Source organism: Aythya fuligula, chromosome 3 (genome assembly GCF_009819795.1).
Source record: "Aythya fuligula isolate bAytFul2 chromosome 3, bAytFul2.pri, whole genome shotgun sequence".
In the NCBI taxonomy this organism is placed as follows: domain Eukaryota; kingdom Metazoa; phylum Chordata; class Aves; order Anseriformes; family Anatidae; genus Aythya; species Aythya fuligula.
In genome coordinates, this window is record NC_045561.1 from 10,506,956 (window position 1) to 10,626,942 (window position 119,987).

Below are 119,987 nucleotides of genomic sequence, written 5' to 3' on the forward strand. Positions count from 1 at the left end.
AGCTCTTGGCTCCAGGGGGAAGAAGGAGAGAGCTGGGTGGAGAAGCCCTTCCCAAACACAGGAGAGAAAGCTGAGCTTCCCTTGCAGCTGTTTCCAAGCTTTTTAGGGTACACAAACTCCCCTAAAAGCTGCCAGTGGAAATGGGGACCAATGTATCGTACCAAGCCTGGTAAGCTCCCAGTGGCAGAGGAGCTGCTGTGGCCTCAAAGAAGATCGAGAGGTGGCTGGAATATAGGAAGCAGCATTTAATAGGGTGGCCTCCAACCTTTGGGGACAGTGAGGCAACACTTCCCCAGAAGAGTGAAACAGGAGAGGAAAGGCAAGTGACAACTGGACCCAGCTATCACTTAATCAAGATTTTATTTCTAATGAAAATTCCCCGGTAGGTTGTCCAGGCTGCTCGAAGCGCACTCCATACCTCAGGGTTAGTCTGATTATTCCAAATCCCCTCTCTCCCCTCCCCAAACACACATCTGATGCTGCGTGTGGGACATCTGCCAGGGAAGGATGATGTGACAAAGGCAGCGAACATAAATCACAGCTGCTCGTTGCAAAGCTGCGTGTATCCGTCCTTGCCCTTTTGTGCCTCCACCTTCAGTCCGTGCCTTGCCCGTTCGATCCATCTCCCTGTCGTTGCTGCTCTTTTCCCCTCTCTCCATAGTGCTCCCCTTTTTGCTGCCTGGAAGCACGCCCTCTTCTTCCCTGTCATCAGCCTGGCTTCTTGTGTCTGTCCTTGAGCATCTCTGGCCTTCATCTTTGCCATCCTTTTATATTCCTCCTCTTCTCCCTCCAGCATCGCCGCCCTCCTTACCTCTGCCTTTGTCTCTAAGAGCAGACACACAGGAAATATTTCACTGTCACCGTGCTTTTCAGATGTAAACTAATTACAGTCCAGGAGCCAGCGGGTCAAAGGTATTATCCTCATTTTTTGCAGCCGGCAGCCTGCAGCTCTCCATCCCGCTGTGTCAATGCACACACACAGAAAGGATGCCGTGGGGACGTGGGTCGAACCCATCACGCTGAGGACCCACAGCCCAAAGTTTTGTCCCCTTTGCAAGAAGTCTGCTCAAGAGAAAACCCTCCCCAGCTGCAGCTTAACATCAAGAAATACCCAGGAGAGAAGCTGCCAACCGTGGGGTCATCTCCTCAACCCTTAACACATCGACCAGCCCTGTACGTGGCAGCAGATCTTTTTTTTTTTTTTTTTGCCATTTCTGGATGGTGGAAAACATCTGGAGTGTGGGATCTCAGTGCCAGCAGATCTTGTTAACAAGCTACTCAAGTGCTCGTGTGAAGCACCAGGAGAGTGGGTTACGTGTCTTATTGATCTAACGTCAGCCATCACCCCCAGGAATTGATGTTTTCAATAGAGAAAGCAGATTAGCAATAGGCTCGTGGATGTTTGGCCAGTTCAGGAGATGGTAGGGTACAAATGGCTTCCCCTAATGAGATAAAACTCACAGGCAGGATCTAGCAGAGGAGGACCCTGCTGTGATCAAGGTGCTATGACACAGCCGTGGTTTACTGGATTAAAAAATCCCACTGTTGCTAATTATTCCCGAACATTAACACTGAACATTACGACCATGACACTGTCCCTTTGGGGAGGAGCAGTGAAACACCTGGGGAACGGCAGTGCGCGTTGCTGAGGATCTTCGAAGCTCTGGGCATAGGATTCACTATCCCTGACTGAAAATCTTGGCATCTCTGTGGATGGAAACAGCGAGCTAAAAACAGCACCTGGAAAAAATACAGGCAATGTGAGGCAGAGAGGGCTTCCTCAGCTGAAAGGAAAAAAAATAATAAAAGACAAGAAGCCAGAAAGGGTATTGGAGAATCACAGAAAGGCTGAGGTGGGAAGGGACCTCTGGAGGACATCTGGTCCAACTCCCTGCTCAGGCAGGGCCACCCAGAGCTGCTGGCTCTGGGTCCGGGTGGCTTCTGAAGATCTGCAGAGCTCTCTCCAGCAAGCCCAGATCCCTCTTGTGCTGGGGAGCCCAGTCCTGGACCCAGCACTCCAGGTGTGGCCTCACCAGTGCGGAGCAGAGGGGAAGGATCAGCTCCCTCCATCTGATGGCAGCACTTGCAGTGCCGCCCAAGAGACTGTTAGCTTTCTTTGGTGCAAAGATGCCTTGCTGGGCCATGTTCAATCTGGTGTCCACCAGGACCTCCAGGTTCTTCTCTGCAGAGCCACTTTCCAGCCTGTTGGCCCCCAGCACACACAGGATCTTGCATTTCCCTGTGCTAAACGTCACGAGAGCCCAGCTGTCTGGCCTGGCCAGGTCCCTTTGGATGGCAGCCAGGTCCCATCTGGTGTTCCAGCCGCTCCTCCCGCTTTTGTATGACCTGCACGTTCACTGCGGATGCACCCTGCGCCGTCATTCAAGTGGCACGGGGGAGATGTTGAAGAGCTTTGGCCCCAGTACCAGCCCCTGGGCACACCCAGGTGGACTTCATGCTACTGATCACAACCTTCTGGACCACTCAGATGATTTTCAACCCACCTCACCATCCTTTCCTCTAACCTGTACTATGTCACCTTGCCTATGGGGACATTAGGGGAGACAGAGCCAAAGTCCACACCAAAAGCAAGGTAAGACAACACCCAGTGCTCCCCAGCCACTGCCCAGCCACCTCGCTGCAGAAGGCGATCGGGTTGGGTAAGCACCAAGTTTCCCCTCCGTGTTTCCCCTTGTGCTGAAACAGCAGCAGAGCACCAGGACGTGATATTTTAAGAAAACAATGAGATTAAGAGACAGGCACTAAGTGTTCGCAGCGCTTCTGACAGAGATAAACTGCGGTATCGGTTTCTATCAGATTGAGAGCACGCGGCCTGCACTTCAGGGGGGAGGCTTAATGATTTAACAGGGCTTTCCCATCTCTCGCTAGCAAGCTCCAGCAGCACAGATAGGCGAGCATCAAGCGGAGACAATTGCAGCTGTAAATAAATAATGAACCCGCTGCACGCGGCAGCCCTCATCCAGGAGCCAAATCCTGAGGATGCTGCTCGGGCATCTTTCACACGAGACACAAGCCAGGTTTCCCCGTGCCCAATTATGTTCCACATCTCCCGGAGGAGGGATATTGTTTGTCTCTCTGCTTTCTTTCTACCACCCCTGGGGCTACAGCGTGCGTTTAATTTTTTATTTATTTATTTATTTTCAGGCTGTTTCACCAGCCCTTAATGTTCATGGGAGGGTACAGTGCTCACGCACATAGTGCGAGGGGGCCAAAGAGGAGGGGTTTGGCTTCTGCATCATTTCTTTCTTCTTTTTATTGCCTGCCTCCTTCCACACCTTTCCCACAGTTTCTGTTTCCCCGCTAAGCTACTTTATGTCACCCTGCTAAGCAAGGACATCCCGCAGCATGCCTCTGTGGCGTCACTGCTCTGTCGCCTCCACTCTTACCCTTGATTAGGTAGAAACCTCTGATCTTTGACGAGATGGAAAAGGAAGAAAGACCTGAAACTCCCACATGTTCCCTGTCTGCTGGGGAACAGGGGCTTACAACTCCTGCATCCTCGCTGACCCCATCACAGAGGAGGGATGTCTTCATCCTCACTGCATAATATTGAGTCTTCAGCCACCGAGGGCCAGCATTTGATCTTTTAAACATGACAACATATGTGGCTCCGACAAGTCCTACCAAGATTTCTCTGCAAGGAAAAATGAAGCTTACACGGTACCGACTGCTCTATTTCCTCTTAACTCCAGATCATCGGCAGGTATTAACTATGACAGCTATTAGCTGTGACAGGTATTAACCATGACAGCTAATAAACACACAGCTTATCCTGATGCAATTAAAGAACAGAAAAGGGGAAGAACGTGACTAAAAATCAAGATCAAATATACAGATCAACGAAGAAGAAAAGTCCTGAAAATGCCACAAAATCTACCAGCCTCCCTCATTGCTGCCATTGGGAAAAAAAAAAAAAAAAAAGGTATTTTTAAATACAATGATAGAGGGCAGCAAATAGACCAAAGAAGGAAAGAAAGGTGTGCTTTCCATCACCCTCCCCACAAGAAATCCTCCTCCTTGCAGCCGTCTATGTGCCTGTTCACCTTTCTGAACACCCTGCTTAGACCACCGTACCAATGACAAACTCGATTGAGTTGCTTCCCTGAAATGAGGATGTCTGCACTGATGTGCACCCCAGGAAGATCTGGTCCCAAATCCCACATGAGAGACTCTGGCATCCGCAAGTGTTCCGTGACTTGTGGGTGCTCAGCATCTCCTGGGCAGGGTTTGTCCTCAAATGACAGAAAGGAGGAAAAAAAAAAAAAGAAAAAAGAAAAAAAAACCTTCTCTCAAAATGCAAGTGAAACGTGCTTCTGATGCAAAATTAGCATTTGGCAGAGAAGTGACTCACAGTGACTGAGGGCTTCGTGCATCCCTTCTCTGAAGCATCCAGGATCTTTTTCTGGCTCGTGAATCACCCGAAAATGGCAGCTGAGCGTGTCTTGTCCTAAGTAAAGCCGAGGGTGTTGAGAAGAAGACGAAGGGCTCTGCTCTGCTCTCTGAAACGGCACCGCTGGCAATGTTTGTGATGCCAGGAAGAGGGGAAACAGCATCGCCATGGGGTAAAACATGGGAAGTTTGATTTGCAGCGAATTCTTGGGCTTTGGAGACTGTGAGCTGAAGGTGGATTCAGCTGTACACAGAGCAGGGTCCTGCGTGGGAGGGACCAGATATTTAAAAACACGCGTGCAAATAGGGATCCTTTTTATGGCTGAAAACATTCCTCTCTGTCGGCAGAGGATTCCCTTTGGGTAGTTGCTCACCACAAAAAAACCCTTCCCGGGCACCCCTCATTACTAATCCCCCTGATCCATATTTCCAGCACATTCCTAGTGCAGTCGCATCACCACACTGTTGTCATGGTTTAACCCAAGCTCATCCTAACGTAGCTCATGTTTTGCAGGAAATGTGGGCACAACAGCAAAGAAACACGCAGGGTAAATACCAGACGTCCTCAGACTTGTAAGGAAGGAGGGAATCACTTCCCACCTGGAAGGAGAGCTGATGAAGGAGGCTCAAGGAGGAGCCCACAGAGGCTTTCTGCAAGGACGAGGTGCAGTAGGATCGCCCACCTGCCCCAAAGTACCTGCAGAACATTTCTGCTGAGCGCTAGAAGAGCAATTTGAGAGCAACATCGGGCCGGTCGAACAAAGCTGCCTGCAGAAAGCTGCCTGAGCAAGACTGCCACATCGGGCTCTTCAGCTCAGCATGGCAACAAAGACAGGCAAGGGGGAAAAAAAAAAAAAAAAAGGAGTAAAATTCAAATACTGCCATTGCTTTCACGGTAATCAGCACAGCATTATGCAGAATGATTTGTAATTTTACACTGACGGCTATTATCTTCTGGCAGCCACCATGACTGAAACAAATGTCTGATATTCCAAGGGGCTGGGTTTTTGTGTCTTTGACAAGAACCTCACCACAATAAGGAGACCAAAGAGAGGGAAACGTTGTTCTGCAGCCTCTGTGTCTACCCTGATGTATGAATTGTGGCAGTCCTTCATTGGCGCTCATTATGCTCGGTGCTGACGGCACCGCTTTGATGTCAACCTCACTTGAAATGTCTTTTGCATAGCAATAGAAGAAGCACGCCCCATGGACTTTGCTTGTAACATTCTCCTTTTCCTTCGGGTGGAGAAGTGCTGTGACAGGGCACGCAACAAGAAACTCCCCAGCTTGGCCCAACATGATGTTAGGCAAATTCGCAATATGAATAAGGAATGTCAAAGCAATATCCAGCCTCTCATTTGAGCAGAAATATCTAAAATAATTTTTTTTTTAAATGCCTTCTAGGTAGACAAAGCAGGCAGGGAATCCCTGGGTAATAAGTGATTAAAGAACTTCAGCTGTGCAGGTTCACCCCAAACCTTCTCATTTTCCTTATGGCTCATATCATTAGAGAAGGGAGGTAGGAAAGCAAGAAGGAAGAAAAAATACAGAGAATGAGAAATACCCTATTTTGTCGTGGCTTTTGTCTTGTATTTTTAGCCAAAACTCTCAGAAATCTGAATTTTGAACTGCCCGATCCTGGACACTGAATGGGATCAAACACAAAATAGGATGAGGCTGGAGTTCCCCAGTTTGGGTTCATTCACAATCTCTGATATTCCTATTTCTCCTGCCATGAGGTCTTCTTCACTCGGCCTGAGCTGCTCAGGTTCTCCCAGCAACCAGAAGACGCTGCCCTCCACAGGGATTTCCCTATAGTGCTATTTTAGGAAAACTTTAGAAATCTGAATCAAAGAAAAACTGCCTAGGCCAGCAGTTTGCCTGGGTCAAGCCTGGCTAATTATCAATCAAGCTTTTTATTAAATGTTCAAGTTTTGATAGAAGAAGACAGAAAAGGATTGAGTACACTGTCCAGGAAGTTTTTGTAGGGAAGAATTTTGCCTTTCAAGCAAACCAGCTAGACTTTGCCCAAAGCTGATCCACACTTAATGAAATTCATTGCTTTATAGGGATATTTCTAGTTTTTTTTTTTTTTTTTTCTGGCTACATTTGATGGTTTATTTAAGGTGTTGCTGGCATGAATGAACTGTTTCTGAGCAGTTTTTTTAAAGCTTTTATGGTCTTTGCTTTTATCCTGGAAGTGTTCGTGTGCCCAACAGCTGACAAGCTGTTTCCAGCTCTAGCATCTCGTCCAATAAAATATATTAACATTCCTTACAGCCTTGATCCATTTCTGGGATGCTCAGAAAAATAAAGGGCTGCCATTCCCACCTCAAAGCCTCTCCCCATGTAAAAGGTTTGTAAAAGCCCTCCTGTCCTGAAGCACCTGTGATTTAAAATGGAGGGGATATGGTGTACTAACCACTTCAGCTCCCATGGGGCCAAAATTCAAAGCTATCCCCTGGGAGATTCAGGAGACTTTGGCACAAAACCAGGGCTCCTTGTTTTCTGTCATTTTGTCCTTTTCTGCACACTTCATCACCTTATCTTGATTAAGCAAGCACATCAGTTGTCCAAAAGCCATCTTCTTTCACCAGGCACCATAAAGGGGAACAAATTCATAGAGGGGAAACACCCCATCTTGTCCAGAAGCCAAGCCACTGCAAGGAGTCTCGATTATGGCACTACATGGCAGCACACCCCAAGTTATAAGTCAATTTTTTAAATCTTGCCTGACACCAGTCCAAGCTCCTTAGCCCAAAAAAAAAAAAAAGACTTTCTGAAATGTTTTATTATTATTATTATTATTATTTTTCCCCTGGCAATTCATTGTTTTCTTTTCAGGAGCTTCCTATTTAGGGAGGGGAGGTGTGAGCATCTCTTGGAAGTGTTGTCTGCTGCTAAATCATAGAACCATCGAATAATTAAGGTTGGAAAAGACCTCCAAGATCGTGAAAGTCAGCCTATTGCTGGTCTCCATGTGTGCTCAGATGGACCAAGTCAAGGCTTCTCTGAGCAGATTCTCTTCTAGGGCAAAGTGTGGCCCAACAGAGCTCATCAGGGCAAAATAAAAGGTGAGGGAGGTCCAGCAGAGGCAGCAGAGGTGAGGACAGCTTTCCTTCTCCAAAGAGAGAGAATACGGTATTGCATACAGATGGGTGTTAGCATTTAGGTATTAGAGAAAAACCAATTTGCTGGACAATTACGTGTGGCATCAATGCACCCAGGTTGCTTCCACCTTACCTGCCAGTTTATCCCACCCAATAATCTGTCCTTTTTGTGAGCGAATTTGCAAAACACATACATCTCCACTCTTTCCCTAGGCATTTGCTCTTCATAAAGATGCAGACGCTGGGTTTGTCCGTGGGGTCACATCTCTGAGCTGCTGTCTCCTGCACGTATTTACCTTCTGCAAGGAAAAAGCTTGCCAGGCTCTCACACCATCAAGGCGAGCAGCTCCTCCTGAGATTTTTTTTTCCAGAAAAAAAGTGTCCATAGCCACTCAGCCCCCTCCTCCCCGAGCCTTTGCGTGGCCTTGGGGTCCCCTGATGTTTGAGATCTTCCTTTTGATCTCAGATTCAGCCTTGAGAAGAGTAAACTGTTCTCCGCCTGGCTGGAGCCAGCCAGAAGCTACTCCCCAATAAACATCTGCTCCTTTGTTTTCCCCAGGACTGTTATCTAGGGCATTGTTTCACCTTTCCTGCCCAGCCTCGCTTGTAGCCCCATTTGGGGCTGTCTCTGCAGCAGGTAATGCCAACGAGCTGAAAAGTGCCTCCTAGTTATAAACCCTAATACCAGTAGCTCCCAGTTCGCAGGATGAACCTTTACTGATCCTTTGTGTGGCCACCTCCTTGCCGCCCGCTTTCAGCATTGCCCTTCATTTGCCCAAACTGGTTTTCTGTAAAAAGCCCAGGGTGGGCTGCAGCACCCTGCCTTGGGGCAGCGGTTATCTGAGAGTTGGGAATAGCCCCTTTCATCTCAGCAAATTAATTCTGCAGGAGAAAGATGGTGACAGATCCGAGAGCAGCTGAGTTTATCACAGCTTTTAATTTAGAAGAAACAACCCGCTAATGTGTGCTCTGAGCAGATGGGTGTCACAGAAGCCAGGGTTTTATGAAGCGTTCCCGAATTTTCCAGACTTCTCTTCTTAAGATCTTCCCATGACTTTTATTTAGTCCCATAGAGATCAAGGAGGGATCAATAGTGTGAGATGCTGTGTGAGATGCTGGTGCAGCAGCCACTGGGGAAAGGCTGGAGGCCAGTGGGGCCCAGGCTGGGAGCCTCCAGGATGCTCTGCCCTCTGCCCCACGAGGATCCCCAAGGGATAACCCTCTCCCACAAACAGAGGAATTGCTTCTGGAACCACTGCTCCTGTGCTCACTCGACAAACTGCTTTTCTCACCAGGAAAATGCCCTCCTCGAGGAGAAGATGTCACGAAGGTCATAATCTGATCTCAGCAGATAATGGAGAGGCTGGATTTGCAACAGCCTCCAAAGCATTTTCTTTTCATTCCTGGAATGAAGCATAAGGAATTGCTGTATTTTTTGTCTTAGATTTCAAGCCGTTTGCTTGCACTTACATTAATTTCCCAAATATCCAGCCTCTCAGGAGGGTCAGCAGGAGCCTGGTGTCCTCCCCTCCGAGCACAAGTAGGTGTGAGTGGGCACGCGATAACTCATAGCCTGCCTGCCTGGCTGCTCATTTGGGGAGCTGCCTGTCGAGGCACAGAGCACCAGCAAAAGGGTTTTATTGCCAAATAATCCTTCATTCCTGAAATCCTCTGAAATACCAAGCGATAAATGCTAATTTCAGCGATTCCCAGAGCCACATTCACAGAGCTTGTTCACAGCATTTATCTGTAATGCTTCAGCCAAAAATTGTCGCAATACTTTTTTTTCTTAGTAATCACTTGAAAAAGCCATCACAACGTGCCACCTGCCCCTCCACGCAACATGCCCGTGCCATTCTTTCACTGGCAGCTACAGAAACCAGATGCCAAGGTGCAGAAGATAATTTCCCCATGGCAGGGCACATCTGGCTCTCTGGCAAACTGAAAGGACCACCGTGCTGAACAGCAGCGCCAGAGTCACTTTTGGCTCTACGATGAGGTTGCATTTGAGCTGGCAGCAAGACCTTGCCCCTCCAGGCACCTTCTGTCTTCAGGTGACTTTTAAATGTAGAGGATTTGTTGCTTTGCCCCAAACACCTGGTTCCTTCGAAGCTTCTCACCTTATCTGTGCTCTCCTTGTTTTTTCAGATGAATTTTTTTGCTGTCCCCAGACCTAAAGAGCCTTCTGCAGCCTCCATCCTTACAAAGAGTTTGTGTTCTCTGCTGCAACAAGATTTGCAGACTTTTTCTCCATGCTTCACCTCTGCCTTGGGTTTGTCCCACCCAGACTTAAGCAGTTACTTGAACGCAAATTAGGAACTTTGTCATCCTGGGGTCTCCCTGCAGTCAATGGCCCAGAAGAAGGAAGAAAAACTCATCCCAACAGGAGTTAAAGCTAGGCAGGGTCATCCTCTGCAGGGTCTCTTTTTCTGATGAGTCTAGATGAAGCCTTGAATGACCACGGCCCTCTTTGGCCAGCTTAGTGACATGACATTCACTAACTTGTAAATCACTCCTGTAATGACACCAGGGATGCTTCACCCAGACTTTATGGAGATCTGCTTCGGGAAAGTACCACGGGTATAAAATTCAGCCCGGCTCAGTGAGATGCGTGGGGATCTGTATGAATGCCAGTGGCCACAAGAAGTGCAATGCAGAGAAGAAAGCAGGCTTCCACTAACAATATTTTTTGGCTGATGAAAGTCATGCCTTCTGTATTCTATCAAATGCACTAAAATATAGAGGCTTTAAATTAAATAATTTCCTCCATTTTTTTAATACCTAGTAAGTTTTTTCATACATAAACATTTGCTGTAGTAGAGTGGTGAATTATTGTGGTAGGACTAAACTGCTGTGGCTTGAAGAATTTTGCGAAAATAGTTGTTTTATATTAGACAAACATGGAGTTTTGGTTAGTCTGAGGTAGCAGCAAATGAGGCAGAAATAAAAAACTTGGAAAGTTGAGAGACTGCTCTCTCTGTTTGGCTTGTTACCTACGTCAGAGGCATTCTTGATTTTATAAGAAACTTTCTTTAGGCCCCCCTTGATCTGATGTTGTTCTTTGCCAGGACCTGGACTGTCCTTCATTTAACTCCATCAATTATGAGAAATTTACACCTCGAATGTCGACGAGTCTGCTTGAATAGCGATGCTCTCTGTTCAAGTTCCCTGTATGGCAGCCAACTGCTGGCCTCCCCAATTATTTGTTCACAGCCTGCTGAAACAGGGTCCGCTTGGGGTGAAATGAAGCATTTTTGTAGTTTCCCCATATTAATAATTGCTATTAATACAGTTGATCACTCTCACAACATTAAAAAATGACACAGAGACGGAGTAAAGACCTAGTCCTTAATAACCTACCCATGAACCCATGACAAACTCAAGCCCTGAAAGGAAGAAGGAAGACATTCTCCAGCCACCACCACCACTTGGACCCCAGATTTCTTCTGTGAATTCCTCTAGGATTAACAAATCACCCTGCAGGTATTTTTTGGCACTGGTGTTTCCCCAGATTGGATAAGGAAAACCAGACTGCCTTGAAACCAGGCTTTCCCTGAGCTTTGATGGATGCTGGACTTGCTTTACTGGGACCCACTTTGTCTTTCCCATGGGGCACGTCCTGCCCACTCCTCTTGCCTGCAGAGGGAAAGAACCCAGAAGTCATGTTCTTCACGTGTTTCTCCCAAATCTGTTCTAATAATACTTTGGGGGTCTTTCTGCACATCTTATCTGGGCCAAGGTGTGATGTTAGAGGGTCCTTCCTGGCTGTTTTCCAAACCGCCCTGCAGCTGTGCCCAGGCAGGAGTTTCTACTTGACTAAATATACACTCTGAGGGAACTTCATGACCTCAATTATCTCTTCAGGGTAGGTTTCAACTGCGCAGAAGACATTGATAGGAGTACAGGAAAGCTTAGGTAGATTTAGGCGTACAAAACCCTTCAGGGGTCTCCCCAAACCCACTGACATGTTCATGCATGGGTGTTTCTCATTTGGGTCTTTCTTTTTGGCATCTCTAGCTCAGCAAACAGAGAGTGACCACCACGTCCCCGTCACAGCCATAGGCAAAAGCCCCAGGAGACTGGGTTAGTGCAAAGCCAGGTGTGGAATAGCTGCTCTCACGAAATGGCCGCGGGTTACGTGTCAGAGTGGAAAAACTTTACTGAGAGGTGCATTGTGCTGCCTAAAAATAGCTACATCTTCTTTATCCAAACCACATCCCTCTGGAGGACTCCAGTATTTAAGCACATTTGGATGCTTGAAGGAATCCTAATCAGTGAGACATTTCGCTTTGGCCGCGGACCTCTCTGAAGTCACTCGGAAGCATGTGCAGAGCTGATCAGAGAGTTTGGCCTTCGCCTATGCCCACACGCTGCAGCAGCCAGTTTGCTGTTTTAGTAGTTCCCTTTAATCAGAGCGATCACTTCCATGCAGAGGGGCAAATTAAAATCCCCTGAACCAGGCTGTAAAAAGAAGCCTACAGCAAGGTGGGCAGGGCAGAGCTCGTGGACGTGTAGCAGGAGGCGCCATTTGTCACCCCATCTTCCAACCTGAGGTGGAAAACATCCCCTCCGGACACTGCATTTGCTTTCTTTTTTTTTTTTTTTTCCAGGAGTGTTTTCTTGGAGGAAATGGGTTCCCTGGGCTCTAGTGTCTTCATGCTGTCTGCAGCACGCTTTTGAAGGAGACCACACTGCTGAGCTGGTGCCTCCAAGCTTGCTCCTCACCTTGTGCCAGTGCCAAGGGGATGTCCCATCGCACCAGGCTGCCAAACCCAAATCTGCTCCTGCCTCTACCAGCAACTCAGAAACACAAATAAATGTCACACTGGACACAGTCCTGAACATGCAAACAGGCCTCATTCTCCTGGGATCTGCCTCAGCCCTCGGTAGGACTCTCTGCACCTTCCTCTCAAGCAGGTGGATGGGATTTTGGACTGGAAGGTCAAGGTGCAGCTGAATCCAGCAGCTCCCAAATGCTCCCACTCCTCTCCCACCACCTCCCTTCTGGGACTGACCACCACTCTTCCCTGGCTCCTTCGGTGAGAGCAGACAATTCGAACGTTATTAAAACAAAATTAACAAATTGTCCCATGACACTTCCAGTTTCTAAAGGGTCCCTTTTTATTCCCTGCAAGTGGTTTTTACTTCTTTAAATTTAAGATGGTGCTGGTCACCTTTGCTCCAAAAATACACAAAGCTGCTGCATAACTATTTTCCAAATAATTAATCTTTCCAGTGGAATAACTTAAAGCCCCACGTTTCCTGTTATGTTATACAGCTGCAATTTGTAACTGGAGATCCTGCACTGTGCTACGTGGGCAGAGGGCCAAGGACATGGCGCTTTACCTACACAAGAGCCCTACATAAATAATCCTTAACCACAAGTTAAACAGTTAGGCACTGTTCGGTTCAAGAAAAAGGACAGGGAAACAAAAGCCTTTCTTCTGGTCGCCGTTGTTTCACAGTTCAGCGTTAAAATTTAGGTGGATGTTGCTGGTATTTTATTTTGCACGCTCCAGCGGCAGGGCATGCTTCTTTCTCACGTGCGGGCATTCGTGTGGCGGGGAAATGCGTCCTCTGTTCCACCACCAAAAGTGGTTTTATTGATTAATTCGCATCTCACACAAATCTTTTGGCTGTCATAGAGATTACAGCCACCTTCTTAGCTTATCTTCAAGATATGTCAGGCATAAATCCTTGCTTTCCTCCCTAGAAGCGGGGCTAACAAGATCCTGCTAACCAGCAGCATGAACTGGGTTCCGGGTGCAAATCCAGCACCTGGATTTGTGGTGTCACGATGGAAACCGATTCCTCCCTTCTCCTGTGGGCCTTTTTTTTTTTTGCAGCAGTGTGCTGTTCAACCCGTGATCCTGATTAAAACAGCCCGTCGAGGGCTCACCTCCACCTTTCCCATGCAGGCTCTGGAAATCACCAAGTCTTACTCGCCACGTGCGTGTTGTGTGCCTCTGATAACAGAATCAGGTGTGCTGGTGGGGCGGGGGAATGCGGGGCTTAGATGCGATAGAGGCAGCATTTATATGCATTAAAAATCATCCGAATCATGCATACTACTCTTACACCTTCGTGTGCCCATGGGTCATGTTCCCAAAGCTGTCTCATCCCTGAAGACACAGCGATGCAGCTGGAGGAGGTTGTGGTGGGTTGGCAAGATCCACAAGCACCTAAGCCAGGTCAGCATCTGGGTCCCATGCTGTCAGTTGGGATTTTACGTGCCTATTTGCACTTCCCAGCCCCTAAATACACCTGAAGTATCCAACTTGTGCTTGATAGGGGCTAGTGCAAGCAGTACGGGATGCAGTGTTCACGTGCCCCCTGTGGGAGCCCTGGCTGCTTGCCTCCTCTTTTTGGGGAGAAGATGAAGAGGCAGCAGGTGGGATGTGCTGCCCCAGTGCCTGGGCCACTCCCCAAACCCATCAATCCCCAGGCCAGCCCCAGCCAGCGTGGAAAAACCAAAGTTCCCACCACACCGGTCAGGAGGAGCCCATCAAGAGGGAAACGATCCAAAATGAGGCGAACTTGAACACGGCTTCCACAAGGCGTGAAAATTATCTTGTTTCATGCTTAGAATAACCCCATTACTGCAATATCCTGAATGAATTATGCCAAACTCGCCCTGCGCACACACACACACAAAAAAATTCCCTTTGGGCTACTTAACAACAGCGAGAAATTTCAGAAACGGAAGCTCCTGAAAAGAGGGAATTTGAATAAAAGTGTCCTTTGGAACGTAACTACAAAGTGGGTATCATACAGCTTTGATATTTTTAATGGCACTTCTCCTCCTCATTGTGAAATACAGTTCTTTTGTACCCGGAGACTCCTGAAAAGCTTAATCTTGCACGCTTTGTGCTAAGGTATGCATTAGGAAACTCCTCAAATTAAGACCTCTTTGAGGAGCTGATCACTGCAGCAGCTGGGAAGGCCAGAAGAAAAAAAAAGCAGCTCTGAGAATGAAAATGATTTTCTCCTCATGAGAGAGGAGTATTTATTGTAAATACGGGTGGCGGTGTCTTACACTGTGCTATGAGCAGCAGTGCTCCTGTCTTGATTTGTAGTGTCTGAGCACAGAGCTGGTTAATTTGCCACCCCTCGAGGCTGTCGAAGCACCGTTGGGTCAGAGGGAAGAGGAGGCTGTGTGCTCTTCCCTGGGCTGGGGTCCGAGCCCCAGCGCCTGCTCTCTTGGGAGGGATTCAAGTGAAGAGTTTGTGCATGGCTTCTTGGACACTGTAAGGAGCCATCCAATTCGTGGCTAATTTTTTGGAAGCACAGAGGAGTTCCAATTTTAGCCAGGATAGACCCAACAAGGACAAGAGCTGGGCAGAAGAGCAATTTTCCTGCCTAAATCTGGTCCATGCATCATCTGTATAGAGACAATCCCAACCTAAGAGCACTCAGCATCCTCCTTGTGTGTGGTTAAACACATCAAGTCCTTGCTTTTTCCTCAGTCTCAGAGTTTTCTTCACGTGTGACAAAGCCACGAATGCTCTTTTAAGATCAGACTCATCCCAAAGACTGGGAGCACCACCTGGACATGGCTCCATGTCAGCACAGCTCCTGCTGGAGAATCCCTACCAATTGTGATGGAAAAAAACTTGGAGCAGCTCTTGCACATCATCAGACACAGAAGAGACACAAATCCAGGCTAAACCTGGCTTTATTTTTGCCACTGCTAACAGAAACACATATTGTTTTGTCATAGAATCACAGAATCACAGAATTTCCTAGGTTGGAAGAGACCTCAAGGTCATCGAGTCCAACCTCTGACCTAACACTAACAGCCCTCCACTAAACCATATCCCTAAGCTCTACATCTAAGCGTCTTTTGAAGACTTCCAGGGATGGTGACTCCACCACTTCCCTGGGCAGCCTGTTCCAGTGCCTCACAACCCTTTCAGTGAAGAAGTTCTTCCTAACATCTAACCTAAAACTCCCCTGGCTCAACTTAAGCCCATTCCCCCTCGTCCTGTCACCAGGCACGTGGGAGAACAGGCCAACCCCCACCTCGCTACAGCCTCCCTTGAGGTACCCATAGAGAGCGATAAGGTCGCCCCTGAGCCTCCTCTTCTCCAGGCTGAACAAGCCCAGCTCCCTCAGCCGCTCCTCGTAGGACTTGTTCTCCAGGCCCCTCACCAGCTTCGTCGCCCTTCTCTGCACCCGCTCAAGCACCTCCATGTCCTTCTTGTAGCGAGGGGCCCAAAACTGAACACAGTACTCGAGGTGCGGCCTCACCAGAGCTGAGTACAGGGGGACGATCACCTCCCTAGCCCTGCTGGTCACGCTGTTCCTGATACAAGCCAGGATGCCGTTGGCCTTCTTGGCCACCTGAGCACACTGCTGGCTCATATTCAGCCGACTGTCCACCATCACTCCCAGGTCCTTCTCTGCCTGGCAGCTTTCCAACCATTCCTCTCCCAGCCTGTAGCTCTGCTTGGGGTTATTGCGCCCCAGGTGCAGGACCCGGCACTTGGCCTTGTTGAACTTCATGCAGTTGACCTCAGCCCATCGGTGCAGCCTATCCAGATCCTCCTGCAGAGCTTTCCTACCCTCAAGCAGATGTTTGGCAGTTTCTCCCCAAAGCTGAAGTGACGCTTGTGGCAAATGGGCAGAGAAGGATGGGGAAGAAAAGGCAAGGGCAGGACGAAAGATCACACAGCGCTCAGGAAAAGGGGCGATGGACTGGTGAACAAAAAAAAAGCAAACCAACCAAATAGTAAAATAAACTTACAGAAACGTTGAGGAGTTCCAGTAAAAGAGGAAAGAGAAACAATCCAGGAGCTGCCCGTGGCGCTGGGGACGGTATATTTAGTTAAGCCACTGGTACTTTCCTCCGTCGGGAAAAGTGACAATTGCAGGGCTTAGGTCTTAATCCAACAAGGGAATTTCGACGTGGGCTTATTTTTAAAGACGTGAGTAATCCTCACGGTTTCAGCTCGGAAAGGTAGGCTCCAGTGTGTATCAAGCCTACTGCCAGGACAGACATCACCGTTAGGGGAAAAAAAAGACATTTTGAACCTATTTTGCTTGAGCCGCATGTTTTATTTGTGCTAACAACGTACTAACAACATGGGTGCTAAAAACATGAAGAGCTGAAGGTCTCTACAATTGTGCCTATATCCAGTGCTACTTGAGACGGCACCAAACCAAAAAGCCCCTCTGACACATCCATTGGCATTTCCTCCTCGATACAGGACCCGTCGGGAGCAGGGCAAATTCTGAACAGAGAGCCTGGCCAGACGTTTCACAGCAGGAATTTCATTCACTGGACCTTAGGCTGGGGTTCTTTCTGCACCCATTCTTTCAAAATAGCAACAAACCCCAAAGTTTTGAAGCTTAAGCTTTGCTTTGGACACCAGGACATCAGTGACCAGGACAGTCAGTGGTGCTTGGATACCTTTGAAGCTCAGCTCAGGATGGGGTTGTTCCTAGGGGGAGATGATCCTGCTCCCTCTCTTTGGCAATTTTTCACTGCTTCAGACACTTTGAACTGCCCTGATGAGACCACCACGTGCTGCTCCCCACATGCTCTCCAAGGAGAGCCCCAAATCTGGGAGAACTCACTGCGTTCCTTTGAGAAGAAGCATATCCCATGTGCCAGCCTGGCAGCTTTGCCTTTAGCAGGTCCAGTTTTGGACAAGTTGATGCGGACAAGATGCTCATCAGCACGTTCCTCTGCTTCTTCCTGATGGATTGATGTAAGCCAATCCTAAAAGAATAAGGGATTGGAGCAAAAATAGAGAAATAAAGCAGCGTCAAGATGCTCAAAAATACCTCAGTTTTGCAAATGAAAAAAAGAAAAATGACTGGAATCTCATTTGGTTTAGTAAAAAAGGCCTCCCTGTGCATTATATGGCCTTAGACATGGGTTCTTTGCAAGAAGAGCCCCAGCACAGCTTGCTGCACCTGGGGGCTCACAGAAGAAACAAGGGGGCCATCCCCAGTAGCTTGCGGCGGGGACAAGGATGGAAAACACCGTCTCAAAATCCCCTCTGGCACCTCTCCACCTCTGCCTTTTGCCCCCTGCGAGGGCGACGGGACTTGGAAGGCCCTTTGCAACGCCTGCACGAGGCCAGCAGCATCCTCGGGATTTTTACCCCCCCTTCTCCGAGCTCGGGGCCGGCGAGCGGAGCGAGAGCGGGGAGGGCCGGCATGACGCACCCCATCGGCATTAGAAGACTTCAGCGGCTATTTATAGGCCCCCGCCGACCGCAGAAAGCTCTCGGCCTCGCTTTTTCCTCCCTCCCTCCCTCCCTCTCCCTCCTTGGCTTCGGCTCAGCGTGCGGGGGGAGCGAAGGAAAGGTTGGAAAGCAGCCGCTGTGCCCGAGTGTGACATTCCCGAGCACGGCGAGGACTGCGGCCCCTCCGCTACTGCAAGCGCCCGGCAGATCCAGTCCGAACTAATTAATTTCAGCACACTGGCTTTCTGGCCTGGTGCTCTTTCCTCCAGCTTTTTTTTTTTTTTTTTTTTTTTCCTTTTAGCTTGGATTTCTTTCTCTCTCTCTCCTTTTTATTTTATTTTTTTTCTTCTTTTTATTTTTTTTCCCCCCATCTTTGTGCAGTTTCGCTTCCCAGCTCCTGGCACGGGCGCGCCTATTCCTCGGCACGGCTGGATAAACACCACGCAGCACAGAGAAGGGGACCTTGCTATCGGGCAGGGCCAATTTTTCCTTAATTCCTGCCAAGCTCTCCTCATCACATCCCCTTCAATACCCAGCCCGAGCTACGTCCCTCATTTTAGCCGTCCTTTACACCTTTGGATACCCTCACAACCGCAGGGGCAGCCTCCGGGGGCTGTGCTCCTCGTGATCCATCGCTCTGTCTGCACACACATCCCCAGCTCCATGAGATCCACGAGGGCTGAGCTGAGCCACGGATGGGAAGAGTCCAGCACTGCCCCTGCACCCATCCTGCACGCCCTTTCGGCATGGGTAGCCCCGACAATTTGTCTTCCATCCATGTCTTGCGCTCTCCCTCTTGGCACGCAGGCGGCATTTGGAGGCAGGAATAAAAAATTCGGCACACCTGTATCTGGGCAGCGAGGCAAAAAGAAGGAGTCCTGTCCGTGACAGAGCTGATGGAGAAGCAAAGCCATTTATAATCACTCCAGCGAAGTGAAAAATCGAGGTCACTGGAGGTGCACATCCACTCTCTCTCTCTCTCTCTCTCTTTTTTTTTTTTTTAACAAAACAATGCCGATTTTCACAATATTTATTGCCAGCGTCATTTCTAGCAGGAGCACTCCTGTATGAATGCAGGCCCTCGGGTTTACAATGGAGGTAAGGCAAGGCTAAGCGGGTGAATTAAATCCGTAGCGAGATGCTCTCTTCTGCTTTCTTGTCGAATTAACCATTGCCCTGCCCGTGAGGCCGTGCTCCTTGCAGCTCCAATTGAGGGGCTAGCGTTTTTTGGGGTGCAGAGAGATAAGTCTTATCTTTAAGTAAATCATTTCACCACCCTGTTTTTGTGCCTGCCTTATCGATCCAGGCTGTAGCCTCTGGGGTTGTCGCCCACTGCCAGAGTACGTACGCTCCCCGTGGGCTGCGGGGCTTCCAGCTCTGTCGGTGAACACGCAGATATTGAAAAAGGAAACAGCTATTTCAAGAGCTGTGTCTGAATTTAGGGATGTTGCTTAATTTCTGGCCTCCGAATGAGGGAATACTACTTCCTCGACAAGCTCATTCCTCTGAAAACAGGTTTATGGAAAGAAATTGCCCCGAGAACTGTGCGTTCACCCCTGAAATTTGGGATAAACTGGTAAAATTCCGGGATGCTTCCAGAAGGCTGTTTTCAAAGCAGATCAGAACCAACCACCTGCACGGGAGAAGTTAGTTTTATTCCTCAGTTTTCGGTTCCTTAGTTTTGGAGGCACTTTCACAAACTCTAAAAGCAAATTATCCCTCCACCAGCACGGATCCAGCCTTGACCTTTCCGTAGCGTAATTAAAATTTTGGAGCGCTTTGCCAGATTGCCATATGTCTAAAATTGTTCCTTTCATTTCTACCCTGCTTTCTGCCAACTCCAGCGCTTAAGGAATTGGTGGTTGCAGCTCACAATAAATGCCTGCTCGTTTTCATGCATTAAAATCCTGCTTTGGAGGGACCTGCAGCTCGAGCTGAACCAACATCGCATAGGATATGATTTGCTCTCGAATTTAGCGTGCTTGTCCACATGCAGCTTACACTCTCCCTGAATTTCTGTGCACGAAATTTTCTCACCGAGTGTTTCCCGAAACTCCAGCTTGTCCTCACAGACCACACGAAAGCACCTCTGCTGTAAGTATCTAATGTTTGGCACCCGATGGAGGAGGTGAGCTGAGATCCTTGGTTTTTATCGCATTTATGCCGCTGTCCCAGCTTTGCTGCTCCACTCCTAAGCAAGGAAAAAACAAATAAACAAACACCAGCATGTGGCCTCTGCCCCAGACGTGCTGCAGTTGGATGTCAGCTGAAAGCATTAGATCAGAAACATTTGCAAACCAGGCAATGACGCTGTTGGAGAGGTGCTTTTACTCACGAAGACAGCTGAATTTTCAGATCACTCAAGACGCTGGCGTTTGGCAGTGCTGGGCAGGGCGTCAGGCGTAGGTGCAGCTTCCAAACACACGTGTATATGGTGTTGTTTAGGGATAAAAACTTCCAGGTTCTTTTCCTCTGGGTAAAGGAGGGTCTGCTTCTTGCAAAGAGAGCTCTGGCACTCCTCTCTTGGTCATTTCCTAAACGCATTGCTCAGGAACGTGATGCTGAGTGTGAGTATCAGCCTGTTCATGTGCCAGCGGTAATGACGTTGAGCTCAAACCTCAGCCTTTCAAAATGCACGATTACACTGCACGTCCTGCAACACAACTGATGATTTTCATCCAACTGTTCAGAAAGAGACACCTCTCTCAAGAAAAGCAAGTACTTTCCACTGCTATACCTTTGTTCCCAGCTCTACCTGACACCTACATCAGAGAAAACAGGGAAAAAAAAAGAGTATTTGAAATGCAAAGCGAGATGTTTAAGGCGGCAGTTGCCACTGTCTCGGTGCACAGTATTGTTATTTCCTCGCTGAATTCAGATGGTCGCCAAGAATCCGCAATCTTGTTGCAGCTGGACAGTGTTTATAGACATATGGCAGAGGATGGTTTTCAAAGGAATTTAAATATCGCAGGGAGCGGTTTTATATTCCAGGGCCCCAGGTTTGCTTTGTGATAGCGGTTTACTTTCACTGCTGCTCAAGAAAGGAGCTCTCTGTTCAGAGGGAAATGAAGAAGGTGTGAAGTGAACAAATAAAACGTTAAATTTTCCATCCCTGGCATAGCAGAGGAATAGGAAACAGCATGGCAGCAAAAAAAAAAAAAAAAAAAAAAAAGACGAGACTGGAGAGACAGGAGAGATACATGACCTGAACAAATCAAGTCATATAATGCTGTTTGACATCCCCTGAGTCAATGAACATAAATTAACACCCGGTGAGATGACTGTGTTTTCGAGATAAAATGTTGCCTTCCACGAATACCCTCTAAAATGGGCTGAAAAATTCTTTCCATAAACATTTCTAGCCGCTAATCTAATAGACTGGAATGTTTTCAAAAAGCAAACACAGCTGAAGGAAATTCGCTGCTTTTATTCATTTGTGAGGGAATATTTGCAGGTTTTTGAAGGTATTCCCTGAGGTCAAGAGTAAGTAAACAAACTTATTTTGTAAACAGCTGCGGTGCAGCAAAAGCGCCAGGCGTTGAGGTCTTTGTGCGAAACTGTTGACCAAATGCTCTCGAGTCTACGGTGGCCACCAGAAAGGAGTGCAAGGGTCTGAGTGAGCCACAGCACCACGCTCAAGATATGCCTGGATGCAAGCAGGGAGGGATCTGACCCCTCTCACCTCTGGTTTGGGCTTTGAAACCTCAACGTCAAGGGCTGCAGGGGGGATTACTCCTGGTTTGCAAGGGTGGCAGAGCCGTGCGGGACCTACTCATGCACCCGGAGCAGACCTGCAGTAGTCCCTGCAGCATTTCCACTCCTCCTTTTGGGTATGTGGTTTGTTTCTTTCACTCTAATGACTTCTGTAGAAGCAGCTGTGGAAACCTTAAGGGGAGCTGGAGCCAAAACTCAGACACCCTACCTTCCTCCACACTTTTGCTCCACGTACAAATTACGGAGGGTGAGCCACTGACTTTCCAGGCCAGGGTCAAGAATCATCCCTGCTGAGCTGATCCTTGCCTAAGCTGCGCTGCAGTAGTCTAATCGCAAGTGGGTTTGAAGCAGCTTGATGGAAATGGTGTAATTTGAACAGCTAACTTGGTTCAACTCAGGAGTAGCTTGACCCAGCTGAAGCAAGCCTGCTCTGAACCTACACACCACACTAACAAAATCAAACTAAACTGCCTCAAACAGAAACCACCTTCAGCAGCAGGCCGTGTTCTCAAACTTTTCTCTTCTTCAACGGTGAGGTTGAGATTTTTAACGTAGAAGCTGAGATCTTCATATAATTGCTTCCTTGCCAACACTGGCCCTGAAGAAAAAACTGTGCTACGCCGGGAAAGCTGCAGCACCGCGACGATGTGAAATATTACCTTGGCTGCTTTCTCTGGAAGCACGCTCGCAAAACCCCCCTAGTAGGTTGTAGCAGCAGAGCAGGATGATTGCTTGTAGACTTTCACCCTCTAGAAGCAATCGTGCCCAAATTCATGAGCTGGTTTCTGTCTAAATTCTGCTGGAATATTACCTCTCAAGAACACGCAGCTGCGAAAAGACCATCCACCCTGAAACTCCCACCCCTTTCAGTTCTTTGAAGAGGGTACGAGTGCATATATATGTGTGTGTGTGCGTGTACCAGTGAATGCTAAATACTCTGTTCATCATTTTATTTGCTGAATTGCACAGAATCTGATGCAAAGCCATGTTTTGTGCTGTGTTCAGAAGTCACTAAGCATGAATCAGGATGTAAGCACTGCTGAAGACTGCAGAACCTTGCAAATATTCTAACCTCTTACTACTATTGCAGGAAAAAAAAATATAAGACAGGTCTTCAATCCTCTGCTTTTGCTACCAATACAAATACGGGGATCACTTGCGAAAATCCTTCACTACTCCCAACAATTAGCTGCAATTAATCCGTTAGTTCAAGGTGAGTGCCTTGGGTTTCAATGTAAACAGGTAAAGCAAAATACGTTTGTGTTTATAAATTTTAAAGCGAATGGAGAGAAGAAGAGCAAAGTGCAGCATGTGTAAAACAAAACACAAAATAACAACAATATGGTGGATTTGGTTTATTCTAATCCAAACACAATTAAAGCAAGAGCATTTACAATAGCACAGCTCAGCAGATTCCAACAGGAATGGAAATATTAGTCAACAAAAAGTTTTATTAAGGTGCAGGCCAGGGTGGGGGCTGGAGAAACCTTCAGATGCTTTCAAAGCAGACTGATGAAACAGAGAAGTTGGGGTAGTTATTGAACAACATTCCTGTCCTAATTTTATCTCAAACAGAAGTCAAAGATTTATGGCTTCATACAGCTGATGAGCCGAGCAGTGCTACAGCCCAAGCAGCTCTGTGTGTAAGAAATCCTCGGACCATCGGCACAATGAAGATGGTGTTGGGAGAAAACTGAGGTGCAAAAAACAGAAGTGTTTCATAGCATCTGTGGGTAAAATTAAAATATATCTGTAGTAATAGCTAATTTCTTGAACTTTGCTGAGCTGTGTGCCATCGCTAAATGCTCGGGAAGGTGTGAGACCCCACCTTACTGCTCCTGGTTTTCTTTCCTTTTTATGCTCTTGAGTGTCATTCATCCCAGATTCCGAGACAACCCTGCCCCGTGTTTGTTTGTTTATTTGTTTATTTATTTATTTATTTTGTGTGGGATTCAGCATTGCTGCTTCAGCTGGGGGCTGTGAAATCTTCCCTCCGGCTTCCCGGCCCTCAATAAAAGCAACCAGGAATAACCTACTACATCTAAAGTGGAAAACAAGAAGAAATTATCGCAGGTTACAGTTTTTCAGCTCTTCATTAAGCTAAAATTAGAAAAAAAAAAGGCTGTAAATAGAGCAGCGTGTCCAGGGAATAAGTTTTGAAAGGAAACAAAGCGTGGATTTTTGCAGCCGGGGAGAACGCCGGCGTGGCCCCTGATTCTGACAGACTTCTGTGAGGTAACGCAATGATGCGACCAGCTGTTTTACTGAAAATAATAATAAAAATAGTGAGTTTCAGAGTTTGTGTGAAGGGGGGAGAACAATTTGGGTATTAGTTTCCCTCAGTGAGACCAAGCCCCCGGCAGGGCTGCAGCCCTTGCAGGGCACTGCTCGCAGGCAGTGCTCGCCCTGGGTGAATTCCTGCGATATTCATCCCTCGGGAAGGCAGCACTGCGCTTTTCTGTCACAGGGCTGGTACGGCTCTGATCTGCCGGCTCCTCCCCGCAGCGCAGCCCGTCAGGGCGATCACTTTTAGCGTTTTTATTTCGATTTTTCCCCTTCGAAATTTGACGGAACGCCGCAAAACGCTTTGTTCTCTCAAAACCTGACCAAAAAAGATGGATAAAAAAGCGGGTTCAAGCAGCGGGACACCCCTCGGACCCCCAAAAAGCCCCGGCTGCCCGCTCAGCCCAGCCCCGCCTCGCTGAGGTAATTCCCGCCCGCCCGGCGCCCGCCCGCACGCCGCCGGCTGAGGTGACCCCGCCCGGAGCCCGCCCGCCCGCCGCCTCCAGTCACGCTCCCGCCCCCGCCCTGCGTGACCAGCTCTCCCGGCGAGCCCCCCCGATTGGCCCGCGCCGTCCGTCCGTCAAGCCTTCCCGCGACGCTGATTGGCGGAGGCGGCAGGCCAAGCCGCAGCGCCCGCCCCCGCGGGGGGTCCCCCCGGCCCTCCCCGGCACTTCGCGGCAGTGTCCTCAGAAGACTCATTGGGCCGAGCGGCGCTGGAGGCAGAGGGGGGGCGAGCCTCGCTTCCCATTGGCCAGCCGCCGCGTCAATCCACCCAATATCCGCTCCCCATTGGCCGGCGGGGGCGGCGGGGGCGGGGCGGGGCGGTGCCGGGCGGGCCCGCCCTGTGACTAACTCCCGTGTGTGAGTCACGGCGCGGCCCGGCAGCGCCGTTAAATGCCGTGTGCGGGCGGGCGGGCGGCGCTGCCTGGGCTGCCGCCGCCTCCTCCTCCTCTTCCTCCACCTCCTCCTCCTCCTCCTCCCCCCCTAGCTCCGGTACCCGGCCGGCGGGCCGCGCCTGTCACCCTGTCACATCCCCCCCCGCGGCCCCCCGTCCCCCCGCAGCTCGCCCGCCGCCTGCCGAGCCCCCGCAGCGGCATGGGATAGAGCAGCGCTGCCTCAGCGCCCTCGCTCCTTTGAACCCCGTTTATTTGCTTTAAAAACCCGCATTTCTCCCCAAACACGCACCTCTCTCAACCCCTCTCGCCCTCCCCGTGCCGTGCGGGCGCCCCCCGCCCCGTTGTGCCGCCCGTTTCCCCTCAGCGCGCCCCTTCCCCAACGGTCTCCAACGGTCCCCAACGGTCCCCAACGGTCCTCGCCGCGGAGCCCCCCGGAGCGGGTGAGTGCCGGGCTCGCCTCGGGGTCGGGGGGGTCGGGGGGAGCCTCAGGGGGAGCCCCCCCCAGAGCCTGGAGGTGTTTTGAGGGGGGTGCGCAGCGAGAGCTGTGTGGAAGTTTTTATTTATTTACTTATTTTTGGGGGTGCGTGGGGGTGCTTCGGGCTGGTTTGGTCGCGAAAGTAAAAGAATATGAGGAAAAAAAAAAAAAGGGTAAAAATCGCGCCGTGCTGCCCGCGACGCGTTTGGGCTCCGTGAGGGGAGCGCTGAGGTGCGAGGAGCGCCTCAAAGTTGCTGGGGGTCAAGGAGGGGGCTCAGACCCAGCCCCGCTGCCTTGTGGTGACCCCAAACAGCCTTTTTTTTTTTTTTTTTTTCCCCCAAATAGCCCCGATCTTCTCGCCCCGCCGAGCCCAGGTGTTTGGGTGTGGGGAAGGGAGCGTGAGGTGGCTCCCTGCCCTGGTGCTGAGCAGGGGGAGAGCCCTGCTGGCGGCTGGGGCTGAGGCGAGCTGGGGGAGCTCGCCGTGGAGTTGTCATGTCTCTATTTCACTGCCATTGATTTTTCCCGAGGTATTTTTAGAAATGCGAATGTGGCGTACGTTCTGGTGTGGCGTGCAGGCAGGGTAGCTAAAATAAAACAGATACATGGAAAACCCCAGCAAACAGAGCGCTCTTTCCACACGCAGAGCTTCCGAAGCTGTAGCGCTCTGCCGGGCTTAGCTGTTCGTGTTGGCTGCTTGTATTTTGTAACTCATATCATACGGAAACTGATTGCTGACTTGGAGGCTTACCGGATCTCACAGCACTCCCAAATCGTCTCTCTCAGAAACATGAAAATTAAGGAGACGTGTACTGAACTTCTGTTAAAAGGCCAGCATGGTTCTCAGAGTCCTCCACATGAAGTTGTTTTTTTTTTTAATGCAAACACTCTTGTAAGGTGAAGTAAAGTATGGCCTCAGTCAGTAAGTACTGAAGTGACAGGTCAGTAAATTTCTAGAGAAAATGAAGTCTTTAACAAATCTTGGCTTGTATCTATAAAGAGGGGAGGGGAGCAAACAAACAAGAATCCACTCTGAGGTGGTAAGTACCCTAAATACAGAATCAGCCCTTAGCAGTATCCGTGGGAGTAACTTGCCCAGTATATCCCAAACCTTCCTAAATATTTGTCGCTTTCCCCTTTACGTGGGGTCTTTGAGCTGCGCTCTCTTCAGTCAGCGTGAAGCAGGCCTGCCTCTCCTCTGGTACTAGTTTAGCACCAGTGTGACTTCATTAACTTCAGTGGAGTGGATTTGCATAGATGTGAAAAGTAATGAAGAACCCCGTGTTTTCAGAGAGCCTCCGAGAACGGTGACATGATGAGCTCTGACTTCCTCTCTCCCCAGACCCAGTTCTGCCACCCTTACTCACAGGAGTGGTACTTTGCCGCACGAGTCCTCCCTCTGATGATGCTTGTGTGACTGCGTGTGCACCACGGCACCAGCCTGGCTGAGTGAGAACAGCAGCTGGTTTTACAGCTTTTTTTTTTTTTTCTCCCCCTGAAATAAGAATGCATTAGCTGACTTTTTCTTGGATTGGGAAGAAAATTTTGGAGGACTTTAGGTTGAAGCTGCTCTGTTAAGTGACCATACCAAAAATAACCATTGAAGATCTCTGTTGCTGCTGGTGAAACGAGCAAGTTTTACGTTTTCTGCGTGTTTAGCTTTCCCTTGTTGCTATGGAAAGTGGAAAAAAGATTGTTGCAGAAGTCGTTATCTTGTCCTGAAATTCCTCTGTGCCTGGGGGAATCCATACCTACATGCAGTGTTCAAGCTGTGGTGTTTGTCTGTGGTTTTTCTTGAGACAAAAAAATAATCACCCAAATTCATGTTCTGTTGTTTAAATGTTTGCTCTTGAAATCATTGGCGGCAGGATCAGGCCCTCAGTTGTTTTTCTTTAAAGCAGTTGGTGGTGGCTTGTATGTGATGTTGTAGAGAGATAGTGGGGATAGTATTATCTGGAGTGTCCACAGCTCAGATCCACTGTCTTGTTACAATCTCAGAAGAAAGCGCCGTGCTAACCCGCCTGTAAAGAAAATAGTTCTAACAAAGCAGGGCTCTCTTCTGCCTTTACGCTCTTATTTATAAATATCTCTTGAAAGATCTGTTGATACTCCTTCAGAACAAGAGACAATTCTTTCGTGTTTGTTTCATGTTTTCATTTCCTTGTGTGACTGTGTTCATTGCTAAGCTTTTGTGTCACTGATTGAGATGTTATTGTAATTAACATTAATTATGCAAACTAGATTGTTTTTAGAGGCTCTCCAACTCCGTATTGATACTGTCAACTTGTTTGTTTGTTAAACAAAAATCCACACATTTCACCGTTCTCAGAGGAAATTGATCAGCCGGTTCCAAATTAACGCGCACATGGGAAACGATGGCAGGATGAAGCTGCTTTAGCTGAAACGTCACATTGAATCTTGAGAGAGGTGGTGAATGCGTTACGGTTGGGTCTGAAATATCAAGGCAGGCTGACCAGGGGGAGCAAGAGAGGGGACCTAGGTACAGCCATTTGAGAGGGTGTTTACACCGCAGAGTCCCACCACGTTCTTTCCACAGAGATGGTGCTGGATTAATTGGGCCAAATTCTGCAGTCCCTCATTGAGCAAAACTCTCACCGAAATATCCTGGAGCTGTCTGCTTGGTTATGAACTGCTGAATTTGTTCAAGAAACAGAGAAAAATGGCAGAGTTTACTTCATTAATTATTTAGGACATTTTGGATCTTAGGCTTGGAGTAGATATCTTCCCTTATTTCTTTTAATTTAGAAAGGGTTTGAGTTTTTTGTAAAGGAAAACCTTTTTTTTAAAACAAACAAAAAAAAAAAACCTTTGAATTATATCCAGTAATAAACTATTCCCTGTAGCAATGGTAATGTTTTAAAAATAATTTTTTCTATGTTAATTATAATGACATTCACAAGAGTCTTTGTCTGAATCTGAATCACCCCTTTGAAACACTTCAGAGCTGAGAAGAACTGTAAAATCTCTCCCTAGAAATCATAATTGTTCCAATATTTATATGTTGTATTGTTGTCTGCTCTCAGGAAGAAAAAAGAATGAGGGGTGGGGAGAAGAGTTTAAATGAGAACTTGTCGTCACGATATCAAGCCTGAAAATATATGCAGACTGGCAGATTATTCCCTGTCTTAAAAATTAAGTCTCTCTAATTTCCCATTTAAATAAGCAAAAATTTGGTTTGCAGTTTGCTTTGGGTAATGAAAGAGGGTGGCTTTTTTTTCTGTTTCTACTTTTGGTGCAGTGGTCCTCTGGAAAGTTAGAAACAGTGCCCTGGGGCTCAGCAAAGTGGAGGGTTTATAATTATATGGGAAGGCTCCATAGCATCAGTGAATTAGCATTAGCAGCTGAGTGAGTTTGTTAAGCTGTAGAGATGGTATTATGGAAATCAATAAAATGCTGATTTCTTTTTCTTATTGCAGATTCCACGCTAAAAGGAAAAGATGCTGTTTGTTTGTCTGCCTTTCGTGTAGGCTTGCCAAACCATTAGCTGATTTGGAAAGGCAGTTTTTCTGGTTCAGACAATAAGTAGCAGATATACGTATATTTTTTAACTTCTTTAAATCTTGATTTATTAGATTGTCACGTAGAAATCACACTGACATCCCGGCCTGCAGGTGCCTTCAAGTGTGTTTGTCAGCAGAAGCAAGAGTGAAGGTCACTTATCTTTCTTCTGACATGCTGGTGTGACGTTGTAGCCAAAATGCTATGTGTTCCTTACCTTTCTGTTTCTGCTGCAAGTTAGCTCAGGTGTTGGGAGGGTTCTGGGGAGATACACTGTAATCCACGGTGAAAATAAAAGAGAAATAGTGACCTTAAATGTTTTCAGAGATGTGAGTCAGGAGGGCTGATATTAATCACTGTAAGATCTGTAATATGCATTGGCCTTTATTTCTTTGTCTCAAAGCTTCTCCTGCTTTTATTCTAGAAAGACAAGTAACCAGATCATTCATCACACTAAGCACTTACAGAGAGAGAAGTGACAGATCGACAGCCTTATGTCGAGCACTAGGTAACACGTATGATGCATTAAGTTCTGATGATCTATATAAAACGCTTTAATTGGGAGGAACGGTAAATGGAGGAGCAGCCCTAGTCCAAGGGCTTTGTGGCTCGTTTTTTTCTTCCTGGTGAAAATTAAATGTAAGTTCATAATCAAATGATTTTATTAAAAAATATCTGTATGCTGTGACCTTTAAAATAGTCTGAAATGGTTTATTTGTAGTAAGATACACTGTGGGCTTTGGGGGAACCTGGGAAAGCTGGCTGCCTTAGCGGTGGATAGCATGACTGATGGTAACTGTGGGCTTCGTGGACCTAAGAAGGTCCAACTCAGCAGCTTCTTTGGGAACACAGCAGTGAGAATCTGTTTTGTGACATGTGAGTAGCATATGTACAGAGTTAAGGCATTCTGAGGCGTGCAAAGCATGTCCTCGTATGAACAGAAACAGTTCAAATGCCAGATTTATGAGGCAGGCAACAGTAAAGGTCAGCAACTTGAAAAATTAACACTATGCTCTGTATTGACATTTCAGAGGGAATTCTGATGGGGGTGTGGTTCCAGTGAATGCAAACTTGCGGGTCCAGCCATACAGATAAAATAGACAGCCTTCCCCTTATCTCTTTGCCAGCCTGAACCTTTTTTTTTTTTATTTTTTTTTTTTTTACTGACAAACTGGCAAAATTATGTTTATAGTCTCCCTGTGCTTTACTCTTTCTGCTGATCTCTAGCCAAATGGAGCCAGCGAGGGCCAGCACAGGGCTTGTAGTGCTCAGCTATGGCTTGGAAATGACACTCTGCTACCTGGTGACTGTGAGCAGGTGAAGGCACAGGAGGGCTGAGGGAGCTGGAGTAACACAGTAAATTCCCGATTCCCTAAAATGTTTGCCTGGGTTGTGACCTGTGGTACTTCCTGCCCGTGACATCGCTATGGGGGCCCGCTTAAGGACAGCTTTAGAACACAGAAATGGAAAAATGGGGATGGATCTTGGCAGAACTTGAATCATACCTTCTTAGCTCCTACCATGTAAACTAGGGATCCAAGCAATACCAAGGATACAGCTTTTTATAACTCCAAAACTGCAGTAGTAACAGTAACTCCAAAAGTAGCTTCTAGATAGAGACGGAATTGCAGTCACTTTGTCTTTTCCTAAGCTGTTGCTAATGCAGTTAAAGCATTAGTTCTGAGAACAAGTGTGTTGAGGACTCCAATTCATCCTCTTTAAAATTTAAATTTCTATATTCATATATTTGCTCTGAGGGAAAAATAAAACATGGGTTGCTTGGTTATCCAAATTCAACATTCTCATAAAAAATGCACGCAGTGTTTTTTGTTGATTTAAAGTCAGATATTCATGTTGATGGCTTTTTCACTTTTGGTTAGCTTTTCTGGTTTCATTTTAAGTATCTTTTCTTCAACTGCTTTCCTTCTGTGTCCTGTCAAATTACTTTTCCATTGTTTTTGATTCTCTCTGCTTCTTTCTAGCCATTTTTTCCAGTTGTCGTTCTTTTTGCACGGTATTGCTGTTTGCTTATAGAACCACATCAGCAGCTCTGAATAACACCGCTCTATGCAGATTACAAATAAATAGCAACAGTTCCTCCTTTAAAAAGCTTACGGTGGGAATGTGAAATCTGGGGGACTGGTTCTCATGTTTTGCATCCCACGCTTCTTGATTTTTGGTGTGGAGAGTTGTTGCACCGCTGTCACGCAGCGTTAAGGTGTGTGTTGAAGTGTGGGACACCAGTAATGTTTCGTGTCCTCTGCCCTTGGCAAGGAAAAGATTCGCCACTGCTGACCCGTGGCCAGAAAGGAAAAGGCGAAGGGAGAGCCTGCTGAAGGTGTGACACGAGTTGGTGCAGTCAGCCAGAAGGAATCAGGACGAGAGCCAGGAATAATACCCAGGTGTCATCAACTGCAGCCATGTGTCCTGTGCTGTACCAAAGCAGGTTTTTTGATTCTATGCTTCGTGGAGCTCAGTTGTATTTATCTTTTGGTCGTTCTGCTTATATTTAGTTGGCAGTCTTCTCTGCTGTAGTCTCTTCTCATCTTTAATAAGTTATGGATACTACAGACCTCTCAGACTGCACGTCAGGGATGTTATTAAGCATCAGTGGGTTTTCTCTCACCTCATGCTGGAATATTTGACGCTTGCCAAAGGAATTGAGGTCAGAATCATGGCCTCTTGAGTATCATGCACCAAAAAAATGTATGTGTTGGAGGTAGCAAAGTACTCCTAGAACAAACAAACAAACAAAACTTGTGAAGTTAAAGGTAATATTTGGTTTGTGATGCAATGTGAGAACTAGGTTATAAAGTGGGGTAGGTTTTTCGTGATGGTGTAAAGGTAAAAGGTGAAGCCTTCTCAAAAGAACCTTTAAACTCTTCAATCTTTTTAAAGGATTGCACCAGTCCTCTGCCAAAGCTGCTGACTTGGAGGTTTTGGAAGGCCCTCCTTCCTGTGAGAGGGAACATCCTTGACAGTAAAGTTTCTAATCAGGGCTGAAGCTTCTAGGCCTGATGGTGGTAGTGGTTGTTATCTGATATCAAGAGACGTGATGGAAGGGATAGCAGCCAGATGTGTGATGGGAAAGGACCCAGTAATAACGCATCCTTCCAGCATTCAGCCAGAACTAGGAGGCTGCCTAAACTGTCCTTTGATTTTAGAATATTTTGAATTCATTACCTATCTACAGATATTTCAGTACAAATTCTAGGGAAAGGCAGTTTCTTTTTTTTTTTTTTTTTCCAGACTTGCACATCTTTATGGCTTTCCCACCTTGCAAAGTTAAAAAAGGAGAAAACCACTCTGTGGGGATAGTCTTCTACTCTTCCCCCTGCCACGTTCAAAATGAGTCTTCCCTTGTTCAGAATAAAAGCTGTGATAATTCATTTCCTTTGCTATGATGATCCATTGCCCAAGTGTCCTGACAGTGTAATTTGATCGTGGCGCTTAGACAGCTATCATATCACTCTTATAAAACAACAGCATTTGAAATCTTATAATCCAAGAAATCCAAAGCTAAAGTGCTTAGAGCAGTGACTAATTGCATGCTAGTGCATATTAGTGCATCCTTCTGAGTTATGTCCCTCATTGGCCGAGACAGACTTGCAGATGAGCTCTTAACACATTATTTAACAAGATGGTAGCATTCTGAGTTTGAATTACTTGTTGCTTTTTTCTGGTTTTATTTATCTTCTCCAGCCCCAGTTTAGGGTTCAGACCTCCCCGTTTGTTTTATGGGAAAGCCGCAGTTCCCATTTCCTTCTAGAGCTGTTGCAGCACGAATGAGCAAAGCGTGTAGGGCTTCTTTCAGGGGCTATCAAAGTAGCCTGTGTTCTTCACACAAGAAAAGTTAAGAACACTTATCTGTTTTCTTCATTTTGTTTCATTTCCTTTTTCTCCTTTCTTCACCGCTTGTACTCTAAAGGTCCTGGAGCAATTACCCAGTCTGTTTTGCATCTCCCCATTCAGGAAAAGGGAGAAGGTTTGCACTGGACTACACGTGTTCTCTCTAGCCCCTTTGTCAAATTTCTTCAAGCTGCAACAGCAGAGGAAAAAAAAAATCCTGTTTGAACACTTTTTTTCTTCCCCCCGACTTTAATGAGAGATTAGGGAACAATTCTTCTTTTACAAAGAAGTAGTGTAGGTGAAGTAGTGTATCTTTAGGAAAGGGTCAGCGCCACAGGAGAGCTGTTCAGAAAGGTTGCCAGATCCTCCCAGCCTCTGCACTAGTCTGTCATCAAAGGCCCCTGTGAAATGAAGAAGGCTATACGCTCTGCGAGTGCGTGTGGATTTCTGATGGTTGTGCTGGATTTCTGCCATGCCACAAAACTGATTAGAATAATTTATAATAAAAAGGGGGCATGGATTTCAGAAAGGGATAATGTGAGAGGGGAAGGAGGGAAGTGGAGGCAGGGAGGCCGAATCTGATTTTTTCTTTTTTTTTTCGTGGTTTATGGATGTACCCCTGAAGCTCAGATTTTCTACCTCTGTCTGTTGGAAGCAACTACCACCCTCACTTATGTTGTCAGAGATGACTGCTGTGTGCTCGGCTTAATGTATGGTGTGCTTATGCCTTGCTGTTTATTTACTTGCAGCAGGACTCGGGATATTCCAGGTACTTTCCAGATGCTGATGGATAATCTCTGCTCCAAGGGACTTGACAAAGCAGAGCCAGGCCAGAGGAAGGTGTATAGGTGGGGATTTACAGACTGCTGCTGAGAAACAGAACAAGATTCACAGGAGGACCTTTGAGAGGAGCGTGAGTGTGTGGTTAAGGTGTTGTGCAAATGAAATGAGGAGTGGAATACAGGGGACTCCAGGAAAGAAAGGGGCACCACGCAAACAAGCGCTCAGACCGCTGAGCTTTCAGCCTAGTCTGCGTTTATCAGCCACCTAGGCCTAGTAAATATGTGCATTTGGTCCCTGGCGTGTCTGGAAAGAAAAGAGATCCTTTGCTTTGCTTCTGCATTACAAGTCAGTCCCTGATCAGTTCAGAACTCCTGACACCTGATCCATCTCTTGGATGCTTTCCCCTGTGTTTGTCGATGCGCAGTGTGGTGGCCATGTAAGCGGAGTTCTCCTGTCGTGTTCTGCACGCAGAAATGCTGGGAAAATGAGAAAGGGTCTGAGGCGTGAGGTGCGTGTGCAGCGTGAGGCGTGACAAGCCAGAGGGAAGCAGCATTGGGATTTTGTGCCTGCATTCCTTGGGGCTGGAGGTGTTGTCCATTAAGGCCCCCCGAACATGTCTGTAACGCAAAACAGAAAACAAAAAGAAAATGTTTTCTCTTCAGTCGTCATTCTAGCATGGCTTATGTGCGTATGAATCATTCCTCCTCCATCTGGAAGGATGAGATGCAGAGCTCTTTTTCTAAGGAGGTATCTAACATACATCCTCATAGCAGCCAGCAATTGGCATGACAAAAGGGTTACAGCTAGTGGCTGGCACCCTTCCCATCCATCTTGCCACTGGAAACATAATGCCTTTGCAATGTGCTTGTTCTTCAGGCGCCGCCATGCAGAGCCAGTCCCTGGGACATGTCACAGAGCAGTTGCATGTCGCTTGCTTTTGTTTGTGGCGCCTCCTTAGCAGCACAAGGACTGGGAAGTGGGAGTAAAAGTGATGGATTAGTTTTCTTTAGTGTGACATGGAGTGTTTGGGAGCAGTGAGGTACTTGGGGAACGTCCCCAGGTGCGGGAAGGTGAGCAGCAAGGCATTTAGCATGGTCAGCGTAACATAAATGTGGCAGAAGAGCTTGTTTTGCTTCCTACCCTCTATGCCTGGTGCAGGGCAAGGTGAAGTTTAGTAGTATGGAGTGCATCTGGGTTAAAAAAAAAAAAAAAGTGTTCTTGTATTAAAAAAAGTTACAGACTTTGTTCATGTAATCTGACCACATCGTACATGTTCTTTTTTCCACTTGAATTACAAGAAGACAAAGGCCCTGACTCGGTTAACTTAGTTTCCAGTGTTCCTGTGGTGTCAAGAAATAATTTTATTGCCCACCTTTTTTTAGATAGGTGTATGACATGGTGTCAGAACGAGCGGGAGAAAGGAGATCCCCTTAACCTCAGCCCTTTGCTCTAACAAAGCTCTCGTTATCTTTTGCTTTTGCTGAGCCTGACTGGCAATGACCTCAGCTTACAGCAGTGACCAGCTTCAAGATGCAGCTCAAACCGCCGTGTAAAAGCTGGATGTTTTCTTGCTGAAGCTCCTTGAGGCACTCCTGCAACGCACCAAAATGTGTGCCCAGGGGACTGGATATGTATTCACTGCTTCCTCCTTTTGAAGGATGGTTGGAGATGAGATAGAGGAGAGTCCAGGATATGCTGCCTGCCCCTGGGACCTCAGGTGCATTTAATGAGCTGGCATTTGGACCACTTGTTCTCGGAGCTGGGACCTGTGCCTGTTCCTCCCCAGGAGCTGTGTGAACAGGGAGAGCCCCCGCTTCCCTTCCCCGCTCTGCTTTTTAACCAGTACCTGCTCCTCCTTTCTGCGTAACAGATCTGATTCTCCTCTGTGAGGTAGGCAGAACTCTGCTGCGAGAGCTGATGGGCGTCTCACACGGGATGGTCAGGGGGGTTTAGGGCACTGCTCTTGCTGAAACTTCCACCCCATTGGGATGGGGTGGGAATGGCAGGGAGGAAGTCACCGCTCTGCCTCACCTGAGGGAGCTGAGTCCTGGTGTGCTGCGTGGAGGGTGCAGACCTGTGGTCACTGCCTTGGATGTGAAGTGAGCAGCTTCTCTTCTTGTGAGGTGGGTTCCTATCTCAGCGTGTGGGTGGAGGTACCTCCTTTGGGTGGGTGTTCCTAGTGTCTCTTAGCTGACTCTGGACAGTGATGCACTGAGCTCAGAGGGGTACTGGCCTCTTCCCCACCATATTTTGGGTGTGGGGGAGAAGGGGGAAGGCTGCTGGGACCTGCAGGCATTCTGTGGCAGAGTTCCTGCTCTGAGCTGAGGACTGCTGTGCCCGCTTCCATCAGAGCTGTTGTGACAACTCAGCGGGGACTGAAGTTCTCAGATAATGTCTGCTTCCTCCCAAAATGCTTTTGGGAGGACACTTTGGAGCTGGGCTGTGAAGCAGCGCCCTGGAAAGCCACTCTGCCCTCAAGAGTGGAACACTCCTGCATGCTGTGCTCTTCTAGACCTGGTGGCTGTGGAGAGCTTTCCTCTTGCCAGGTCCCCAGCTTCTGTTTTATCTTCCCCGATACATTATAGCCTGCAGAAGACCCTTCAGGCAGAGATGCTTTGTTACTTTCTTTAGCTTCATGATTGCTGTTTATACTCCGGTGTAATAAACACAATTAGCATTTCTGGCTTATTTCAGGGTGTGTGCTTGCGTGTGAAAAAGATTTGGATACATTAATTCTGCTGCCTTTCTTACCTGTGTCTGAGATACTATCTGCTTACTATCTTTCCTCATACACAACAGCTATGGAAAGGAAATAACACTCTTTGGGCTCTTGGAAACATTTCAGTAGCTTGGCTTTGGTAAGCAGTACTTCAGTAAGAGGGATTGAGGGGGAATAATACTGTGCCTCTTTGAGAACTGGTTTCCAGATCCTCAGAGCAGAGTCAGAAGGTGAAGGCTGCTCCTGCCGCACACTTCACGTGCGGTGTCTGACTGCAGCATGCTCATGTATGTGGATTTGACTCTGGGACAAGCCCAGACCCAGAATCTGGGGACCCCCAAGGCAGAAGAATTGGGTTTGCTGTGTGTTTGTATATGCTGAGCAGGTGTATATTTCTTTTTTTTTCTTCTGGGTGTGCTCGGAGTTTTAGCCTGAGTCAGCTGTGGGTATTGCCACTTGCTGAAAGGCTGAAGAGCAGATTCTCGTGGCCTGAATTCCTCCTAAGGCTCTGTGCTTGAAGGCCAGGAGTCAGCTGGAAGGGAAAAAAAAAGATACGGGGCCTTGGATGCAATTTAGGGTGTGTGACTCTGGCTCCTCCTCTCCTGTGATACCAGCATGCCATAAACATCTGATTTTGGAAGCTAGTTTTTTTTTTTTTTTTGTGGTTTCTTTTGTGTTATCCTCTAAAGTTTGAGAGCTTGCATCCTGGAAGGACTGGACAATGCTGTGCCACCTGTCAGCAGCACACGCAGTGGGTGCTGGATGAGGGAGGTGCCCAAGCTCTGAGGGTGCTTTGCGGTGTTCCCAAGGCGCTCAGCTGTGCGGGAACGGAGCCCTTCGGGGCTTGCTTATGGCCACGAAGAGTCTGATCCCTCGCTGCGTTGGCCCTGCTAATCTCTGACTATCAATCATCCTCTCCCCGTTTGGAAGAACTTTTGACTTAATAATAATGAGAGATACATCAGCCTGAGTAATTTCTGTTTGAAGATATTAAGCTGTGTGAACACTGAAGAATATTATATCCTAAGCTTCTGAGGAGGGCCAACCGTAATGCAGTGCCACTCTTGGAATGATTTGTTTTAACTATAGGGCCGGTTTAAATAGAGCTATTTAAGTGTATGTTGCTGTTCCTCATACATCAAAAAGTGAAGTTCAGTGAATAATGACTTATCGTGGGGCACTGCAGTGAGATAAGGACTCATCATAGCGTTGCGAGAAATGGCAATGTCGTTAAAGGAAAAAAGACTTTTTGTCTATAAGCTTAATTGGAAAAGCCAGAAATCTCGAGTGGAGGTTTCTAGCATCCTGGCCAACTGGAGTATATCATAATAAGAACAAATTTCTGTGTGCAGAGGGTGTCCAAGGCTTTGATTGCTGCATGAGCCACATAGCTGTGGGATATTTTCCTCTGTGTGCCTTTTATGCAGATAAGTGATGGTACCTGATTTCTGGTCCTGGAGGGGGAAACTAAAGCCTTATTATTGAGCAGCTTTCCAAGACACAGGAGCTGTCATTAAGTCACCAGTGGACAAGGGAGCTGCGTGTGGCAGGCATTAGCTCTTTTTCTGCTTTTAATGGAAATGACTTGCAGTTATGTCATGTCATAATTTTTTAAACTGTGTGAGGGGGTGTGACTCGTTTACTCTCACTCAGGTTGTTAAAGTGCACGCAGAAGCAGCTGCTTGCTGAGGTGGCTGATCCTATGGGCTAGGTGTGGGGATGGCCAGTTCCAGGGGTATCGGGCACTCGCTTTCAGAGAGCTCTGCAACAAAGCCCCTGCGCTCAGGTTTCCCTGTCCCCTGAATTTGGGTCCACCCTGCAATATATGGAGAGTTTTAAGAGGAATGATGCTCAAGGCTGACACTGCTTTTCCTCCCTTTGTGGCGTTTACTCTAACTTATTGCTTTTAGCAAGTATAATCACTGTACTGCTGTGGTCTCGGGGATAGTTAGCAGGACACCACGATCTGCCCATCTGCAGCAGCTCTGCTGGAAAGGTCTAGTCTGCAGGAGCCCTTGTTTGCTCTTTAGGATAAAATGCAATTGAGCATCTGGAGAAATCTGTTCTATAGTGGAAATGAACTATAAATACATAACGGGGGATTTTTTTAGTCATTACACCTAAATTGGTTATTTTCTACCACTTGTAGGACTCCTTTAAAAAAAAAAAAAAGCTGCTTTTTCTACCTCCACGAGAAAAACACCAGCTCAGTGGTCAAATGCTGTGCTATGGGTAAGATGTAGAAGCAATAACACAGGAGGAGCAGTGTGAGGAAAAAGACAGCTTCCTGCTCTGTGGTGTTTCTGATTTATTTGTTGCTTTTTTTTTTTTTTTTCTTCCTAATTATATGGAGTTGGAGGAATGAGCTGGTAGGATATGAGTGTTGCTATCTTGTTAATAGGAGTTGTGGTCATGGATGGCATGCAAGCAAGAGGCTGCGAGGGACTGGGATGTGTCCGAAGGAAAGGCCAGCAATGAGCCAGGCCAGCACAGGGCTTTCTCAGGTAGAAGGTAAACTGAGGGAATGTCTGCAAAGCCAGTGCCCAAAGCTGGAATTCTGCTCCTTTTTCCAGTTAAACCAATACGTAAACCAGTTCGCTTGATGCTCCCATTAATTTGGACTACTTACCTTTCCAGTTCTTCCAGCTTGTGATTTGGGCAAGATGAGCCAGCAGGGCAAATGACGTTCTGGAACTGGCTTGACTTGTCTCTGTGTCTCCCCAGAAAGCCAGCGTCGTCTTTACCACCAAAACAGTGACCGGCTCCACTGCTATTGTCTGGGACACCTGAGACTCAGCAGCAAAATCATCTGCTACTGCTTAGAAAAGGGACGATGAAGGAAAACTTGCAATCCTTTGCCAGCTTTCTGTGCTTCTCTACCCAGTAAGGCTTTTCTGCACCATACAAATGGTGTAGCAGCTGTGGCTCGAAAATCACTGGGGCTTTTCCCTCGCCGTGGGGTATTTAACTGTATCCAGCCCTGGCACCTTTACAAGCACAGACAGCAGAAGCTGTGTATGGGGCCGGCATCATGTACGTGCCAAGCACACTGCTGCTGACAGCCACGCTCTCCATGTCCCCTTCTGAGGTGACCAGAGAGCACAAAGTGGGCTGGCCCTCTGGAGTCCGAGCTGTGCTCTTCTCTGGCTCGAGGTCTTGAGCATCTTGTCCCTACAGACAGCAGGGAGCAGCGTGAATAAAAGCCTTCTTTTTAATGGAGAGCTGCACACCTGGATTAGCGGGGGATCTATGGGACAGGTTGCATCAGGGTTTCTTATACTGCGTGTTTGAGAAGGGGGCACAATAAGGAGGAGACTGGGTACTTAGCAAAGCGTTTAATTTGATTGTGTAACTCCACCGCAGTGAGCTCGTGACGTGTGTTTCTGACTTAACCAAGAACCACTGAAGGTGCAAAGCCCCTTCGTGTCCTCCCTGTTCCAGGAAGCCCTGACGGGCCTCTGGCTAAACAGTCAACAAGTCCGCGGAGTCACTGGTGTTTTGATGCCTGTGGAAAGAGAAGTTGGCAGTGGGAGTCGTTTTCTGGCTTGTGTTGCTAACTGTGCCAAAGAAAATCAGCTTTCTTGACCTGAAACAACACTGAAGCTGCGTGCAGGCTGCAGAGTGCAGCAGGGCAGTGGTCTTTCCCTCATGTCTCAGGACATTCAAAGGAGATTTCCTTGACGTCAGAGTAGACCCTTGTCTTTCCTTGGATTTGGTTGAATTCAGAGGGCCATAGCTGAGGTCTGAGGCCTGCCTCTTCCTCTGGTTTACTTCACTATCAATTTTTTTCTCTCTCTGCTCAGGGCAGTAGTAAAGCCTTTGTGTTATGTTCTCACCCGCCACTAAGGGCTCCATGCTTTTGTCTGCTGACTGTATCGGTGGATACAGCTGGTATGCTCACCCACCAAAAGGGTTTTTGTTTCACTGGTATTGCCAGAAGCCATTGTCAAGTGTGTTCTGCCAGACAAAATAAAAGGAAACCTCTGAGTCTCAAGAACTTGTGAAGAAGCCCAAGAAGGGAAATTGTATCTCTGGCAGCCCCTAGGCCCTCTGACACAAAGATCAGTGATCCACGTCTCCTGAGACTCTGGGGATCAGGGGCTGGATTTCTCCTCTTACGCCAAAGGTTGCCTGCCTCTGACAAAAAAAAAGAAAAGAGGAAAAATGCAAGTTGGTTTCATTGGAAAAAGAAAAAACAGACGATGCTGAAAACCTGTAACTGAACTGACTTGATCTTATGATTGAAACTCTTGCAATAGCTGGCTCTGATCTACTATAACGTCCACACACAGTACCGGGGCAGGCTTTTTGTTTGCTGCTGGCTTTCTTTTTAGTTTTGTCTGCACAAAGAGGAGGGAATAGCATCAGGTGACGAGGCAGGAAACACTCGTGCATCAAAGTGATTGACTGTTCAGTGCCTGGAGTTGGGAGTAAGCCATATCTTAGACCAGGAAAAAACAAACGGAGCAAATGGAGCCGCTCGAGTTGTTCAGTGTGGAACAGAGCCTGGCGGAGAAGACGCTGGCTGCAGCACTGCACATCTTCCTGGCCTGAGCGATGCTGCACCAGGGAACTGGAGAGGCTGAAATCCTGTGTCAGTTCTGCGTCTGGCAAACTTGGTGACAAAGATTTACTGTGGGCTCCAGCGGGAGAAAGGGAGAGCACTGTACCTCCCAGAGAGTTTGGATGCTGTGCGTGCTCACGTGAGGGGAAAAGGGTATTCCTCCCTTAGAAGGTACTAGAGATCAGCTGAGGCCATTTGATACAGCATTACGCAGTTGTGTAAAACTCAGTCATGGGGTTTTTATTTTTGAATAGTTAGCAAACTGGGCAGTAATGATATAAGTGATTAGAGCCGTGATTATCTGCGTTGCTTTTGATTTTGTGGCTGAACCAGAAATGTGGGTTGGCTTGAACTGAAACAAGAAAAATATCTCTTGTTAACGTGAAGAAAATAAGACTTCAGGTAATCCTAAAACCAAAGTTTTTTTTCTTTTTTGGATTGTTTCAACTCTTTTAGGTTAAAGATTAAGATTGAAAACAAATTCTAGTTTTAGAGAAGCTGGAATTTTAAAGGGCTGTTGGAGTTGAAATTTTGTTCTGGCCTTCTTGAACCCACGCTCCGAACGTTACATGGGCTGGATTCACCTGCAGAGCAGAAGGGAGCTCCAGTCCCCCACTAGCAGCTTTAGCAACTAGAAATTCACCTCTCTCGTGGGGGTGCAGTCACAATTGTGTTCAGCTCCCTTACCCAGAGCAGTGCTGAGTGCACCACTGACATAATTCTCCAGACCAAAAACTTCCCGGCATCTCTAACAGACAGATAAAACTGAAAGTCATTCAGAGTGAGAAATAGAGCTGTTTATTCCACCGAGCAGTGTGTAAGTGCAGGGTGAGTGAAAATGATTCCCTAATGAAAAAGCAGTAAAAGAGCTGAAGAGCGCAGCAAAACAAAGGTCAAACTGTGTCGTCGGAATGCAGACAGAGGCTAAACTTATTTGCAATATATACAGAGGCCAGCTCAGTGTAAAATGAAGGCAGCCAGCCCAAGGAATATTACCATGCATAGGGTATATATTTGTGTTATGGATATATGCATATGTATAAATAAAATGTAGATAATCTGTGGTCATACATTCTGAAAGCCTGTCATCAGAACAAATTGCAAAGTGCAGAACATGCAGAGGTTCAAAAAGCTGCAGCTGGAGAACATAAACCAAGGTGACCACAGAACCGTGCTCCTTAGGGGTCGCTTTGTTTAAAGCCACCCGTTAAGGCTCTGCAACACACTGAATTGCCACATAGGTGCTCAAAAGGATTGGTGTCAGCCTTATAAAAACAAACACTCCCCCTCAGATTCACCTGTCCATGTGGCAAAGTCGCCGTTGGCATGCCAATGTGAAGTTTGATGCTCTTCACCTTAGCTTTAGTGGACCGAATTCTCACGAGCCTGACTGGAAATCCTCTGCTAATGCAGTTTTACAGATATACCATGTACAGAATGGGGTTTTCACAGAATACCAGGAGGCCCTCCAAGGGAGAGGGGGTTACAGAAGTCATAGGAGATGCTGATGCAGGTCCTTGTGCACCAATGTATCATCTCTGCTGTGCCCCCTTCGTCCCCAAGACATGAAGCAAAAGGTGAAAGCGTTAAAAATAAGCGTCGCTGATTCAATGCAGCTATCAACCAAGTTATTAGCGTATGGTTCCTGCTTTAAAGATATAAATGCTATTTTGAACTATTGTCTGCATGCAGAAGGTCTAAATGAGGCCACCTTGAGAACTATTTACCACAGTGTGGTTACATGAGGAAGGTACAGAGATGAGAAGACTTCCAAAAGAGGAAATCACGTCTAGACTTCAAAATGCCAGTTCTCAGTTTTGTTTTAGGTGGTCGTGACCTGTCTGGTATCTTTGAGCCAGCACGGAGGAGAAATTGACTGAGAGGAGCAAACAGTACCGTAAGGAGACAACACATTGGTTCAGAGTACAGGTTCCCAAACCCCCACAGTGAATATTATCACCAGCCCTCAAAATTCATCTCAGATTAGGAAGGCAGCATGTATTTGGTCTGACAGAGTATCAATTTAATACCACTTGCAAGCTTTTTTAGGTGTCTTCATAAACTTAAGCATAGAACATTGGACCTGAGGAGAAGAAAAGTTCACCCATTTTGCCAGTTCAAACCAAGTTCCCCCAGTTTTACATATTTTCTGCGTGCACTGTGCTGCTGATGTTGAGGGGGGGATCTCAAACTTGGTACTTCCCTAAACAAGGAGGAAAACAATTGTTTATATTGTCTGTGGTTAACCTACAGAGCAGTATTAATGGTCTGTGAAACCTCTTCGGATAGATGGCTCAATAGAAACTTTTGAGAAGCTCTTTAGATGTGAAAGAGGAGTTCCGTGAGGAGATGGGGTAAGACGGTTAAAATTGTCAGGAGAACGAGCTGATGTGCATCTGAGGATGCTTTCGTGATACGCTTGTGGGAAGCAAGAAGGCAGAAGAGTGTGTAGTTGGGTGCTGGGGGAAGAAGTCATCTAGTGGGGCCAGGGACTTCTTTCACTCAGGTTACAGTGGTCTGTGCTTGGACGTCAACGCTGGAAACTTCCCTTGAGGTGCAAATAATTGCATCTAGTGTTCACAGACAGTGGAGGCTTTTTCCCAGCAGAGCTGCTAGTGGAACTCTTCGCTTCAAACAGGTCCTTGCAGCTATTGAGATGATTGTAATGGATGAAAGTTGTGCTTGAAAATAGAACTTGGCGTTGGCCTGCATCTTCTGGCCCTTCCCCTCTACACCACTTATTCACAAGTAGTTTGGTCCCTTGCGGTGGCTGACATAAATGAACAAGCATTATGGAAAACGTCAAACTTCACAGGATTATTTTTCTTTCATGCATCTCTAATGTATTTTAGCGTCTTTTTGTTTAGCGAACTTTAATTATGTAATTTTACTTAACCCGGAGTTGGGGCTTTCTGAGTTCTAGCAGAGGAAGGCAATGCAGTTACTCTGAAAACATAAACGGTCCTAGTAAAACGTGCCTATTTCATCTATTGTGAAGTACTCCAGTTTTCACCTCAGTTCTTTTCTTGACAAGCATCTTTTTTAATTCTGTAAGTTTTTTGTTCAGATTTTTGTGAGTATCCTGAGCCTTCTTTCACTCGGTTATATTTTGACTATTTTCTCCGTACACTGATAGCTCTCAGAACAAACCAGGCAGCGTTTGCTTTTCTCTCCTTCGCTGTTTCTCAGAAGACTATTGCTTTTTCTGTTGCTGTTTTACTTCTGGTATCAGACTGGAAAACAAAAGTAGCTTCCCCCCCCATGTCTGTGAGTGCCTGCAAATAGACACACGTGCACTCTCTCCCCCCAGCATGTGCACATGCATGCAAACACACACAAGGAGTTTGTTCTTGCTTGTGCGCAGCCAAAAGAGGCCGGACACTGCTGTCTTCAGCTCAGTGGAAGTTGGCACCGACCCATCTCCAGCAAACAACAGCCTGACGTCAGCTCGCGCAGCGGTGATAGCAGTATAACTTGAGAGATTTTTCAACTGGCCAAGCTGTTGAAAGGCTATCGCTGGGTTTGATAATCTCTGGCCGCACTTGAGAGGAAGCGGCGCGAAGGTGGGGGGAGGAATGGCTGCTTAATGACAGAAATAATAGAGCAATTCCTGATAACTTCCCCGAGGTGGAGAGGTGATTTTTAAGGCTTGCACCGAAGGGTATTCTGATTCCCATCTTGGCAGCTGCAGTCCTTCTCCCCATTGTTATTTCCAGCTCCTGAAATCCCGAGTGCTCAGTCGCGTTCACATTCGCGCTGTATTGGAAGTTGGAGAACAATTAAAGTGCCGTGTAACAGTCAATCAAGCAGATGATGAAATTTGACTTTCCTATTGTGTTGAATAAAGCGCTTTCATGATGATTTTAATTCCCGATGTTTGCTTTATGTGGTGTAGATATAGTTCAAAGAACTGGGCCTGGTGATACTGAGCTTTTTGCGAGGTTCCGTACATTTCTGTTCCTTTTGCTAGGATATAAGCACAAAAATCGTTGAGGCCCCAGATCTTGACCGCAACACCCAGAAAAGGTTTACTTTAAAGGTGTTGAGTCCTTCTTTGTTATTAAATAAGGCTGGAATGAAGACACCGCTTTGTGGTGCTGGTTTCAGATAACGTCTTTAGCAAAGTGGCTGTTTTCCTGTAATGCTACAGATGTGTTGACTGCAAAGTTAGCGGAGCCTCCATTGCGTTTCTGAAACAGAGCCACTGTGACTTAAATTTAATAACAGATGGTTCTCCTCATAACCCAACAGTTGAAAGAGACTTCTCTATTGTTCAGCACTACCACTGAAAACACATTTCCATTATGAACTTAGAGTGCTCCTATGCCAAAACCAACAGTTAAAAATGAATGGTTTGCTCTGGTAACAGGACAAAACAAACATGAAAATCGTTGTGTTGTGTGACAGAAAATCGGAATATTAAAGTAACACAGCTGATAACCCAACCAGAAAAGCTAGTTGATGGGCTGTTCTGGACTCAAGAACGCTTCTAAGCAAATATTTCAAGTCTATGAAGAACAGTGCATCAGTTTCTGCTTTGTTTCTTGTACTGCTGCAGAGATAGCAAAAAGTTCATATTCCATCTAGGTCCCGTCACCAGGGATTTGCAGAGTTTGTGAAATCCTGGACGAGAATGTGAATAACTGCCAATATTAACATTTTCTAATGTCCAAACTTTTACGTCTGCTTTTAGGGTATATCCAGCCTAGGTTAATAACAAAATCTGTCAAAGTAGGGAGGGACGAGAACGAGAGAGAGAAAGAAAAATTGGCCCTACTCCAGCATGGGGTTTGTCCTGCTTGTGAGCAAATCCGATGGCAATGCACAAGTCTTGCAGATTGCAACTTCTTTGAAAGCGGGCAGGAAAGCAAGCATCTGTGTGAGCCCACACTTCTCAGAGGATTCAAAGAGATCAAAAGGAAGAGTGGAAGAGATCTGCACATCTTGTTCAAAAAAGAGCGGTCCGGCTGGGGCTGCTGATCTCGCAGCGGGGAAGGAAAGGGTGAATGAATAGCTGCTGCTCTTTCAAAACCCGGGAAGTCCTGACAGTCCTTGGAGGCTGGCGTGGCTGCTTGACATCCTGCTCCCCAGAGGGGCTGGCGTGTGGCAGGGCCTGACCGTTTGTGATTTACGAGGAAAGCCCAGGGCTGGTCTAGAGGACACCAGGAGCCAAGCCTTCGGATACTTCGTGCTTGAGAGCTTGCGGTAGCGCAGGGGTTGCCTGCTCAGGTTAAGAATTTGATCAAGAGGAATTGGCTGAAGCAAAACTTTCTGAAATCTCGGGCTAAATAGCCACACTTCTTAGGCTCGAGGGCCAGTGGCAACTCCAGCATCACGGCTGCAGCCCCGTGCGGATGTGACCTTGCAGGAGAAAGGCTGCTTGGATTGTCCCCACCGGGCGTGGGCAGCGTTACCTGCGTACAGTGCTTGGAGCAAGCTGCCCTAGGTCTGTTTATCGCCCTTTGCTAGCTCCTGCGGCAGGCTGCTGGTGCCTTCCCTACAGCGTGCTTCCTTTCTGGGGCCAGGCTTGTGCCTGTGGAGGGTGAAATCATGACTTGTAGGGCTGCAGTGCTTAGGGCAGGCTTAGCTGAGCGAGGAGCTCCTCCTGGGTTGCTCCAGCAGCACTCTGTTGTGTGGGGCTTGCCACAAGCCCCGGCGGAACTTCCCCTTCCAAAAACTGCAGCAGCAACTAGCGAAGACGGTTAATCTCTCCGCTGCAGCCCCGCTGGAGATCTGTTATGCCACAAGTGGGAGGAGACACGCAGGAGAAAAACTCTGTTTTGTTTTGTTGTCTGTTTATTTATTTATTTATTTATTTTGCCATCCTTTACCATCTCTCATCCAACCAGCTTCTGCTACTGCCCAAAGCAGGGAGATGAGCTGGTGGGAAAGGCCTGTGTGTTTTGCTCCTACCTCCAAGTGTGTAACATTTGCATTTGCTGCCAGTGCTTTGCTTCGGATAGGCAGCGCTCCCCTGCTCTTTTCTGCATGTAACAAAGCTCACTGGATGGCTGTGAAGGATACAGGTCACTTTGTGTCAAGTGATGTCTTCAGTTTTGCTTTAATGTGGCCAGAGGTCCAATAATATGGAAACATAACCAGTTGTGGGGAGAAAAAAAAATCTTGAATTTGCTTTTTGGTTTTATAGAGAGTTCTAAAAAGGTTCATAAATAGGCTGCTCTGTTATCAGGGTGTAATTTTGGCATGATTTCGCTGTACATCTTAATTATTCTCCCTCAAAGATTCAGAAAAGTCTTAAAGTCTTATGGTCAGTCCCTTCAAGGTAATGTTGCAAGACTTGTGATGAAATGCTGCTGGATGGTTCTGTTTGCACTCTAATTGCTTTTTAGATCTGTGCTGGGTGGTATTTTTCAAGATTTCCGTGGAACAAAGGGCTTTAAAAACAGCCAACCAAACAAGAGTGAAGCTGCAGTTCTTAGTTAATCACTTGGCTCTGGGAGTACCCACGGAAAAGCCACTTTTCCCCCTTCTGCATGAAGCCCAGTGAAGTCTGGGTAAGTGACACTGCTGCGTGCTCCTGCCTTTGCGCCCTTGGGTGCTTCTAAAATGGTTACCGCTTTCCTGAATAGCAAAGCATCATCATAAGAATGGCCTCTCCCCGTGCTTGGTAGCAAGGCGAGATGGGAGCAGGCTGCACAAACAGCTCTGGGCAAGGCTGAGAGCTGAAGGGAGATGTCTTACCCGCTGTTACCCCAGGAGCTGTGCTGCTTTAGAAAGCAGGAGCTGCTCCCTGACCTGTTTGGTGTCTGCTACAGCAGGAACATCAGCGAGTTTAATGAGGTGGAGGACAGTCCCCCGTAGCTGCTAGGGACTTTTTGTTTGCGCTGAGGTGCTCCTGCGGAGGGAAGGAGCAGAATAACAACTCTGCAACTCGCATCAGCTCCATTTAAACTTAAAAACCCAAGCACGCTTCGCAGGTCTGGTTTCACACTTGGCTGGGTGCTCACGGCTCTTGGCATGAAGGTGGGATTCCAGCTGAAGGAAACCAGCACGATCAAAAAGGAAGGGAGCCACAGCGCTCCTCTCTGTTTCAGAGCCACCATAGCCTGCTCCTTTCTTGTTTTTATGATTTGTCCCCAGTGGGCTCAGCATTCTGGAGCACATGATACCTGCGTGTCTGCTCCCTGTCTCGTGTCTCACCCAACAGAGGGCTCATTCCAGAGTTCCCCATGGCCTTTTTCTCAGCCTGGAAAGCCTCTCTTTGTTTCTTTGTTCCACCTTGTTTCTCCTTGTTTCACGTTAAGGGTAACATTAAGCACTGGGAACTTACTGATTTCCCATAGTTGGCAATGCCATGGAAGTCCAACAGGGAGGAAGAAATCCAGCAAAGTGGGGGAAACTCATGAGCAGGAAGAAGCAGACTTATCTACACACGTCCTACACAGAGCAAAACAGGGGGTTCTGAGCTATTTTGACAATCTAATAAAAAGTACTCGGCCCTCTGTTCAACTGAGGGTAAAGCTGCTACCTGTCGAGGCCCCCTGGTTTTACCCTTACAAATACCTCGTTGATTTTTTTTTTCACCCTGCATAAAACAGAACGCTTAAAAGCGAACAAAAACCGTCTTGCAACTGAACTGCCTGCTTCTACCACTAAAAATTGACTTAATTTTCTCAGTAACACAATAGCGTGTTGAATTAAAATGGCTGGAAACCTCCTTTAATTATGCTGATTTTATTTCTCTTTTTGGTAGCAGTAACTCGCAGGCAGTGGCACGCCAACAAAGACGGCTTTGAATGAGCAGCAGTTCCGAGGGGTGCCATCCCGCTCCCTTCCCCCAGCCCCATCTCCCAATTCTTGACGAAGAAAACAAGTTGCTGCCTCTTCAAGATTTTTCTCGGCCTTTCTGCTGGTGACAGGAGTAAGTGTTAGTAACATCTGCTGGCCCAGCCTCGCTTCCTCCAGCAGCACTGGTCTCTGGCAGGGCTGCGTGGAGGAGCCAGGAGCCGCTGGTGCCCCGTGCCAAGCACCCGGTGCGGCTTCGCCAACCAAAGCTCTCAGCAGAGCTGCGGGCTGCGATAGCGGCGTCAGCACGGGCTCCACACGACTGTTAGGGTCTCCTTATCTCTTCGTGCTGTCTTAGGCCCTGGCTCTCACTAGCAGTAGGTTTTTTTTTTTTTCTGTTAGTTTGTATTTGTTTTCTCTTTTTGAATAATGAATGTTACTTTAAACAAAACAGCCAGGGGGGATAAGCAAATCAACATGTGGATCTGAAAACATTTTCTATTAGCTTTAGCTTAGAAAGTTACTATAAATGACAGATGTTACAGAGCGCTTCTCTTTCACAATCCGTTCTCTAACTCCTTTCTGCATTTCGACAACATTTTGTGAGCCACAAGATTTTCTTTTCCTTTGCTCTGACAGGTTTCCTTGATGGTGGCAGTAACTGGGAGAGAAAGCATAGCTGTATGTATTTTAATAGGGACATGGCATCTGTAAAATCACACCAAAAAATGAGCAGTATGTACAGGCTTATGCAAACCCTGCTTTATTTTGCACTTGCTTGCTCCAGAATTGGTAGGCTTCCCTTTGGATGGAAGAGACAAAAAGCGTTTTGTTTTGCTTTATTGAAGTAAGGCATAGGTTTCTCAGCTGTCTCCTAAGGCTGGTTTGCTCTTTACTTTTTTCATCAAATAAAAGAAAAAACGGAGATGCAGAGGCTTTGTCATGTCACACACGTGAAGTCGACAGGAAAAACTGACTTGCACCTAGGTAAAAATTTACTTAAGTAAAATTGTAGGAGTGATCTTGCTGCTTGCTCTCAGGTTGTACAGTGCCTATGATGTACTGAGGAAAAAAAAGCAGTAAGGCAACGCTGTGCTGCGGATTCAGTTTTTTTTGGGGAGGAGGTAGGAGGAGTTCCTGGTTATTTTATGTGCGATTTCCTGATGTGAGAAATTTTAAAGACTCTTGTGGCAATTTATCTGGAGTTTTTCTTCTATTAACATCAAGAGGCAGCCTGAAATTGTACTACCCTGTACTTCACTCAAACCAGCCTTATACAATAATCCAGTTGTTTCTTCCTTCTAAATACACAGTGTGTGCAGGGATGGTTCTGGAGGCTGCAGGCAGCCACAGCAGAAAAGGACTTTCGTGGTTTGCTTTTGCTTTCTCTTCCTGTCCCCTCCATTTTTCATATAAGGTTTTTATCAGGCTGAGTTTCTGATGGACTGCTCATTGCAAGATCAGTGGAAAGTGAAACTAGAGTGTTTTGGGACTTCGGTAAATTCTTTTGGTTTTCATATAGCGCTCTTATTGCAGGCACTGTTCTTAAAAACAACTCAGTGGACTGAGAAATTAAAAATGTCAATTGATAAATTGATAAAATGGAAATCTGAACTTTATCTGCAGGAAATATTAATGGAAGAGAAGCTGAGTGTGTCCCTCCCTGCCCCCAGCAGAATGCCAAACGCAGTCGCTTTGTGTCATTTTTAGGAGCAGCTCTGAATACCTCTAGGTAGCTGAAAGTGAAAAGTTCAGAAATCAAGTCGCTAATACAGTTTCTCCTCAAATGCTGCTTCTGAATGTTTAATACCGTGTCCCTGAGGAAGTCCCATTATTAAAGCTGTGTGACTATGAAATCATTTCGGCTCTGAAGAGTAGATATTTGAGAGTTCTGGGGATTTTCCTCATCTGACTCTTACAGCTTTCTCTCTATGGTCTCTTGCAACGATTACAAAGTTCTTGCAAACAGCATCCCTTGGAGTCGATGCCATCTCCAGTCAGGGCCAAGTTACGGTGGTGCAAGGAGCTACACTTACCATATATACTCTGTAGGCATGCAAAGCCAGTCATGTTCCTGTAAACCTTTTCCAAAGGGTTTTAGAGCTTGCTCACAAATAAATGCTGAAGTATCCTATCACACTGTGAATTGCACTCATAACGCTAACAAAAACTAACTCGGCAGGTCACGCTCCTAAGGGTTAATCACAAAAGATCCGAATGCACTTTGCAAACAATATGCACTTGCATGCAGGAACTGTTCCTCTCTCCTGGTAGGCAGCCCGGCGCTGGGTGGAACGCAGCAACTGCTTGGCAGCAGGATAGTGGGACAGGAAGGGGGAGAATCTGCGGGGTACAGCGGCAAACTGAAGAATTTAAGGTAACCCAAGTGGAAGCTGATCAGGGTTTTTACAGCTGGCTGATTGAGATGTTTCACTTCTCTGCAAAGAGCCTGCTTTTCTTCCTGGGGTACGAAAACCTGCTCGATCCTTGGATCAACCTTACTGGCTCCAGGCTTGCTTACAGGGCAGCGAGCCGAGGTGTGGGCTGTGCAAGGCAGTGTGTCTGAGGTGCTCTGCCTTAACCTCTCCTCGATGGATAGCGCGATATCTGGCTTGAAAGGGGCCTTATCTGCCTCGCATAAGGGTATCTCTGCTTCGCTATCTCCGCGGGGAGCTGTTAGGCTGCGAGATACGGGGCTGCACATCGGCAGCTGGCTGACCATACAGCAGCGTCCCTGCGGGTAGGCAAGCCCTGAGAGAGAAGAGCAGCGCTGCCACATCACTACCACTTCTGGTATCTGCAGCACTTGGATTTTTCCTCGGGGGCCTCTCCTTTGCCTGTTGACCCAACCTGACCCTGCTTGGCTCGCAGGAGCTGCCGAGATCACAGCTAAAGGTGGTATGGCTAGAGGCACGAAAGGGCAAGGTCTGACACTGATCCTATCAATGAGCAGGAAGGCTCGTACTGCTCTGTGCGCCTAATGAGCGCTGAAGCCAAAACACTCATGCATTTCTCTTTTCATCTATTATCAGTGAAGCATATTTAACAGATGTCTGGAAAACTAACCATGATAAGGGAAAAAAAAAAGGCCAACCACCCCTCCTGTAATTAACCGGTTCCCAAAGCAGTCTCCGTATTCAGGATGGGCACGATCAGGGGCAGAATACCCTGGTGGTTTTCTGACAGTGTCATTCAACCTTAAGCTGAAGTGACCTCATTCTGGCGGGATGCAAGGGGCTCGGTCTCTGAATTTGTTCTTGCCATGGTGATGTTAATGCTGCTAGCAAGACTGCTGGTGAACGATGCACCAAAAAGCTAGCAGGGAGAAAAATATCCACAAACTCACCAAAGAGAAACTGGGAGAATGCATTGGCTCTGAGGGGGAGAGGAGTTCTTTGGATTTTGGTTATTTCAGTTTGGACTTTGGTGTGTAATTTCAGTCTGGTCCCTTCACCTACCACTCCGACAGTGCGTTAACGTTGCAGCTTTTTGCAGTTTATTTAACTTTACGTAACAGCTCATTTTTTTTTCCTTTAGTTATCATCAGATAATGCTGGTTTTTGGGTGTAATTCAAGGTATAATGTGGTCCTTTGTGTGCAGGTATACATGAGCACCGAAATATTTTTAGTGACATTTGTTCCCACTTGAAGTGCATGTTCTTCTTACAGCAGTGTTTTTGTGTCATTGTATATTAAAAAAAAAAAAAAAAAAAAAAAAAAGTACTGGAGAACACATTCTGTTCCAGAAACTGGACAAGATCTTTTTGACTTCAGGTTTTCTTTTTCATAAATTTTCCTTAACTTTTCCTGGGGCAAATTGGGTAAAGTTGGGCAGTGATTTACACAAGCCTGGAATAGAAGTTGGGTATAAACACCACTAAATTCAGTATCCTTGTGAGATTTCAAAACTAAACAAAACAAAATTGGAGGAGCTTTGTTTTCAGATCTGCAGACATATCAAATTGAAGCAAAGCAAAAAAAAAATATATAATAAAAAAAATATTGTGTTTTCAATGCTATCGAAGTGAGTGCTGCTCTTGAAGCTGCTGGCCATTAAAACATGCTCATTACCCCCAGTGGGATGATGGTGTTTTGGGAAGTGGACTGGACGGTTTGTGTGAAGCTCAGGCCCTGGAAAGTCAGCTGTGGCTGGCTGCAATGGGGTCAGTGTCACCTGCAGACCTTTTTTAAAGGGTTTGGACTCTGTGTGAAGGGGACAGAAGGTGCTTTCCTTCGCTTAGCCAGAGATACAGGTGTGTGACTATACGAGTTGCCACTGCCCAGAGGCAGAGACTTGGGGTAATTAAGCAGGAGCACAGACACCTAAAGAGAGAATTGCCAATAACTAGACACACAAAATTAAAACAAACTGGTGATTCTAGTTTCGGGTAGTGACTCTACTGGTTTCGCATGGCAGAGAGGGTGTACGCAGGGAATGCTATGTTACAGTGCCAGCAGGAGCTTTCCAAGCACCGCTCAGACAGCCACAATTGATTGATTTTGCTCCTCTAATTTTAACTCCTTTTGATCAGTGGGAAAAAGAGATTCCTCTAGGCCAAGGGACCAAACCCCACTATCTCACAGTCGCGGCTAGAGCCTGCTTCTCCCCAAACTGCATTGCGCGCTGTTGTATCATGTGTGACTCATGGCCTAATTAAACAGCCTTAAAGAACACCATCCCAGTGGTAGCTGTGTTCTCACGCAGCGTATCCCAGTGTTTTCTGTCTCTTGGAAAGTCAGAGAAGTGGTGTTAAATCATCGGCCGTCCTGACATCGGATTGCCAAAAGCTCTATCTACCACGAGCGAGCACGCTGGACGGCTGCCGAGCTCGGCCGCCCTGCAAGCGGAGACTTCTCGGCCTTATCAAAAGTACCCACAGCTAAGTGTTACGTGGGCCCTTGCTGCTGAGATGGGCACGTGTGTGAGAGACTACGAGGAAAAACATGCACAGAAAGTGAAGTTTTCAGTTCTCAGCATGAGTATAGCAGAGCAAAGAAGCAGCAAAGTGTTTTTAGTGCAGGAGAATAAGGCACGGAGGCTCGACCCTGCCTTCTCTGTGAACAATTACTTAGCAGTAAAATGAAGGAATGAAAAATGCTCATTTTTCAAGGGGACTGCACATGTGAAGTGCAACATTTTGGCACGCGGAGCAGGGTGCTCCAAGGGATGCGTAGTCTCCGTGCTTTTTTTTTGGTGAAAAGCCAGACCTAGTAGTTAAACCCTCTGCCCGTGATTCTCTTGCTTCTAACCTGGTTGAGCTCTTAGATCTGCTAACTTGCAGCTTTGAGTTTCTGTGGTGCAGAGCCGTTTGTGTGTCTTGCATTCCTGCTTGCTCATCAGAAAGCAGTCGGTGCCAACAGAAATATCTTTCCAGGCTGAGGCGCTCTTAAATGAAACACCTAATTTTTTATTGCTTTGGTACCTGATGTTTTACTGCTACGGACTGTTGTGAGGCTATCGATGACTTCAGAGACTCCCATCCCTTTGAATTATCCTCTTGGCAGATGTCTTCACTTTAACTCTCTCCCATGTTGTGCATACTTGTAGCTTTTCTCTGCCGTCCCAAATTTGTCATTAATATGCTATGTTAATACATTTTTTGGCTTTCGAAGCTGGCTCGTGGTGTTTTTTTATTTAGGTTTCATGGTTTCTTTGGAGGGGGATTTTTTTTGGTTACTGCTCAAACTATCCAGGAGTGTAGGTGCTTTGCAGAATAATTTTCCAAAAAATCCTCCAAAACAGGTGTCTGCCTGGGGGAACTCCTAATCCCCGGGCTGGAAAAAGGGGGAGGAGAGCAGGGGATGTTCAGGATGGGGTGGCAGGACTCAGGAGGGCTGGGCTCTGAGCCCAGCCCTCAAACATTCCCTTTGCTGTAGTGTATTTGTGATCCCCTTTGCTCTGTTGAGTTCCTGATGTTAATATTTCCTTTTCCAATCCCTCCGACATAACTCTTTAGCTTCTGTGGTGTGCGGCACAGAGCTGTGCGTCCACACACGGACACATGCACAGCAGGACCCAGCAAATCTCCCAGCTTGGGGAGAGGACAGCAGTGACAGCGTTACCATCCTGCGGCTGCTGCGATCTTGTTCCCATCTTGGGAGCTCCTGCGTTCGAGGTGGCTCGTCACTAGGTAACTCCTCAGCCTAGGAACCAGAAAACCACACTCCCCTGCAAGTTGCAGCAGCACACACATCCAGGGGCACCCTAACGCGGCCATCGGGGTTACCTGGGAGCCCCAGGCTCCATTAACCAGACCCAGGGGGGTGACTCTGCTGTTGCCCCTTTTCTGGGGAGGTTTTAGACCACAGACGCAGGATGCTGCCGCTTTCTTCCCTTACCTTCCTTACCCAGCCAGTGGGTGCTTTTTGCAGTTGGTGTTTCCCTCCCCTGTTCCCAGCTCACATCACACGCTAGCAGGCCTCACCCAGGCCCGAGCGGCTGCCTATCGCAGTTGTCGTCAGCTGGCACCGCTCCCATTTCTCCAGAGCTGGCAACTGTCCTCTTTTCTTTGAGCTCCGATAACGGGAACAGCTTAACGTGGGGAGCAGCCCGAGCACTGCTTTATGGGGCTTCGCTCCTGTAGACCTCCGGTTTTCCACACGTCTTGCCAAGTGAGTTTCCTGGTCGTGGGCTATGTCATTTGCTATTCTCCCCTTCCCTGCCCCCACCCATTTCCTGACATCACTTTTATTTTAAATCCTTCTCTAGCAGTGGTCCAGTTCTGCTGGAGCACTCCACCCAGTACTTCCGAACGCAGTAAATCTTGCTGATTGGGGGATTTATATGGTGTACGGAGCTAGGAAAACTACAAAGCTTTGCCATACTTAGAAGAGAAATCCTAATACGATGATGAAGAGCATCAAACTTTTTTTTTTTTCCCTTCCCATACCGTGCCAACTTAATTTGGTGAGGCTACTCCTCACTAAATAGAAGCGAAAATCTTAGTTTATCTTCCACAATCTCCTGCAGTAACTTTTTAAAATAAATAATCTGGTATAAAGGAGTAGATAAACCACATTCTTGTAGCTTGAGGTGGTCCACTCGCTGTTAGACAACCATCATCATCCTCAGCTGCCACGGACAGCGTTCAGTTTGACGCCATCTGACCTCAGCTGTAGGAGCTGGTTATTGCGGGGCTGAAACTATCCAGGACTGGGTTTGTGGTGCTGGTGAATACGCTAATCTCGTGGCAATCTTGTTGGCATATACCGTGCCCTCTGCTGAGCTTTCTTACTCCTAAAGAAAAGGTTGAGGTCTCCACTGGTGTTGTGAGCAGCTACGTTGCTGCTGGAGGTCCCAACAAGCCAGTGACCTTCAGATCTCCTTCCTTTTCTGGCACTTGAGCTTGTGCCATATGCCTGCTGATACAAGCCATGGGGGTAGGCACAGGCTGGGTTTCGGGTTTTTGCTTTGCTCTTAAGCATGGACGCTGGGAATAAGGGAAAAGAGCAAATTTTGAGCGTTGTTTTTTCCCCAGCAGAAAGGCAAAGTCCTTCCAGCTGCCTAACTGGGGGAGGGATCGGATGGATTTTAGTCAAATGTGTTTATAACCAGTCCCAGCGTGCTCCTCCTCCTAAGAAAACTAATTTATTTAAACAGTGGGCAACTGATGGAATTTATAGCCCAGTACCATGTGGGACAGGTTTAATAAACATCGCCCTGTAGGACACCTACAATTTGCTGCCCTGAAACCCTGCTTGGGATCAAAGAGCCCTTCTGCCATATTGCCCACGAGCTATGGATGGTGACCAGGCACTGCTGCAGCCCAGGGCATGTTTGCTGCTCCTTCACGGGGGAAAGGAGGCCGAGGGGGGGGGAACTTGTACGTGAAATGCCTTCAGGGCCTTCCAGCTCAGTTGTCTGAAGGAAATGTAGGCAAAACGCCGGCTACCTCTGCCTCCTCGCCTTCAGCCACAGCGTAACTTTGCTCGCCTTGTACCTGTCGGGGGGTAGCTGCCATCACAGCGCAGTTGGCAATTTCTGGAGGGGAAGGGTCTGATGGAAAAGGTGTCTGCTGTGGGGTTAGCCAGCTTTGCTGCTCGCTGCCGAAGGAGAGATGCTCCCTGGAAAGAAGCTGAAAGCTCTGAGGACGTGGGATCCTGCAGAAGAGAGGCAGGAGACGCCACCATGGGTTCTTCTGGATGCTCCACGGTCGTGATCAGGCAAATGCTCCTTTGTGTTTGTGTCTTTTTTGCACTTTTTTTTTTTTTTTTTTATCAGATGTGGTTATCTCCCTCCCAGCACTTGAATTATTTTTATTCCATGTCGTGGCGGAGCGCTGCGCTCCATCATGAGCAGAGCCCCTTTGTACGATACCCTCGCCACCCTCACCCTCCGGCCTTTCTTGTAGCTGCCGGTTACTTCCAGGGGAAATTCCAGGCTCTGGCTGCCGTGGGGCAGTGTCACGAGCACCCCGGCACCGCTCTGTCCGCAGCTTTAGTTCCTGCCTGTCCTCCCCAGCAGGGACACTGGGGCTTTTTCTGCTCCGCGTGCTAATTGCACTTGCAAATTATACAGATGTGGGAGGGGTGGATTCCAGGCTGAACGTGAGTCACCGGGCTCGGACAGTTGGGAAGAAGGCAGGCTGGGCTTTGTGAGCAGGAGGGCGCAGCGTGGGGAGCTCTCAGCTAGAGGAGCCCTGAGCCAGTCTTCTGCTCAAAGCCTTCCAGACCAGCAAAACTCGCACAGCTGAGGGAAAAAACCCTGGGGGAAAATAGCAATGGGTGATTTGGCAGACGTGGCCTGTGAGGAGAAAATGAAGGTAGTGGCGGTGTTTAATCCTAAGAAGAGAAACCTGAGGAGATGGATGGACGTGATCGCACCTGCGAAGCATCGGACGGAGGCTGTGGAGCACGTTTTCAGGAGCAGGGCTCCACCTTGGTTGTCCCCTGGGAGCTGAGCGCGGGGCAGTCCCGGTGGCAAATTTCCACCAGAAATCCCCAGGAGCCCCTACCTTTATGGCTGACCCGTTTCTTACCATGGTCACATCCCTTCTTTCTCCCCCAATTCACAGCAGCCCGCCTGAGAAGCGTGCAGCACAAGGGGACCCCATGCTTCCCGAGGCAGCAGAGGAGGCCAAGGAGAGGCGGCCGCAGAGCTGCCCCGGGCCTTTGGTCAACGTGCCTGGTAGCAAAGCGCCGTGCCTTCGTGCTGAGAAGGCGGGGGATTAGTATCCAGGTGTGGCTCCGCAAATGCTCGGTCAGAGGTATGCTCTGACATCAGGTGAGCAGATTTTTGGCTGCCGATTCGGGGAAGTTGGGCGTTCAGGCTCGGCTTGCGCAAGAAGGCCAGTCGGTTTTCCGCGGGAGGCGAGCGGGCTGCAAGCAGGAAGGCTGCTTTAGGCTCGGGGGCAAGAGCACACAGATCCGAGCCGTCGGGATATGACAGATGTGTCCCGACAGCCGGCCCTGCAGCGCCGGCAGTCAAAAGGTGGCGGCTGCCTTGCTGCAGGGGGGGTGTCCCCACGCCCTAGGGAGACTTTTGTCTTGGGGACAGGCTCCTTCTCCTTGTCATGTGGCAGCTACCGCAGCAAAGCAATATTAGGAAGTAACATTTTAGCTGTCTTCCACGTGATTAGTCCTGCTTGAGGGAGGGGGAAGGGCCTCGCACTCTCTATTAATCATTTCTTCTTCCCTCCTCCCATCTGCTCGCCGATTCTCTTGCTCTTGCATACACCGCTAATATCTGATCACCTTATTTTTCTCTCTTCCTCTCGCCCCCTCCTTGTTGGTTCTTTGAGTCTCGGCCCCCTGCACTCCCGGCTTCTTGCAGAGATGCTGCTCAGTGTCCTGATTTGCTCCCCTAAGTCCCTTCAATCAAAAAATAAAAATAAAAAATGGGGGTGGAGGGGACAACCCTTAAACCGTCCCGTGCCCTGTTCCCTGTGCTGGTACACGATGCTTTTTCGTAGTGGTCAGCACCTTCAGCCAAAGTTGTGGAGCACACGTGGGCAGTGCCTGCTTCCCTCTCCTCCTCTTCGTGCCCTTCCCAGAGCCAGCGAGCCTGACTCCTCCTCCACCTCCTTCTCTTCCAGCTGCTTTCACTAGCCTCCTAGCTCTTCTTGGCAATGAGGAGCCCGGACATCTGTAGAAGCAGCTGGAAGCAAGATGGAGAGCCAATATCCTGCAGCTCACCAGATCTCTACAAACCTCAGCTCAGGAACCAGCAGCCTCGTACAGAGCAATGCTTAATTCAGTGTGTTTTTACGCTGCTTAGTTTGCACTGCACACTGCTCGGTTCTTACCGTCCTGAAGAAGGGATGCCTTTGTTGGTACGTGCCACCTCACAGCGACAGCACGTTGCTTTGGAAATCTTGTAGCTGGTCTCTAAAATAAAATAAAATAAAATAAAATGAGTGCTCTTATGCTCTAGTGGAAAAATCAAAGTTAAGCTTGGTTTCCACCTGTGTCTTTGACGGTACCTGTCAGTATCGCTGGCTGGCTCGAAGGACAGGATTAAATCCTGCCTTAGCTAAAAATGGGCCTCTCTCACTCGGTGCCACCACAAACTCGTATCCCTCAGATTGGAGCAGATTTCTTTTCACTGATTCCTTGTCTTGCATCAAAACCTTTGTGTGTAAACGAGCTGGGCGACGCTCTGAGAGGTGACAGTTACCTTGCTCGCTGTTACACCAAGCTCGGCCGGGCAATCCCCTTCCACGAGGAGCACAAGAGCTCGCGCAGAGGTGAGGAAACGCACGGGTGGCAGGAGGCTGCAGCGGGGCTTTTGGGAACGGGCCCCCGAAGGGAAGCTTGCGAGCCGTGCTGCCGTGAAAAGCCTCGCAGCGTGTTACATGATGCAAGCGACTTGGCAAACGCTGTAATTGTGTCACTGAAATGGCTGAGGCATCGCTGGGCGAGGAGGTTCTGCCTTGCGAGCACGCGAACGCGCCGCAGCCTGGGCCCACCGGTCCCGCTGCCAACTGCCACGAGTGTTTGTCTGCAGTTTGGGGATCCAGAGTTTGCTTGCTGTGCGGCAGAGAGCATGTAAGGGGATAAATAGCAAGGGGAATGCTTGAAAAATATTTTTCGAGGGACTTGGAAGATACGTGCGATGATTAGGGACGATGTTTCTATGAAGGCTTCAGGCCAGCATCCTGTCTTACTCTTGCAATGACCCACAGGTCTGCAGAAAGCAGCTATTGGCGTTTCTAAGGTCTCACTCCTCCTGCAGCTGGTGGAAGCTGTTTCCTTTTCAATGTCACTATTTGTACCCGCAGCAGCCAGAGCTGCGAGGTCCAAAATCAAGGGAATGGCTTTAAAATCCAGGCTTCGGGCCCGCTTCAGGTCCAGGCTTCCAGCTCCCAGCTCTGACAAGCCTGAGCAGCGCTGCGTAGCACAGGAGTGGGAATGTGTGCGTACACAGAGCCTGCGTGTGCTGTTCCTGTCAGGTGTTAAAGTCCAGCATAAAGCAAATACCATTTGCAAGTAGCCCAGAGCTGTCTTTTTTTTTTTTTCTTTTTTTTTTTTTTCTGTGTGCGTGTGTCTAAACCTTTGCTGCGAAACAGAGCTCTCATATTTTCCATTCCTAATTCAAGAGCTGGAGGGATCGCTAAAGCCAGGTATCAAGTTACAAGAGAAAGAGTGAAGACATTTGGTTGCAGCTTCATCTGCTCGCGCACTGCACCCATGCAACCCTCCTCGTCAGCCCCCAAGTCAGCATTAAAATGATGCAAGGAAATCGTTCCTCTTTTCTCCGGTGCCATCCTTGGGAAGCACAGCATCTGCAAGGAAAGCTCTCACCAACAGAGGTGTGTGAGGGCTGGGAAGAGGAGGAAGGAAAAACCCTGTAATGCTCTAAAAAGCTTCTCATCCATAGAGCAGGAAATGTTGTTCCTACTCATCTGAGCTCCTAAAAAAAAAAAAAAAAAAAAAAAGAAAGAAAAAAAGCTTCAACAATAACAATTTCCAAATGAAATCCTTTGAATGGGTAATGTGTGTAGCCTAAAATGAAGACGTGACTCAGCCAGGAATTGTTACTATTACTGGTACTGTTTTAGCTTTCAGACGGAGTCAACTTCAGATATTTGGTGCGTCCTTGGTTCGGAGAGAAGGCTGGCTGGAGGTGGTGGCAGAATATCCTTTGCTGGGTCGCTAACTCAAACTGGGATGTTTCTGCTGAAATTGAGATTTGACTCGTCATGAGGTTAGACGTGAACATGAATGAGGACTTTAATGTGCAAAAGCAGGCCCAAACCCTGTATCCTACTCCTGCAGTCTGTTTTGTCCCTTCTCATTCTTCCCCCACCCCTCCCATCATCCATTTTTTTGCTGGTATTTTCCAGACCACGGTTCCTCCTTAGACAGGGCCTGTTCCCTTCTGTATTTAGATGCACTCTTCAACCATTTTGCTTTCTTTTTGGTTGTTAACCTGGAACGTGCATCTGGCTGTTTCCTTCACAGTCTGTGCCACCAAAACACGGAGCCTTCCCAAGGAGCTTCATCCCGTAGGCTTCAGCCACCCCTCCTCTCCTGCCTCCTGCGTTCTCTTCATCTTTCCCCTACCTGCTGTTGTTTCTTCCCCTGCTCTCCGTGCATTGCTCGTTCCTGAGCTGCACTTGCCTGGGTGGAAGAGGTCTGCGGCTGGCTCCTCCGCCACTTCCCCCCATGCCTTTCCTCCCCTCGAGCTGATGGGAAATGCCGCATTTCCCCCTTCTCTCCTCCCACCGCCCCCTTCCTCTCCTGCTCCCTCTTGTACAGCTCCGTGCAAAATACCAACTGGAGAGGACTTGGAGAGAGCAGGGGAGCAGGCTCCGGTTATTTCCCCGTGTGCATTTCCTGCTGGTTGCCCGTTCCTGCGAGCGGGCGCTCTGCCTCCGGAGCTGGGTATGCTTGGGACTCGGTAGAGATCCGTTTTGGAAAGGGCAGTAGTGGACTGACATTTGATTTCCTTATTTAAGTGTGACTGTTACCCAGATGGCGGAGACCACGTGTGACTTACGACTCCCTCTCTCTCTCTCTGCGCTTCCTCGCTTTTTCTGCCCTTCAGTTCACATTCGGGTGGCTGCCTTCATCATGGCAAGAGGCAGAAATCATCTCCTTTCACGTTGGAAACTTGGGTTAAGAGGAAAACGCTGAGAGCTGCAGAAGCTCTGGGGCTCATCTCCTACAGCCCCAAAGGCCTCCTTCTACCCAACTCAGGGGCTTTTCAGAGAGCCGAAAAGGGGAATTTTAGCGTTGTACACGAGCTTTTGGCTTCCTGCAGCTCATGTGGCAGTCATGAAGGTGTCCCTAAACCGTAGGAGTCATCAGTGCATGATTGCTATATTGAGATACCATGAACTACATGAACCCTAAATGTGAACCAAATACATAAAAGCACCCAGGGAGAAGTGGGGGGAACATAAATGCATCTGCATATTTTTTGGCTTATCCGTTTATATTTCTCCCAGCGTAGCAGACAGTGATTTGTTGTGTGTGCTGCTTGTGCACTACGTAACACGAACAAAGAGCATCCATGCAATATTAAAGACCCAAATTAAATTAAAACTGTTGAGATCTTCCCCTCCTCCTGTCTCTTTTCTAGGCCATTTTTTTTTTTTTTTTTTTTTTCCCCTGTGTGGGCTGTGTTGCTTGTGTGCTTCCAGGGCTCAACGAAACATGCAGCGCTTCTGGATAACAGACAAAACAGAATTAGGTGCTTTGTTGTTATCCATATGCCCAAGACTAGGGATAAGAAAAGCCTTGTTATCTCTTCCCTCCCTCCTCTCCGCAGACCTTCAGCACAAGGAGCCGGTTTGAAGAAGCTGAGGGAAAACCTCAAAGGGAGTCCAGGTTCTTCCTCTGTCTGTAATTCGTGGTGGGAGCGACACGATGTAACGCCGAGCCGAGGCACCGTGCTTGGGCAACTTTGGGCCTGGGCAAGAGGAAGAAAGGCTGTGAGACAGCTTCTTGTCGGCAGCTTTTCCCTGCAGCCCGCCAGGCTGGCTGTGTTCCTGAAAGACAGGTCACATCCTGCCAGGCACGAGGCACCGGGTGAGGTTGTGCAGCCTGTGCTCCGCAGGACCGCAGACCACACAGGCCCTTTTTGAGCCTTTGCCTGTGAATACAGGAAGGACAGGCTGCTAAAGGTCCTTTATACAGGTGGCTTCAGGTAGGTGGAGAAGAGAGAAGCCTGAGTGACCTCCCTATTCTTCCATCTTGCCCTACAAATGCCCCCCACAGTTGTTGGCCCTTTCCTGGGAAGCACAAGGCCCTTCATTTCAAGGAGGTGGGAATGCTCACACTAGGGCAGCCCAAAGAGCCAGCTCACCTTTGAGGACACGAGGAGGAGATATGGACAGAGATATGAGCAAGTGTGGATGTCATACAAGCCGTCCAGCTCTCTGTGCCTCTCCTTACCCCAAGAGGTGTCAAAAGCAACGTGCATCTCCACCTTCTGCAGTTGAAAACGTAGCTCCAAACTCCGAGCTGCTGGTTCAGCTGCTGTGCCAGATGCACGGTGTGAGACACAAGCACGTCTTCTGTCGATGTGGAAAGCTCCTGTTGCGAGGTAGAAAGGACACTTGGGGGGAGACATCCAAAAAAGCCTCAGAGCAGAGCTCACCTACCTACCGCACTGCATCGAGGGCAGCAAAGCTCTGCGTGAACCTCAGTCTAGCTGCTGCCGCTCACGCCGACCCTGGATGCACGAGGTTTGCCTCGTAGGAGCCAAAAGGGAATAGCACCATCGGATTTCCTCCGTGCTCCCTCTTGATTTCTGCACCAGCAGCGCTTGGCTGAGGAGCTGAAAGCCTGATCCCAGCTTCTCGAGTGTCAGCCGCCGTGCGCAGCCGCCAGCCGCCGAAGCAGAGCCGCGTCTTTCCCTCACCCGCAGCCTGGCTCCTGGCCCTCGGCAGCCCCAGCAGGGCAGGCTCTGCAGCCAGCTCCTGCTCTCCCTCGGCCCCAGTGCCTCGGGAAAGGGAAAAACGGCGCTGAGGAGACCGATGAGCAGTGCTGGAGATGGTGTGAGGGTTGGTGGGGCACAGCCCTGGCAGGCTGAACGCCTCCGGTCCCACAAAGATCACCGGTGGTGGCGTGGCCATTGGGCAGCACGCATGGAGCAGCCACCTCGTGCTTCAAAACACGAGGGAGGGATGGGATGGGCGGGAGCAGTCAAGAGCAGAAGTGCATTTGAAGCCTCCCAAGCGTTATGTGCATTGTTGGGATGTTTGTAGAGTGGTTTGCACTTCCAGACCCTGACCAAACTGCCGCGGTGGGGTCCTGATCATTTATTTTCCTGCACGCGTTGACAGCTGGGCCGAAGGGCCTACCAAGCACGGGGGCTGCGTGAGGGCAGCGATGTGAGCGAGTTGTTGGGGCTATCTGACGCTGCACGTCTGTCTTGCAGTGCGTGCGTGTGTGCGGAGTATTTAAAACTTCTAGACAATGGTTTGCTGGGCAGCAGGGAACGAAACCCCTACTGAATAGCCCATTGTTCACATCCATGGCGGCCTGTTTCGCTGCTGAATTAGTGCCCTGAAACACAGCTTGCAGCTCGGTTGTTTTTAGCTCCCCTCTCCTTACCCACCCCCTTTGCCGTTCCTTATGGCTGCTAAATCCCGCTGTTACCTGCTCCACGCAAGCTTCCCAACTTCCTTCTCTCCCCTTGATTTCCCTCTGTAGAAGCCTCTTGTCCACACTGGATCACCTCCTGCTTCTGGTTTAGCCAGCGTCCCTAGCCTTCACTTACCAGACTCCAACCTTCCTGCAGCGGTGTGCCCTGTGCGTGTACGTTTGTATCTCACCCCCTATTTGCCCACTCTCCAGCCCTTCTTTCCCCCTCCATTCCGTCCTGCTTGTCTTGGGCAGTGTCTGCAGGGCGTGGGAGCCTTCTCCCCTCCTTCCCCGTGTAAACACATGAGCGTGGCTGCTTGGCAGAGCTGGAACCTTTCCTCCGGGCTGGGTTTGTAGATGGCCCTTTTGCTTTGTGAATCGGGGCTGTGTGGCTGTTTACCTGCAGGACGTGCTTGAGCAGCTGCTCGGACTGATGCATACCACGCTCCGGGACTGTTTCTTCTCTCTCCAGCCCTGATTTATAGATAGCTGGGGAAGGGAATTCTGGGCTGCCCTGTTTTGAAAACTATTACGCTGTGCTAAAAGTGGTGAAACAAACACAACGCTTGATACAGAACCAGCTCCATTCAGTTTTCCCCATCAAGGGGAGGAAAAAGAAAAGCTTTCTTTAATTATCTATACAATAATTCCCCTCAACTCATACTGCAAGGGATGCAGGTATGGAGGCTTTTCCAGGAGCTCCTGGAAATTCAGACTGGGATTTCCACGATTAACAGAGGGACTGGGATATTTTGGTTATTTTTTTTAATATTTCTCTCTGGATAGGCAGCGTGTACATGTCATATAGCACAAACCAGCTGCAGCTCTGCAGGGCTTCTGTGTGCAGACCGGAGCGCCAGAACAGCGTGTCCTCGGGGATCTGCAGAGATGTCCCTATGGCTGGAGAGATCAGCAGGTGGGGAGCAACAGAAGACCCCAAAGATCTCAAGGAAGCACATGAAATCAGCTGAGAGTTGCCTTTAATGAAAGGGGTGCTACGTCTCGTGCAAATCAACAACTTCTGCTTCCCTGTCCTTTACACCTCTGTGGAATGCCCCCTGGATTTTGACTTGAGGGCAGTGGTGTAAATTTTGAAGTACCGTTTGTATGTGCTAGGACAGCGCTGGCCTCCTTTCGGGATGGAGGAGTTACTCTAAAATATGGCAAAATCATCAAATGACGAGAAACCCAAGGCTGTGTCAGCCCATGCCAAAGAAAATCCTGCAAGAGGGAGAGTCAGCTGGGAAAATTTACCCTGTTGCTACGGAGCTCGTTTTGTTGCGTGTATCATGTGCAGGAGGAATAATTAAAGAAATACTCCACCTGGCAAACGAGCAGCCGATCTGTTTGCCCCACTTACAGGACAGCTCCACGTGCGCTAAACCTGAGACACCTGGCAGCAGCGCTCAGCAGGTACAGGCTGCTAAGGGCCAGGTGGGGAAGCAGATTTTTTGTTAGAGGAATGAATGGGTTCTTGGAAGGCAGGGGAGGAGGGGAAATTCCGATTTGTCTTTCAAGTATTTCTCCCGCGCTGTTAAGGAAACCAGATTTGGAGAGCGTTGGCTCTGTAAGCTGCAAAGCTTTCCATTTCCCACTGCGGGGATGCTTTCTCTGTATTTCCACTACAGGTCGGTGGCAAGGGCCCGAGGCTGTGCCAGGAGCTCGCGCCTCCTCCTCCCCGCACCCAGGGGCGATGCATTGTGGCAGGGGAAGGGCTAGCGGGACATCTCCATCCCAAATCGCCTTCAGACTGAGCTGAGGGTGCAGTAGCCAGGTGGCTGTGTACCCCAGTGCGGTGCATTTCGAAGTGGGGAGGTGTCTTCGTTTATTTGGGCTTTGTCGTATTTAATCCCATGATGAACTTAGGCTATATATCTTGAATTTTTTCTCCTTTCTTTGTGACTTACGCAGCTGATCTTTGGCCCTCTGTTGCATTTGGGTCTCCTTTTTCTTCCTCCAGCTTCACAAATTCCCAATTTACATTCTTCTACCTGCTCGAGGCACCCTCGGACCCCGAAGCAGAGCCACCGTGCTGTTGTTTTGGCCTCTTATTTCCCTCTGAAAACACGGAGCCAGTAACTCAGATTAATTCCTGACTTTCTTATAATGATTCACTCCTCCTCCCTCTATCGCCAGATTGCACGTTCCTCGCAAACCAAACCCGTGCAGGCCAGAAATAGGTCTCACACCACCACCTGCACCCGCTCCCTGGACAACAGGCATCGCCTGTGCATCATCCCTGCCTTACAGAGGACAGGGAAAACTCCTCATAAAGGGAAAAAAAAAAGGGCGGGGAGGAAAAAAATTAAGTTATAAGCTCTCTCCATCAGCTGCAGGTTTTTCTGCTGGCTGGTTTGGGTGATTTATAGTGGTGTGCGGAGCTTTGTCACCTTTATGCTGACTCGTTCCGATGCCGCCCAGAGGTCGGCCCGCTGGCCTGTGAAAAATGAGTTGTTGATCTAGGTTGCTGCTCCTCGCGGCCACGCTGCCAGGGCTGCCCTCCCTGCTCTCCGTCTCGTTGCAGGGCTCACCCGTGGGCTGAAAGGGCCCACCTGGGACGTTCCCTCAGCCTCTCTGCCCTGCTTATTTCGTTGTGGAGATCCCCATAACGTGGCCATAAACACATCTCTTCCACTTAGCGGGTAGAAGGGCAGCAACACCAGCGGCCAGACCTGTAGCCTTTGTGAGACTGGGATCTCTCATCTACATGGTTGCTTCAGGAAGCGTGCAGGAGAGCAGCATGCTTCCATTATGATTATTTTTTTAAATGGGGTTCGCACGGAGCATGGAAAAACAGGGCTGGGTGCTGAAACGTGCGCTGCAAAGGGGATGGACGCAGCGGGGTTAAGAGCTGAGACAGAGGTGTCTGAGCGTGCGGACTGCAGTAGGACATCACGTTGTGCTTTCTCCTTCCCAAGAAGTGCCGAGAACAAATTGTCATGGAAATGTAAAATACATTCAGTCTGTTTTGGGCTGAGGCAAGCAACAAGGGCCCTACAGCCTTGAGAGCCTGCGTGGGGAAAAGGCCCTGTAAGGAGACAGGGTGCCACAGCCTGTTTCTCCGGCTCCTGCAGCGCTCGAGGTACGTCTGGGAACCACCTCCCGTTTGCACCCAGCAGTGCCCTCGTGCCATGCCTGGCACCCTCTCCTATCATCCTGCATGCCCTGGGTGGATGGGCAGCACTGAGCCCACACTCTGAGCACCCCAGCTTCTTGCAGACATCCTCCAGGAGCGGATCTCCTCTCTCCTGGCCGGGCCCCGTGCGTGCCGGGGCTGTGCCCACGCTGGGGCCGGGTCCCTTCCTCTCGCCTGGCGAAGCTTGCGGTGCCGCTGCGTTGAGCAGCGCTTCTCTGAAGGCTGCTAAACAGCCACGCTCAGCTCTGCCTTGACAGGACACCCTTTTCTTGAGAGAAATGAGAAGTTTCAATTTCAGTCACCAGCCTGTTTTTCATTAACCTGTTTTAGTCAGCAAGTCGTGGCTTTACTGTGCCACTCGCTCCAGCAGCCGCTCGTCAGCCTAACGAGATGGTGGAGCAAAACTCCTGCCCTCTGCAGAAAATGCAGAGAAGAGGCAGCTCTGCCCCAAACGTTAGAGGAGACTCGGTCAAATTAACACTCCAGTAAATGTCAAATATTTTAAATTTACAGGGCACTTTAAGCCCCAAGTAGGGAGCGAGGGGGGAAGGGATTGGAGTGGAGTTAATAAAACCTTTTACAACTTTTGACTTAATCTTTTATTCAGTGTTTGTATAACTCAGTTATCTGCTAGTTAATACCAGTATTTTTGATACCTCTCCAGAGCCAATACACTGCAAACCTTCAGCCCTGTTGGGTATTTGTGCTACAGCATATTTAATAGCCATGACAACAATTCAACAATTGTATAGCAGCCTCCCCTCCCTGTCTGAATGTTGCAGGCACCAGAGTGTCTCCATTGGAAAACCCCTAAACATACCGTTTCAGCCAAAACTGGTTTAATGATAGTCTACTGTGAGCTTGACAGGCTTTAAAAAAAAAAAAAAAAAGGAAAGAAAAGAAAAGAAAAAAAAAAAGACACTTTTTTTTCTCCCCCCCCCCCTATTTTTTTCTCAACTTCTTCGCTTCTTTTGAAAAAGCTGCCACTGGAAAACACGAGGCGAATTAAAAAAAATAAATTGCTTTAAATTGCTTAACAGGCTTGATGAGACAAAGACTGGTGTGTCGGAGTGGCTGCAGGGAGCTCTGCGGCTGCTTTTGTATGATTTCAGAGGTGAATTTAGATGGCTGGAAGATAGATGGGTGCCAGATGCAGTTTGACACAGATTCCGGCAGCTGCTCCCGCGCGAGGTTTCATTAGCGGCGAGTTAGCCAGCAGCAGAGCACCGGCGAGGCCCCGCACGCCGAAACGACGGGGAGAACAGGGAAACAATACAATATTCGCTAAGTGATTTTAATCTAGGAGATTAAATGACACCCAGACGGCTTCCCGATTTAAAAAGCCACCGTGGTATAAAGCTGGTAATGGCACTCGCTCTCTCCAGGCCCTCGCCGCGTGTATTTACATTGCGTGTGCTTCCCCGCCCCCCGAAATGGGGAGAGAAGGGTAGATTTGGTGTTGCAGTCCTATTTTTCCATCGGAGCCGTGTAATGTGTTTTTAACTGCAACAGGAAGCATTGGCCTCGCTTCGACGAATGCTTACCTTGGATTGAAGCGCTCGCGTGCTCCCGCTACGCACAGGCGCAGCATTTTGAGGGCTCAGGGCCATGGTCTGTAAAGCAAACGGCTTCCTTTTTCATCGAAGGGCACGTCCCCAAATCAGGAAGTCACTGGTATTTACAGGCCTGGGGAATTTGGCTTGGGTTTAAGTAAACCGGTGTGCTAGGATGGGCAGCTCGATAGAGATAGTGGCGAGCTGCTGTTCCCCGGGCAGCTGGAGGTTTGTTCTGGGGGGGCAGGCTAAAGTTTGGGGTTTTGTGAAGGGAGAGAAAATGGGGTCACGCTTAGTTGAAGTGCTGTGCAAGCTGCCTGGGGTAAGAGGTGCTCGGGGGCTGCGTTTGGGGACCCCTGGCATAAAACAGCTTGGTGTGCTCCTGGTGCTGCAACAAGCGTACCCCCGAGGAGAGGAGGAGGTGCTCCCTCTGTTAGGCGGGGGAAAGCACATAAAGCAACAAGGAAACAGAAAACCTCTTCTTCCCTTCCTGCCGTGCCACCTGAATATCGCCGTTACGCGTTCAACTGCTGGTACCGCACTGCTGCAATCGCTTGGAGTCCCGTGCTGTCCTCACGGCAAGCAAACAAAACATTTTTTTCCCAGTTAACGTGCCAGTTGGATGCACGCAGGTTTTGCCTTTCGCTCTGCACCGCTGTTTGCTCGCGAGCGTTCCAAGTCTGTGTCTAGATGCCTTCAGTGAGTACCCCATGCATGGCTTCAATTAAGCTTTCTATATTGAGAAAGTATGCCTTAATTTAGCAGGTTAAAGATATCTCTGTTACATCAGTTTGTTCACAGTGTGTTGTGACCTAATCAACCAGGGATGTGAGCCATTTCGTGAGGCGTAATTACTCAACAACAAAAAATGCCTCTCTTTCCTAAGAGCTGGGAGGGAGTCGGCTAATTGGGATCCATTTTGGTAGCGGCAGGTCGGCAAGCAGGAGGTGACTTTCCTGGCTGGCTCCTGGCTGGGAGGGAGAGGCCGTCAGGAGCTGGGGGGCAGAGCCACAGCTCCCCGAGCCCGCCACGAGGGCACCGCAGCCCTACGGGAGCGCCCCCGCGGCGCCCCGGCGCTCTCCTTCGCCGGCGATGCCGTCGACAGAGTTTGGCCAAAACCCATTCCTGGATGTTTTTGAGGGGAGGAATTTGAGTGGGTTGGAAATGCCAGACCTGCTCTGGAGCATTGCGAAATAGCTCTGATTTTTTTTTTTTTTTATTGTTACTGGAGGCGGGGGCACGCGCCGAGGGCTTCGTCATGTGCCGAGTCTGCTGCGTTGTCTGGTTAGGCCACGGCCAGGAGACGGTGCGAAGTTGAGAGCTGCTGCTTATTGCGTCTCTACGAGGAACAGCTTATGACAGTGACGAAACGATTTCTGCTTTCAGTGCTTCCTCGCTTAGGAGTGTGGACTGCTAATCCTGCCGCGGAGGTGCCCCGGTGAGGCAGCTTTTAGGTGACCCCCTCTCTCGCGGTCCTGCTTTTCCGCTTTGCCACCAGATGCGTCGGTGAGGTGCATCCCCATCTGATCCCCCCCACCCAGCCCGGCTTCGAATTTTGCTGAGAGGGAGGTGGAGAGGAAAATCCTCATGAATTAACATTATTTCCCTGGTGGGCTTTGCTGCCATTTTATCTAATTACGCCTGCTGTTTTCCAGATCACATTGTAAGCATTTGCATGAAGGGGCTTTCACTTACCTCCTCAAGTAAATTAAATAACAGCCCTTAGGCTGGGCTGACAGCATCATGCATTTTCATGTGGGAGATCAACAGCTCCCATACCTTGAGACGGGAAACGCTGAAATGACAGGGAAGCTCTGTGCTTTCGTCTCGAATTAGGGCACCTAGACCGAGTTGGGGCTACTTTGCAAGTGCCTGATCCGACTCTTGCAGTGTGCAGGCTCGGTTGGGAAATGGGGGACACGCAGGGACCCACAGCAAGGCCCACGAGGAGCAGACCGTGCTTGTCGGCTCGCTCGGATCCACGGGCTACGTGTAAGATGTGCCGGAAAGCCGGGGAAAGCAAGCCTGGTGTCAGCAGATTGAAATGCACGGCCCTGTTAGAGAGCACGAAGGGATCTGCAAACCAGGAAAGATTGAAAGCCACAGACGTAAAGCAAATGAGAGGTGCAGGCCCTGCCCTGAGGACGTTTACAGTGTGACTCGTGGATGGAGGAGGCCGGACTTGTCTTGAGCACTCGGGAAATCAAAACACATGGGTTTGACTTTCATTTCCACAATAAGCTTCTCCTAGCCATCCAGTAGTTGCCCCGTGCTTCATTTCTTCAATTTGCCAAATGAGGCAGTGGCCTGTGTGCCGAAATGACAGCCCGCTGCTCGCTTTGCCCGGCCGTTACTCGCAGCGAGTGGCCAGCCCCAGGGCTGCCCTGCCCTCCTCCTCCTGTCTCGGGGCTCCCAGAGCCCCCTGAGCTGATCCCCTTCCTCTCCCATCCTATACAGGACCAACCCAACGAGCATTTGGTGAAGGAGGGGGCGATGGGCCCCTACAGCAGGCAGGGAACTGAATCCCTGCTCCCGCTTGCTCTTGTGGGTTGTGAGAGGGGGGCAGCAAGGTGAGTCTGCCTAGCGGGTGGGGAGCCTCACACACATCTTTCACCTAAACGGAGAAGGGCTGAACGTGTCCCCTCAGCTCGCTGCGCCTCTGCGGTGACAGCGACCCTCTCGGTAATCGTGTCTCTGATGCTGAAGTGCCTTCTAGCTTCTGCTGCTAATTCTTCTTTCCTGGTGCCATTGGTGAGGGATTAGGGAAGTCATGCAGATCACCAAGATCTGCTTGAAGGAGTCTGCAGTGACTCACTTCTGTCTGGGGACTTCTGCTGAAGAAACTCAGTTGACTTGTTTTTCGCTCGAAAATCAAGATTTCTGTTCCATCAAAACAGACTTCCAGGTTGAAGGTGGGGGAGAGCTAGAAAAGTCAGCGTGATGGGGGTGTGAGCGCTTTCTAACTTGCACGTTAAAGCATCTTGGCTCTTGGAAGTAACCGGAGAACTGCTCGTGTAATGCACTGCGGCGTCTGAGATGAATTTGGAATGCCAGTGAGATACTGAGATCTATCAAACAACAAGCCCGTCTTTCACTTTGTTCACGTTTGGCCTCGTGCCTCACATACGTGGAGTTAAGCTCAGAGGCAGCTTGTTGGTTGTAGCCCCAACCCACCGCGTGCAGCTCTGAGGGACGGCGGCCGCTGGATGCGAGAGCTTCGGAGCTGGGACATGGCAGGGACGCCCCCAACGCTTCTGCTGCAGGACACGGGGTGAGCGAGTGGTCACCACGAGGCTGCTGTGGTGGCGTTGGCCTTTACGAATCGCCGGCTGCAATTTAGCACGGCAATCATTCCTGCAGCATGAGCGTGCGTGATGCTCACGATGCAAGACGCACGGCTGCTTGCAACAGGTTGGGTGAGATGATTCAGGACTGATCCAGCTCCTTGGGTGGTCAGGTAGTATGCAGCCCGTGGTGGCTGTTATTCACTCCTTGCTGGTGTTAGAAAGCTTTCTAACAATTCATGGTATCTCTCCAGCTCTCATCCCCTTCTCTCTTTTTGTTTTATTTTAATTATTATTATTATTATTATTATTATTATTCAGGCTCCTGCTGCATGCATCCCCCAAGCAGGTGGGAGGGCGAGTTGGTGGGAGATGACTTGGCTTTGTTGGAACTTCACTTAATGCAGGGTGGGGGCAGACAAAATGAAGCTAAATTACGCAGATCCCGAAGGCACAGCGAGTGTGCTACATCACTTGTGAGCATGACTAGAACTGAAAATGAATCACAGCCTTGTTAGACACTGTATGTGTCAGTGCATGTGGGCAGAAATATCATTCAGTGAGAGAGGGAAAAAGACAGAGAGAAAGAGACTGCATCTTTTAAAGCGTGCTGGTCCCACTGAAGCAGTTGTAGTATTTAATCTAGTGGGTGAGAGCGGGGAAAGAAGGGGGCAGCTTCTGTAGGATACTTTGCCACGTCGGTTTTTCTTCCTTTCTGAAGGTTCAAGAGGAGGCTGGCCCTCTCAGCAGTGACATCTGAAGTCTTTTCTAAACCAGACAAGGCTGTAATTGCAAGTTCAGGTTTGAACCCACTTTCGAGGAGTTTATAATGCAACCACCAAGACTTATTTTGGGTGAGATTTGAATGTGGAGTCGCTTCAGCCTGTGTATTCATTTTGCATTAGGAAGCAAATTTGATTTGCTCTTCCTGTAGCCTTTTGGTGCACGCTCACACGAACGCAGTGGCACACCCATGTGCACACCAAGCTTGTTTCTTACATTCCAGCTACAAAAAGCCAGCCTGGAGCTGTAACCTCGGTGCTTGCAGCTGTGCAATGTGAACAGGGCCCGTCTCTAACCTGGGAATTGGTTTTGCAGTCAGGTTCTGACGGGACACAGCCATGGCAGGTGGTTTGATGGAGAGTTGCTGGAATAAACTGGCCTCCAAAATCCGGTATGTATGTGTTCGTACTCCAGAAGACACCACAAATGATAGCAATGTTCCTCAAGAAGCTCTTCCACCTTCGGCAGGAGCCTGTCCATGCCAGCTAGTGAACAGCAACCATCTTAAAATCCCCCAGCCTGCCACCCAAATACCACATTTTTTTTAAAGCCAGATGGAGTAAAGCGGTGTATTCTTTCTCACATTTCATTTGTGCATTTCTGTAAGTTGTGCTTAGCCCTGCAGCCTGCTTCCACTAGCCCTCTGAATTCTCCAGGAAGCAAAAGGGCTACAGATCAGGTTGCCAGGTGCTTCTGTCTTGGGTCTGATACTGCCAGGTCTGTGTGGACAGCCTCCTCCCGTTTCTTCTGGTTTTGAAGTGTGTCTGCTGAGCACTCACACAGGTGGCAGGATCCGGCCCCGGCCTGCAGTCAGCACTATGCATGATGTGGAGCTGTGCTCCTCTGCCAGGGGGACAGTCTCACCTCTCCAAGAAGCATTTGGAGGATGGAGAGGGGAATGTGGGAATGTATCCCCCTTCGTGAAGCCTGAGATCGTCTTTGCTCAGTGTACCCTGGAAGCCATGGGAGGAGCACGATGTGTTCCCGAATGACACCTGATGGAAGAGCTTGGCTGTTGACAGCACCAGACCACAAATGAAAACTTTTAAGGAATTATAAAAACAAACCATCAAGCAACAGATTGTTAAAGCTGGTTTCCCTGCGTACTCCGTCACAAGAAAACAGAGCTGCGTGTGTAGGCATCGTGGGCACTGCAAGCTGGGCGGGCTCCTCTGAGAGCAGCTGGAGATCCTACTCCAGAGCCTGAAGTTGAACCAGAACAAACTTGTGTTGTTTTACTTCTTTTTCCCTTCCTGTGTATGTTCCCTTAGTTTCTCATCCATCCAGTGCTGGCATGGCTCAGTCTCTTGGTGACTGGAGGTTTATGTTCTCTTCCAGGCTTTTGTCCCCAGCCTGCTTCCAATATCTCCTAAAAGCTTTTCGTCCTAGTCACCCTTCTGCCTGAACCCATCCTGGATAGGTTTCAGAGGGAAAGCTGTTGTCCTAACACACAGTGAAGGCAGCTGTAAACCCAGGCGGGTTAATCCGAAGCGTAGAAACTCCAGAAATCCTGGGGTCGTGCTTGAAAATGCTTCCTCCACAAAGCTCAGCCTGTGCTTCCTGCGTGCTGCCGCCTGTGGCTCTGGTTTTACAGCAGGCTCAGCCCCTGGTGCCAGGCTCTTCTGCTGAATTTGGGAAGGCTGCGTGCAGGAGGAGGCAGGTGGTCGCTGCCAGTAGTGTCTGCAGGCACTGGTCCATGACATCTTGTGTAATTTGAAAGCTGATGGTTCTAGACGCTGGCTTGAGTTTTAAAAGAGCGGCTAGAGCTGCGTGGCTTCTTCTTTATCCCCCTCCCCACAGACCAGGTGCTCTGCAGTTTCTGAACACAAAGTGGTTTCTGAACGTTAAGAGGCATGTGAACTGTCTCCAGCTGAGGACACAGCACTGCACCTCCCCCTGCACCAAAAAAATAAAAAGAAAATTAGAAGAAAAAAAGAAAAATACTACCACCAGTAACTTTTGAAAATCCTGGTCATCGTGTGGCTTTCCTAGAACATCCTTCCTAAATGAAATGGGAATAGCTTGTGATTTTCTGACTCTTAGACGTGACCCTTCTGGGAGAAAGGCAAGGAAGGGATCCATACTTGCAACAAGAGCAAGCTTTTAATTACTTAGAGCAAGAACATGTTCTGAAAAGTAAAGATTTTAGACTTAATGTGCGAGGAACAAAAGGCCGTTGTGAGCTATGTACAAGAGTTGCTGAGAGTTTGTATTCTGCCCTTTTTTTTTTTTTTCTGTGGGAGTTATTTCCTGTTGTTGACTAGAGTTCTTTATTTAGAACCACCTAGCTACTGAATGACGGCTAGCTCGCGAAAAGAAAAAGTGTGATTAAAACTTGCTAAGGCTTATTTCAAGATCTCCCCGCTTCCATTAATTTAAGGTGAATCTTTGCTAAATAAAAGAGGAGGTTCAAAGCCACCGATGCATTTTCTCCTCCTTATTTCGCCCACATCAGCCGTGACAGCGAGCAAAAATATGCCGGGAGTCTGAGGTCTTTCACCTGAACATCTCATGGAAGACGATGTTTTGTTAACAAACCTGCCTTGTTTTAGGTTCTCCTGGTTTTAAAACCCAAACAAACCCAGCAAATGCCCGGTCTCCTTTCTCCCAGGTAAGAGTAATGCATTTTTGGGGGGGGCCACTCTTTTTGTTGGACCCCACAACTGAGGTAGGAGTGCAGCACTTGCACTTTCCCAGCTGCTCAGCTGAGGAAGGGTTTCCTTTGAAGAGTGCTGCCAGCAAAAAGAGGTTTCTGGCTGCTGACCTGCATGGGAACAGTATTTGTGGACGTGTGTTGAGTCAAATTATCAGCGCTTCGACATGTGCTTAACTTCTCTTGCTCTTGTGGCATGGGCCGAACAGCCAGCTGAGGAAAGTTAGCAGAAGAGGCTAAAAAAAAACAAAGAGAAGACTTAACCTGAAGGTTACCAACACTGGATTATAAGTGTAGGTAGGCAAGAAAGGAGCTGAGGTTACTGACTTTGTCTTAGCAGGAATCAGGCTAGGAATGTCCCCTGGGTGTGGGTGATTAGCAAACGCCCTGGGGCATGAGAGCAGATGGACATCCATCCCTCCTGGAGCTGGCTGCTCACAAAGTCTCTCACCCAGGGTGGCGATTTCTGCTCAGCTCTCACAAGGAGGCTGGCCCCTTTCCGCGAAGTGCCTGCCCGCCGCCCGCTCTTGTGGGCAGGCTGTGGGACAGGAGCGATGGCTGGCCTGCGCCCTGACGGCACTGCACAGCTTTCCTCCTGCACACAAAACTGCTAGAGCCTGGGGGGTAAAGCTGGGGGCCTGCAGGGAATTGCTCTGTAAAGGAGAGAGGTTTGGGAGCCTGCTGCCCATCCCTGTGTGCTGGGAAAGGCCCTGCTTGGGAGAAGAAGCAGGGAGAGCCTCGGAGATATTCCTCACCCCTAGATGGGGGTGACCAGGCGGGAGAGCTGCCTCATCCCCCAAAAACCAGAGGCAGATTGTAGGGACGTTGCCTCCCCAAAGTCACCGTGGGAGGGAGAGAGAGGTGTGAAAGGGTGGGCAAGGTGGCCCGTGGTGATAAACTGTGGCTCCTCAGCTTCTTGCTTTGTCCTGGTGGTAGATCCTAAATGCTGGGTGGGTTTGCAAGGCTTTAATGTAGCTTTGTTTGGGAATACTAATTAGGTGTAAGCCCCTCTTAGCCTTTGTCTAATGGCCGCTGTAAACGACCAGCTTCCTTCAAAGTGAGAGCATAAAAAAGCTTAGGGGAGAATGTAAATGAACGTGTACAGTTCCCTTTTTCTTCGGTAAGCCAAAATACAGCTCTCACCGTTATAGGGGTGGTTTTAGGGTAAGGCTGAGCAATGAGTGCTTCACCCACGGTCTGTTTACCTGCACATACAGTACGGGCTTCTGCTGACTCTTAGCACGGGGGAATGTAGAGAGGGAAAATGAATCATTACCGCAGTCGTCAGCAGTAAAAGCATCCGATATGCTCATTCACTCTTTTTTTAAAATCCTTCCTTTGCACATAATTAACGAATTCACACATTTTGTGAAGGGTTAAAACGGAAAGACTTGTACGTTCAGTGCACAGCCTCAATGAGTTCAGTTCTATATGATCTTCGTTTATTTGTAGTGGAACAGAACGGCAGTGGGAGTTTATGCTACATTTGATGTTCTTGTGCTAGGTTTTTTTGTCAGCTCCTCTCTTTCTCTTCTAAATTTGGCCCTGCAGATTCAACTTCTGTTTTATTGGGGCTTGGGTTTTTTTTCTTAAAGAAGTTGTGCAGGTCACTCGCTGCTTGCCTAAAATTAGCCCCCCAGCAAACAGTCTGCCTGAAAGGACTTCAGATTGACATCGTCTGTAGAGAGTTTTGCACCTGGGATAGCTGGAGGAAGGATTTACTGTTGCAAGTTTGGATTACCTCAAGAATCCCTTCGTCTCACTTGGTAGGTACTGCCTGAATCTAGTGGCTGTAGGGAGCTGAGGAAACGAGTCTGCAACGAACCGCCCAAGCCCCCTGAATGGTGTAGGAGCTTCATATGCTGCACAGGTTGTACTCGTGCCAGCAGAAGCAGCTAGAGGTGGGCGCGTTCATTTGGATGTCAGCGTACTAACTCATGTTTTCATGTAAATAAGGGCTGAAATAGTTTTATTTCCCCCCGGTAATGCATCTGAGCATGAACACATCATATTACGGTGACATAGTTTTAAATACTACATAACATTGCAATCCTACACCAACACCGTAGCCACGACACCATTTTGTGTGTGCCACCCCAGCCTCAAACACCCCGATACTGCCGTACGATTCCTTCACGCCATGCATCTGAGCAGGAACCTCCAACGTCTCCGAGCCGCTCATGGCCCTGCTGGTGGCCCCGTGTGGTCTACCAAGCCTTCGGCATTTCAGCAGGCTCGAGCAGTGCTAAACATATTCCAACGCGCCTATGCAGGAGCTGCCGACGGAGCAGGTTGTCCGTCAGCAGAAGCGAGACGGTGGCAACCTTTGTTCTGAAGCGCCCGTGTGGCTCCCGTGTTCGACAGCCGCAGCTCGTTAAGGTTTTCAGGATCAGGTCGGGATTGTGCTCGGGACTAGTGGGTGGCCTGAGACTTCTGGCTTGATTGCAGTGACATCTGTTTACACCAGTGGTTAATTAGGCCTGAGGACTGGCCATCTCTCTGTATTCTTCCCCACTGTTTCTGCTTTTCTTTTTTTCCTTTATTTAAAGTATTCCCTCTTCGGTTGTAAAACACAGCCTTCAGTTCTCTCGGCAGATTTTTTTCTCTTACCACACTGGCCCCGGTACTAGAGGAGCATCAGAATATCAGCGTAGCCTCTCTTCAAAAAAAAAAAAATAACCAAGTGTTCCAGAAAAGAATGGCTTGTGCTTTTGATAGAGGCTGCGGAGCGAGCACTAAAAGGGAAAGAAAAGTAAATGCAGCATTTCACAGCCCCGGATTGTTTAAAACTTAACTCGATGTGAAGCACAGACCACTGTGTCTTGAGAAGAATGAGTGAAAAGCCGAGCCCCCGTTAGGAGCCTTTGTGCAGCACAGCCAGCTTTGGTGCGAACAGTCTGGCCTGGGTCGGAAACGAAGCACATCTCGCAGGTGATGCAGCCTGAATGGGATTTGGGAAGGAACGAGGATGTTTATGAAAAGCAGAAAGCTGTGCGTGGACCCAGCAGCGGTAGGCAGCGCGAACTTCCGTCAGAGGACAGCGTGTTTCAGCCGGAGCGAGGATGATGCACACCAGCAGTCTCCAGAGCACTGGGAGTGCACAGGGAATTACAGAGGGAGGGAGTCATCTCAGTGCATGAGGAATGCAGCAAAACCTCCTCTGACTAAGCCAGCTAATGCACGCTGCGTTTTTTTTTTTTTTTTTTTTTTTTTTTCTTTCCTGATAATCCTGTTCCGTAATATTTCCTTAATAACTTCGTATGTGAAGAGTAGCCCTTCTGAAAAGCATCTCGGTCACCAAGTCTCACTTTCAGACAAAACCTTGCCACCCTTGTCCTTGACACACACGGGGGATTTCTACCAGGTATGACTACCTCAGTTAAGGTTTTTTTTTTTAATTATTGCTTAACAAATTTACCGTGTGGCACAACCCTTGGCACTGCCAAGCAACAGCTGTACGTTACTGGATTCTGTGGGCCCGATCCTGCAGCACTCGAAGCCAAAAGGCGTGTTTGGGAACAGACGTTGGCATCGAAGTCTGCAGAAAGGCTCAGAATAAGTAGACGAAGGAGGTTAGCTGCGCTCAGAATATTGATTCACGAGCTCCGTGGTTTTTGCATCTCTGCTCATTTTACCTAAGTAAGACCAACTGCCCAATTGGACATATAATATATGATACTGCATTAGAACTGAGGCTGCGTTTGGTCATACTCATTAATTAAACTGATTTCCCCGGTAGTTTTTTTTTTTCCTAGAGAACTAACGGAGAATGATAATTAAGCATATTATGCATTCTAGGGAACGACGTTTCTCCTACTGCCACAGAAACATTAGAGATGAAAAACATGAACTAAAGCAGAAAAATAAAAAAAAGAAAAGAAAAGAAAAGCTAAAATGGGAGTGAGAAGGGGGAGCGTTCCTTCCTTCTGTTTCAGCTGATTCCTCTGTGCCTTGGGACGTGCACGGCAGCCTCGTCACAGCGGATGAGTTGCACCAGCAGGAAAAAATGAAAGCCAAATGAAATCTAAAGCAGGGCAGCCCTGGTTTTCACAGGTGCGGCTCCCTGCTAATGCACAGATGCAGGCTGCAGTAATGCAGCACCCCAAATTTTGTGGGTTTGTTGGTTTCTTTTTTTTATTATTTTGAGGTGCTTGCTTTTATTTGTATCTGAACCTTGCCTGAAGAAACCGGCAGTGCTTTGGTCGAGGGGCTGCTGCTGAGCGTCGCTCCCTGCTGCTCCGAGGCTGCTGCTGTTGTCGTCACCTGCCCACAGCCCCCTCCAGAAGGCCAGTATTGACCCCTGAGCTGCCTGAAGGGAGATGTCTCGAGGCTTAGTGGCATTTAATCACATTTAATTCATGCCTTTGCTTGTGGCATGCTTGCTTCTTACCCGTGAGACCTGCGTCGCTTGGTGGGGAGCGCTGCTCTGGTAGGATGAGCATCCTTGGCTACAGGCAGGCCCTTGGGTTAGCTTTTCCCAGGTTATTGGTGCTGGCAGGGTCTGACATTGCAAAAAGTTGTCTGCTCTCAGGGCAACATTACGTGTTTGGCTGTCAGCTCCGGTGTGCGCTAATGCAAAGACATCCAGGGAGAGAATGAAGAAGGTGTTTTGTTCTTACATTTACCTGGTGAAGTCTCAGCATTAACACATATAGCAACTAAAAGGGCCAAGGATGTGCTTAGGAACAGAGGAAACAATTCACTGTGTGTTTTTTTGGCAAAATTTGAGGGGTGCTGATGTTCCAGCACACCAAAGGTTGCCACTGTTTCCCAACTGGCTCAGACGTCGATAGCCAGAGCTTACCTGGCAGTCTGCAATATTTCTAATGAATCGCCCTGAGAAGCCTGGTGTCTGTTCCCCCCTCCCAGTCTTTGATTTCTGTTTGTTAATGGATTTCTTTTTGATACAGGAGGGTTTTTGAATGATCTAAGGAAGACCTGGCCTCACTCAGGCAAACTTTGCCCATCCTTGCACACAGACAGGGCTGTGTTTAGGCTGTGCCTGTGGCCCACTTCAGGTCAGTAACTATCGAAAAACACAATTCCTTCTCTTTTAGTGTGTCATCCTCTTGTGCGAGCAGCTCGATGGCCTGCTCCTCAGGAGCACAGGGACTTTTCCCCCTGCTCCTGTGGATTCTGGAAGCCTCTGCCAACTCCCTTCCCTGCCCAGCATTCGTGGCTCGGTCGCAGGCTGTTCCTGCACTTACCAACATGTTTGGGCAAACTGCGCTGGGGCCTCGCAGACACCTCCTGGTCAGATCACTCCGGGGCTGTGGGGCCGAGCTGCCTGGCCTGCAGGGCCTCATTAAATCACACTCCAGGCAATGTGAGACGCGATCGGCAGCGGGATCGTTCGCTCTGTGTCGCCTAACCTCGTCCTGGCACGGCGGGGCCTGAGCACTGCAAAGTGTGGGCAGGAACTCCGCTCGTATCGATTCGTGTCATGACCTGTGCTCATCTGAGAGTGTTTCTGAGCGTGGATGCAGGCTGTGCTCGTTGTGTTCAGAGGAACAATCTGAGTTACAGCGTGACTATAAACTCCTGCCAAGAAAGGCCCAGGGGAGTTACAGTAGGAAACAGGAGGGGCAGTGAGTTTTCTCTTATGCTAGTGTAAAATTGGAGCAACCTAACAAAGTCAGGAGCGGTCAAAACTCATACACTAGAGGCTCAGGCCTTTTGCTGCCGAGTACAAAAAGGCAAGACTGGGGCCTTTGATAACAGAGTGAAGCCCAGGTCTTATTTAGCGAATGTTTGTGGTTATGCCCATACTCCTGGCGATAGCGTGCACACACCCAGGAGCAGGGACTGTAAGCCTGCCGTGGACTTTGAGCTCCAGAAGCCAGGCACTGCTTGGCTGGATGCATCCCCGGCGCGATTACACGGGGCCAGATCCTGCCGTGCTGCGAGTCCGGACCAACCCCCCTGATGCAAAGGTTTTCACTGGTGGAGCTAGGAAATTGGGCTGCCAGAACCGCTCTAAAATAATGTAAATAGATAAAAATATGCAGCCTGTTTCTGAACTTGCTGCGCCTGCATGAAAGGAGTTGCCCACTGGGTGCTGGAGGGGTGACAGCAGCTGTTGTGTGACCTGCTGGCGACACGCGTCGTGGCCTTCTTGAATGTGAGGGTGGAGAAGAAAAAATCTGTGCTTCAATTAGGAAGCAAAGGGGTTGGGATTCGCGGTGCTGTGGCTACAGAAGGCTTTATTCTGCTCTTGAATATGCTGGGGGAGACTCAGAGACGTCACTGGGGTTGTCCCCCTTCTGCACCAGTGTAAAGGAGGGCTCTGAAATTTGGTGGATTTGGCTTTTAAAAGCCAACAAAGTCGAAAATGTCCAAATATTCTGGCTGGCTTTTGAGAGGACTGAAGCTCACCAGACAGGTACCAGTCAGGCCCTAAAGCAAATGAAGCTTTTCCTTTCATTGAGTGATTTTTATTATGACGGCTGTTAAACCAAGAAGAGCCTTGTTTTCCTGAGCCCGAGCACCAAATTTTCCGTCTGCAAGGAAGCATCCAGCCAGGGGAGATCCAGGTTTTAATTTCTGCCACCTTGCGATCCGTTCAAAAGTCACTTATCAGGGACAAAATTCAGTAAAGGGCTCGGGATGGCTTCACAAACCTGCCTCAGGGCTACCTCTGCCCGGCAGTCAGAGGGTGACAGAGCCTGGATTTCCTCAGACGGAGGAGGAAAGGTGTCTCCAGTCTTTTTGTTTGAAGCCCCAATTAGATGGGTGGCTTTTCAGTTCTAATTTCAAGAATCCGTAAAATTGCCCTTCTCTTTTGGCGGGTTCACTCCATTTTTATTTTTTTCCCTGTCCTCTGTGGGTTTTCGACGTAGGGTTTCCAGGTACCATTCTTCTTTTTGGTTTTCAGGTTGGAAAGGGAACTTGGATTTCCAAGCAGCCCGTCAGTGTGATGGATCACAAATCATTACAGGCCGTTCCGAGCGTAATACCTACACACGTCGTGCTCTTAATGACTAATAATCACCTTTATGGCTGCTCTTAAAGCTTTATTGGCCCCGAGTACAGGCGCCGCACCGGGACGCGACCGCCCCGGATGGCGCCAGGACCCTGAGGCGCTGCAGCCCACACGGGTGTGGGGGTCCCACCTAAATCTGAGGGAACCCACCCAAATTTGAGGGAACCCACCTAAATTTGAGGGAATCCACACACATTTGGGGGAAACCCACTCCAATTTGGGGAAACTCACCCAAATTTGAGGGAACCCACCCACATTTGAGGGAAGCAACCCCACTGAGGGCCCAGCTTTCCCTCAGGGGACAGGGGGGACACCGGGGAGGGGGGGAACACCGCTGTCCCCTCAGGTAAAGCCCCCGGCTGAGGCAAAGGGGGGGACGGGGAGGGGGGGACACAGGCAGCAGCCCCCCCCCGGGGCTGCCCGGGATATTTGGGATTTTTGCGGTCGGCGCTTGGCGACCGCCTTTGTCCCGGAGCGGGGCCCGCTGCCGCCCGGGGCCGCCGAGCCGGGAGAGGAGGAGGAGGAGGAGGAGGAGGAGGAGGCAAGGGGAGGAAGGCCGGGCCGAGGCGGGGCTTTGCCGGAGGGCGAGGAGCTCGCCAGAGCCGCCCCTGGCGTCAGTGCTGGCGGCGGGTGCTGGAGCCGGGGCTGCTCCCGCCTCCTCCTCCTCCTCCTCCATTGTATAATGCTGCGTGAGCGCAGCCGCCGGGCCGGAGCGGAGGCTTAAATCCTCACACTGCCTCCTCCTCCTCCTCCTCCTCCTCCTCCTCCTCCCCCTCCCCCTCCTCCTCCTCCTCCTCCCAGCCGGCGCGGGAGCGACAGATGGAGCTGCTCTGAGGGCGAGAGGTGCCGACCCCCCCAGGCTTGAGTTCCCAGGGGGAGCTGCATGTGGTGAGTGGGGCCGGGGGGGTGGTGGGGGGGCTGCTCAAATCGCCCTATTCCCCCTGCTGGGGGGCCCCACGGCCTGAAAGAGGGGGGGCAGGTGAGCCCCAAAGGGCTGGAGTTGTCCTTAAAAGCTGCCTCCCCCCTTCCTCTTTCCCCTGGGCGATGCGCGGTGCCCCCAGCACGAGCAGGTGCTGGTGGTGGGCTTGCTTTGGGTCGGGGCTGGCCCCCCAAAAGTCCCCCCAGTGGAGGAAACCCCACTGCGAGCACTGGGGGAGCTGTTCGAGCCCTCAGGACCCAGCCGCCCTCCGGTTTCCTGAGAAGAGAGAAGGGTTTTGGGGTTCCCCTGAAGTTGCTTCTGTGGTGGCAAGGCGAGCTCGAGGGCCTGGGGGGGATTTGGGGTGCCCAGGAGCAGGGCTGACATATGGCTGGGCACGGCCAGCCCGCTGCCTGGACCCCTCCCGGGGCTGGCTGGGGATTAGCGGGGCTTCTCCTTGAGCCAGGGAGGAGAAACGGGGGCTGTGGGGGGGGGAACTTCAGCGGGCAGGGGTTGTTCGTCTTCGGGAAGCGGTGGTGGAGATGCTGCGCCTCGAGCGGGACTCCAGCCCCGGGAAGCAAATCTTCTTTCGCAGTGCCCCCCTCTCCCCGTGCAGGGCGTGCACTGCCTCGCTCGCCTCGGTGCGTGGGGAGCCGGCGGGATGTGTCAGGATCTGGGGAGAGGAGCTTGCTTTGAGCACGAAAATCGGCGTGCGGTTACCCGCTGTCATGGCTTGCACTAAGTCAAGCACAGCTGGAAAACGCTGGGACGCTTTAGCTGGAAATCAGCAGAGAGGTTCGTGTGCCGTCCCTCGGGGACCGTCGGTGGCAAACTCGCAGTTGCCGGTCAGCCGCGTGCGTAAAATTAACCAAATCTGCCCATTTTGCCCCCTCTCAGGGGGCCGCTCGCCCCTTCGCCGGCCGGCAGCGCGGCACATCAGAGCTGTCGCCTGCGTTCAGGCCAGCCCAGAGCTCTGGGGCTCAGGGAAGTGCAGGCTTTTTCAGCCGGTGCCCGGTGAAGTCAGCAGGGTGGCTCTCGCTGCCGTCAGTGGGTGCTGGATTTGGCCGCCGTGGAGCATGTTATTGCTCAAACAATGGTGGGAGAGGGCTTGGCTGCCCCCTAACATCGCTTGTATGCCTGTGTGTCTGAAGCGCGGCTCACGGTTTGAGTCGAAGAGGCAGCTCCTGCCTTTTTAGGCAGGTTTGTAGGGATTCACCTGCGCAAAATGCTCCATCCAGATGTGTCGGTGCTAAGTCCCGCGGGCTTCTCACGGGGTACTGAGTATTTTTGAAGGCTCCTTGGTTCCTGCTGAAGCGCACGGGAAGCTGTCACTTGGTAAAGCAAACTGTGGAGACGAGCTGTGAAGTTGCTGTAGCTTTATACACTTAGAAATGCCTTAGAAATGGAGCAGTGCATTAGGCAGGGTGAGCCTGAAGTAGCCTTTCCTGCCTGAAGTTAAAACGCACGCTTTTTTTTTTTTTTTTTAAGGTGGTATCTTTGGGGTGTGATTTAACAGCAGGCCAGCGGTGGTGGTGTAGATAGCAGGATGCTGTCACTTCGTGCTGCCAGGCAGGTATACGAGAGCCGGTCCTAGGGGACACTTCATTGTCCAGGCACACACTGCAGCACCTAACAGCACAGCTGTAGGCTTTCCTCCTTCCGTGACTGATCCTACTTCCATTTAAGTTGGTGGCAAAAACCGCCCACTCCTTTTGGGCAGGAACTGGATTGGACTGCTAACGAACGAAGCTAGACTTTGTGCATGTTAAAGCAGCGCTTTGATTTTTTGTGCCGAGCTGATTTCTTTCTCTCTGAAGCTGATTAAAAACAAACAAAAAGAAACTTGCTAGCCGTAGGTACTTCAGGTTTTGTCTGTAGATGAAGCAGTCTTTAAGAACATTAAATACGTCTGTAGGTGCTGATTTATTAAGAAATGTAATTGTATTCCTTTGTACACCTGCTATTTTTTTTTTTTTTTTAATGGGAAAGATGAAGTAATGCCACTGTTTCTCTCAGTGTTTTGGTAGAAATAATGATATAAATAACCCAGGCACTTGAACTGTCTGCCTGAGAGGCACCGAGGAGTTTGAGATAATGTTCTACTATCAAGGAAACCCTCAAATTTCATATTCCAAATTTTTTTTTTTTTTAGCTTCCGTGAAGTACAGCAGATCTTATGCGGTATCTAGTTTGAAGGATTTTGCCATCATTTACACAAGCTGCTTTTATTTTTCCAATAAATAATTCATAGGGGAAAAAAAAAAAAATCCTTTCAGGAACTCTGACTTTTTTCACGCTGATGTAAAACACTCCTGGCACAGTTCATCTCCGAGAGCGCTAACGCCAGACAGGTGATCCAAAATACTTGTGACTATTTTTGCTTTTATGTAACATCTTAAAGTGTAATCTGTCAGGCGGGGAGAAGGCAGCGCTCTGAAAGTGTAAGTAGTTTTCTGGTAATCTACTTTTTATAAGGTCTGGATTGCAGGGATACACCTTCTTCCAAGCCAGCTCCCTACGTGCGAGCGGCGCAGGAGGAGGCAGCTCCAGTTGCAGCAGTGCCGGAGCAGGCACACACGCACAAATCAGTGCCAGAAACGGCAGCGCTCGGCTACCGAGTCCAAAGATCACGAGTGTGCCCAAGGAGGGAGCAAGGTCCAGTTTAAATGGAAGCAGGTTGGCAGTGCGCACGGGCCTGGAGCGTGGATGAGGCTCTTGCTAATTAATGGTTTGAAGGAAGTCGAATTTGCCAATCCCAGAGCAGCGCCGACTTTCTCCGGGGGCCCAGTGTTGCACGTTTTCTGCCGCTTGTTTTGTGTCCAAGCTTCTGCCAGTCAGAAACGCTGTGCTGTCATGAAGAAGTGCCTGCTTTCTATAAGTGGAAAGGGACCCTCCAACACGTGTTAGTTCTTTAATTCTTCTATAAACAAAGTCAATTTTTGTGTTTGCTGTAGCGGAGGCTGCAGGTTTTTCGGTTTGTTCAGCATTACCAGTGCAAACACTCAAAAAAAAAAAAAAATAAAACAACAATGCTGACTGTTCAACGCAAGCGGGGAAAGGCAGCCCTGTAAACGCGGCGCTAACTTTGCCGTTGGGTGCGCTGAAGTCGAGCAAAAACAAAGTTCAAAGCAAACATGTGGCTGGGAGAGCGCAGCGGCTGCGTGGAAGAAATAAGGCTGCTTGTCCCGTCCCGCCTCGGTGCCGCACCGAGCGCAGCGGGCTCCGTGCCCTCGCTGCTACCCAGGCGGGGACCAGGCGGTGTGTCACCGTGCAGAACAGAAACCGTGCGGCGCCGTGGGCCTGGCCGAGCGTGTCAGATGCTCTGTGTCATCGCAGAGCGACCGGGAGGAGCCGTGAAGGCTCCATGCTCGACCAGTTGGGAGATTCCTCCAGCTCGGAGGGGAATTCCTGGCCGGGGAAGAGTTGCTTCGAGGGGTTCCTGAGGGAGAGCCGGGACCGTCTCTGGGGGCACAGCGCAGCGTGAGGGTACGGCGCAGGCAGGCTTCAGGAAAGGTGTGAAGTCATAGTGAGGAGCAAGGTAGCTGGAAAAGACTTACAGAGCCCAAAAGCCACCAGAAAGCAAGTTTGAGCCTTTCACACCTCGCTTCGCTGGGACCAGGCCTCAGCTGGGGCAAGTGAGACAGTGGCCACCGCCATATCAGAGGGGCCAAGGTGCTGCTGTGGGTCACAGCCATGCTCAGTGTCCTGGGTGTGCAAGTTCAAGCCATCACTTGCCCAAACACAGGGCTGGGTTCAGTCCTCTGCCCTGCACGGCACATAACTGTAGGGTTGCCCTACAACGCCCCAAGTTCCCAGTCTGTATGACCTGGTCGGTGTTTTGATGAGCAGTGGGCTTAACGAGGAACTTCTCATTAATAACACATCGGAATTGAGTTTTAAGTGGCATTGAATGACACGAATCTCAGTCCGTGTAATTACTGGGAGCCAAAGCTTGTTTCCCTTGCTTTCGCACCAGTAAGACGTATTTGATTTCATCTGGCAGCTCCTGCTCCCAGGCAAGTTTGAATAAAGTTGTGTTCTGGTGTGTTACAAAAGAGAAAAGTGCAAAAGTGGGTTGTTTTCTTTAATGTTATTTTTAAAACTGGGCGGTATATGGAAGTAGCAGAAGAAAGAAGTTCCTTTTTCAAAGGAACCCTGACTTGGTGGAAAGATCTAAACTTGCCCGAAAACTTGCTCAGATGATCTCTAATGAAAAACAAAACACTTCTCTTGATCCCAGATCTTCGACCTCCCCAGAACCCCTCGTGCTGTTTGAGCCTTCGGTGGAAACGTGACAATTGCCAACTCCTCCCTTTGCTGTTTCCAAGCTTTTTGGTACCGAGGCCTGCACCATCAGCCTCTGACAAGCTCCTGGCGTGCCAGGCAGGCAGCGAGGCTGAGCGAGCTGCGCTATAGAAAGAACCACCCATGGTCGGAGGCAAACTATGCGGATATATGTTGGGGTGGAGGTTGGAAGGAGCGTGGAGGGCATATTTGAAGCAGACTGTGTGCAACTGCTACAGCAGGTCTGACTAGTTTCAGATGCCTACAGGCAGCTTTGTCTTAACTTCAGGTAGCTGCAAAAACGAAGTTTGAAAACCTAATTCAGAAATACGCCGTCATCTTCCGGTGCCTCCACAAACCCTTTCCTTTTCATGTGTTTTTACAGGCAGCCTTTCACCCTTGGAAGAAGTGGTTAGCAGGTACACGTGCACGCATAGGATTTGCATATTTTTAAAATACACGCTTCATCAAGATAGGAGCCCGGCGTTCGTGCGCAAACCACGGCGTTTTTACAGCATAGTGGTAACCTTCTGCTTCCTTATCTCTGTACGCGAGCCTGTGAGGGAGCCCTCTCCGTTTGTGCCTTTTCTGGGAGCATGATTTGTTGCCGCCCGGCCCCGTGCAGGAGGAGTGACTTACACTTTATTGCGCCGTGCTGCCGTCGGAGGGGTTTTGACCGGGGTGACTTCGGTGCCAGCTGTCCCAGGGGGGCCGTGACTCGCTTAGGTTACCCTCCGGTGACAGAGCACACGGCCTAGGCTCTCCTCCCCTCCCTCTCCATCTGTTTGGCAAAGCCGGCCACCGAAGCAACCCTTCCCCTTTCCTCCCCTAACTGAAGTATTACACAAACGCCTCGCGAGTGAGAAGTGAGATCATATTTTCTGTATGCATGTAGCATACAGCAGGAAGCTTCCTGTTGCTGCCGTGCTTCTCGGGGCTGTCAGCGGAACGTACATTGTACATATGTGCTGTCAGAAGGCTTGCTGGCTCTTTTTTTTTTTTTTTTTTTTTTCCCTCCCCTTTTCTTTTTGTTTGTTTTTGCTTTTTGTTTAATTGTGGGGAAAACTAGCGTAACAACGTCCTGGGTGAGGTGAATGGCTTGTGTCTGACCGAAAACAAAATGAGGTTTAGGAGGTTTAGTTTCAGTTTCCCGGTCTCTTCTCCGTCTGTATTTTCCCCTCCTAATTCCCAGGGACTTACTTTCTGATTGGGTTTTTGTTCCACGATAATTGACCTGCAGCGAGTGAGCTTCAGAGTACGTATTGAATTGTTAAAATATGCTGATAAAGGGGTGTCCCCGTAGAAGTCAAAGTGGTTTATTTGAGAACGTTTAAACCACTACACATAAAATTTACGTGGACCATACGGTGACTATTTCAAAGGGGGCTGCTTCGCTGGAGTAGTTTTATTGTGCAATCAAACAGGTGCTGGGAAAAACTAAATCTCTTTCCTCTCTGACTCGTGGCTGGTAATGGCTGAGAGTAGCTCAAGGCTGGCCAAAGTTCCCTTTATCAGCTCTCCGAAGGCTCCTTCGCTGGACGGGGCAGCACACGCTGTGTTTCTACAGATGTGAGAGCTGCAGTGCAGCGGGCTGAGAGGCCAGCAGTCATCGTGTTGCCTAACATCACTTAACACCGTCTCAGCAAACTCTCATGTCAAACTTTAACTACCTTTTTTTTTTAGGGGGGGTTCTCACTGGTGGAGAAATGCCCCGCAGCTTTTCCTCGTCCCTAAAAGAAACCCGAGGGCGGGCGGGTGCTTTTCTCGCAGGCTTTTCTTGTTTGCAGGGCTGTGTTCATTTTATTTAAGTGAAGATGTTGAAAACAACCCATGTGCAGCGTAACTCCTTTAAAAAGTGCCAGGGAAATGCCTTCTGTTACAATCTTTGTTTTTCTCCTCTTTTAACTTTCAATAGCAAGAAACTGGTTAACAAATAAAACCTGCAGGCCAGAAACTAAAATGACTTGTCATTGCTGGGATGTGTTTTGCATTTTGCTGTATACGTTTCTTTGGAGTTTTTTCTCTTCCCCTCCCTTCCCCCCCCCTCAGTTTGCTGCTTTTCAGTTTGACTGTGATAATTTATTCAGCACTGTTTTCAGAGCAATAACCTACTTTTTGGCAAACCATTCAGTTCTTTCCACAGCAGTGTGGGTATTTTTTTTTTCCCCCAAGTGTTTATTAAGGGTCTGCAAGGAGGGGGAAAAACAAGCTATCTTTGGGGAAAAGGCACTGCAATCCGCTCACAAGCAAGGACTCTAACCAAGTAATTATAAAGACGCGAGGAAAAACTCCCCCTTATTACCCACGAAGGGGTCTGGTCCCTCTTGGGTGCACACACCGCTCTCATTAACCTTTATAGGAGTCACACAACATCCCGTAGAGCTCGGTCCCTGCATACACTAAAAATATCAGCCAGATCGTGACACGCACGTGCCTGTCGAGACGCCTTGTGCACTGAGACGCCGCGCTGCCCCGATCTATTGTTGGGAGCGGCGTCGCAGGGGAGGAAGGATGTACGGCCGGCCCTGCTGTTTCGTCACCCTCCCGTAGAGACTGACCAGTAGCATCTTGGCGTTGCAGGCGTGGCATTTTAGCAGGCACTTTCTTGTGGCTGCACCAGCCCCTTGCAGATCGGCTCGAACGCAATTTCCAAGCAAGGAGCCTCCTCTCAGCCGGCGCTTTCGCTCTGCCGGTGCCTGCGGGCTCTGAAGTGGGAAGAAAAGGCAGGCGGTCGGCTCTCGGCCCAATTGGGCCCCGAAGCGCTACACGGCCACCTTAATTGCTGCTGCTCCACTGCTGGAAGAGATGCTGGCCCTGCTCCTCCCCGCGCGGAGCCCTCCTCGTGCCCCGCTCCTGCTGGCAGGGCTGGCGGCTGCCGGGCGAGGAGGCCCCGGGTGCCAGCAAAGAAACAGCAGCGCAGAGCAGGCAGAGCAGCCTGGCTGCTCCCGGGGAGACTTGTGCGTAGAAGCCCTCGCGTGTTTTTCAGGTGACAACAAGCAGAGCCTCCTGAATCATCAGCTAATCGCGTAGTAAAGTCCGAGGAGCTGGCCTAGCGCAGCGCCCGGTTTTATTTACTGCGGCTCCGGTTTCCTGCTGCCGATGCCCAGGTGCGTAACGCAGATCCTGCGCCTTGAGCTCTGGCTACTGGCAGCAGAGCCGTCCCGGGCCGCGTGCACGCAGCGCGGTATAATTTGATTCACGCTTGGCAGGCCTGGCAGCTTCCTTCACGCCGCCACGTGGAGGCTGAATTGGAGAATAACCTTGGCCCGGCTCATCGGGGTGGCTCTTCGAAGCACGGGGGGAGCCTCGGCACAGCCCGTGCCCGGCGAGGAGGCTCCTCGGTGTCCCTGCACAGTGGCACGGGCACTGGTTTAAGTAGATGGTGCGTGCAGCCGTGCTGGGGGAGGATATAAAGAGGGGTCTGCGTGGATATGGCGCGAGGAGAAGGCGGCTTCGCCCCGTGACCGCCCCGAGTGCCGCAGCCACTAGCAGCAGTCACCCACCGAGGTCTGCGTCGAAGCCTGTGTTGGTGGTGAGATGGTGTTAGCAGCCGTGGGGAGGGCGTTTGGTGAAGTTTCCAGTTTGGGACGAGACCAAAAAAGGGCAGGCTGGGGTCTTTGTGGCACCGGGTGGGCGCCGCCGTGAGGATGCTGAGGGGAGGCCGAACACGTGAGAATTGCCACTCGGAGACCTTTTCAGAGAGAAATTGCTGCTGCCGGGCAATCCAAACCTGCTCTTGTTCCAGTAAACGCGGCTGCCTTCCTGTACACGAATAAAGCCCGGTTTGACTCAACGTTTTCTGGCCTCGGCGCGCTCTCCAGCTATGCCCTCTCCTCCTCTGCGCTGACAGGAGCTGCTGGTACTCGGGGCTCTTGCCTGGCCGCCCCCTTCCTTCGCAGCGAGCTCTCCCCGCGCCCAACCTGTGCAGCCTCGTTCACCTCCTCGTTCTGCCAGGGTAGTTTTTAATGGCTTAACGAGCTAACAAGCGCTCGTCTGATTTAAACGTGTATTAAGGTCTGCTACCCCGATAGAATTCCTAATATTATAAACACCCTTAATAACACGGCTATAATCTAGAAAACCTGCTCTCCTTTTCCCAAACAATTACTTAATGAGGCAGTAATTTATCCCAAGCTATATTTATTGGAGCCCATTCCGGCTTTATCAGACGTACTCTGTTTGGTGTGTGCAGTTAGTCAAAAACATTAAAACTGCTCCGCTTCTTCCAAGGGAGCGCCTTACATTTAGCAAACTGACAGCATTAGAAACTGTTTCCAATTTAATAGCAGCATATGTTTCCTGCAAGACTTAACACACTGCAGAGTCGGAGATTGCCTTAGACTGCGGCTTTGCCTTTTTTTAGCCTGGTAGAAAAGGAGCTGGAAACCGGAGACAGAAGCGGAGTGCCGAAGTGGTGTTTCTGGTTGTTTTTGCTGCCTTTTGTTTTTCGCAGAGCCTTCTAATGGGGCTTCGGCGGGCTGCGAGTTGAAGAAACTATCAAGAAAGTCGTGTGGGCGGCGCGCGGAGAGCTCTCGCTCGAAACGCAGTTTCTGATCATTAACAAACAGCAAGAGCTTGCTTTGCCCTCTGGGCCTCAAATAGTACAGTATGCAACAAGGGAGAGCAGGCAAGGCACGAGGATGGAAACAGTAGGATCAGATTACAGTTTCAAAATATCGCTGGAACACGTTGGCTGGCGTTAGGCTATTGACTGCCTTTATAATTGCCTTGCTGATTTGCTAGGGGAGGCTTCACCTTACTTGCTGCTCCGCACGGACGTGCCCGCAGGGACGGGGGGCTCCAGGCTGCGGGCACCAACACCAAACCCCACCAGAGCTTCTCCTCGCCCCTCTGCCAGGAGGTTTCCTCGCACCGACCCGAGCTAAATCCTCTGAAAGTCACCCCCTGTGGCTTCCCTTCTTATTTTGTCGCTAGCCCGAGCTGGAAAAGACCGCTCTCACTCCCTGTACTACCTGCCACAGCCTTCAGCGACGGGTGCCGACAGCAGGAGCTGCCTCGCTCGCCGAATTTGCCCATGGGGTGCTTCCAGCCTGAGCACTGAGCAGCTCTGCCTGCCTCTCCGCAGCTTCCACGGCAGCCGAGGTGCACCCATCCGCTGCAGGAGGTGAGAAGAGTCAGCCCCTAAAAACGTGCGTGCGAAATACCTGCCGCTTACGGTTGCTGCTGGTGACGACAGCCTCGCAGTGAAGGCTTGCAAACAGAAAAAAAAACAAAAAACACAATTCCCTGTGCTCTCTGGAAGCACAGAGCTACCCAGGAGGCCAATTTTTTGATAGAGCTCTAAAGGAGGGTTTTGTAAGTGCTTATTAAACCTCGCTTTTTTTTTTTCCTTCTCCTTTTTTTTTAAAAAAAAAAAGCAGCCAGCATTAAGGTGAAGTGCAAATGTCAGGGAAAACAAACCTTGTAAATAGGAGGGCATGGTTCTGGAGAGGACAGAAAGCCCAGCACAGTTCTGCTCCCCGGCCCCACGTCTGGTATCGGGCTTTTTTTTTTTGCTGCCCTCTGCCATTAAAACCAAATTCTTACCCAGCAGCGCTTGTCAGGAGCCCTCCCTCTTGCCAGGCAGCATGGACGCATTAAACTTGAACGAGTAAAATCTGCAGCAGATCCCGAGAAGCAGCCTTGCAAAAAAAAAAAGAAAAAAAAAGAAACCAGCCCTGTCAGCGTACGAATTGCGAGCCAGCTGCAGCGCATTGAACGTAGCCGTGCGTTACTGCGTGGTACGAGCTGCTCTGCCTCCCAGGGATGCTGCCGTGCCAGGATTTGAAGACCCCGGGGTCAACAGATGAACGCTCCGAGGAGGGCTGCTTCTCATGGCCCTCACCTCTCCGAGGGCTCGCTCCAGCCCTGCCCTTAAACCTCAACACCCGGGCTTGCTCCGCTGGCTTTAGCGAGGCTGGGAGAGGCTGCCAGCCTTCCACTGGCGTCCCCCTCCGCTCTTTGCCTTCCTTTCCAGCTCTGAAAAGGCGCCGGGAGGAGGATGCCCCCGCTCTGGTTGTCAGCTCAGGTGGTCCCTCGGGCTGGACCCGGCGGCGCGTGCATCTTGTAGCTCGGAGGACCTGGCCCTCGCCTTGCCAGCTGAACCCAGTTGGCACAAAAGACCTTTTTATTTTGGTCCTGCAGCTATCGGTGCCAACTCCCCATCCTGCTGAAGTCAGTAACAAAACACTCATTGACTACCGTTGGGCCGGGATACAGCCAACGCAGCCCTCCAGGATGAGGAGCGAGGAGGGATGGAGGAGAGGAAAATAACGTTTCGTGTTCCAGCAGGGAGACGGCGCTTGCGTGAGGTGCTGGGGAGAGCCTCCGAGAAGCCCCGGTGAGGTTCATCTGTACCTGAGATTTGGGAAACTTGGATTTGGGAGTCGAGTCTGCACCTTCTCAACTTTCTGCCCAGTTTCAGGGACTTTTGTGTCCCTGAAACAGCCCGGCAGTGACGAGGTGCAGCACCGTGCGCGCAATTGATGCGTGCAGCACTCTCACGCTAGGCACATGCCTCTCCCTCCCCTCTGCAGAGCGAAGGACTCGTCGCTGAGTAGGCTCCGACCCAGCCAGGCATTGCACAAGCTTTTTGTGTGTAATCGATTATGGTTGACTCCAGAGCACCACCCGCTCCGGGCTGATTATCTCTTCTGCTCAGCCCCAACTGCATTTATTTTTTTTTTCCCCAGCTCCGGCTGAAGAGCATGCAGCACCAATAAAAGGAGGCTAAATGACATGCAAATGAAAAAAATATATATTACTTTTGTTTTTCAATTAAGAGAAGCCAACTCCCAAACAATGCTAGCATTTCTCTGGCGCTGAGGCGCGTGCAATCACCCTAAATGGGCAAAAAAGCAAGCTGAAGCCTTCTCAACAACAATGCTTCAGCTTTTGGGTCCGGGTCTTCCAGCTTTGGAGCCAACGGGTGGGGAATAGCGGGGGAAATCTCCGCGTAACTCCCCACCCCCCCCTTTGCCCGGATAAATTCAGTTTTTCCACGGCCTTTCTTCCACTCTCTAATCCCACATACCTAAGTAACGCTGAAAACTAACTTGCATACCAAGCCCCTGCAGCACCCCTTATTAAAACAACAACAACAAAGCGACATCCCGTCCCGACTGCAGCGCTTGGACGCAGAATGACAGCTGCTGGCAGCCCGCTGGAAGCGCGGCAGAGCCTCGTCTGGCCGGGATCACCTCTTGGCTAAAACAGACACACGAAAACCCCGCCGTGGGCACGACCCCTCGGGCTGCTTCCCATCCGTTTCGGAGGGTGCGAGCAGATCCCATCCCCTGCTCAGCTTTGCCCCAGCAGATCTGGAAGTTTGGCGCCTCCTTCTTTGAGATGTTCGAGCTTGCAGTTTGGCCTCGTGCTGTTCGCTACCTTGAGACGTGCAAAGCTGATCTCGCTAATGTAGGCGTGAAGCTGCTGCTTGGGGGAGATGGTGTGAAGGGTACAGAACAGGCAGGCAGTGTTGTCTTCAGCCGTGGCGGTCCGAAACGACACGTTTGGTTTAGGGAGATGCCGAGGAAGGCTTGCAGGCACGTGTGCTTTTACCCTCTGTATCAGCTGGTCCTAAAAGATGCCGCCCTCCTGGCTTAGAACGAGTGAGGTGATTTATGGAAACTGGAGGAAAATGTTTTTACAGTTCCCGTTTGCACGTCAGAGGAGAAGGGGATAAAATAAAACTCCGCAAAGCTGGGAGTCTTGCGGTGTTCATTCCAGCTCCCTGTTTGGGGAGCAGCTTAGGCTGCAGCCCTGCTTTGTGGCTTTAACAGTTAAATGCTTTCAGCGAGCATTTCTGGGGAAAAGAAAACTGAAAGCTGCGCTGAAAAGCTCAGAGGAGAAATTGTGATGAGTTTCCTGATCTGTTTTGTCCTTTAAAAGGCCCGGCTCTGAACCGAGCTGCGTGAAGATCGAGTGAGATGTGAAAGCTTGACAGTCATACCTACAGGAAACCTTGAATCATTTCTGTGCTTCCTGGAAAACGACGCAGCCAGCTTATCGTTGTGCTCACTAACGATGATCCCATAGCTCTTACTGCCCGGCTTAGAAAACGTCCAGCTACCAGCACCTCGATCTCGGATGCAGATGAGAGAAACCAGCTCAATCGGGTTCATTAGAAACCCATGCTGATGTCCCCTGACAATAATAATTAATAACCAAGCATGGGAAGCTGAGCACAGCCACCCCAGCGGTGTTGCCTTTATCACGGGGAGAAAGGTTGGCTTTGTGCGGCCAGTATTTTTCTACATTCCTCGCAGAGCCTGACAAACTTCAAAACTCTCCTAGTCCCCGAGCCATTTAAAAATTTCTCCTTTAAATAGAGCACTGCGGAAGGAGCGCTGGTATGTCTTTAGGACAGAGTCTGTCTTTTTTCAGGGGGAGGAGAGAGTCGGAAGGGGCGGAAAGCTGCTCGCTCTCCTCCTAACCCACAGCTTCTTTAGCATGCGCTGAACTCAGGTAGGATTTTCGATTCCTGCTGGCCTCGAGCTCCCCTTCTCGCTGTCGGTGCTCGAAGTCGAAGGAAATGCCTGTCGGTCTTCAACATTTAGCCAGCAAAGCCCCACCAGCACCCCGAACCCACGTGCGCGGCTCTGGAGTAGCCCATGGAAGCGACACCAGGGAGCAGAGAAAAACCAGACCTCAGCGGCAGTGCGAAATTTCAGAGGTTTTGCTCACCCGAGATTCCAGGCACGGGGATCGCTGGGAGCTGGCCAAGGCGCTTGGATCGCAGCCTGCCCGTTCCTCGGCTCCTCTTAGCTCCCTCCCTCCCCCCCCCCGCCTTTCTTTTTTTAATTGCATAATATGCTAGAAAATGATCTGGATTTGGGACTTATTTTTAACCAGAAAAGGCTCACTTCACCCAATCTGATTTGGGATTTAACATCCAGCAAATGCCTTCTGAACCTCACTCTTTTTTTCTTTCTTTTTTCTTTTTTTCTTTTACAAAACCCCGACGACGTCGCAAGGGCTCTTTGCTTCTGAAGGGCGTTTGCACGCCCTTAGTCTGTCTGCGACCGGCGTCCAGCCATCAGATTGTCTGGGACCTGCCTGGCGCAGTCCTTTCGCAGGCGGGGATCCCGTGCGAGGAGCTGTACTCAAATAAGGAAGGCGAGTTTTGCCTCCTGCATGACAGCCAGGAGCCAGCTGCATACGGGAGAAGTCACGTTTGGGGTTAAAAATGGGTTTCTACTTACATTTCTTGCAACTTCATTCCATGCAGGTCGTGAGGGAGAGAGCTGGAGGGAACCTGCTGTCCTGTGAGCCCCCAGGGAGGTGCTGGCGTGGGCACCACGCTTGCTGACCCTGCAGCCACTGGTATTTTGGCAAACCCAGCCCTGGCTGCTCCCCGAAGATAGGTGGGGGCACAGGGCAGAGGGCTTCTGGCCCTCCAGCCCGCCCTGCTCAAGGCACAATGTGAGGTGTCGTGCCCGTGGCAGCACGGCGGTGCCTTTGTTCCTTTGCGTCTGGGGGGAGCTTTAGGTGACAAAAATAACGGGGACAAAACGAGGCTGGGGCTGGGCTGTGTAGAGGAGCCTTTGCAGGCTTTTCTCGGTGCTCTGAAACATCCTGGAAGAGACGGCAGCGAGAATTGAAGTGCCCTACTTACTGCTAGCTCAGCGATGACTTGCAATGCTGGGGAGATTTGGTAAAATTGCCTTAGTTACCTTCAAAATCTGCTCTCTGACCAGGAGACAAGCACATGCACTTATGCTGATTTTTGTGCTCTTAAAAAGCCCTGCAGCGTTCTTTTGTTCTCAGCGAGCCTCAAAGGAAACTCGACATGGAGGTAGTCCTGGGCGAGGAACACGCCCTGATTTGGGGGGAGCAGGGACGAATGGGTCATCCAGAGCTCTGCTGCAGGAGCTCCTCTGTGCACGGCGAGGGAGCTGCCTCGCACGCCGAAAGCCTCACCGGAGGTGGCAGAGGCTGCTGGCACTGCAGGCAGGTGGTGCCCGCCTGGGGACAGCCTTTAGGGCTCTCTGGTGGCCCTGTCCCCAAAAGCGTCCCCAAAGCCAGGGCCCGTCGCTAGCGGGAGTCGAGCCCCCCCGCTGCGGCGGCAGAATGTCGTGCGGAGAATAATCTTGGCGATCAGGCTAAACGACCTGGCGGGGCTTCTTTGTCTGTAATTCATCTAATTCTGTGATGAGACGAGTGTAATAACTGCATTTCCTGCTCCAGTAGTTTAGTCCATATGCAATCATTTAAATAAACCCACCAGGTCAGGGCCGCGCGCATCCGAAGCGCTGACACTCCAGGCTTCGCCGTGAAGGTTTCTGTCGGTACAGGATTGCTGAGCCTCACTCCCCTTCCCCTGTGCTTTCAAATAAAAAAGGGAAATTAGTTGTAAGAACCTCGGCGTGTTAGGTTTGTATTCCCAGCCACGGCACTGCATTGGCCAGGAAGCTCAGAATTTGGGAGTTTAACGCAGGATCTGGAGCTTGTCCATCGGTGCGGATAGGAGGGGCCGTACGCTCAGCACGTGCCCGAGGGAAATGTGCTGTGGGGTAAGCGAGGAGGGGACGGGGCGGCCAGGGAGGGGGCTGGGGGAGCAAAGAGCAGGCTTTGGGCTTTGCTGGCTTCATCGGTCCCTTCTGCTTCCTTGCAGATATATGTTGGGGAAAGGAGGAAAGCGGAAGTTTGACGAGCATGAAGATGGGTTGGAAGGCAAAGTGGTGTCTCCTACTGACGGTCCCTCTAAGGTGTCTTACACCTTACAGCGTCAGACTATCTTCAACATTTCCCTTATGAAACTTTATAACCACAGGCCATTAACCGAGCCGAGCTTGCAAAAGACAGTTTTAATTAACAACATGTTGAGGCGAATCCAGGAAGAACTCAAACAAGAAGGCAGCTTGAGGCCTGTGTTTGTGACGGCTTCGCAGCCCACCGACCCTCTCAGCGACAACTTCCGCGAGGCCCAGCCGGCGTTCAGCCATCTCGCCTCCCAGCCCCTGCTCCCCACTGACTTCGTAAGCACTACGCCCCTGGAGTCTTGCCTCACCCCGGCCTCGTTGCTCGAGGACGACACTTTTTGCACTTCCCCGGCTGTCCAGCACGATGGTCCGACAAAACTACCACCTCCTGCTCTCCAACCAGTCAAGGACAGCTTCTCCTCAGCCTTGGACGAAATCGAGGAGCTTTGTCCCGCACCTACCTCCGCAGAGGCAGTAGCAGTAGCAGCCGACGCAGCCGCCGCCGACTCCAAAGCCCACCCCAGCGAGTCCAGCGCGCAAAAGCCCGAGGGCGTCGCGGAGAGCAGAGCGGCCGAATCCAAACTCATGGACTCGCTGCCCGGCAACTTCGAGATCACGACTTCCACAGGCTTCCTCACAGACTTGACCCTGGATGACATTCTGTTCGCTGACATTGACACGTCCATGTATGATTTTGACCCCTGCACGTCTGCCACGGGGGCTGCCTCCAAAATGGCTCCCGTCTCAGCAGATGAGCTCCTAAAAACGCTCGCGCCATACAGCAGTCAACCAGTAACTCCAAATCAGCCTTTCAAAATGGACCTCACAGAACTGGATCACATCATGGAGGTGCTTGTTGGGTCTTAAAATATAGAAATATAGCAACTCTCTCTCTCTCTCTTCTTCTTCTTCTTCTTTTTTTTTTTTTTTTTTTTAATTTTAATTTTAAGTACCAGTATATACACTTGGTAGTATTTCCATAGTCCCTCCCGCCCCCGATTCACAGCACTGTGCATGCGTCCTTGCTTGCCTTTTTTGAAAAGAAAAGGATCACACTAGTTTTTGCTTCAAGCAGAGTTGGAGTGCCTTCATCCATGTATGACCACTTCTAATGTATTTTTTTTAAAGTGGTTCCTCAAGGAAGACCGAATATCCTGGTATACGAAAGAATATGTATTGTAGACAATGTTATGTTATTACAAAAAAAAAAAAATTGTAAAAGCTAAGCACAAGGATTATGTTTGGGAAAGCTGTAAATTGCATGTGCATATTTGTCTATTTTTTCTATAAGTTTTATTGCAAGAGGTAAAAAAATTTATTATTTAGATAATCTCAATACCATTTTAGCCCTGTATAGGTTGACTTAGCAATTCAGCCTTTTGGAGGCATTAACCTGCTCCTCTTTAAGTGTTGCATTTACATGGCTGTTTAGAAACTGCTGCCCAAATTTATTTTATATTTTTGTACAGATTCTGCAGTTTATGATATTGTTTTTTCTAAAAACAAATGCTGTTTATACACACAAAAAATAGCTATTTTGATAGGATTTGCTCACATAGTTCCTGCATAATTCAGATGTACAAGAACCACTTGTACTTTTATACAGAGTTGTAATGTTTTATATGTGTATGGTGCAAAGAGAAAATTGGATCAAATAAGCCTGCAGTTGGTTTCCCTGAATGCAAACAAACAAACAAACAAACAAAAACAACAAAAAAAAGTGCTTTAAGAAAGGGCTGGGAGCTGCTCCTGTGGGAGTTTCACAAGTGTTTGCTCCCTGCTGTACCCACTGCGCACTACTGTGATTCCCGAAACTCAGAGCCATGTCCTTCTCCAACACGTACGCGAAGCAGCCGGCAGGAAGCAGTTGTGGAACTCCAGCCCGGAGGAGCCGAACGTGGTGGCAGCCCCGGGAGCAATTTCGAGGGGGCCCACGCCCGCTGCTCGCCAGGAGCAGCCCTCCCGCGGCCACCGTCCTGACCGGCGGGCAGAAGACCGGCGTCGCCGCGTCCCCGCGCCCTTTCTTGGAGCATTTCTCCTCCCCTCGCCCCACCTCACTGTGCTAAGTGCTGAAAAAGGCAACTTCAGTATTACTGCAGTGAAGCTCATCTCTTACCTGCACTGGATGGACTTGCTTTAATATCCATTGCTGTCGAAACTGGAGCCAGTCGCGTTACATCACTTGGCATCTCGTATAGGGTTGGTTTCTTGTATCAACTGCGTTACCTGCTTTACACTTTATAGACCTGTTTTACAACGAATATACAGACACAGCTTTCTATGCATGGTCCCCTTCCCCATAACACCCGAGAAGTCTTCTCATTACTGCACCAATAGCATTTTTTAAGTTCATTGTGGTGTACATTTAATTTAAAAACAAAATGTTTGCAATGTATCATGCCTATTGCTGAAGTTGCTATGGCATTTTAGTTTTTCAATGGTACTTTAGCTGTTGAGCGCCGGTTACAACCTATATTGTTGACATGCCTATGGCTTCTTTAGGAATAACTTTTATATTTATTTAAGAAATTTTAAATTATGTTTTACGTCATTTGGCAATATTCAGTCAATTCTGCTCCCTTCTTGTCATGGATGAAATTGGGTCTTGTCTGCCTTGTAAGGAGGCAGCTTTTTATAAATTGGCACTTTAAAACAGGCCATATATATTTATTAGTGTATAGATAGATAGATATGACATAGATATGCACACAGACAGAGTATAAAGGCAAACGCATTTTGCAATGAAGGAACTCCGAATTGAAACGAAACGCGCCGCGTACAATTATGAAACGCTTCTGGAGCCCGGCTCCTCCACCAGGGTGAGCGTGGGGCTGGGGGACAGCAGGGCTGGGGGTGGGTTTGCTTTCTTTTCCAAGCCGAACTCAGCGATGCTGATGACGCTGCAGTCATTTCCTTACACAGGCTAAAAAATAAGTTACCCCTTCCAACAGAAGCCCCTCAGACTGAGCACAGCTCAGGGCCCAGGGCTGGGGATCCCCCCCCACCCTGCACGTGGTGGCCTGTAGGGAAGCAGCCCCGCCGGGCTCTGCACCGCTTCTAACTGGAGAAACTGGGAAAGCATCGGCCGTGCGGCGCGGGGTCTGCTTGCACAAACCCGCAGGCGCTTTCACACGGTAACTTGGTCAGCGCTTGCATTGCCATGGTTAGACACCGATAGCTGGAGCTGCCCTTTTCATTTTTTTATTTTTTTGGAGGGGAGGGTTATTTATGCAGTCAAACAACTACCGCATGTTAGGCAAAAGTCCACGTAAATGCCATTTCTGGAGCCACGCTTCAACAGAGGTGGCTGGGTGCAGGTGGTGTAGCCGCAGGAGGGACGAGGTGAGCTCTAAGTCCATTTTCCACTCAGAAGATGTCTGTGTGCCCTTGGTGCTGAAGCACAGGCCCTGCCCCAGGGGCCTGGCGGCGATCTGCTGGGACACCAGCAGCTGACACGGGGCTAGGGAGAGGCTCTGGTCCTGTTGGCAGCCACAGCAAGCCACAGAGGGACGGAGGGGAGGGCTCAGCGGTGCCGCTCGCCCCGGGGTCCTCACCGCAGCCACGCACGGGGCTTCTCCGAGACCTACACCAGGGATGGATTTCGACATTAATGTGCAATGAAGTGACAAGATGGGAGCAGAATAAAAGAGCTTTGGATTTGAAGTGATTTTTTTTTTTGTTTTTCATAAATTATTTATTCTTTTTTTTTTTTTTCCTTCTGTAAATATATTTATTTTATTGTGAAGCTAACAACATCTGGATTGTAACATGTACAGAATGTATGGTAGGAATGTATTCTCTTGTAGGAATGTAAATCTGTATGAAAAAGGGTATGGGAGCCAGATTCAGAGAAAATGAATTGCGTTCCAGTCAGGATATGCATGGTTCACATGACATTTTTTTTCCCCCCACCACCGCTCTTTTTCTAATATGGGTCTGGTTGTTTGAAATATGCAAAAGGGGTCGGGGTGGGGGACAGTTTTACGTTCAAAACGAGTCCCGGCCAGCCTCCTACCCTGTCAGCCTCTCGGTCTGCGAGGGGAGCCAGCAGCGAGCGCAGTCACCTCCAGCCTGCTGGTCCGGAGACATTCGCAGGGGTTCAGCACCTCCCCGCTGGGTGACGGCGGCTGCGGGACCTTCCCTCCAGCCCCAGGAGACGCAGCCGAGCCTCTTGCCTTGAGGTAAGGACAGCGAAGGCAGGCGGCCGAGCCCAGCTGCCCGCAGTGCTGCACCCCAGCCAGCCCGTCCTGGCGGACTGGTCCCAGTTCAGCCAGCCCCCGTGGGACGGGGCAAGAAACCGCGGCCGAGCAGCGTAAAAGCATCAACCCGGCACCTTCCTTGCAGCCACCGAGAGAAGCAAGACCGTGAAGCCACTGGCTGAAGCAATCACTGTAAGAATAAATTTGGACTTTGCGAGAGGTAACGTGTGGGTTGTGTTGTTTTTTTCTCTCCCCTCACTGCTGCGTGGTTATAGCCTGGATTGTTTCAAACCAATGTTATGAATCCAAAGTTTACACTTTTATCACAATTAAATTGAGTAAATTGTAATGGGTCCTGTCTGACAAACGGTTTAATCGACTCCGGCGTATTGTGAACTTTGCGTTGTTGTTACAGGGTTTATTTGGTTGTTTTGTTTTTTTCCCCACCCCTCAGGTTTCAATATCCTGCTTCTGTGCAAGTTGCTTTCAGTGCTTCTATTAATTAACGAGACTGAACATTTTTCAAGAAATTAGTTCTTTTTAAGCACTTTTTCTTTTCCTGAATATAAGCCTAATGCAAGTTCTGGAACCTCTTTAAAAATACAAATTGCAGACAAAAATCCCAACCTCAACTCCGATCTAGTTCTGAGCGTAATCCATACTAGCGCCTGTAAAGGCCAAGATTCCGGAAAAGGTGTAAATAGTGTGACATGTTCAGTGCATGGTTGTTTGAACAGGGCTTGTTATTGTCAAAAAAAAGAAAAAAAAAAAAGAAAAAAAAAAGAAAAAAGGCTGTATTTCCCCTTCCCCCTCCCACAGACCTTAGAGCTGTGCCTTTTCTATGCAATATTACAGACATATACATCTGAAACCAGATTACTGTATTCACATGTAGGTATGGGCTGTAATCAAAACCAATTGGACAAATGTACATGGAAATGAGCAGTCTTACTTTTGTAGTTTTATATTATACAATAAACGATTAAAATAAGTTCCAGCTTCTTTCTTTCCCTCCGCGGACGGGGCAGGGCGTGGGGGACAGGGGAGGTGATGGGGATGCAGGAGGGACCGGCACTGTGCCCTCTTTCAGGACTGGACAAAAGTCACCGTGTGTGCCAGCGTGCAGCGAGGGAGCAGGGTTGTGACACTTTTACTGCACATAATGCACTTTTGTTCAGAGCATTAAACCCCAGCAGGAAGTGTCCGATACCTTCACCCAGTGCTTCTTGGCCAGCGGTGCCCTCTTCCCCCCGCAGGTGCTGGTGTTTGGTTCCAGGGGCAGCAGCAGCAGCAGCAGCAGAGGGGAGGCCTGGCCCTGGCTTTGGCTCAGGCGTTTTGAGGCGAGGAGGCAGCGAGCGCAGCCCAGGAGCAGGGTTGGGGCTGGCCCCAGGGCGCAGCGAGTGAGTCACCCCCCGCCGGCCCCGCTGCACGCACCGCGTGGCCTCCACCACCCACGGGAAACGTCGCTGCTCCATTTTGGACGGCACAGAGAACCAAAACCAGACAGAAAAGCAGCCGAGTTTCCCCCGGCCCGACGTGCCGCGCGTAGCGGCTCCGCTGCAGCGAGCTGGCTCGCGATACCGGGGCGGCCGCCAGCAGCAGCAGCACGGGGCGCACGCAGCCACCGCGCTGCGCACCAGCTGCTGCTCGGGGACAAATGGCTGCGGGGACGCGGGGCACGTGAAGCGCACAGAAAGGAGAAGTGTAGGAATTAAAGCCAGCCCGGGGATTGAATTTCTGCCTGCTCAGCAAGCACCGCGCTCGAAGGGGTGAAACACACCCGAGGCAGAGCGAGGAGATGCCTCCGGCACAAAACACCAGGGCTGTGTGCAGCCCCCCTTGCCCCTTCCTTACCGAGTGGTTTCCCACTTGCCCTACAGAACGCCCTGCAGGAGAAAGCAGGACCGGGGTTTGGCACGGGGACACGCGGTGTCTGCTGGCCACGTTCGTGTCCCTTCACCCACGTGCCTGTGCCTCAGGAGCAGGGTTTCCAGGTGAGGACCCACCACGGCGGCTCCTCATAGGCCTGTGCTGTGTTTGAACCTCCAAAAGCGATGGCCTGGAGCTGCTCAGTAATTCCGTGAGCCCATGCAGATCCCTGCTGGCAGCAATGAGCCCCTCTCGGGGCCCAAATAACTGGAAGATCGGAGAGCTGTAGCCAGGCTCCCACGAGCCTCGCCCAAGTAGGCACCACCAGGGGCAGAAACACCTTCAGCAGCGCGGCACCAGGAGGTCCCCGTGTCCCTGCAGGCTCCTGGGGTTGCACCAGGAGGGATACCGCTCCTGCCTCTAACCCCGGGCCTGGAGGGAAGCGCGTGCTGCCCCACGGCACAGCCTGGACCACGCGCAGCTCGTACTCACCAGAGAAACCACAGACAGGAAAAGCCACCAGGGAAAAAACCCTCAGCCATGGGCAGCGCTTCGGAGAGCTCCTCTGCCTCCATCGCTGCTGGTTGCAGGCTCCTCGCCACCTTGTCCTCAGGCACATCATCTGCCTGCTCTCCAGGCAGCTCCCTCCTTCCCTGCTCCTCTCCCTTTTTGCAGAAACTGCCTTTGCAACTGGCAGCAGGCCGGCAGGAACACAGGTTTCCCACCCTGCTCCAAATAACCGCGTGGCTGTGGAGGGGAAAGACCGGTGCGACCTCCAGGCTGTGGCCACAGCGGGCTGGGCACAGCGGCCACTTCCAAACCCCATCCTCAGGGACTGGCACTGAGGTACGCCGGGTGCTCAGGGGCACAGGCAGCGAGGATTTCTTCCCTCGCCCCAGCACTCACACGTCCCCAAAACCCCGCCGATTCCTCCCCAGACACCTCCAGTCTGCAGCATCTGCCAGGGGAAGGCGCATCACGAATTGCGGCAGAAAGAACAGCTTCCAGATCGCCCCTTTCTGCGGGGTTTTCCTTCCATTCTCCCCTGCCACCACGGTCCTGCTCTGTCCACCTCAGGCTGCTCTCCCCTGACCATTTCCCCCCTGGTGTTTCCTCTCCCCCCACACTCCCCGGGCTGCCTCCCCTCCCCGTGCTCCTCCCCTCGCTTCTCTCCGCTCGGCAGCTTGGCCGTCAGCCGCCGCTGCCTTCACCTCTCCCTTCCCGGCGTGAGCTGGGATGAGATGGATTTTGTGCCGGAGCCAAGCCCTGCATTTATCAGAGGAGGAAAAATAATCAATGCCACGACACCCTGGAAGTTCGCTGGAGGACAATGCCCGTTCCCAGGCGGCCGTTTTTAAGCACAGCCCTCGGCGGGGCTGGGAGCGAGGCAGGAGGAGGCTGCTGGAGGCTGCCAGGGCTCGCTGGGGAGGGCGGTGGCATCGGCCCACACGAGGAGGCTGCTTCTGCTGTGCACGCAGCAGGACATCTTCCTTTCCCCCGGGCAAAGCAGGGCATGAACTGCTGTGAAGGAGGCTGCAAGGACACGGCTTGGGGCTGTGCCAGGGCTTGGGGGAGGTCAGGGGAGCCGAGCTGCCAGGCCTCAGCCTTCACAGGGTGAAAGCAAGAGCAGGGTTTGGACCCAGATACACGTCCCTGAAGTTGCACACAGATGGAAGCAGCAATTCGCAGCAAACACACAGCAGCCCTGAGGTAACCCAGCTCTGGCAGCAAGGCTTGGTACCAACCACGGAGCTTCCATTCAAGGAGACATGGACATTAGCACCCCTGCTCCAGGACCTCAAACCCCTTCTGGGGTTACCTCCACAACCAGGAGCTGCTCTCCTGCACCCCGAGGCTTTCAAACCATGCGAAGATGAAGCCCGTGGTACAGCGTCACCGCACCTTGCAGAGAAAAAGGGAAGCACCAGGGCAGGGAGGCAGGGGATGAGCGGGGTTTGCAGTCTGCTCTTTTGGACATCTCAGATGTGAGCAACAGCTCTGGCAGGAGCAACGCTGGCTGCGAGGCCGCCCCTGTTCTGCTGAGCCCCCACCTCCTGCGGGGCTGTGAGCAGGGCTCAGCACACCACCTCCGCCCAGCCAGCGCTGCAGGTGACTCCCCAGACACTGCGACTAAAGCAACCAAATAAATAAATAAATAAATTCACCTCTGTCACTCAAACTGGTTAGTGAAAAGCCTCAACTCGATGGCTCGGGGGTCACCAGGACACCCAGTTACTGGCGGAAAGGACTGGGCAGTGCCTGCGGCCTCGCGGGGGCTCCTGGGGCAGCGGCGATGCAGAACAACTCACACATCTGTGAAAAAAATCACCAGCCGCTGACAGACGCTGCGGGAACAAAGCAGGGGCCAGAGCACGTCCAGTGAATCACCTGCTGGGGGTTGGTTCGACCAGTTTCAAGTCCCACACCCAAGAGCAGAGCCACCCCAGGACTGTGTAATCCCAGGCGCAGGGGTGGGGGAGAAAGGGAGAGAAACGTGCCAGGCAGGAGGGACGGCTCTCTGGCGTGGCCCTGGGGATGAGCTCGGAGAGGCAGCAAGTCCCAGCTCGCTGCCAGGATCTTGTTCCTGCCTCCCCTCCCACGCCCCGTGCTCCCGCTGCGACCTCCCTGCCGGCACGGCCGCCCGGCAGCTGCTGCCTCCAGGCAGGAGCTGGCACCCACGGACCCGAGGGAGCCTCAAAAACAGGTCCCTGCAGGGCGTGGAGGCACCGGGGGTGAAGGGAGAGAGAGCAGGGGAGGAGGAGGGCTCAAGGCGAGCAGGACTTGCTGAACTGATGTGTCCTTGGAGAGGAAAAACCGACCTGTCTACAGCCTGCGGGCTGCTCCACGGGGGTAGCGAGCCTGCGTGGCTCTGACTCTACACGCCTCGACCTAAGCCAGGGTCAGTGCTCCAAAGGCAGGGATAAAAAAATACTAACAGTAAGGAGAAATGTCCCTCTGCAGCCAGGGAGAGCCCAGAGACATCCTGGTTGCTGCTCACATGCAGCAAAGGGTTTGTCATTGCAGCTGGGCACGGAAACGCACCCCGGTATGTGCTGGGTGGGACAGCGGTACAGAGGGAAAGCCTCAGGAGCATTTAGCACCCTGAGCTCGTTTTTTGGGCTTGTTGTGCTGCTCTAAACGCTGAAGGCCTTCCCCTGAGGTGCAGAAAGACTGAAGCTGACGAACAGCAGCAACCAACCTTTTGGTGCAACTCCCTCCTCTCCAGGACTCGCAGACTGTACCAGGCACAATTTTGGTTACCGGGTGTCTCTGTTGTGCAGGAACTGCTCTAAGGTTGTGTTTTTTCCCCCCATCAGCTTCAGTAAAAGCAGTTCATCTGGCCTGGTCGTTCCAGAACGCCCTGCAGGCATCTTTCTGCACGAGGAAAATGTGCCCTGCTGAAAAGGGTTAAAACAATCTGTTTAAATACCTTCACGTTATATACAATTTATCGCCCGGAGTAACCATAGGAAAAGCACATTTTCAAGTGTGGTTTCTGACTGTGGTTAACCCCGAAATCGAGGACTTTATCTATTCCTGATTGTTATGCCAATCTTTCGAAACACAGCTGAGCTGCGACCCGCTCCGTCCACGCAGCTCCTGACGCGCCGCCTTTTCCTAGAGCACCGGCGTCCCCAAAGAGCTTCTCGTGTGCCTTCTGCAAACACGGGTCCTGCAGGGCAGCCAGCAGAGCTAACACCTGCCACGCAACGAGAAGAGAAAGTTAGAAACACGTTTCCTAAAGCGCTGCCTCCTCCTTCACCCACGGGAGAAAAACCAGGCGCTCGCTGAGGGCTTCCCACCTCACGCAACCCCGAGGAGCTCAATAATTCCCCCACATCCAAAGGGGGGCCTCAGCTGCAGCTGCGCTACGTAAACAGTCACCGGGGTGCTCCGAGGTTGCTGTTGGTACATGGTATAGAAAGCTGGGCGAATAACTGATTTTTCGGTTCGCTGGCGATTCTGAAAAAAAGTTAGGGGGAAAAAAAAAAAAATAATTCATTTAGGGTTGGCTGAAACAAATGGTTCGCTTTGACTTCAGCCCTTGACAAAAAGTTTGCTCAGATCACTCAGAATGAAGAATTGCTTCAAAGGGAAAAAGCTCAAAGCCTCTCGTTTTGAAAATGCTGAAAGAAAATCTATTTTTTGTCTCTTCTCTCCAGAAGAAAAGCTTGGCAAATCAAAACAATTCATAAAATGTTTTAGTTTTGCCAAAATTTGCCTTTTTTTTTTTTACTAGAAAAACGCCAGACAAAGATTTTACCCAGCTCCAGTCCAACCAATTTACACCTATAATAACTTAAACAGAGACATCAGTAATTCTGATGAAAGGCCGGCTTCGAAAAATAAAAATAAAATAAAATGTCACAGCCACTGCACAAATGTCCCGAAACTGAAACCCAGAAGAAGAAAGCAAGCTAGAAACCGCTAAGCTTTTCTTGGCTTGGCAGGGGAATCTTATTAAGTCTCTGAATCGTATAGCCACAGATTTGGGACGTTGTAAAAGTTAAATTAGTCTTACGTCTTATTAGCAAGGCACGAAGGGAAGCAGGAGATTATGATACAGCAACTGCCTTTGTGAGCCAATTTTTCAGCGTGTTTCTGCTTTTCTCGTGTAAACCAACAATTCGCGCGCATTCTCACTGTCCTTGTGAAAGAGGTGCTGGTTTTCATCTCTGGATGCCTTTCACGGGTGCAATGCTAGGCCACAGTGTGATTTTCATGTTGTTTCCCCGATTTGTTTCGTTCTGAGCCCCTGCTCATTTGTCACTCAGTGCCCTGCAGTCGCTGCGGCAGGCGTGTGCGAGAGGCAGGGCAGTGAGGAGTTAAGCCCCGGGCTCTGAGGCTGCAAAGAAAAGGCATCCCCACGCACTTCCAGAAAGCTTCACCCCCCTGCAGCCTTGCCTGGGCTGCTGTTGGGATGTTTAACGCAGGCTGCTGGATGCTCTGAGCCCTTCAGTGGGGACACAGGCTGGGACGGGGAGCGGCGCTCTTCGTTTGGGCCCAGGGAAATAGATTGGATTTACCCACAGCTTTGTTCTCACCCCGTGTTTTCATTCAAAATACGATCACTCTGCACACCAGGGAAGAAGGGAGAGCAAGGCCACGTGTTGTTCGAGCCGCTGTACTTGTAAATGAACCCAGGCTTCAGCACAGCCTGCCTAACTCACCGCTCCCCGGCGTCCCACCAAACTCCTCAGGAGACAGGGCAGAAAGCAGAGAGCAGGTATGTCAACCAGCAAACCCAATCCAGGTTTGAAAACAGTAAGAAAAAAAAATAAGTGTTTTGTTTTGTTTTGTTTTTTTCCCCTATTTTACAAACACACAAGGATGGGCAGCAGCAGTTTGCTGGGAATCATTTTAACAGCTCGCTGCCGCTCTGAACCCAGAGGTGTGCCTGGCACTTAGCTTGCACGTGTGGTGTGGTGCTGTCCTGCTGGCTGCGGCCTCTGTAGATGAAATACCCCAGGTAGACAACAGCGAAGACCGCTAAGGAAAAATGATGCCATGGCCTCAGCCTGAGGGAAATAAAATGGGAGAGGAGGAGAGAAATCCTTGGAAGAAAAAAACCACCACCACAGCGGAACTTGGAATATCTCAAATCACTGCTGTGCTGTGAAACCATGCCCTCCAAAGTAATATTTAAGGAGCCAGTTCCTTCATTTTTCATGAGAGAATGTGTTCGTCTGAATACTGGAGTCCCTAAACAACACTGCTAGCAATTCTTTTTTCTATTATTATTTTTAAATAGCACCTTTCATCCCCAAGCAGTTGGCTTCCAGCCTCCAGAGGCACAGCAGGGCGAGAGGCAGGTGGCGGGGCTGCAGGGCACCTCTGGCCTGTTGGGGAAAACGAGGAGCTTCCAGCAGGTGAGGCTTGCAGGGCTGCCAGGGAGAGAGGAGCTGTCTCCAACCATGCCTCTGAGTCTAAGGCTGCTGCTGCTCTGCGTGAAAGGAGCTGGAAATCCCTCGGTGGCAGCCTGTAACTCTGAGCATCCAGGGTGGAAACCCAGGGAGCTCTGAGGGGAAGCTCCAGGTCTGGGTAGCCACAGCTACCAGCAGCCTGCCCCTCGGATGGAGGAGCCTCTTTACTTTAAGAAAAGCTCAGTTATTTCTTGGAGAACTCCAGGCCTTGGGAATAACAACTGCTGAACCCTGAGAGGTGAAACCTACAGGAAACGTGACGTGGTGGCACTGGTTTTCCTCCTGGTGGAGGACAAAGGCGTGAGGTTCTGCGGGTGCCCCAAAGCACGTCTCAGCACAGGAGATGCCCATCTCCCACATGCTGCAAAACCCTGAGCAGGGCACATGCGAGATGCCTTCGTACCAGACTCTGACACCAAGCTACGAGCACCTGGAACCTCGCAGAGCCCCAGCAGTGCTAATCATAGATACCACTCTCTGTACCTATCATTTGTGTCTGCCTATAATCGTATATAACTATATATGATCATTATAAAAAAAAAAAAAAAAATCAGCTCCTCGCAAACTCTAGACAGGGAAAAGGGTCTGGGAAGCATAAATTATACCAACAGAAGCAAATGCAAAAGCCCCACTTAGACACTGAGGTTGAAGTGCTTAGCTAGAAAAGCCAGTCTTGAATTTATCAGCCTCTTCTTGGCGCTGCCCTGAAGAAGCAGGAAACAATCCCACGGTGGCTGCAGCGTTTCTTTCTTGACCGTGGCATTTCAGACCCCCTTCCTCGCAGGGAAAAGGCAGCTGTAGTCTGCGAGCTGCACTTCTTGCAGCTACAACAGCAGCAAGAGCAGTGTCTTTTCCTCCCCACTCTCTAGTTAATCAGGATTTCCCACATGTGAGTTTGTTTGACAGGAGAAAAGGCCTACCTCTGCCTCGCTTTCCTCTCTTCCAACAGCAGCTGTGTTTTGGGGAGCCTACAGCAGCAGCGGGGTCTTCGGGGCTCTGTCAGGCAGGAGAGCAAAGCACGCTGCATTGAAAGTAGAGCACGAACTCCCTTGTGATCCTGCCAGAGTTCCCTTGTCCGCCTCTACCTGTTTGGGTTGCTGAGAAGAAACCAGAGCCTATTATCAGGCCTGCTTCTTTGTCAGGTGCTTCTTTGATGTAAATTCAACCATGATCAAATATGCTGATCACAGCAAAGAGCCAAGGAGTAACAAACATGCAAGCTGCACGGTGACCTGCAGAGATGAGAGCAGCCGGGGCTGTAGACAAATCGGGAAGATTAAACGCAAACGAGCTAAGAAGCGCCGGGAGAAGTACCCAGGGAGGCAAAAATACGCAGTGCAGACAGAAAATTAGGGAAGGAGGCAGACCAAAGGCTGAGCAGACCCTACTCGTACATAAATCAAAGTCCTCTTCGCCCCCTGGCCCCCAACACTTCAGCTTTACCCTAATGCTTCTGCTCCCAAAGTCACTGCTAGGCTCGCTGTAAGGAAACAGAGAGAGAAACCTCTTGGTGCATCTTCGTGCACGACGTTCTGCAGTGACAATTGCAGAACCAAATCAGCAGAGAAAGAACAGGTTTTCTTTTTTATTTTAAAGAAAAAAACCTTCTGGAAAGCTGGAAATTGGGAGTTCCTTGCAATCAGAACTGCCCTGCTAATCTCAGCATCGGCACAACTCACTTATGCAGCTTCCCCCCCGCTTTACAGTGGGGGCACAGGAGCTAAGGAACTGTTTTGGGTTCCTCATGTGCCTGATGCTGTTCCTACACCCTGTAAATATATCCCTGCCTGCAGCACAGCAGCACTTTGAGAGATTTCTTTGAAATTCAGAGAATTTTGAAGGTGGAGATATTTAATTTGGGGTGGCACAGGAGAGCATGATGCTACTTCAGCCTTCACCTATTGCCACTGGTGATGGCATCACCCTGCAAGCTCTCAGATTCGAGCACTGACACTGATTTAGGGACCACTTGCCAGTGTGCCTGGTTACAGATGAGTACTGGACACCCAAATTCACGAGAAAACAACAGTACACCTGAGAGAAGAAGTACTTTTCTACTCACCAACCTTTCTGCAGCTAAATGAGATCTGCTGCCTTGCCAGCAACATATTTATCCTTCACATCCCATGGCTGCAGACAATACTTGCTGTATCCCTCAAAAAAATGAGATCCTCTGGCAGCAACACTGGGAAATGTGCACAATTCCTCCTGCAGACATGCTCGGATCCTCCTTGCCACTGCATGCCGCTGCTCTTTCACTGCCACTTGTAAACCCGGGCAGCGACATCGTGTTCACACTGGCAAAACAAGAATAAATTTTTAACCTTTTCTGATCAGAAGCAGCAGAATAAGATGCCAGAGAGGCAGATTTCTGCACGCAAGGCCTATTATTTGCTAATGAGATTTCAGCTGCAATGCTCCCCCACTCACGTCCTTGAGAGCAAAACACATTTCAGAGATCAGACCGCTCCGAAACAGCTCGACGGCGAGTCCTGAACCCTCTCCCCTCGTGCTGGAAGTGCCATCAGGCTGGCGTGAGCCACACTAAATGGCACCCAGTAGTACCTGGTGATAGAGAGATCTAGTTTAAGCATGCCTCAGTCCAGTTCTGATCTGTTTTATCTGTGGGGAGACACGGTAGCTTAACAGAGCCAATGTCCACACGAAATTTACAGTAAAAACTATTGGTCCCTCAGTGCAGGACCAGAGCCATGCAGCACTGCCCATGCAGCTCAAGGCAGCCGTTGTCCTAACAGCACCCAAGGAGATGTTTAGCACCCATCCTGCTCGTCTTCCTAGAACCTGTTCAGCTCTGAAATTTAACCTGAGAAGGGTTACATTGGAAAATCCAGATCTCCTTCCTGCATCCACTCCCATCTTAGGTGGAGGTGGCTTTCATGAAGGAATTCCAGTATACCCACTGCCAAACGTCACTGGTTTCCTGCGAGAGGATTACCTCCCGAGCCAGCAGGGTCCTCCCGTGGGCAGCGTGAATGAAACACTAGGAGAAGGAGCCCGTGCCAGCTGCAGTGGTCCTACAAGCTGGAAAGGCCTGAACTCCCTACCTCTTCGGTCCTGGACCGGGGAGAATTGGCTCCGGCTGCCTCCTGAATGAAAGAGCAGCTTTCCTAATGACTGAGCTCACCCTGCCAGCCTGCTAAGGAGCTGCATTGATTTGAAACCTAAAGGACAGCTGTTTGTTCCTCCCTTTCCACCCTGCTTCCTCCTCCCTGGCCAAAAGAGAAGGAAAGTTGCCAGAACAGGCTTCATATAGGTGGACAAGGCAAGAGAGAGGGTAAAAAAAACACACACACAAAAAAAAAAAACACAAAAAAACACACACATAAAACAACCCACAGCAGAAAAGGAGGGAAAATCGTACCCTTAAAAGCACAAAGCATCCATACAACTGCTCATTTTGCCATTGTCAGAGCAAGGCAGCTTTGTCCAAGAGCAAGCGGAGTAACCTGCAATAGTCCTAACAGCTGCAGAACACCCGCTGCCAGCTGCATGGTGATTTTTAACTCGCTTCGGCATTAACGAAGTGACAAAAGGCTTTAGTGCTCCTAATGAAAACGCAGTCTCAGCACTCAGTAAAGCAACGCAGCCATAAAAAAAAAAAAAAAAGCCCTTCTTGCTAGAATTCTTGTGCAAACAGGTTTCAAGGCCAAGTTGCTGAGATTTGGACAAAACGTTTGATGAGATTTGGGGCTGGGGAGGGTGATGAGAGGGAGAGTTTGATAGGTCTTTCAACCTATCTCCAAAACAGACAAGCTTTTATATTTGTTGGGTTTAAGAACCAAACAGAACCAGAAAATGCCTTACGGACCCCTGAGCCAACCTTTACATGTTTTGAAGGAGTCTGTTAGATACCTTCCACTCTGCTCAACTCCCGTGTGATCTCCCAGCACTCTTCTCCAAGACTGCTCTGAAGAGCTGGAAGGCCTTCGGAAGAGATCCAGCAAAGCTTGTTGACTCCTTTTCTGTCAACTCCTTGGCCTGATGCACATACAGCAGTAAGAGAAGTGTCAGCCCAGCTACCTGGGGAGTGTCTGCGCACCGCTGCCAGCGTTCACTTGCTCTTTCCAGGGCAGTCTCCTCACACCCTTCTTTTCTCCAGCTAAAAGGGACCTGAAAAACCAGCTCCAACCACAGCAAAACTTACAATTCAGGCAGTATCAAAGCTCCGCAGACCGGAGTGATGGCCAGAGGAGAAACTAGAACAGACTCTAGGCAGAACAACTCTGCAGTGCCCAGGCATGTGCCTTTCATAGGTCCCACTGTCCATCAACCTGCTCCTCTGCCCACTGGCTTTGGAAAGGCAAGCTGGAATGAATTTGGGTGGCTGGTGCAGCAGGACTGCCTTCCTTGTCCCCAGATCACCATGGCCAAGAGATATTGCTACCCCAAGCAATAGTAGGGCAGATCCTAACATGTTTTTTTTTTGAGATTTATACAAACAGACCACAGTTACCAATTAGAAACATCACTGGGACTAGTGCTGGAGAAGCCAATTTGCCTCTTTACCACTAGAGCTGGCCTCTGTTACACATAAATCCCTCAAAGAAGGCGCTGCAACAATGCCACCAAGAGTGTTTGAGGTGTGGAGGGTCCTGCTCTCAGCAAGATACGAGTCCACAAAGCTTACCCCTCCGCAGAGCTAAGCCAGCTCTGATGGAGCAGTTCTTTAGGATGGAGCTGAACACCACAGTGGTCTTTGGGGTTTGCACCACAGCTACCTGAGGTAGGCTGGACAAGTCCTGCTCCTACAAGGCATCCTCCTGAAGGCCAGTCAGCAGGTTAAGGTCTGATCCAAAGCACTTGCTTTTCTCCCCTCGTGTAAGGCCAGTCTGAAGACCAGCTCAGATGAGACGTTTCCTGCCATTTATAAGGGTAAGGCTGTCTTGAAAACCACACCTGGCTTCAGGAGCTGCGCTCGCTGCAGTTCTCCACTCTCTGAAGGAAACAAACAGTGAGTGTTTTATCGCTTAAAGATTTAGAAACAATGGAGACACATTTCCCTGGAAAAGCTGAGACAAAGGCAGGGTGGCTGAGCAGGGCTGAAACTGCCCCCCCTGCTCTCCTCCTTCCCCATTTGATAACTTCAGTGCTTTCAGTTCAGGAGGCAAGGCTCACGCGATGACAACAATCCTGGTAAGAAGGCTGCGTGTATTCTGAGGGGATTTGCTTGCTAGACCTGGAGCAAACCAAGCAAAAAGCTTGCAGCATGGGGCTGTGCGCATGTGTACTCACAAACCCCTGCTGGTCCAGACCTCGAGGGTAAGTAAGGCTCAGACACCGCTGCCATTTGAAAGAGAAGTATTTTTTTTTTGTCCCCTTCACATTCTACAAGTAGTCCCAAGCCTTATTTAAGGCACACAACCCAAATCCTACATGTAGTACAGTATTAGGAACCTCTAGGGGTACTTGCCTTAACATCAGGTGAGCGGGGTCCCCACAACATCAATGGATCTGCAGAGGAAGATTCAGAGCCCCTAACCTAGGAAAATACCTCTCCTCGGTGACCATACAGCAAATCCTGCTGCCAGACAACGAGCCTTTGAGGTACTCCTGACACCTTCATCAGCCAAGTGCTTCCCAGACATCCCTGGCAAGCTACAAAGATGAGCGTGGCATATCAAACAGAGCTGATCTCCACAGCCCTGCTGTAAAGCAGGGATAACACATCTGACAAGTTTGGGAACAGGACGACGAGATTAAAACAAGAGCTCCAGCGGTTTCAGGTACTTAGCACATGCACCTAACTCCTGACGTGGCAGAGCCCTTAATGTATATAAAACGAGCAGAGCTAACTGCTTCAGCTGCCTCCAGGAGCAATTAGCATTTCTGCACAGCCCAATCAGGCAACTCATGCTGGGCACCAAATGACAGAAATGTTCAAGTGAAAGAAAAAAAAAAAGAAAAAGAAAAAAAAAAAACTCCTGCAAAAGCCAGCCGGCATGGGCAGCCTCTTCAAGCCAGAGCATCGCCACTCCACCGTGCCTGCTCCATAGTTTCCACACAACGCCATCCTTCCTCTGAAGCTACACGGAGCAGGGGCCCTGCAGAGGAGAGTTTCACTACGCTGATTCAGAAAATAAATCTGTGCAGGGCACGAGGCAGGGACCCAGTGAGGACAGTGCAACAAGCCAGCAGTGACGGTCACGTTGCAGGTGCGTGACAGGACAGAGGCTGCAGCTCCAAATCACAGCAGCCGAGCTGCAGTTTTGGGAGGATGAGGTTTTTTATACCTAGAGTGTGGATTTATAATGTACGTCCTTATTTAGGAGGAATTTCTAAAAGAAGGTCTTCAACATCTGGACTTATATCAGTGTTAAAACACGCATAAGCAGCTGCATTTAAACCCTCGTGTCTGCAGGCCAGCTCTCGACAAAAAATAGTTAATGGCAGCAGCAGGCTGTTGCAGCGCATGTAACGCACACTCACCCAGTGGGTTTGACACATTTGCTCCGCAGTGTAGCAGTAATACAGAGACTTGGGCCTCCGAGGCTCAGTTCCAGATTCTGGAGAAAAGCAGCCAGTGGGCACAGTGTGTGCCTGTAATCCATCCCAGGCTTTCTCTCCTCTCCAAATGCCCCGCTCCTCATGCTTGCATCCAGCTTTCTCCACCACCTGCTCTTCCTATAGCTGTCTCAGCTGCCTGCATCGAGCTTCACCTTCTGATTTCCCCTTCTCGGCGACTCTCTTGAGCCTTATATTTTCTTCCAGCTCCTCCTCAACCTGCCTCCAGCCCTCTGAATTTGAATGAGGCGCTTCTCCCCCTTCCCTTTCACGCTCCTGGTTCACCTAAGGGAGCACACCAGGCTGCTCGCTGCCTTTAACATCTGTGCTCTTCAGCACAGAAGTCAGATTATGAAAAACACCTCTGCTTTTCGAGCAGACACTCCTAGAAACTGCTACACAATTCCTAGATGCCATACACTACCATAAATTATATTCACGAGTATTTTGCAACCATCCTGTTTGAAGATTGCTGAAATACATACAGAGGGGCAGAACTGGAGCAGAAGAGCTGCACCTGGAGGGAAGCGGTCGGGCCGAGGCCGATTCACCTGTTATACACACACCAAAGTCTCCCTCGCATCCTGCCAAAATCACTGGATGTTCAGCCAACGCGCAGCGGTCCTGCAGACAACGACACAACAGCAGTCACACGGGGATCTCACCCCCACGTAACATCACGCCCAACGACCCGACGTGACGAAGGGTTAACGTCCGCGCGCGCTAATTGCGATGGAGGGCAGCTCTGTTCGTTTCTTGGCAGCTTTATTCTGGGGCTCTCGAAACGAAGCTGTCAGGCTAATGGTATTCTGAGGAGGGCTTAACATTTCAAGTGCCGCGGGCAGCGCGGCTCTGCTAGCACCTGCAGCAGGTGGTAGCGCTCCCGATAAGTCAGCGGCGAACCGGCGAGTGTCAGAGCGCAGTCTTTTGGCTAAGGCAAGCAGAGCTCAGCTCTTCTTAGCAGTCATTCAGGCTCCCGCGGCTCGCTTCACAGTGGGAGCTTTGGACTTTGCTTTATGGCCACCTTCCAGCCCTGGCGGTTGCATCCTAACCAAGCGTCCTTCGCTGCTGCCGTCGGCCGAGCGCAGAAGCGCCTCGCTCTCCGACGCCGCCGTTTCTCAAGCGAATGAGGTGCCCATCGACACCTCCGATGACAAGGCACAGCACCGTGTAGCTGCAGGAAGGACCAATTACCACCCTGCCCATAAGCGTGCTGGCGAGATTCAACCCGATAAGGCACGGTGCCTCAGTGGGAGCAGCACCAAAGGGCACCCCCGTGCCACTGGATCCGCTAGACGAAGCTTTCTGCGTAAGATCAAAGCTGCCTTTACGAGACAGGAGAGGTAGAAGCGTCTGCCCGTCCATCCCGTAATTGACAAGGAAGGAAGGGGATTTAGGAGACAAAAATCAACACTACCTTCTTTCAGGCAAGCGGCATCCATCTCGGACGGCTGAATCGAGATGGAAGATCGATGTCTCTCAGCAGGGGGAAGGTCTGTGGGACGGAGCTTTTTATTTTTCATTTTTTTTTTTTGGCAGAAAACAACATAAAACCCCCATAAACACACTCTAGGCAGCGCCAGGCTTCACGCAGCGTCAGATCGGTCCATCAGTCACACCCGAGATCTCCTCTTCCCCCCTCCCCCAGTTACGGCGGGCCACCAGTACGGCACTCGGGGACTGGGAAGACAAATGGGCAGCTGCCTCTAGAGGCAATTGTGAGGAGACTAAAGATCAACTTGCAGCTGGCACTTCCACCCCCACCTCTCCTTAATACTTCAGTCCACTCCCTGCCAGACAGGGATCATGAGTCAGCTCCTAACCATATTCTCCTGGAAACAATGGCTCGAGCTCCGGAGTGCTGCAGCTACACCACCGCTCCGGCTCCGAGGGACGCAGGGCAGCTCCGCAAACAAAAGGGCTGATTTTAACCTACGAGCACCAGGACTGAGCGATATAATAAGCATGCACCAGAGAATACGATGCTAAAAACCCAGGAGATTAGCAAAGCAAATTTTGAGGTGAAACAAGCATGAAGTCAGCGCTGTAATAAAAATTTGCTGAAGCAAATGCGAGGGTTTTTTTTTTTTTTTTTGGGGGGGGGAAGATATGAGGTAAAGCAGCTGGCTTTTGCATAAATCTTTTCAACTATAAAAGGGTGTATTTTATACAAGTGCATTGTACACAGCATCGCTAATTGGAGGGCAAAGGAGCTGGTTTAGCCTTTACAAATTAACTTTATCACAAGCAGAGGAGCTGCTCTCTCAGCTCTGAGTGGCCGCCACTCACTGAGACTCCTCCAGCCTTCACACAGGTGGCACTCCATCCTGCACTAACCTCTCGAGGACATTTGGACAGGGCTCCCCCTGAGGAAAAAGTTTGCAAGGACTTTGTTCCTTACAAAGTTTTCAGCTTTTCAGCCACTATCATCAAACTCAGATTAACTTTTCTGCCCCAAGGGCTGTCAGACAATGAAGAATTCAAAAAAAAAGGTGAGAAATGCAGTGGAGATTTCTCAGAACTAGATGTCAACTGAGGAACTGGTGGTGACCAGGGAACACTTCAAGAACTGAGTATGTACAGAGGCTTAGCTACTTCCATAGAGTCTATACCCACACAAGGTGCCCTCAAGGAGCATCAGCACCCAGAGCATACCTTACCTGCAGACCTTCTACTCTGAATAGTCCAGGATATCCTCTGACGAGAAGTTGCTGAAAGAGCTACAGGGCAAGCTAACACGTTAGGAAACTTGCTATGTTTACATTTTTTAATTCTAGCTAAGAAATACGTAAAACCAACTGGCCCTTCGCACCTCACCTGACTTCGTGTTTCTTACGCTTCAGTATTGCCTGTTACTTTGAAGAAGTCTCTAAACCAAAACATCAACGTGTCTTGAGCCACAGCGCCCTGTAAATGGGAGGCCAAACCAGAAGACTGCACCATAACATATTCAAGGAGATGGGACAATAAAGAGGAGTCTGCTTCTCCTTCTGCAGGACCCTGAGAGGTGTGTCTTGTGAGAATACGCAGCACAGATTAGGAGGTGCTACTGTTAATGCAGTGCATCAATTTTGCTGTCAAGAGAAATATGAATAATTTATACATCCCGTATAAAAAGATGGCAGACTATATACATATATATCTTTTAAATTATTTTATTTTGTGTAAGCTAAAAGGAAATTTACACACTTAAATCTCAAAAGACCTTGGGCATGCACATTGACCTTTTTAGAGGTTCTTCTACATAGCTCTCTTTTTTCCATAGGAATTTCCCCAAACATTTACAACCCATAGTTTTTACTGTATATACAGCCTAAAACCATAGCAATCTATGATTATGTCATTTTACACTGTGCAAAATCAAACATAAGAATAGTGGTACAA

At 49.7% G+C, this 119,987-nt stretch overlaps 1 protein-coding gene across 2 annotated transcripts; it reads left to right on the top strand.

Annotated features, from left to right (window-relative positions):
* Nucleotides 1–24,699: 24,699 nt before the first annotated feature.
* On the top strand, nucleotides 24,700–98,977 carry SERTAD2 (SERTA domain containing 2). Of its 2 annotated transcripts, none has more exons than XM_032183513.1 (2): nucleotides 24,700–25,049; nucleotides 98,002–98,977. In XM_032183513.1, exon 2 carries the CDS (start codon nucleotides 98,006–98,008, stop codon nucleotides 98,954–98,956), a length of 951 nt encoding a protein of 316 aa, XP_032039404.1. In that variant the 5' UTR covers nucleotides 24,700–25,049; nucleotides 98,002–98,005; the 3' UTR covers nucleotides 98,957–98,977. The 2 variants fall into 2 exon arrangements, with proteins under 2 accessions (XP_032039404.1, XP_032039405.1); XM_032183514.1 differs by lacking the exon at nucleotides 24,700–25,049 and adding an exon at nucleotides 83,003–83,074.
* The last annotated feature ends 21,010 nt before the right edge of the window (nucleotides 98,978–119,987 follow it).

Bases quoted from the DNA above. Each gene is read 5' to 3' on its own strand.
- SERTAD2 (XM_032183513.1), top strand. From the start codon at position 98,006: ATGTTGGGGAAAGGAGGAAAGCGGAAGTTTGACGAGCATGAAGATGGG.